At 41.3% G+C, this 121896-nt stretch overlaps 6 protein-coding genes across 11 annotated transcripts; 3 read left to right on the plus strand and 3 right to left on the minus strand.

Moving 5' to 3' along the window:
- Positions 1–7772: 7772 nt before the first annotated feature.
- On the plus strand, positions 7773–11775 carry hdhd2 (haloacid dehalogenase-like hydrolase domain containing 2). Of its 4 annotated transcripts, none has more exons than XM_064308173.1 (7): positions 7773–7901; positions 8526–8634; positions 8986–9194; positions 10106–10190; positions 10516–10732; positions 11042–11105; positions 11354–11775. In XM_064308173.1, exons 2-7 carry the CDS (start codon positions 8534–8536, stop codon positions 11455–11457), a joined length of 780 nt encoding a protein of 259 aa, XP_064164243.1. In that variant the 5' UTR covers positions 7773–7901; positions 8526–8533; the 3' UTR covers positions 11458–11775. The 4 variants fall into 4 exon arrangements, with proteins under 4 accessions (XP_064164243.1, XP_064164245.1, XP_064164244.1 ...); XM_064308175.1 differs by having other exon boundaries at positions 7805–7909; XM_064308174.1 differs by having other exon boundaries at positions 7853–7998.
- Positions 11776–12293: 518 nt separating this feature from the next.
- Positions 12294–23082, minus strand: katnal2 (katanin p60 subunit A-like 2). Its single transcript, XM_064308172.1, has 16 exons — positions 22779–23082; positions 21623–21693; positions 21003–21169; positions 20452–20488; positions 19980–20103; positions 18816–18914; positions 18141–18236; positions 17499–17576; positions 17002–17100; positions 16184–16247; positions 15640–15758; positions 14869–14960; positions 14337–14447; positions 13888–14050; positions 13624–13726; positions 12294–13078 (listed from the first exon to the last, which is right to left on the minus strand). The coding sequence occupies exons 1-16, from the start codon at positions 22827–22829 to the stop codon at positions 12939–12941; spliced, it is 1614 nt and encodes a 537-aa protein (XP_064164242.1). The 5' UTR covers positions 22830–23082; the 3' UTR covers positions 12294–12938.
- A 1858-nt stretch (positions 23083–24940) lies between these two features.
- On the plus strand, positions 24941–46901 carry ggcx (gamma-glutamyl carboxylase). Its single transcript, XM_064307638.1, has 15 exons — positions 24941–25469; positions 27147–27317; positions 28861–29019; positions 29349–29514; positions 30522–30600; positions 31284–31390; positions 31492–31655; positions 32996–33351; positions 37179–37310; positions 37767–37918; positions 38102–38271; positions 38367–38497; positions 40112–40259; positions 44792–44996; positions 46051–46901. The coding sequence occupies exons 1-15, from the start codon at positions 25448–25450 to the stop codon at positions 46202–46204; spliced, it is 2316 nt and encodes a 771-aa protein (XP_064163708.1). The 5' UTR covers positions 24941–25447; the 3' UTR covers positions 46205–46901.
- An 8147-nt stretch (positions 46902–55048) lies between these two features.
- On the minus strand, positions 55049–99896 carry kcnn2 (potassium calcium-activated channel subfamily N member 2). Of its 3 annotated transcripts, XM_064308290.1 has the most exons (8): positions 98812–99895; positions 98134–98229; positions 89397–89815; positions 88564–88705; positions 81840–81950; positions 75695–75822; positions 61974–62043; positions 55054–60831 (listed from the first exon to the last, which is right to left on the minus strand). In XM_064308290.1, exons 1-8 carry the CDS (start codon positions 99196–99198, stop codon positions 60547–60549), a joined length of 1638 nt encoding a protein of 545 aa, XP_064164360.1. In that variant the 5' UTR covers positions 99199–99895; the 3' UTR covers positions 55054–60546. The 3 variants fall into 3 exon arrangements, with proteins under 3 accessions (XP_064164361.1, XP_064164360.1, XP_064164362.1); XM_064308291.1 differs by lacking the exon at positions 81840–81950 and having other exon boundaries at positions 55049–60831; positions 98812–99896; XM_064308292.1 differs by lacking the exons at positions 55054–60831; positions 61974–62043 and adding an exon at positions 71529–73543 and having other exon boundaries at positions 98812–99893.
- A 7766-nt stretch (positions 99897–107662) lies between these two features.
- On the plus strand, positions 107663–109505 carry cldn23.1 (claudin 23.1). Its single transcript, XM_064308499.1, has one exon. It carries the CDS (start codon positions 107822–107824, stop codon positions 108602–108604), a length of 783 nt encoding a protein of 260 aa, XP_064164569.1. The 5' UTR covers positions 107663–107821; the 3' UTR covers positions 108605–109505.
- A 6001-nt stretch (positions 109506–115506) lies between these two features.
- LOC135239697 (fibropellin-3-like) lies at positions 115507–119704 on the minus strand. The gene is made up of 3 exons (XM_064308564.1): positions 119449–119704; positions 117578–117832; positions 115507–117013 (listed from the first exon to the last, which is right to left on the minus strand). Exons 2-3 carry the CDS (start codon positions 117820–117822, stop codon positions 116932–116934), a joined length of 327 nt encoding a protein of 108 aa, XP_064164634.1. The 5' UTR covers positions 117823–117832; positions 119449–119704; the 3' UTR covers positions 115507–116931.
- Positions 119705–121896: the final 2192 nt, after the last annotated feature.

Here is a 121896-nt window from a genome sequence, read left to right on the forward strand (position 1 = left end):
ACAGTTCAACGGTTGAGACGGGTGAGCCAATATTATCCCAGCTGCAATGTAGGGCGACAGTGAGAGCAAAGCAATTATAGAAAAATCATCTCAAATCCTGCATGGAGTTCGAAAAAAAGCATTTGAGCACTTGCCAGGATCGATGGGGAAATGGGTGGAGCCAAGCCTAGGAAATTTGTGGAAGAAAACCAGCCTTAGTTTGCTACAGACTTAAAACTGGGATGTCAATTGACCTGTCAGCAGGACAATAGCCCAAAGTACAAGGCCAAATATACTCTATACCAGTCTGACAGGGAAAAGGTGACTATCCTTGAGGGTCCCAGTCGCTCAAGACTTTTAGTTCATTATTTACCATTCATATTTTACTTTTCTGAAGCACACCCAAGTCTTTAGGAACTCTTAAATAGTCATCCATGACTTCCTCTTTCACTACAGTATAGGTGACACACAGACCAAACTCCCTTGGTCATCCATCAACATTGGGAAGAATTTAACACAAATTAAATGAGACCAAAGGTTGCTGACCTTCATAAATCAGGCAATGGCTTAGAAAATAGCTAAGCATCTGAAATTACCCATCTCCTCTACTAGGGTAATAGTTAAGAAGTTTCCAACAACTTGTGCTGTGATGAACCTGCCTGGAAAAGCACATAAGTGTATATTACCCCCACGCACCTCCATGTCATCAAGCTATTTGGATGGCTTGACAGAAGAAAACCTCTACTGTCATCCAAACAAAAGTAAGTACCCGGAGTTTGCTAAACTTCATAGGAATAAAAAGAAGCATGTTCATGTAGAAAATAACTTAATCCTCACGGTGAAGAATGGTGGTAGATCTGTAATTTTGTGGGGCTGTTTTACTTCCAAAGCCCTGGGAACCTAGTTAGGGTGCATGTCATCATGGACTTCTTCAAATACCAGGATATTTTAGATCAGTTCCTCTGGTGGAAAAGGGGCTATAGTTCCATTTTAGGGGGTCACACAATGTATGCCTACATCCTGGAGAATGTTCTTTATCTTTTCGGCAGTTGAGAAGGGGTTTTTCTTCACAATTAAAAGTATTCTTCGTCATCCACTACAGTGGTTATCCATGGTTTGCCGGGTCATTTGCTATTGCTGAGCTCCACAGTGCATTCTTGTTTCTTAACCATGTTTCAAACAGTTGATTTTGACACACCCAATGTTTTGGCTGTGACTCTAATCAATTTATTCAGATTTTTCAGCCTCATGATGGCCTGCTTAACTGGCATTGACACACTTAGAGTCAACTCTAGGCCTTCTGAAAGCTGTCTTGTGAACTAATGATGCAACAATGCACAGCTGGCCAAGAAACAGCTGAGCAGCCAGTTATCCTAATACTTTTGGTCCTCAAATTGGGGGAACTATGTATAAAAGGGGCTGTAAATCCTACACAGTTCATCCGATATGAATGTAAACACCCTCAGATTAAAGCTGAAGAAATGAAGAAAGCATAAAACTTAGGGTCCGAACACAGTCGTGGTTCCCAACGTGTGGAGGGAAAACAAACACAGATGTGCTCCTGGAACCACTGTGGACATTTCCTGCCCTCTTTTAGTTCCTACAACCCGGTGGAAAACAGGCGCAAGTATGAAAAATATATACGGATTGTCCAATAAATACCGGTAAATACCCTTAAATTAGAGCGGACTGACAGACCACATATTCCAATGTGCTGGAGCCAAAAATATAAAGATAGTGTCACTGTCCAAATACCTACGGTCTCCTCTGTAAATATATTTTTCATACTGTTCATCTGTTTTGAATCTTTTTCACCTTTAGAATTTTTAACATACTGATCATGCCATTTAAAAAGCATTCCCTGAGAGAAAATGCTTTAAGAAACTGCAACAGCAATAGCCTGGCACAGATAAAGAGGCTGGAAAGTGAAGGGAAGGCACTCTGGACCAATGATGGAGGACGATCGTTTTTGTTGTATTACTGATGTTACTGCCCTGTACATGGCTTTATTTCAGATAAAATTTCAGAGCTCCAAGTCTCAACTGCTCACTGGAGTTTAAGAAGCTTTACTGCTGTCCAGATATCCTCCTTAGGCTTATACCCTGACCTTCGTCTTCTAGGTCAATTATCAACATACGATGGCATCATTTTAGCTGCATTTAAAATTTGTCATTGAGTGGGATAGATTTTTATTATTAACATTCAACTTATCGTAAATATATAAAAGTAAGAGATTTTGTTGAATTGCTCTTTTATGTTCATCGGAGGGATCATACCTTGAAAACAGCTTAATGTCAGATTAGTTTGCCGGAAAATTAGTCTCTTGTGAAGAGGGATTACATTTCAGATATTTTACTAGTAGACACTCAGAAGGACATCTAACAAAACTCATGCTATTTTTACCCAAAATGAATGACCAGAGAGAATATATACTGTAATGTTTATGAAACACACTTGCCTAAAAGAAATTAAAGAATGGATAATGAATTAAGTCATTAGTCATGGTTGTGGGTAAAGCGGAGCCCAAATAATCCAAATTTGTGATGTTGGCAAGAAAATGCAAAAGTGTAACTGCCCTCCGCCCCCCAAACTGACACGTTTAGAACGTTTAGTGAAATAGGAATGACACTTCTGAGAGCTGTATTTCATAACCAGTGACTAAACCAGTGTAAATCTGGTTGTTTTTTGTTTGTTTGTTGTTCATCTTCTGTATTTCTTATCTCCTTTGCATATTTAAATGGTAGAATCTACAGTATAGAACGTGATGCCGGATTACTTAAAAAAAATTTTTTTTTTGATATACAAATATTGGTTTATGCATTCAGATGCCTAACAAATAAATGGAGCTTTGGAGCTCTGCATTGTTCAGGACAGCCCTAATGCCACTCAACACTGACTTCATTATCCATTGTGTAATTTATGAGAGAATTTCATGAACATCACACTGTATTCATACTAGTTGTGCATCTTGGGTAAAAATGGAAGAGTGCTGGATCCATCCCTGGGCTGCAACCTTTGCTGTGAGTCCACAGACCTCTTCCATGACCCAGGTGAGTGTTGCCCTCTCATATAAGTGGCAGTCATACACCCTCTACCTCCAGGAGGAAAACAGGTGATTGGATTAGATATGCGGTCTAAAAGTGGAAGGGATACCAACATAAAAAAACATGGATGAGTTTCAAACCACTCACATACCGGTGGTGAATGGTGGAACTGGACATTGTCCCAAAAAACCGCAAACATTGGTTCCGGTCTGTCCAACTTCTTGGAGTATGAGGGTATCAGTGAGTAAATCTTTTATACCTAATAAGCTTTATTTAAATATGAATCATTTAGCTTTTAGCACTTTCTGTGCTGTGTGCTTTACTATCCCACCTAACTTCAATATGATTGAACTTGATTACATTTTGATTGATATGACATCATGGCAAACTGACATGAAATGTGAAAGCAGTTTTCTTGTAGTGTTCTGTAATACTGAGTGATTAGTTAACTAAAGAATAGACTGTGGTCGAGAATTGGATTTCATCAATATTGCACTAGCAGCACAAGTAGTATAAGTTAATGCAGTCGTCTTATCTACTGCTTGTATTTTTGCATAGACTGCGTTGTTGCTGTTCTCGTTTGTGTTAGTATTAATCGGTTTATCCTTCAGGGTCCAAGTTGAACTATGCGGTTGTTCCCTGCACTTGGAACGGTACTTCTCTCTAGGGTTTTCGACACACTTGTTCTTGGTTATGGTTATACACTTTGTTGTACGTCACTCTGGATAAGAGCGTCTGCCAAATGCCTGTAATGTAATGTAATCTAGCAACATGTAATCTAATGATGTCCATTTACCTTTCCAAATGTTTTTGAATGTATGCCAGTTATATAATATGAGTTTATTTGGTAACTTTTTTTTTATGTTGAAAGATGAAAAAATGTGTTTTACTGGAAAGACGCTTTTCATGTTGGTTACTATGGAAATGTGTAAAGAGGATTTTGTCTTTAAAATTCCTGGAAAGGCTTTCTACCATTTTAAATAGATATCTGGGGAAAACACGCTCAAATGCAATATATCCGTTAATGGTTAGTGAGATACATATGTTTTTTAATGAGTGACTAATCCATCCCAATGCTAACCTTCTTAAATGATCAGCTAAGGGACTTGGGTACAGAAAATCACTTGAGTGTTTTTCATATGAATCTGCCACAACAATAATCACATTTAATCTTTTTTAATGTGATTTTGCTGATAGATTTTCTACCAAATGCCATTTTCCTCTTGAAGTATAAATATTATATGGCTCTAGACATATCGTAGTATCCTTGTAAAAATACAATTCTAAATCTGCAATATGCTCCTGGCTATTTAAGAGATAATACTCTTCAGTTTAGATGTTTTTCATGCATTTTGTTTATCAATGTGTTTGCCATTTATAAGTGTGATTTCTTGAACAAGTAATTGTTGAAAATTAGGAAACCAGTAACTTATATACAATTATGATTATTATTATTCTATTATTATTATTAAGTATAATAATTATATTTTATTATTATTGTAAATAATAATAATAATAATAATAATAAATTACACTGGTAGATATTTGTGAGAAATTGGCTTGTGTAAATGCATTCCATATTATAGATCTGTGGCATTTGTTACTGTGTAAGATACGTTGTTATAATACACACAAGGCAATGATGGCCAGTGCTATTCTGCACCTTTATGCGCCATCTAGGTGCTATTATCTGCGGATTTATAATTTGGGTCCCGATATTAAAAAAGTTTAAAAGCCAGTGGTCTAAAGACCTTTTGTATTATGTGACTCATGACTCAAATCTGAGCTTTAAGACACATGTATATTTTGCTAATCAACTGTATATTACACAAAGTTTCCTTGTGTAGTAATGCAACACATTATGTCAGAAATAGCTATGCGTGCCATGTAGAATAAAATTCCCATGTTCATATTGTGCATATTTTATTGTTCATGGCTATTTTTGACATAATGTGGGTTAAGTTGGTAAATAGTCTCTTTAAATATGAACAGCATCTAATTAAGAACAATACCAGGTCAAAACCTAGTATATGGCTGTACCGGCCGACCAATGGTGTAATGTCATAACTTGGGTGTAACTTCATCACTCAGTGACTCACAGACATTCGCGTTTATAGGGCTGGCCCCGCTGTTGCGGTCCAGCCAAAAATGAACAACCTGTTAAAATTCTGGGATTACAACCGTGGAAGGAAAACCAACATACACAGGGGTACTCCATGACCGAGGTCAGGAAACACTGCTCTAACCGATGCAGGAATGCTTATTGACATTTTAGTTTGCTCACATATTGACTATTTTAATCCTTTACTTGGTGGAGTTTGGAAATCTGTCCCTAATGTACAGCATTGCAGTATATTCATAAGACATTAAGTCTGATTTAGTTAATACTAAAACCTGTAAACGTACGTCACCAGTTTAGATTAATTTATTATAGCTTCAAGTAGAATTCAGGATTAAATTTAAGAACCTACTAGTGGCATTTAAACTCTTGGACAGCCTGATTCCTTGTCATATTGGATATAATCCCAAACACACAAAAATGAAATATCCATTAAGGTCCATGTCCTCAAAACAGTTAACACAGCCATTCAGTTATGTTGAAAACTAGTAAATGTAACTATGTAATAGTACATTTTGTTGTTTTGCACAAATTCCAAAATGAAATGCAATTTTGCAAACACACTTCAGAAAAACTATAAAATTCTAATTTTAAATTGGCTGTGATGTCACATTATCCATGATAAGATGTCATATATTGTGGAGAACCAGAAGATTCCTTCCTGGTCTTCCTTTTTCTTTTTCTTTTACAGGTGGTTCCCTGTCCTACATATCACTGCAGCTCCAAACACTGTTTTTCCCTTTCCATCTCCAAATGTGAATTAAGTTGCTTTCATGAGCAGTACATCATGGATTTGGAGTGATTTACGTAATGGGTACAAACAACACATTTTCAGCACCAATTTTGCCCTTTAAATTGTTCTGGAGAGATTTTCCACTACACCACATGTTGAAATCACACCACCGTCTACAAGTTTGTGATTAAAAATATGAGTTATGAAAAATATTTGAATGGTTAGCCTTTACTGTGTAATATCTTTCACGAGATGGGATAAACCACCATCTTCTCATGAAAAACAACACTTTAGTGACCGGTGAAAACACTCAAACATGAATGTTTGTTCAGAACTGCAAACAGCTTAATAGAAACAGCTGGTGGATTTAAATGTTATCTTTAAGTGCTTTAGGCTTGACTGGAATCATTTTTAAAAATCTGATCTTAACGCAGACTTCTCTTCATATTCACTTAACATGAAATTTCAGCAGGTGTCACAGAAACTGTTTATCATGGATCAGAAATATCCTGAAATCCTGTTCAGGATATTTTTATAGCCTGCTTTGAAAGTTTAGCTTCACAGGTCACTATACTCCAGGCAATGTTCAAAAATAAACCAAAATCACAATATTAGGGAAGACATTTACCAGTTTAAAAAAAAAAAAAAAATTTGTGTTCATGTTGTAAATGAGAAACGTTCTGGGTTAGCCTTTGCGGGGACAGCCATCCATGTTTGCCCATGTGTATATTAATACACTGATATTTATGTATTCATTTATAAACATGTAGGGCACTGTCAGTGTAGTACCCAGCACTGTTTGGTTCACAAAATGGTGTCCTGTGGTGGGGGACACATAAAATTCCCAATTTTAAAACCTGCGCGCTGTGTCACCCCAACTTCTGGATTTATGGTTATGTGTTTTTCAAAAATAATAATTAACTTGCTTTCTAAAATCCAGCGGTGTGTTTCAGGCTTAAGGGTATAAGAGACAGAGCAGCTGTTACTAGCCTTAAATCTAAGTTTAAGATTATCCATCACAGCATAGCATTTAACGCTTAGTGTCCAGTGCTCTTGGTCCTTTCAATATTTCTTACTTGTTAGTTTTCTATTTATTTTTGTTGTATTATTTGCATATCACAAGGATGCCACCCCTTCAATATAAAAAATATCTGATATGCCTAATACGCCTAATAATCTTAATAGGTTTAAAAGTTAATACAAAGTTAATTGAACAAAATTCTATGTTATATGATACAAACAGTCTTTAATCTATTTTTTCGGATTATATTTATGTTTACCGATAGCAAGATTCATGATGGAATCAAAAAAGTTCTATTCTTTGATACTCATAAGGCCCCCAGAAACGTCAATTAGTGCATGTTCAAAGTATTACGTATAGAACAATACATACAACTTAATCATATAATACAATTTGACCAATGCAAGCAACTCATTTTAACATGTTAATAGTAGGGTAATCGCGCAGTATTCACGTTACCATCCACTCATACGACGGCAAACTTGCTCGCACAGTCTCGCGGTGCACGATTTGAATGGGTGATTTTTAAAGACTGCAACCTACTGAGCCTACCGGTTAGTAGGCAGGCTACCTACTGCACGATTGAATTCGTGGCTTTTTAAAGATAGGACTACATTAAAATGCACGATGATGTATAAATGAATGATATGTATAAAATGAATGTAATGTACCCTATTGATATTTGCTGTATCGTGTAACTGCGCTCCCGCAGTGTGCGTTTCAAAATAAAAGTCCATAGCGAAAGTTCTTCGGTACAATTATTTAACTTTAACTGTTTAACTGTTTCCAGTATTGGGAGTGGCATGTGCCCCTCGCTTCCTGCGCCCCTAACCATTAGTGAAATACTATATGTACTTGAATTGTTAAATACTAATGACGGAGCAGGAGTGTGTGGGGATGAGTTTTCGTGGGAACTTATTTTCACTGACACCGGAACCACCTCGGTTAGAATATCTGGAAGAACCACTGGAGGCTGAAGGAAGAGACAGAGCAGGCTAACATCGGGTCAGCAGGTGTTTCCATGTAGACATATGCATAAGTGTTCGTTAATAAAATGTAATTAGCGGGGTTATTGGTGACCGAAGTCAGTGAACAGCTTCGGGTGAGATGATACTGTAAAAGAGACTAAAGGATTGTGCCAAAGCATCACTAAGTGGTGGACGTGCTCGATTTATTTCCCGGCTCTGCATTATAGGCTGCATCATTTCCGAATTGTCTACCCCTCTGCCAAACCTGGATGTATGAAAGTTTTTTAATGCCAAAATTTAAAACAATTAACACACTGAAGTACATGGCTATATCGATTAATAATGACGCCAATTAATATGCCCTAATAAAAAGCAATGCACAGGGTGATACTTCAGTGTTTATTGCAGAGGACGACAGTTGTCTGCATATCTTACCCCCTGCAGATAGCTACTACTGCAAGCCTTGGCACAAAATGCGCATAAAAACAGGCGATTAAAGGAGCGATTTATGTCAGTAACCAGTGTGCTGCCGAGTCCTGCTTTAAGCGTGTGAACAAAGCCATCCACTACAAAATCACGCTTATAAAAGAAATGTTGCTCTTAAATGTATGTTACAGTTGAACACTCATACGATATTTCAATTGTGTCATTTGTTTCGCAGTCGTTGTCATGGCGATGCGGCAGGCTTTGAAAGCCGTGCTGATTGACCTGAGCGGCACGTTGCACATTGAAGACACAGTGGTGCCTGGAGCCCCAGAAGCCCTCAAAAGGTCAGTTGGTACTTTGAGAACAATCATCTCCGCACCTGAGAGGCCATGGACAGATCAGTCAATGGCCTTCTTTCCACAGTGTGAACATAACGCAAAGGGGAATGGTGTCATTTTATGAACATCAGGGAGTTTAACAAACATTGCTTAACATTGATGGCTTTAATTACTGTTGCCCCTACGCACTTTCAATGTTACGTAGTCCTTCCCCCAAAACTACTGAGGCTACTGAAGATTTATGTTACTTGTTACAGCAACGGAATTTCCTCTGGTTTCAGTTTCACCCAGAATCAGTGTTTCTCTGCGTCAGGTAAGAGCATTAGGTTTTGGCTCAGCCGGGTTCTCTTCTTTCAGGTTACGGGAAACGCCGTTGGCTGTGAAGTTTGTGACCAACACGACGAAGGAGAGCAAGCAGTCGTTGCTGGACAGGCTGCACCGGCTCAACTTCTCCATCCAGGAGCGGGAGATCTTCACCTCGCTGACCGCTGCCCGGGGCCTGGTGGAGCGGAGAAGCCTGCGGCCGCTCCTTCTGCTGGAGGACAGCGCTCTGGAGGACTTCGCAGGTTGGCGGGATGGAGGCACAGGAAGTGCGGGGTCCTGGATGAGGGAATTAAGCTTTTCATAGGGAAGGCAGGGCAAAGAGAGGCTACTAGGTGTGCAGGAGTTTGAGGCTGTTCTTTACCGTACTCTCTGTGAAGTGTTTTCCTATACAGTACACTCTGTGAAGGGTGTTCCTTTACCGTACACTCTGTGAAGGGTGTTCCTTTACCGTACACTCTGTGAAGTGCGTTCTTTTACCGTACACTCTGTGAAGTGCGTTCCTTTTCCGTACACTCTGTGAAGGGTGTTCCTTTACAATACACTCTATGAAGGGTGTTCCTTGACCATAGTCTCTATGAAGGGTGTTCCTTTACCGTACACTCTGTGAAGTGCGTTCCTTTACCGTACACTCTGTGAAGGGTGTTCCTTTACAATACACTCTATGAAGGGTGTTCCTTGACCATAGTCTCTATGAAGGGTGTTCCTTTACCGTACACTCTGTGAAGTGCGTTCCTTTACCGTACACTCTGTGAAGGGTGTTCCTTTACCGTACACTCTGTGAAGGGTGTTCCTTTACCATACACTCTATGAAGGGTGTTCCTTGACCATAGTCTCTATGAAGGGTGTACGGTTGGGGAACAGGAAGCACTTCTCTGGAGGGGAAGTGCTGCCTGCTCTGTTCAGGGCCCTTCTTAAATATTTGTTCGTAAGGAAATATTTGATTCCTTTTCAGCAAATAGGATTTTCATGTGTAGACCATTTTCAGCTGACTGTTTGCTAGTTTACTGTGTTGTTTAACCATTTCATTACCCCTGCTCACACTTGTGAGACCATTAGGAATTAACTAGTAGCACTACTGATATCATGTTGGATTACAAACATCCAACATGGGAACATTTGCAAGGTAAAGTTTATCTGTTTTTTTATTCTATAGGTATTGAGACCAGTGATCCTAATGCTGTCGTGGTTGGACTTGCTCCCGACCATTTCAATTATCAGACACTCAACAAGGCATTCAGGTGAGACATTAGTGTGCCAGATTATAATAAATGTATATGGGAACAAATATATGCTGTCCTTGTGAACAGCATGAACATCCCTCTGAACCTTTTCATGTTTTTTTAGATTTATTGATCAATTCAGCTATGGGTAAACATATGAAATGACACCAAATGTGGTCAAAACTGGAAAAAAAAACCTGTGGTGAGCTGGTCTAGATATGGCCAAGAACTGTCATCAGCTAATTTCAAGAAAGAAATGTGAATTCTGCTCATAATTGAAGGTAAAATGTAATCTTTCCCCCCCATTTTGCGTCCGCCCTGGTAATTCTTCCCCCGCATGCAGGCTGATTTTGGAGGGAGCGCCGCTGATCGCGGTGCACAAGGCGCGGTACTACAAGCGCAAGGACGGCCTGGCGCTGGGACCCGGCCCGTTCGTGACGGGGCTGGAGTACGCCACGGACGCCTGCGCCACCGTGGTGGGCAAGCCCGAAAAAACCTTCTTTCTGGAGGCCCTCCGGGACCTGGACTGCACACCCGAGGAGGCCGTCATGATCGGTGACGTGCGTGCTAACCTGGGACTCGTGTTTATGCCTGCTCCTTTTGGTGGATGTGCACCAAATGTTGCACAAATTTTGTGCTTTTTATTTATCATATTTGCATGCATTGTTTGAAAAGCACGATTTGAATTAAAGTATTCTAAATTTAGTATTAAATTACTGAATGTGGCTCCATTCAAAAAGAAAGGAAAAAAATAGTTTTATCCCGTGGCTGAAATGGTTAAAGTAGTGAAACTCCATATCTTTATGTGTGGACCAGAGCCACTTGTCTGTGATTGCGCTGTAATAACAGGAGTCTGTTCCTTCCATCAGGACGCCAGAGATGATGTAGGCGGGGCCCAAAATGCTGGCCTTCGAGGAATTTTAGTCCAAACTGGTGAGAGCTTATAGTACAAAGCATGCAGCACAAAGACTAATCCCACAGCACTAATACTAAACACATAGCACTTGTACTAAACTTACAGCACTAATAATACTACACACACAAAATATTAAAAAGGGACTTCCAAAGACTAAATTTGAGTGTCAAAAAAAATTATCTAAAATATTTATACACGCTACGCAACAAAATTGGTCTATCCTTTCATGTATCCTATCAATTAACGCATAACCTCTGTTCTCCAGGAAAATACAGGGCAGGAGACGAGAACAAAATCAACCCGTTGCCGTTAGCGACCTGTGCCGGCTTCCCCCAGGCGGTGGACTACATCCTGGAGCAGCTCATGTGACCAGTGAAATGACTCTGAGAGTTGTGTACGGGTATGAGGTGTGACTCTTCACAGAAACTTCACAGACTCTTTGGATGCTTAAGGAATGCTGGGAAACGGTGGGCGGTGCTGAATGTGATTGGATGCATGGCTGTGTCACAGGCCCTGAAACCCCGCCCCTTTAAAGGAACAGCGCTTATTATGATGATCCTTTTCTGACTTCACAAACCAGGGCAACTCACATTAGTGTTTAACTGTGATGATGCTTATGAAAGGCAGTAGATGTAACAAAATAATACAATAAAGTACATTGAGTTCAGTATAAACGGGGAAAAAGAATCCCTCTGAATCCTCTCTTCTGTCTCTTTACATCTATGGCTGCTTTCTCCTCTGTCTGCAGTGACAGACACAATGGAGGGAAAAGCTCCAAGCTCCACACACATGAAAGCATGCACGCACACACACAAGCATACAAACCATTCCGTGTGACAAATATGCAATAATAGAGGAAATCAGGAAGGGGGCAAATACTTTTTCACAGCACTGTATCCCTGCACACGCACGTGCACATGCATTCTCTCTCTCATACACATACAAGCACACACATATTCCAGCGTACTCCAGCTCCTTCCTTTGTTTTTTGCAATATGTGAGTGTGCGTTTAGCATGGAAATGGAGCCACTGTGTTGTATGTCATTTTGGCTGAACCCTCTTCCGAAGACAACAGACAGGCAGCACACACAAAGGAAAGGATCTTGGGATAGTACATCCCAGCTGTAGAGTGTGGCAGGCTCAAGCAAAGCAGGACACTTCAATTATGAATCAAACAAGAAATTCTACAAAGTATGACAACTTCTGATGAATTGTCCATTTTATTATTGAGATTTTGTCTGTATTGTCATCATTGCCTCCTGTGCTGGCCAATATTTGATTTGTTTAGTACAATATTTAAAAAGTAATGTTAGAAAAATTCAAAACAGAATGAAAACATATTTTGGGAAATATTTTAAGGAAAAAGTATAACCGCTCTGTTACATTAAAAAGAGCAGTTATACTTTTCAGAATATCCAGAATATCACCTACAAAAAATGTTGGTTTTAAAAACGCGTAAGAAATCGGAATAAACCACTGACACAAACTCTAGTGATAATGTAGTGCATACACAAGATGGGACATTTTCTGTAGAGTTTAAATGACTGCATCACACCTGTAACAGAATTTCCATTGCTTAATACACATTTTTCAGCTGCTCTTTTGCATCTGTCCAGCAGGGGGAGCAGCACACGCCACTGATAGGGTTTCACAAAGCAAGGAGTACATGTGCAAGAAGCTGGAATAAAAACATCCAGAGCACAGTACACCTCCGTGTGTGTGTATATAAGTGTGAGTGTGTGTGCGTGCATGCATGTGTGCGCGTGCGTGCATGTGTTAGTGTGTGTATGTATGTATGAGTGTGTGTGCATGTGTGTGTGTGTGTGTGTGCACAGTGCAGATGTGTCATCTCACACTGACTGGTACTCCTTCTCCCAGGCCATATACTTCTCTGTTAAGTTCCTGACTGAGGGTTTTGTGTGCGCGAGCACATCCAGGAAATCTGCAGTTGTGACGGTTTCCAGCTGAATGATGGGCATCTTGGAGTTGCCTTTTAAGAAACATGTTTTGCCTCAGAATACCAGAAACACAGAGATGGGAACACAGTGCAGAAAGTGCCCTGGTGGGGGACTGATCCCCCTGGTGACCAAGGAGGTTAGTAAATGGTAAATGGTAAATGGACTGCATTTATATAGCGCTTTTATCCAAAGCACTTTACAATTGATGCCTCGCATTCACCAGAGCAATTAGGGGTTAGGTGTCTTGCTCAGGGACACTTCGACATGCCCAGGGTAAATGGGCTTGATAGTCGATCACCTCGCAGACTGCACCACACACCATGCTGACTTGGACCTGTTTTATTCAGGTCCAGCAAACTGGTGACATACAAGTCCTGCTCTTTGAGTTTGAGCCTGATTACTACACACACCTGTAAGCGCTAATTATCTGTATTAATCTCATTAATGCTTAGTGTGAAAATGTGCTTTTGTTCCTCATGCTTGCAGTATGCAAGTAATTTTCTCTAATGATATTTATTGAAAGAAATATTCGCATAGTTGACCATGACCATTTTTTCTTTTAATAATTACTTCTCACCTGCTTGATGATTTTCGAGAGCGTCGAATATCTTCCGAACGGGCCTCATGGCGGCCTCCTTGCATGCCAGCTTTACATCCGAGCCGGAGTAACCTTCCATCTCCTGCAACGGAAAAACTCTTCATCTCTCCTTCCATAATGTCACACTGGATAAGAGGTGCTGCTGAATGGCTGAACGTAAATGTGAATCATCACAGTGGCTCTCCGTGAAGGTTCATTATAGAGTTCTGCTTAATCTAACGAGAGAGGTTGGCCTCTTCACACCTGTGCAAGCACACTGTAGTCCAGCTGGGTGCGCAGTTCTACGCTCCCGGAGTTGCTAAGCGGAGGCAGCCAGTGAGTGATCATGGCCTGGCGAGCAGCTTCAGACGGCAGCCCCACCAGGATCCGTTTATCCAGCCGCCGCAGCATACCGTGGTCCAGCTCCCTGCCGGAGAGAGAGAGAGAGACAGCTAGTACCACAGTACTACACTTCCTGAGTCAGGTCTAGTACCACTGTACTCCACTGACTGAGTCAGGTCTAGTACCACTGTAATTCACTTCCTTAGTGAGGCCTAGTAACATTGTACTCCACTTCCTGAGTGAGGGCTGGGACTTGATTATTTTCCTCTAGATCACCTGAGCTAAATCGGACCCCCAACTCTAATGTAAAATGGCGGAAACTGACTCAAGGCCCATGGTAAGCAATAGAATTAATTAACATCAGTGCTCACCAGGGTAGGTTGGAGGCCGCCAGCACAAAGACAAGGTCATCGGAGTGTGCTAGTCCATCCATCTGGACCAGAAGCTCAGTCTTCATCCTGCGGCTGCCTTCGTGCTCTCCCCTGGTGGAAAGAAAACAGTCAGCATTGGGCCCTGAAGCCAGAGCAGGAGATAGCTTGGCCAGCGTGGTGAGTACGCTGCTGCGTGTCTCTGGGGACATTATTTCTTACTCTGATTTCACAGGTTCATTCATGTATCATGTGTCCTCTACTAAATCAGACAGCTGGATGTAAAGGTCAGGCTGTTGTGCGTGCCTGGGCAGTTCAAACAGACCACACAGCAGCCTAAATATGGTCACCTGCAGGTACGCTACTGTGCTAGTGCTACTATGTTACTGCTCCTGAACTAGTGCTACTGTGTTACTGCTACTGTGCTAGTGTGGGCCTGATAGCCTGGTCCATTTCTCAAATGACTCAAATGCAGTTTCTATGACTGTGTGCAGTACATTTGTAGAAAGGTGGTATCACTGGGTCAGGATCTCACCCTTGTCCTGTTCCCCTCTGGCTCATTACCGACTCCAGCTCATCTAGGAAAATGGTAGATGGGGCGTGGTACCGGGCCAGCTCAAAAAGAACCTGAAGGGGAAAGATACCAGTCAACTTAAAGTGCTGGAATGAGACTCTGTTCTCAGACTGTCAATTATCGTCAATAGAAATGGCTGAAACATAAGTGTACATTAGGCTATTCCACTCAACCTCAGATCCTGTAAACATGAAACGGTGAGAAATTTCAGCACACAGAATTATGAAAGAACGGCAGGATCATTGAAGGCGTAACTGAAATATATATCAGTAGGGACTGCTGGGAGGCTCATCCGGTTAAGACTCCGTTCTTGTCCTAGTTCATGGTTGAGACCCACAGTCCAAATCCTGACCAGTGACTCTGGCCGGCATCACGCAGGGCAACAAATAATTGCAGAGAGTGTAGCCTGGCATTAGGGAGAGCTCAACTGGCAGGGACCTGTGTCTTCTTCTCTAGCGTCCCCTACTGGCTAATCAGGAAGCTACAAGTCAACCTGTAAAGATGCAGAGGAAATGTCTTCCCCTGAGACTGTGTGAGCCAGATTTGTGAACTGGTAAAGAAGCAGCGTTTTGCTCCTCGTGATTAGGAGGACACCGCATGCTCATCTGTGCTCTTCCTTTTTGATAGCGAAGGATTTTTGATAGTAATGAGGACTGATGTATGATTAGGCATTCCAAATAGGGGAGGAAAAGGGTGAAAAAGCAAAAAATAATAATAATTTCGGCCACTGACCCGAACCAACTTCTCAGAGTCTCCCCTCCATTTGCTGACGATGGTAGACGTGGAGATGTTGAAGAAGGTGGTGTGACACTCAGTGGCTACAGCCTTGGCCAGAAGAGTCTTCCCCGTGCCTGAGAGAGAGCAAAAAGGTCAGGGGGGAGAGACAGGTTCCAGTTTTGATCTCATTTCAGTGCTCCTTTTACGCAGTAAATTACGCTCATTGTATTTTAACAGGCTTGGGGGGGCATTATTGATTATTTCTGCTCTTAACTGGTTTATTTCTTATCTATCAGGAAGACAGATTCCAGGTTTGGTGATTCTATGATAAATAACTGGGGTCCCACAGGAGTCAGTACTGGGACCTGTATGTTCGGTGTGTTATATATTACCTTTGGCCAGGTTATACATAAGCAAATTATCTTTTCACGTTTATGAAGATAATCATTGGGGGTGTATTACAGGAAAAATACAGGAAGTGTATGGTGTAAAGTCAGTGTAATGTGTAGGGTAAGAGGAAGGTAAGACTGGAACAGGGAGTTCCATGCATGTCACTGACCAGGAGGTCCGTACAACAGGAGACCCTTCCAGGGCGACAGAATGCCTGTGAACAGCTGTGGATACTAGAGAAAGAGAAAACGGAATATGACACAGCATTAGCATTTCCTCAGTCATTTGGGTTTCCACTGCTGGCTTAAATTAAACAACCTGATTTTAATTCTCAAATACAATACAAACCTATGCTTTATGTGCGATGTGCACCAGGTGTAAAAGGTCCTAATGGGCAAACTCTGTGCACCCAGTATGCTGTGTGAATGTTATACATCTCCTGAATCAGTATTGGCATTGCCATCCATAAAAATAACCCAGATGTGCAGATCCGGACCGAGCTTCTCGCGTGTCACAAATTAATTGAGTAACGGATTTAAGCGAGTCTTTTATTATCCTTAATGCAGCACCGCCAGTTCATCAGTCAACCGACGCGTTTTGCCGCGCGGAGAGCGGAGATCCGCCGCTTCGCAGACGAACGGCGATGTGACACCGGCGCAATTTCGGAATTGATTTTTTGGGATAGGTCGGGGTCATGACTAGGATGCAGCCTTGGTAGGGGGGTTGTATAAAATACACGGTTCGACAACAAGCCGCCGGGGAAAAAGAATGTCAGGGCATAGACACTTATTTGTTGTCATCACCACGCGAGTGAATCATGAAGGACAGGCTCTTAAGTGCCGGATTTGGTGGTATTCAAGTATGGATTTAGTGTCACCTTAAGAAATAACCGGGCCGTGCTTCCCAGTACCCTTTAGTGGAGACATATTCAGAGTCTAATCTGGGAGGCAGGGTGAGAAAATATCACGGCGTTTTGAGGCCTCGCACCTTAATGGGGTAGACGACAGCCTCTTTGACTAATCGCTTGGCGTCCTCCAGCCCGATAATGTCGTCCCACCGCACGTTGGGGTTGTGTAAATAGATATCCTTTAGGAAAAGACAGGAGAGCGATGGGAACCTTAGACCTTCATTAATACATGTTCACACGCAAGCTGAATATGCCCAATGTGACAGCTCTGTGCTGCCCTCTGCTGGTAAGAATGTTACTGCACACATACTGTCAGGTTTGAGTGCGTCTGCTGTTCTAAACTGTGTTGTTTGCATTATTGCAACATTATTTTAAGAAAATCTGTCTGTCTTTAGTATGTGCAGTTTCCATTGAGCTGTGATGAGAAATAACTGCTTCATGCATAGTGTGACCTGTCTTTCCTGACAGGTACAAAGTCAACCTAATGAGTTGTGAACAGAATAAAGCACTGAGTCGTTGAAATAATCGTCCTGATTTATATTTGTGCATGATCAGCAGAGATATGAACCCCGCTTACCCTGCTGATGACAGCGGCCAGCTCCCTCATCTCACTGTTCATCCCACTGAAGGCACTGAGCGGCTTGAGTAGGCGCTCCTGCCAGAGGGAGGGAGGGTTAGGGAAATGGCAGTGTCAAGTGGGAGAGGGTTATGGTTAGTGAAATGGCGGTATTGAGAGAGAGAGATAGATAGATAGAGAGAGAGAGAGAGAGAGAGAGAGAGAGAGAGAGAGGGTTAGGGTTAGTGGAATGGCAGTATTGAGAGAGAGAGGGTTAGGGTTAGTGAAATGGCAGTATTGAGAGAGAGAGAGGGTTAGGGTTAGTGAAATGGCAGTATTGAGAGAGAGAGAGAGAGAGAGAGAGAGAGAGAGAGGGTTAGGGTTAGTGAAATGGCAGTATTGTGAAAAGGAGATTTTGATCTCAGTCAGACTGGATAAATGAAGAGCAAATAAAGGTCTGTCCTAAAGGAATCAATCATGCAACAAATTCACCAAGGAATACATTTTCTACAAAGAAATAATGAAAAATAATATAACTCACAATTTCCTGATTTCCTTTTACATTAAATAATGACCTTCTTGATGCACCATATAGAGTTCTACACATAGTGGCATTAGCCAATAAGAGAGCACACAATCACAGCAAACTATGGAGGGCCCTACCGAGGGTTCAGGGTTGCAGCTCAAACCATTTGTGGTATTGCAGGCGGCTCCTTTAATGGCATCTTGGATCAGGCCTCGATAGTCAATCAGGTGTCCCTGTGACAGAAACAGAAGGACAGGTAGACACAGGTGAGGTCCACACCCTGTGAAACACACTGAAATAGTTGGGTCTTTCTGAACAGCCAGGTTTATGGGAGAAGAAGGAACATTAGACAGACACCAGTGGGCATCATAAGGCCAGAACGGACAATTCAGCCAATCAGGGCTCATCCTTTTCTAGCGGGCACTGTGCCAGGATTGGTCTTCAGCACCATGGTTCACTGCTTTGACTGTGATTCCTGGTTAAGCTATTATAGCACAAATAACCTTCTGTGTGGGAAGATGCTTCTCAGTACATATCACTGGGAAATTCAGCATGACCCACTTCTACATATGACTCCTGTGTACTATGCATGCCCAAATGCCCTTTATGTGTACTACACATGCACCCTACGTGTACTACATATGCCCTCTATGTGTACTACATATGCCCCCTACATGTACTACATATGCCTCCTCCTATGTTCTGTGGTTACGCTGACTAAACACATTTCATAGGAGAGGCATCACTTCCACATCCTGAGGAGGAAGAGGAGTTTGCGAGTGTTGGTCACCTTCATCATGTGACATCCTTACCCGCTTCACCTGTGCCTCCTCCGCTGCCCCGTTCCGCATGATGGGCGACACGTTCAACCCAAACTCCGCCGTCTCGTGTGCGGCGGACAGACCGTTCTCCTGTAGGAGGCACTGTTATTACACCCCACACACACACACACTGCACCGCCAACTTGGGCTGCGTAAAGACGTCTCTGCTCATGTGGCATACATCCGGGCACTTTTCACATACTCAAATGTACTGAATAGACTTGCTCGTGAAGCATACTACATACTCATTTTGCATCACAGTTAGTATGTTACGTGCAGATGGTACACAGTCTCAAACACAGCCATAATATAGTCTGGTCTTCCCTTTGTGCAAACTGGGTCAAGGGACCAGGGTCAAATATTTAATTATCTGCGCAATGAAACATGGCTAAATTTAGCCGGCGTTGTTAAAATGCCACAGTAAGCACAGGGTACGAGACAGACTGTCTGAACATAAACACGCTGTGTCCCGCGGCAGTGCGGTGTGTGTCAGCCCATCCCTCATCCCTCAGCCACTGGCCTCGAGGTTATTAACGAGTCTGTCACAAGAAGAGACCGCTTAAAACAACTTCTGGGGAAAAAAAAAAAACCGTCCTGGATTTTACATTGTGAAAGCTACAAGGTTCCCTGGACCGAATGAGGATTTAGACTATCGCCTTTTCACAGACCGAGTCCCTCCAACAGACCCCATCCTTCCACAGTCCTCAGCCTCTCTATTTCCCCTCTGTAAATTTAAGCTAAAAGCTAAGCCTGTATGCTGCATCACTTCTTATTTCTCAGTTACAGTTGTGTGTGTTGCTCCAGAATTTATTCATGTGAAAGTACTTTAAATATTTAAGTAGGTATCTGAGCCAGGTCAGTAGAAGATACCGCTTTCTCTGGGACCTGTATGCTAAGCAGACCTGGGTCAAATATGTATTTGTTTTGGATTAAAGTACTTTTCTACGCTTTACTGATCTTGTCTGGTGTATTGGAACCAATGAAATACTCTCAAAAAGTGCAAACCCCACCTTTTGGTCATATTGGCAGGCTCAGTTACACCAGGCAAGATCAATAGAGCACAGAAAAGTATTTGAATCTGAAATAAATACGTATTTGACCCAGGTCTGATGCTAAGTGATAACAGTTGAAAAGGAGAAGGGCAGACTCACTCACACCACTGTCTTTATCCACGTCCCTGACGGCCATCTTGGACTCCGTCTTCTTCAGACCGCATTTGGATGTGGGCCGCTGACTGGAGTTTATCCTGGGTAAGGCTTGAGTCCCTGTATAGGGGGTCCTGTGGGATAAAATTAGCACAACTTACTGCCTTACTGTACTCCCATCGGTAATTACATGTGCCCAAATGTGCCCAAACTAAAATGCAAGGCTGCGCTTTCGTTTTACGTTTATTTGGAAAGCACTTTGAACACTTTGGAAAGCGCTGTACAAATGAACTTATTTTGTAATTATGAACTGAACTAGCAGTGTTCCCTTAAGTCACAGTAGTGCTGTTCTCTGCCAATTTCCTGAAAATGAAGTTGCACACAGAGAATGACAGTGAGATTAGATACTGATTGGCCCATCTATTATTACTCTAAGGGTGACACACCAGACCCAAAAAATGAAAAGATTATTCAGTGCTCACCTCTTTTTACCACAAATTCTTGTCGATTTGTTGTCACCTACATTTGAATTAAGGAAGCAATTAAAATTTTAATAAGTTTATGCGCATGCTTATACAAAAATCTACATTTACTACCTTCCCCAGAAGGACAGAGAAATAATAAGAAGAGGTGTATTATTATTATTATCATTATAATATATGTGTACCCCTCATGATGACTTTATAGCTAAAGGCTACCAACACCTGCTTAATAAATAATAAGAAGAAAAAGAATTATTGCTGCTTGCACTTTCTTCAGTTCAAAAATTATTAAAAACTTCTTAAATGTCATCCCACGAGTGACAACTGCAGTTAAAGATAACTTGATTGCTGTTAGCAAGAGTGGATTTTGATAAATCATGCAGAACTCTTTTATCCTTATCACCACGTTCCAACACTAGAGCTCCCATTTCTAACACCAGTGGTACTGATGGTCCAGACATTTCCTTACTGCATAGGGACTCTTGAAACCATAGCAAAAAAATATATTGTGTGACATCTGAATAACATGCGTTCAAAAAGAAACAACAAACCTGTTTCTGGTAATCTTTTTGTAAGCTTGGGATACTTCTGGAACTTGATGAAATAATAACTCTCATACTCCATGATGATGGTGTCCAAGTCCACATTGTCGCAGACTTCAAACCTACGCAAGCCTAAGTTGGTTTCTTGTTCTAAAGTGCAGCCGGTGTCCACATATCTGAGAAAACCAGTAAGAATGCTGTAAATAACATGAATGCACAAGACTGCCGATCATTTGTGTCCCCTGGAGATCCACAGGGACCGGCACAAATACAGTGGGTGTTTTACAGAGGTGGACTGTGGATCATTTGTGGCCCCTGGAGATCCACAGGGACCGGCACAAGTACAGTGTATGTTTTACAGAAGTGTCCAGGGTAAGTTTAACTTTCTAGTTTCTGAATACTTTACATCTGCACGTTTGAATATTTCTGAATGTACAGTATATTGTGCCATTAAAAAAAACAACAGTAAACTGACTCTGGGCCTTATATACTTTATTCCCATTACCTTATTGGAGGGAACTCTCAGATGGTGGGTCTCGTTAAAGACTGTTCTTTGAACAGTGACCTGTGGTCAACCTCAATACCGTGGATCTGCAGGACTAGGACAGGGCATAGTTGCCGGTACTTACCCTTCATCCATTAAATAGTTGAAAATGAGTACAAGTAAACTTCTTCTTCTGGCCTCTGTTCGCATCTCATCCTGAAGTGAAGGAAAAATTAATGATTGGCTGGTCTGCCTCCATGTATTTTTTTCAAACCCATCACTCGTGTTTATCAGTTTGGGGTGCCCATTTGCAACTGTTTTTTAACACCCAGTATTGCCTTGGGATTACATTTACTGGTTCATTATTCAGACATTTGAGACACTTGTTAATCACACAAAATAAATTAAAACTGGTTGAGATCAATAGCCACTTTGACTACCCCGTTTTTGCAGTCAATGTAGGGAGTTTATCCACACAGATAAAGATGTTGTCATCAAAAGAAAAAAAAAACACAAAATAAAAATGAATGTTAGCTTATTTGACCAGGTATCATGACTACATTATGTAATTGTTTAATTTCCTAAATTAAATTGAGAATGATGATATTCTTTGATCAACTAATTATTTTAAAACCTTTTCTCTGGTTGGACATTCCGTGCTTCCGAATTTGCTCGTTGTTTTTTTTTTTTTTTTTTTAGCAGCTTACATTTTTACTGACAGGCTACCTTGCTGACTAAACAGCGCCACCCACAGTTCCGACACCAGAAAGCTGGCATTCGCCGTCGCCGTCGCCTAGCAACCCGCTCCACCACCCCCAGCAACAGATACAATGCGGCAGGGGGGGACGGAAAGCTAAACATGCTAAACTAGCTAATCTCGTAAAATAAAGTGAACAAAATCTATTGTGACAACATACAAATATGGCCCTTCGTTCTCTACAGTAAAGAACATTAATATCTGCTAACGTATACATGAAATAAAGAAAACAACCAGACACCTAACGTTAGTTTTGGTTATCGTTTTATAGACAAGATGTAGGCAATGGTAGGTAGACTAGCTTGTTGAGTTAGCTATGAAACATTACATCACTACTCATTTTATCTAACTAGACCTAGCTCGTAAACTAAACAAATACATTGTCATTAATTCAATTAGGAAAACACTGCTGTCTCTCGACAGCCAACTAACTTAGCAAACAATATGTAGACTAGGCATAAATTTTACTTGTTGAATGACACTTGGTAGATTAATTTCCTTCACACTAAGGACATAAAGCTGATGAGATGGGCTCAATACTTACTGCCTCTCTGGCTTGTTTTGATGTTTTGATGGCTTGATATGAAAGTTCCATTGTTGGTTGTTAGCTAGTAACTTAGTTTTCAACCTGTTACTTGACTCAGTCAGCAAACGAGCCAGCCAGCTAAATTATAATTGATTAAACAACCGGATTAACTGCATGCATCTCGTGTGAGTAGCTGTAATATGTTTAACCCAAATACATAACATCACCAGTTCCGTTATCCCACTTCTGAGCAATCATCAGCTGTTGTCACGCTTGTGAAACCACAAAATGAGCAGTCTGAACAGTTGTGTCGTCCAGTGAGAGTATATAGCGCCACTAGGTGGACCAGCGTGTGTGAGAAATAAAGGACTGTAGGAAGATGGTGGTGAAAATTACAAGATATACAAGTTATCATGCAAGTCAAGTCAGTCGAGTACTGTGTCTGTAAAATGTTTTAACTGTCTGGTAACGCGGTGGACAAGCACTAAGATCAAACTGCTTTCAAAATATTAATATTGACACAAAAATTCAAGAAGTAAGCAGGAATTAACTAATCATCTTGAGAGCAAGCTCAAAAGCAAACTGGCTAGTAGGCAAGCAAGCCAGTCTATCTGTCGACCTTGTAAGAAAATGTGGCAGCATGAAAAAAGTTATCATATTATTGAATTTGGCACAGTACCCAAAACAAATGTCAATCCTACTGAATAAATATACAGGATGAAGCTCTGTGTAGAATGGCAGTAGTCTTTTCTTTTTTCGTTGACATACTTGATTTATTGTTACAGTTGCATTTGCATCAGAATATCTAAATGATTACAAGACATTACAAATGAATCTGCTACCAGATATAACTAGTTTTTGGGGGGTCTCTTTTCAGGGCGCAATGTGTTTTGGCTCTGTGTTACAGCACATTGGTTTTGAAATGAAACTATATATATGAGGTTAAAGTGCAGACTGTTAGCACTGTTTTCAGGGTATTTACATCCATATTGGGTCAAGTGCGGCAATTGTTAACCCCAGTTTGTCACACTGCCAGCATAGCAGCAGGAAGCAATAAGCAGGGCACTCTCTTGTTGCTCAAAGTGTAATAAAGTAACAGTATTTCTCTCCATTGTCACCCCCTACTCTCAAAAGGATAACGAGAACCACAGAACACAACTTCATACTGCAGGTAAATAATACATTTCAATATTTCCAAGTATTTCTCTGCATGTTTGAAGACTCTAGAGTATGCCTGAATGCAAGCTGGCAGCACAGTGGAATGGCTGTCCATGAAAGGAACTGGATATATATCACTGTCAGTCATTGAAAGCTACAACTCTGAACCTCAGGACAGTTTTCAGCAAGAAATTATACAAGCACTTTACAAAGCAACGTAATGAATGACAAGTTTTCTGTGTGTTTTTCCCAATATGATTTTGTATCTGCTTAAATTATTTTATTTGCTATTTTGAAGATCATTATTATGATTGGCTAAGCCTCTCGAGCAGAGAAAGAGTAGGGAATTAAGTGACTGAGCGCCCCCCTTGCCAGATCCGGCCCTGTGTTCTGGCCCCCTGATGGTGGAACGAACTTCCCACTGCAGTCAGGACAGCACAAACCCTGCCCATCTTCTGATGCAGACAGGGCTCACCTCTATAAATCATGGCTCCCCTGACACCATATTTAGATATGCTTCATTCTTATCTTTCTTTCTCTGGATTTCTCTCTCCTTTGCCAGTTCGGCAGATCGATTTGTGTCAAAGGGATATGTATGCCATTTTCTATGCCTTGGTGCTCCATATATATTACTTGATGTAGCCTAAGCTATGGAAAATGTATTTGCATAAAGACATTTTCACAATATATGAAGCGTAAAGATTTCAAAATATAGTTGGTGAACTTTTATGTTTCCTTCAAAAGTCCGATATTCCTCATTGACTTTAATGGGGAGCTTAAACTGTTTGTACACACAGCAGAGGCAGCCGCAGTCCATGCGTACTTCCGGTTGCTGTACAGCTTGTTTTGGCTGAGAACTCGCTTTGCAGTTTTGTTACACATAGCTAAATGTCTATAAGACATACATGTCTATGCTTAGAGAACGCAGGTGTTCTTAGTTTAGTGATCGCTGTCCATGTCTTTGCATTGCTAGTTTCCTTCCGCTGTTACGACAGGCAGTGACGAAGCAGTACGTCATTGTCTGCCGTAACTGTTTACACCGCCCTTGTTAAAATACGGAAGTGTTCGCAGTCGTGATTTATGTCACGTATTTAGTCAGCTGTAGAAGGTTTAACCTATTTTTCTAGTCTATGGATTCAACTTCATGCTGTTAGATCCGACTGCGTGATGGCAGCGTCACAGAAACTGGATGGCAGTGTGTTTCTTGTGCTCTGTGCAGCTTGAATTAGGCACATTGACGCTTGAAGACCATACTTTTCACGCCCATTATATCAACGGATTCACAAAATTCATAAAGTAACTTGCATTTGTGCATTTTTATACGTTGCAAAACAACCCCTGATTAATTCTTACTGAATGCAAATTAAAACCGTCCCATATTCACCCCGATCTGTGCTCTGGATGTGACACGTGGCGAGCTATTTACCTACGTGTACAGCAGTTGGGAACGGGAAAGGCACAGGATAGCTTTGTGCTGTCCTGCAAGACAGCAGAACCTGTAGCAGCAGGACAGCCCGGACATAGAGAAAATGGGAGAAGACGTGAAAACAGGTAAACTGCATGACATAACCGTCTGTATCGCTGTAATTGCGTCTTCCCTCCAAAAGCATCGCTTTCTGGCTATAAATGTGTGAATCCGACGTTGGATTGATGGCTGATTTACGGGGCCCATAATATAATTAACCCCTAACTTGTTAGCGAACAAAAGCAACGGATCTTTTGCATGTGAATACACTTACTGAATCACTTCACAAGTGTTAGTTTTGCTGGGCGTAGTACTGTATGGCAAGACAGTGATTCCCAAGCCTCACGAGCCACGCGCCCATTTAATGAGCAAATACGTTACCTGTGATCCAACCCTTATAAAAATCTTAAGTTCAAGATATGAAAGGAATAAAACGGAATCTACCGAAATGTTAATCGTGTCTAATTCGGCGGCTGTCAGTGACTGTGGGGAGTTAAACTGTAAGGCATGGTATATATTCGCCCTACTTACAACCCAGAATTTGGGAAACTGCTAGTTACAGTGCCCTCCAAGATGATGGTAACTGTAGAGTGTAATTTGTTATTTTTGCTATGTACTTAAGGCTTTTGGATTTGAGATCAAAAGATGAATATGGGACAAAACTACCAACAATCAGCTTTTGGAGGGCATTGTACTTTGGCTATAGCAGGTCTGTATTATAGAGGTGTAAGCATGTGGCAGGATAGTATGCGCAATGTATTGCATTATGAAAGCAGAGAGCAGGCAGGAGAGGGTTAATTGAGCTGACCCAACTCTGTCATTGGTAAACATGATAAGAAAGATAAAAGTAAACAGTGTAGGTACAGCATCATCAGAGGTAACGGTAACCACGGTTTGCTTTTTCGTTAGGCTAAATATTTCAGTTATGTCTCATAGTGTTTTGAAATGTTAGTCTTCTTGGCTTGCATGTCAGGTGGTTTTGCTCTAGTTGTGCTTTGCTTAGCTGTGTTTTCTGTGGCCATCATTCGCATCAGTGCCCTGTTCTGCTTAGTCTAAGATTTTTATTTGAAAAGGTGAAAAGAGAGCAAAACTGGAGTGACAGAAGCGCTCCTCACTGACCTGCTGAGCGCTGATCAGAAGCAGAAAGATGGGCACTGAAGAGTGTGGTGGAGGGGCAGATAAATTAACTGCAAAAGGGCAGCGGTCAGTCCACTGTGGAGAAGTCAGACTTGGGGGTAGTGTGTGGGATCAGTTCCACTGGACCTTGGACCTTCTGAATCCCAGAGGGGAGAGTGCAGTGACTCTCTAAATCAGCACTTAGGAACGCTACCTTAAAGAAAGCAAATGTCACTTTAGAGACGTCAGGGAAGCATTGGGTCTCAGTCACGAAACGTGTGTGATCACATTTGATCGTAAACTGCGTGTTAGAACGTTTCTAGGAACATTTCGGTGTTCGTAATTTTTTTGTTATCTGTATTAGTGCCTGGCTGTTTCCTTGGATTGCGCAAAAAATTTACAAACAGCCAGCATTCATTATCTCATACACCTGTGACATGCACAAAAACAAGCTCTGCACATGTCATGAATCTCATTTTTCTTTTTTGGTAGGAACATTTTTAAGAACAAAAGTAAGAATAATTTAAGAAAAGTTTGTGAATGAAGCCCATTGTACTTAAATAAATTCTTCAGAACCCGCACACCGTTTAACCCGCTTTGTGAGGGAAATCCATGTTCTCCTGCCTGGTCCGTTTCCTGTGTTACAGCCTCATCCGGCAGAGGGGGGGGTGATGTCCAGGCCGGTGTCCCGCCGGAAAGCTGGATGAAGCGCGTTTTCGGGTTCGGGAAGGGAGACCTGTCTTCCTGGGAGCGGCTGGTACGCCTCCTCAACCGTCCCACCGACCCTGCCGCGCTCGGAGTCTTCCGCTTCCTGTTCGGTAAGTAGCCCAGATGGTATCTCTTGTTGGGCGGGGTTGATAATACAGATCCTAAACGGACATTTGAATGCAGAAACATCTTCAGAATACATTTGGAAATTTAACGGCACAGGAGGAAACAGTAAGTAAATTAAAGAAAGCACTCGTATGCTTTTGTAAAATAAATGCTAATTCCAGGACGTGTTACACATGGCCCCATGGCTGTGTGTTTTTGCAGAATTTGAAGTTGCAGGATGAAAGAGAAGCATAGCCATCTTGGGTCGGTGTCCCATTATCAGTGTATAATACAGGGATGGCCAATCCAGGTCAATAGAGAACCGCAGGGTCTGCTGGGTTTGTTTTTACTTTGGCACCTAATTAATCAACTAAAGCAGTTTATTACACAGTTACTGTAACTGACCACACCTGGTTTTTTTGGTCTAAGTGGTTGTTGTATTTAAAGTGAAAACAAAAACCAACCGGACCCTGCGGCTCCCCAGGACCAGGGTTGGCCACCCCTGTATTGGGGTATCTATGCCACTCACCTAGGGAATCTTTTTCACTTAATTTTAGGTCCACAGTGACTTGCATAGCTTACATTCTCCATACATACAGTCTATTCGTACAGCTGGGTATTTTACTGAGGTGATTCAGGTTAAGTACTTTTGCTCAAGGCTGCAACAGCAGTGCCCCACCTGGGGCTAGTTTGTCTTGTAATGTATTTTAATCCAAAAATTCCATTAACTTTTATTCTGTGTATTGTGCAGTTTTATGGGATAACTAAGTCTACATGGTCACCATCTAAATGTGTATAATAGAACCATGGCTGATTTGAATGGCATGTACTCCAATCTCTCCACTCACCCTCTGGAAAGAGGTTCTTGAAATTCGGACGAAGAGGGAGTTTGTTTTTTTTCAGAATGGGGAATGAGAGGTGGATTCTTTCCAGGCCTTTACCCAGTTCATATAGCTATTATACATGTGCGTATTATATTTAGTTTAGCATTTCTGTTCACTTAGGCCAGTGCCTTTTGGTTATTTGAATGTAAATTTTTTGTTTTTGGAAGTTTTTTGTGGTAGTGCTTTCTCAGCATATCACTGTGTAGTCTGTGGATGCTCTTTTCTGATGCTCAGATTCAGTCCTAGTGAGCTTGGTAGAGCCTGCCATTCATTTAAAATTTCCGTGCTATTGTACTGTAGTTAAGGAGGGGTTGATGGCCGTGGTGAGTTGGCGTATTTCTGTGCACTTTTCCATTGACTGCATTCCCAATTGTGTGGTTTTTCTTCCTCTCTCTGTGGTTATGCTTGTCCTCCTTTGCTTGTGTGTCTCAGGCCTCAAATTTCTTAATTCTTAGGACAAAGTCACTGGTCTTGGCAAAGCCAAAGTTTCTTTGGGCTCCAAGGTCAAATTATAAAATAGCAAGGCCAAGATCAAGTTCAGTGTGAGGGCATCGAGGCCAAAAAGCTAAATATAAACGCACTTATCCAAGTCATACAATCAAAAGACCCAAGGGGAATGGAGCATACAGCTTTGAAACTGAAACCGTTGGTTTCCCCTTCTCAGGCCTGCTGATGGCGGTGGACATCACCCAGGAGCGAGGCCTCAGCCACCTGGACTACAGATACCTAGACGGCGCACCTGTGTGTCGATTTCCACTTTTCAACTTCCTGGAGCCGCTGCCGCTGGACTGGATGTACATGGTCTATGTGGTGATGTTCCTGGGTGAGCTTGCTCTTCCCGCCAGCGTGCGGCTGTTCATCAGTTAGCTTGTTTTAGCATTCATCAGTTAGCTTGTGTTAGCATTCATCGGTTAGTTTGTGTTAGCATTCATCGGTTAGCTTGTGTTAGCATTCATTGGTTAGCTTGTGTTAGCATTCATCAGTTAGCTTGTGTTAGCATAATGCAGTTAGCTTGTTAGCATTCATCAGTTAGCTTGTGTTAGCATCCATCAGTTAGCTCGTGTTAGCATTCATCAGTTAGCTTGTGTTAGCGTTCATCAGCTAGCTTGTGTTAGCATTCATCAGTTAGCATCACACTGTGCTGTCAAACAGGAGCCGTTGGCATCATGATTGGCTGTTTTCACCGCGTCTCCTGCCTCATGTTCATTTCCACCTACTGGTACGTCTTCTTCTTGGACAAGACTGCCTGGAACAACCATTCCTACCTTTATGGGCTCATTGGCTTCCAGCTCACCTTAATGGATGCAAACAGATACTGGTGAGTGAGTCACGTGACTCCCTTCCACCCACCCATCCTCAAGAAATTGCCTGAGGAATGATGTGTTTCACTTGAAATTTGGGGTGCACATTGGAGATTTAACATAAAGCACAATTGAGATTTAGCACACAGATAATAAGAGCTCTGAATGTGTCATATGTTTCATTCATAGGTTTCATTTTCATCAATTCCCAAATCTTTTGTGCAGTGATTATGGAAATAACGATAATCAAGCTCATGATGGGATCTGGTTTCTATACTCATTTTTGGTGAGGGGCGCCATGTGCGCAGTCAGTATGGCCACTGACTCTCAGCACATTCAAATCCTGTGATGCTGGGGGTTTGTTTCCCCCTACCAGGGCACTTCCTACTCTGTGATCCCATCTCTGTCTGCTACCCGGTCTGCTTCCTCCCCTTTCTGAATAAAGCATTAAAGTGCATTCCGAGAGCGTACTGTCTGCTCACCATTTGAAAAAATAGAAAAAGAAATAAGTAAAAATGAGTGGGATTTTTTGGAAAAATGCCTGGGACAGCATATCCACTTCCGTCTACTAAGCCTGAGTCGATATGACTTTCTCCTTGAAGGCTGGTGTTGAATTCCTGCTGCTGAATTTCAGACACTGGTGGGCTCTGTGCCACAGTATGTATGCTGTACTGAAAAAAACATGACAGCTGAACACCCTATTATGTGACTTTACCTTGGAATTTCCTTTTTTGTTCCCTACCTATGTGTGTAGCTTACCCAATAATACTTTCTATAAGCCACAGACAGGACTAATCGAATGCAGAGCCCTCCTGAAAATGGATTTACAAAAAGTTTAAACAACAAATGTAAATGTAGCATTGAGTGGGGTTAGCACACTGGTTGCAGGGACTGATTAGGGTTGGGGTTAAGCTACATGAATGCTAGCGCCAATCTGGCAGACATGATGAATTTTAAGTTCATTGACAGCCTTGAAGCTTTTCCTAATACACTGCTCAGATGTGTGTGATGTCACGGTCTGCAGGTCGGTAGATGGACTTTGGAATGCAAAAAAGAAGAATGCCCATGTCCCACTCTGGAACTACACCATCATCAGGGCTCAGGTCAGTACATGTGGAGCGTTCAGTCTGTAACTCAGAATAAAGCTCAGAACTCAGGTCAGTACATGTGGAGCGTTCAATCTGTAATTTTGTACTTGGTGTTGCATGAGTCTTAAAAATTTCAGGTGAGCCCCCTTTTATTGCAGGTTAAAGTAATGGGCTTTTGCTTTTATTGTGCAGCACTAGATATGATCACACGTGCAGGAAGTGCTCCATACAGGCTTCATATGTCCTCATTTTATCTATCGAAACACTTTGCTACATGTATGAAATGCAAAGTTTAGCACCGGTTTCACTGGATCGGAAGGTTTTGATTGATGTTGGGGGAGGTGCAAAGATATGGGATGCACCTGGTCTTAGAACAAGCCGCAAAAACAATGAATAATTGATCGTCCTCTTTAGGGGAATTAAAAAATTTGGTTCAAAACAGAGTAGCTGAGATCTGTGCATGTTCCATGCCATGATCTTAAGTCTGTGTTTTGTCTTTACGTTGTATCTGTCGTCTTGTGGGTTTATACTTATGTTTTGTGCATTGCCTGTTGGTCCAGATACCCTACCCTAAAGAGATTTTAACCTTGGTGGGACTTTCCAGGTGAAATGAAGGATAAATAAAAGGCTCAAAATGAACAGTGTTTATGAGACGGGAAGGCATCCCTGATAGTGTCTCTGTGTGTTTTGTTTTGCAGATCTTTATTGTGTATTTCATCGCTGGCATTAAGAAGCTGGACTCCGATTGGGTGGGCGGATACTCCATGTCCTACCTGGCCCACCACTGGCTGTTCGACCCTTTCAAGTGAGCCAGTCTGTGATGCCGGGTTTTTTTGGCGGTGGTGGTGGTGAGTTTGGCTCTGGGTGACCGTGCTCATGTATGGGTGTTGTTTTCCCCCCCTGCAGGCTAATTCTGCCGGTGGAGACGGTCAGTCTCCTGGTGGTCCACGGCGGAGGCCTCATTCTGGACCTGTCCGCCGGGTATCTGCTCTTCTTCGATGCCACGCGTCCCGTCGCCATGGTCTTCGTCTCCTACTTCCACTGCATGAACTCCCAGCTCTTCAGCATCGGTGAGAATGGCGGGTATTGTTCTGTTCAGGCCTGCACGGTATATCAAGTATAAGGAGAATCATCGCTGCCATGTGGCCGTTAGGATTTGCATTTTGTTGCACGGAGGAAAACAAGTATATCTGACTCCATTCATTTCACAATCTGTAACCTGGATATTTATGTGCGGATAGGGGTGTGCACGTACGCGTACTGACTGGGGTGTGCTTATAGAAAATGATGGGCGTCAAGACCCTGCACCTCGGAGAGAGAGATCTGTTGCTCCCAGGCGCTCATCTAGGTGTTCTGTGACATTAATGCCTGTCCTTGGAGGTGAATGTACTACACATTCGGGAATCTTGCAATTCATGTATCTGTGCCATGGAGAAGCAAACTTAACCTGAGAGAAAATGTATATCCGTATAAGTGTATGTCCAAAACTGGCGTCTAGCCCCGGGAGCCCTAATTAAGGTTACTTCATGTGGTTAGTGAGGCTTTCTAAATATCATTCATAACCCCTCTATTTTTTTATGAAATACCACTAGGATCCATCTGGACACTGAAATGAACAACTTCCCCTGGAGCAGCTGCATATCTGGCTGGTGAAACTATCAATATGCCCAGTGATTAACCTGTTAATGGTGTTACTCCTCAATTGTGAATGAGATTAATACAGTGATTGGTTCTCACAGACATGCACACCCAGTTGCTGTTTAAGCAAACCACGAACCTTAGATGTTCTGAAAAATGTAAGCGGTGTATTAAGGCACAATATGACAGTCATCCATAACCAAGTATAGGCAGTTTCGATGATATTAGGATAAACATTTAAATTACAAGACAATTAAAGAACCATATGCTATTTGGAAAAGGAAAGACATACAGTCCAACAGACTAAGACAAAGAAAAGGAACGCAAAGAGAATACTGATGTATGTTTGCAGATTCTCCCATATGTCCCTTCGGTCTTCCTTCACATACAAGCCTGAGCGTGCCTTCTTTGGTACACAATTCCCTTAGTTTGTCCAAATATGGTCTGGTCAGGAATAGGGCTGTAACCCCTCCCACTCCACCCCAAGAGATGCCCCTCCCCTCCAGGAAGAGAGAAAATGTATAGCATACTCCCCCATAATCCAGTGGGAGTAATAAGATGGTTTGTATGTTGGCACGTGATCTTATATTAAAATAAAGTGGTGAATTGTGTGAATTTTTAATGCATATTTTCCTTTCCAAATAAAATGGTGAGTTGTGGGAATTTCTAGTGCAGATTTTCCTATTAAAATAAAGTGTTGAATTATGTGAGTTTAGCCTACTTATGGAGATGCCTTGACTGGTAATGAGGCTCTCCGTGTCTGTATTTACAGGAATGTTTTCCTACACCATGCTGGCCACCAGTCCCATTTTCTGCTATCCTGATTGGCCGAGACGCTTTTTCGGCGGCTTCCCGGCGGCCCTTAGGGCGGTACTGCCCCCCACCGAACCGGCGCCTCAGTCCAGTGCCTCCTGCGTGTACGCGGAAACCCCGCCCAGTGTCGCCGCGGGAACCCCGCCCAGCGCTGCTGCCACGGCAACCCCGCCCAGCGCCGCCGCGGTCGGGCAGCAGCCTCCCTCGGCCTCTAGGCCCCTCAAACCGGGACGCAGGCACAAGCTGGGGACCCTGTTCACCCTGCTGTACCTGTCCGAGCAGCTCTTCCTGCCCTATTCACACTTCATCACACAGGTATGACCATTGCACTCAGGATAGCAGTGATGGTATGGGGGTTTGGGGGGTATGGGGAGGGGCAGTTATATGTGGAGCGGTGTTTGAACACTGTCCTTACAGTTCAGGTGTGTTGGGAACAGTTGCCTTTCCAGCGTCAGCAGCTGCGCTTTGAAAAGCAGACAAATTTGCCGCAAAATTGTTTGCATGATCTGTGCGATTCTGTGCCTAATTAAACTAATTAACTTAGAATGCAGACATTGCAGTGATACTTAGCCAGTGGCTCATTGGCTGTTGCAAGCTACACGGACAATGAGGGTGTAGCCCTGTCTTTTGCCACAATAGAGTGAGTATGGGGAATTAATATGGTCACAGATAACATACAGCGAGTATGGGGTTAATATGGTCACAGATAACACACAGCGAGTATGGGGAATTAATACTGTATTAATATGTTCTTTACTGACCTGGGTTGAGGAAGAGAACACCACTTGACTTTTGGCAGGACCAAGGATGAGGCATAGCTTTAAGTATTGCTTGAGTGGAACACTATAAAGACTTAAATTGACTCAGGAAAGACGTGAGGAAAAAGTAAATGAAACTTTAGCTCCATTTTAGGACCTTCCTTTCACCTCCGGTTACTCACTGCATGGTTGAATAATCACACGGGTAGTCCGCAGAGTGACAGATCTCTGTAGCTAGAGAAGTCCACAGTCTCTTAAACGATAGCTTTCCCTCCTCGCTTTGCTCTTCTGGTGCTCACGCTGAAACGAGGAGCTAACGCTGGTTTTATTGGCAGAGAAAATAAAAAACGGCAATAGCTTGCGGCTCCTGAATCCAGGGCAGCATGCAGTTGCGGCAACTGGCCATGGGGTGGAGCCAGATGTATACAGAAGATTTATTCTGAATCACCATTCGTTCCCCTGTGCTAAAATATGTAAATTTTTCTAGCGCTTGGCATGATGCCACATATGAAAATATTTTTTGCCAAGTAATCTGCACGGAGACTAAGGGTGCGCTTTGGGACTGGGGGAACCCAGATAGATTCTGCAGAAATTGGAGATGTGCGTCTCCAGGCATTCCTGCGAAGTACGTTAAAAATAATTTGCTAAATTCTGAGGAGAGAGAAGCATCGTAATTACAGATCTTGGTTTGTGGTTCTGTAGTTTTGCAGTTTTGTTTTTTGCTAAATGTGTGTCCATCAAAAGACATGAGCACTGTATCATGGTAAGAAATTGTGGTAAGAAAGAGTAATATTTGTACTTCATATAGGAGATAACGAAATAGTGGCATCTCAGAAAAATTTCTGTATGCATTCCTGGCTTCAGGGTTTTAAAAAAATCGGCTGAACACAAGTGGAGTGTAAGTCAGGAGTGAAAATGCAGCAGTGCCGAAACTCTCCCTCGTTCTTTAAAAACATTTTCCATGCAGGTGGAGTTCAGATGGGACGTGAAATGACCCTGCTGAATTGGGACGCACAGTGATGTCATTATTCATTTGATAATTGTGACTCTTGTATGGAAAGCACTGCAGTGTGACACAAACCCTGGCCGTCAAATGGCCTTCTCAGAGATGATAAAACCAGGGGTGTAAGATTAAAATAAGAACATTTGAGAGGAATATTAATGTTGATCAGGCTAGTTTTCTGTTTGTTAACCATTTCAGCTTCCTGATGTTTTTATAGGTTCGTAGTTTGCTGAAATTTGCTTTGTGATGTCACTGATTGATTTATTCAGAAACTTTAATTAACAGGCAATGGAGGTTTCATTTGGGTGTATTTCTGTGGGTTTAAATGTACAGACAGTAGTTTACTAAATTTTGTCCTTGAATCATTGGGTTGCACTTGGGCAAGTCAGAGAGAATTTAAAATAAGCTCCTCTTTTTACTGTTTTATAATGCTCACTGAAAGCCTCCCTGTCCAATTCTTCAGTTCCCTGATCCAAATCCAAGTCTGCATAGTGGTGACATTGCGTTGTACATGGAAGTCACTGCTGTACATACCCTGCATATCCATAACTGTAACGTTGCAGTGATCCACCATTTTGGCTCATAGTGTTATGTAGAGTAAAGAAAAACTGTACTCCCAGCAGCATTGTAAATAGAATTAATTCCCAAACAAAACATCGAGTCATCTCCTGCCTGCATCCCCTGAGCAAGGGAAGCAGTGTTTGGTATGACTGATCCTACTCCCAAGACTAGTCTTATTGCGGACTAAAGCATTTTGGGTACACCACATCCAGTTGATAAAAAGCCGTACCAAACAAACAATTGGGAATTGAGCATTAATGTTGCTTCATGAAGCTTTTTGAAGGTCAGCGACCGAAAGCTGCAATGTTGCGAACTGTCGCTTCACAATATGGTACATAAATCCCGTTTGAATGGGAACCCTGCCTGTTAGATAGTCCTATTAGGCGTCGTCTTTATCCCTCTTCTGGGTTGAGTCAGTTTGAAGGGCTTTCAGATGCAAAGAAGTGTCCACTTTGTGCGTCACAGTATTGTTTTTCTCTAAAGGTTAGTCTAAATTTAATATTTAGGGCTGCTGCTTTGCTATACAAGGGCATTTTCCCTGTCTGGGTATCCATCTCCAGAGAGAACAGCACTTGTTGGATTTGTCCTACATGACCTTACCTTTATCTCTGGTTGCTGCTGTGCTTAGTCAGACCCTGTCCTGAATGCCCCCCCCCCCCCCCCCCCACCCCCCCAAAAAAGAAAAAACCTGATAATGAGAAGGGGAGAGGAGCTGTTCTTCCGGAAAGTTCTCTTTGTTGCGTTGTGTTTAGTAGTCTGTGCTCCTTCGGAGTGCCCGAGGCCACAGGAATCCTCTTTCCTGGGAAAGTCACGGTGGCATTAGAACACTGTTATTGGCACTCCCGTGGTGCTGTAATGGGGCAGCGTAATAAAATGTTTCATGGGCTGTTACAGCCTTCACATTAACGCACCGTTAAGAAAAAACCCAACAGTCATTCCTCACCTAGAAAAACAGAGAGTCTGAGGCATTAACAGTATTAACTGTGTAAGTTTGTGTAAACTGTGCCCTCCTTAATGTTTGGGACAAAGACATATTTTTTTTTATTGATTTGGCTCTGTAATCAACAATATACATTTGGGTAGCCCAAGGTCAGTCAGCTAGCAAGAGTCAAGAAAGCAGAGTGTTTATCTAGTGCAGTCAGTACTAATCCAACAACATAACTGGATGCACTAATATGCAAGATGCGATGATACAGTATAAACTATGTGTGAAATGTTTTAATGTGCATTTTATACAGTGTCCGTACTCCACCGCTCTGTACTCCACTATTTTACATTGGTAATCAAACCATTCACGTGTGGTTAAGGTTCAGATTCTCAGCTTTCATTAAAGGGTGTTTTTATGCATTTTGGTTTCACGGTGTGGCAATGACCGTGCTTTTTATACATAGCCCCCACCCCCCGTTTCAGGGCACCATAATGTTTGGGACAAATTGCTCCGCGGGTATTTCTGATTAGTCATGTGTGTCAATTTGCTCCCTTAGTTACTGTATAAGAGAGCTTTCTGTGTCTGGTATTGATTCTAAGCTTCTGATTGCCTTTGGAGACTTTTTTGGCATTAGTCAACATGAGGACCGGTGTTGTGCCAGTGAAAGACAATGAAGCCATTATGAGGGCATTATGAGGCTATACATTTATTATTAATAGTAGTAGTGGTAGTAGTAGTGATACTGATACAACTGCTAACAATAATAATGCAAATGGTTTTTAAATATCTTATAATAGCTTGTTATCATATGTGTTTGAAGTAAAGCACAGTTCATGGATTTAATCAAGTGTTCAGCAAAGCCCTCTCCTGTCTGTCTGTCTGTCTGTCACAGGGCTACAACAACTGGACCAACGGCCTGTACGGGTACTCCTGGGATATGATGGTTCACTCCCGCACGCACCAGCACGTCAAGATCACCTACAGAGATGGAAAGACCGGGGATACTGGATATCTCAACCCCGGGGTGAGTCACAGGAAGAGTGAGTCTGAGGAAGACAGTAATGAACCCTGTAGCAGGGCAGTTTGAGATATATATAATAGTGAATATTGTTGTTTATAATAGTGAACATTGCTGTTTATAATAGTGAACATTTCTGTTGATAATAGTGAATATTTCTGTTTATAATAGTGAATATTTCTGTTTATAATAGTGAATATTGCTGTATTCAATAGTGAATATTGCTGTTTATAAAAGTGAATATTGCTGTATATAATAGTGAATATTGCTGTATATAATAGTGAATATTGCTGTATTCAATAGTGAATATTGCTGTATATAATAGTGAATATTGCTGTATTCAATAGTGAATAATGCTGTATGTAATAGTGAATATTGCTGTATATAGTAGTGGATATTGCTGTATATAATAGTGGATATTGCTGTAAATTGTCTGCAGTGTCTGCTTGTTGTGCCACGCAGGTGTTCACACAGAGCCGGCGCTGGAAGGACCATGGAGACATGCTAAAGCAGTACGCCACCTGCCTGAGCCGCAATCTGGTCCACTACAACATCAGCGAGCCGCAGATCTTCTTTGACATCTGGGTGTCCATCAACGAGCGCTTCCAGCAGAGGTGCGCTATCAGCTGTGCACGGGAACGAAAGGACGTTACATCATAGTGATAGTCAATCTGGAAATACTGTGTATCTTGTATCCTCTGAATAATTAAATAAAAAAAAACAAAAAACCATAACCATTCTGTCTGTTTTAATGGAGGCTTGTTTTTTTAATTATACTTGTGATTTCACACCTTCAGGATCTTCGATCCCCGTGTGGACATCGTGACTGCCGACTGGTCGCCCTTCCGCCCCAACCCGTGGCTGATGCCCCTGCTGGTGGACCTTTCTCCGTGGAGAACCAAGTTTCAGGAGATCGAGGGCTCACTGGACAACCAGACTGAAGTGGTCTTCATTGCTGACTTCCCAGGTTTGTACCGCTAAATGTGTGTGTATTACAGATATATAAAACAACTTTTCAAGATGAATGAAAAATTCACCATTTTGCACATTTGTGTTGCCTAGGCCTTCACCTGGAGAACTATGTGAGCAAAGACCTGGGTAACACCAGTGTGCAGGTACTGCAGGGACAGGTGAGCGTTGAGATTGTGGAGGAGAAGACCAACTACACCCTGTTGCCTGGAGACCAGATGAAGGTACGGTTCTACCTGGAACTACCTGTGCTACATTACATTACATTACATTAGCGTAGCGTAGCCTTAGCAGTTGTGTCTGTAAATAGCATGGGCAGTTCAGCTCTTTGTTTTTCCGTGAGCAAAAACCAAAATGAATCGGCTTTCCATTAATTAAGAACTTTAAATATTTTCAACATTTGACAAAGAGCTCTGTCTTACCTTTGCTTATGGGTGATGAACCAACAGTATTTAATATAAAGAACGAAAGTTTGAAAAAAATTAAACTTTTTGCAAGATGCCCAAGTTAACAGGATGTAACCAAAGAAAAAGAACTTACTGATGTTCTAATGACCTAATGTTCTAATGTTCCTTATGCATTTCTATCTGAGAGGTTCTGCTGTGTTTAGACTTTCCAAAAAGCACAAAGTTGGTTGGTCCAGATCTTAGTATTTTGGAGGGATGTGAGTAAAAAAATGAGTGGTGCAGCAGGGTGTGTTTGTTTGTTTGGGATTGTAATGGAGCTGCCTCAGCTGTTTAAGGGTACGGATTGGTGCACACACTATAGTGTGAGGCACTATTAATGCTAATGGCTGTGCTGCAGTAGTGTCTTAATGGTCTGAACAATCTGCCATGTGAAAAGCTGGTCTTTGGCCGAACTCAAAACTGCTGCAGGAAAATGAGATGGTTAATGGGGGCGATTAAGAAAACAGTACAGGTCTGCTGATTGTTGGAGTGCCGTACACACACACACACACACACACAGGCCCACAGTGCGGTCATACGTGCTGCGTACACACACACACACACACACACACACAGGCCCACACGCACACACACAAACACACACACAGTCCCACACACACACACATACCCACACACATGCACACACACACGAACACGCGCACACACACACACACACACACACATTGCTCCTGTTACCATCAAGGTAAAATTAATATTCCTCCTGTGCTTATTCAACACTAAATCCTGATTGCTCAGAAATCACAGTACTCTGGGAAGCGCATGGGCGCATGCTAATGTAGTATCACAACTCCCACGGAAAGCCCCCCCTCCCCCCAAGGGAACCCCTTCACAAACACTTTGCTTGTTTTACGACACAATATCACCATCATTGTCTTGGTTGTTTTTTCATCATTGAAGATGTCATGGACAAACACCACCAGCCTTTGATTGGGTGGTTGCGAGAGAGTTTTGTAATACTGGCAAAGAGCCATTGGAGTCGTTTGGACGGGTTTTGTGGTGAAATACAGCACTCCCTTGTGTCTGTGGTGGTAAATGAACGGAACAGAATAAAAGAGTTTGCACTGTCCCAGGAAACACAGATGAACGATGCGGACAATTTAGAGGGAACTTGAGTCGTCATATTTAATTTGGACGTGTCTGTCAGCACCCTGCGCCTGTGCCTGTGTTTGTGTCCTTAAAGTAGATGCATCAAGCCTCATCTTTCCTGGTAACTCACAGATTAATGGAGAGTTTCTGATTTATAAAATCTGCTTCATCCTGAAAACTAAAAGCAGAAAACACATTGTCAGCTTTTTGTCTTCGTATGTCTATTTAGTGGGTGATTGTGTGCTAACTGTTTTTGTACCTGTGTGTGTGTGTGTGTGTGTGCAGCTACCTGCTGGAGCGTACCATAAAGTGTACACAGTATCAGACCAGCCATCCTGCTACATGTACATCTATGTGAACACCACAGAAGTGGCGCTGCAGAAGAACTTCACCAAACTGTTTGAGCTTCAGGAGCGAATCAGGAACGGCACCGGTCAGTTCTCACAAACCGCCACCCTCACCACACTCACCTGCATCATTCACAGACACACTCACCTGACACATTCACAGACGCTTACCTGAGACAGTCACAGACACACTCACCTGACACATTCACAGACACGCTTACCTGAGACAGTCACAGACATACTCACCTGAGACAAGCTGAAATCTGTCAGTACTCACAGACAGACTCATACACCGGAGACAAGCTCATGAGGTCTTAATGAAGCACACACATTAGTGTCTCCCGCTGGACGTAGGGGGATGGCAGGCTCACAGTCAGAGGCCAGTGAATGGAGACGCATTCTGTCTTCAGGTTTCATACAGTTCTTTACATGCTTTGCATAAAGCTGTGTCTTCAGGGTAAAGAGTAGGTGTAGAGCTGGAGTAAGGGTTAGGGTTAGACCGTGTCTTCAGGGTAAAGAGCAGGTGTAGAGCTAGAGTAAGGGTTAGGGTTAGACTGTGTCTTCAGGGTAAAGAGCAGGTGTAGAGCTAGAGTTAGGGTTAGACTGTGTCTTCAGGGTAAAGAGTAGGTGTAGAGCTAGAGTAAGGGTTAGGGTTAGACTGTGTCTTCAGGGTAAAGAGCAGGTGTAGAGCTAGAGTAAGGGTTAGGGTTAGACCGTGTCTTCAGGGTAAAGAGCAGGTGTAGAGCTAGAGTAAGGGTTAGGGTTAGACTGTGTCTTCAGGGTAAAGAGTAGGTGTAGAGCTAGAGTAAGGGTTAGGGTTAGACCGTGTCTTCAGGGTAAAGAGTAGATAAGGCTGTTTGCAGCTCCATTATATAACATTTTGCTTTATGTTACGTTACATTACATTACATTACATTACATTATGTTATGCTACATTACATTACGTTGCATTTTAGGGATTTATCAGACACCCTTATCTAGAGCGGCTTTCTCTGCGTATCCTCCTTACATACAGTCCATTAATACCACTGGATATTTCCTGAAGCAGCAGCTCTGGTTAAGTACCATGCCCAGGAGTACCGTCAGGAAAGTGAGAATCTGTTTAACATGGCAATTTCCCAATCCAGCAGTTTTAACTGCTGACAACACCCACGCTCAATGTTCGGCTTTCTGAATAAAGAGCACAACTGGCATCTGCAGTTAACTCTTCACTTGTCCGACATGTAAAATAGATTTATTTGATTTAATCTATTAATTATTATCAAATATGTCAATTAACAGTTAAACCTGCAATTCCATGTATAGGCGGAGTAGCCTGTTGGATCAACCTTTGTCAAAATGTACAACTCACAACCAGATTAAGATGAAGAGATTTATTAAATTTGAACAAGTATTCAACGTCTAATCTAAAGACGAAGGTTCAGGAGTCAGTCACAAAAGAAATGAAAGAAGGTGCCAAACCACAACTTGTCTGTCCCGAGATAATCCCAAATTGCACCAAGACCAAAATAATAAAAAAACAACAGATTAAAAAATATTCAAAAATATTCCGAAAAGGCCAGGGATGAAGTGTAAAATACCAGAGGAGCTGTAAGATGAAGAATGTAGGACCTCACGTAAGACCGAACCCATTACATTACATTACATTACAGGAATTTGGCAGACGCTCTTATCCAGAGTGACGTACAACAACGTGTACCCCAACCCAACCCCAAACACAAAACCCATATGCAAGACTAATACTAACCCTAAGAGAGTAAAGACTGGCCCACGTTTTGTGTTGCTGAAAGAGGGGGAGGGACACCCCATTTTCTCCTGGCCCATGCATGCTTAATGAATGATGATGGGAATGATCATGCTTGGATTGACTGGGTGATGCCAGGTTAAGATGTGTAATGGGGAAACAGACACAGACTGGCTTATCTAAAAGCTGACTAATTAACTTATTAATTAAAGTGACCTTAGGTTGTTGGAAGCAGGGCTAAGCACCATGACAACATTATCAAAAGATTCATAGTTTTAATCCCTTCCGTATGAGACCCAATATGAATATGTTAGGAGGCAATTCGGCTCAGCTATTGAACACTTCTACAAGATGGAAATGTATTTCTGTTTTTAACTGATGTGATGTTTGAAGGCAATAATCATTCGATAATAACGATAATCGTGAAGGCAATAAAAGTCCAGCCAGTAGTGTTATCTCCGCTTTTTTGGTCAAAATGTTACGTCTATGTGACAAGGACAGTCGTACCACCCTGAACTCCAGCTGAAACTGAAACTGACTCTCAAAAATTTAATTCTAAACTTTGCAGGACTCAACATCCACTAATCTACAGAGACAATATGACTTTCAGTTGATGAATTCAGTTGAATGTCATAGATTGGCATTCAAACTTAAAATTAAAAACCATGACCCTTAAGGTATTCTGTGGCCACGCTGGCCCCCTGACCTCATAAATAGCTTTGTGTTCTGGTGTCTCTTCGGAGGTAGTTACATTCTCCAGGAGGGAGTTGCCATGACACCCGAGATTTGTGTGCACAGATAAGGACCTCAGCGTGGTTTTTGATTTCATAAGGACATTCACTTTGGTGCCTGTGTAGGCAAACTGGCAGCATTCCTAGAGTCAGGTCAAACAGAGCAGACCTCTTAATAACAATGTAGTGTTGTATAGACCGTGAACATGATCCATATATCAAATTATGTTGTCTCTTGCTCTCTCTCAAAGGCTTTGATATAAAAACTAGACATCTGACAGTACAATGGCAGCTAGCTTGGAATCGAACCTGCAAACCCTGCCTTACACGCCCATTTGTCTTTTCAGCACTGTTTCCCGTAATGTGCTTCGCATCATATGACTGCTTTGAGGAAGACTCAGGCACAAACAAGGATGACCATAATACACATTATAAAAACATGTATGATCATAATACACATTATAAAAACATGTATGACCATAATACACATTATAAAAACATGTATGACCATAGTACACATTATAAAAACATGTATGACCATAATACACATTATAAAAACATGTATGACCATAGTACACATTAAAAACATTATGAGCCATAGTAACATTATAAAACATGTATGAACATAGAACATTATAAACCTACCATGTACATATAAAAACATTATACTATAAAACATGTATGACCATAAAAACATGTATGACCATAATACACATTATAAAAACATGTATGACCATAATACACATTATAAAAACATGTATGGCCATAATACACATTATAAAAACATGTATGGCCATAATACACATTATAAAAACACGTGACCATGCTACATATTACAAAAACATGTATGACCATAATACACATTATAAAAACATGTGTGACCATAATACATATTATGAAAACATGTATGACCATAGTACACATAAAACCATATGCCCATAATACACATTATAAAAACACGTATGACCATAATACACATTATAAAAACATGTATGACCATAATACACATTATAAAAACATGTATGACCATAAAAACATGTATGACCGTAATACACATTATAAAAACATGTATGACCATAATACACATTATAAAAACATGTATGACCATAATACACATTATAAAAACATGTATGACCATAATGTCACTAAAATTCCTGCCAGGTTATTTCATCTCCAGCAAAAGCTCTTTGGCAACCGCAGGGTAATAACAGGAGTTATAAAACAATAGGAGACCGGTAGCAGAAATTTATTTCAATTTATGTTCCCGCGGTCGGTCCGCTGTTCATCAGTTTCATCCGCTAATGCGTTCAGCACAGCTTCAGCACATTCCTCCGTTTGAGCGATGGCTCCGCGGGGACGTTTCTGACACGAGATTTAATTGAGACGTCATTAAATATGCAGATGAAAACTCTGGTGACGCAGCAGCGAGGTCCTCTGGCACGGACCCAAAAAAAACAAGCTCGGGAACAGAGGGGGGGGGGGAAACTAAAGTTGAGGATTAGCCGACAGTAACACAGGTGGCCCCGGGGGGATACCTGTTAGTGGTGTTAGTGGAGGAAAGCGGAGTGGATTAGCTCCAGTTCTGGCCTCCGAGGGCATTCTCTCAAAACAACGTTTACGTCTTTCCGGAAACTTCTCCGAGCCAAGGCCGAGACACAGACCTAGTCTTACAAAGACTTAGTGGCAAAAGTAGCTGTGACTTTTTAAGGATCATGTCGAATGACCCGTTTTGTTTTTGGAAATACTACACAGTACCACACGTATATTTCTCCTGAATAAGATGATGTGATTTTGTGATGGTATGGGTTTCTTATCCCGCAAGGTGTTACCGTGTCTGGTGTGTGTGGTGCAGTTCTAGTTCTAGCCTCCGTTTACATCTTTCCGGAAACTTCCGAACCAAGGCCGAGACACAGACCTAGTCTTACAGGGAGTGGTAAAAGTAACTGTGACTTTTTAAGGATTGTGCTGAATGACCCGTTGTATTTTTTTTTAATACTCTGCCACGCTCCTGAATAAAGTGATGTGATTTTGTGATGGTTCGGTTTTCTTATCCCGCGCGGTGTTACCCCGTGTCTGGCGTCCGGTGTGTGTGTGTGTGTGTGTGCGTGACGCGGTCCCGTTTTTCGCGCTCTCTCTCTCTCAGAGACGGAGCCCGTGCCCCCGGAGCTGCAGCCGCTGGTGAGCGTGGCCGAGGGGAAGGACCCGGGGGTGAACGTGACGGACCCGGTGCTGCGCCTCTTCCTGCGCCGGCAGCAGCGCATGCAGGACGTGAAGAAGCACCGCGAGGCCTCCCTGGTCCAGAGGCTGCAGCGCTTCTCCCTCAAGAAGTATTACATGCTCCGACGCGGGTGAGTACTGCGCACGTGTGTGTGTGTGTGTGTGTGTGTGTCTGCACTGTGTGTGGGTATATGTGTGTGTGTGTGTCTGCGCACTGTGTGTGGGTATGTGTGTGTGTGTGTGTCTGCGCACTGTGTGTGGGTATATGTGTGTGTGTGTGTACTGTGATTCTGTGTGTGTGTATGTGTGCGTGTGTGTACTGTGTATGAGTATGTGCTGTGATTCTGTGTGTGTGTGTCTGTGTGTGTGTGTGTTGCTGATGAGTTGTTGGTGATGTGATGTGTGGGCTTTTTCGTTCTGCTGATGTGTACTGCAGTGTGGTTGAGTGTGCTGCGAGTCCTGTTGTGTGGTCTGTGCACTGTTGGTATTTGTGTGTGATCCTTGCTGTGAGTCTGTCTGTGTGTGTGTGTGTGTGTGTGTGTGTGTGTGATGTGAGTGTGGGTGTGTGTGTGTGTGTACTGCGTGTGTGTGTGCTGCGATTCTGTGTGTGTGTGTACTATGATTCTGTGTGTGTGTGTGTGTATGGGTGTATGTCTGTGTGTGTGTGTACTATGATTCTGTGTGTGTGTGTGTGTGTGTGTACTATGATTGTGTGTGTGTGTGTGTGTGTGTACTATGATTCTGTGTGTGTGTGTCTGTGTGTGTGTACTATGATTCTATGTGTGTGTGTGTACTATGATTGTGTGTGTGTGTCTGTGAGTGTGTGTGTGTGCGTGCCTGCTCTTCCTGAGAGCTCCTGCTCTGGTCCCACAGATTCATGCGTCAGGGCTTTTCCTCACACTTTCCTGCCTGACCCTGCAGTACTCACAGCAGTGTGGATCTGAAACGCCCAGTCCGCTCAGCGCAGTCCTGACCCCCCCCCCCCCCCCCTTCTGTGCAGTCCTGAACCCCCCCACCCCCTTCTGTGCGCCCTGACCCCCCCCTCTGCTGTGCAGTCCTGACCCCCCCCCCCTCTGTGCAGCCCTGATCCCCCCCCCCCCCTGTGCTCTGTGCAGCCCCGACCCCCCCTCTCTCCTGTGCTCTGTGCAGCCCTGACCCCCCTTCTCTCTCCCATGCCACACGCAGGTTCCTCATGACAGCCATTGCCATGCGTAACCTGATGGTGGGGCTGCCTCCGCTGGAGCAGCTCTCCCAGGAGGTGGCGTACGCGAACCTGAAGGAGCCCGAGGTCGCCCCGGACGAGCCGCTGAAGGAGGAGGCCGGCCACCTGGAGCTGTGAGGCGAGCCGCGGGAGGAACTGTGGGAAGAACCCGCAGCGTGCAACGCGTCTGGCCAGCTGTTACTGCTACTCAGACCTGGGTCAAATACGTGTGTGTTTCGGATTCCAATTCTGTGCTCTGTTGATCTTGCCTGGTGTAATTGAGCCTGCCAATGTGACCAGAAGGTGGGGTTTGCACTTTTTGAGAGTATTTCATTTGTTCCAATACACCAGACAAGATCAGCAAAGTGTAGAAAAGTATTTGAATCCAAAACAAATACGTATTTGACCCAGGTCTGCTGCTGCTACTGCTACAGATTCATCAGGCTCCTCCTAATCCGCGAATATCTCCCGCACATTCCAGAGAATTTCAGGGCTTTGATGGAAAAAAAATTCCTTTAAAAAAAAAAAAACATTTTGGATTTTTATTTACATTTGAGTTCCGATGATGATTTCACGACCGTCAGTATAAATATTTTGAAACAGGTTTTGTAATTATTTTGAAGTCGTTTCAAGAGCAGTTTTTCTACGTGTATACTATGAAGTGCATTATGTCGCATTAAGCTAACATTCAATGGCTGTGGCTGACATTGCTGTGATTACACTGATTCCCCCTGCACATGAATTGTACTCATGTATACTTTTACTAAGAAAGAAAACACTAATATTGTGTAATTTAGTCTGGTTTGACACAAAATAAATGTACGTTTTATGGAAATAGCACGTATCAGAATCATTTATCCCTTGTCATCACAGCATTTATGTTTATAACCGCTTATAAAATAACTGGTGGTCTTCAAACACTGCCCCCCAGTGGAGGGCATGGTACTGCGCCTCGCTTTAGTGTTAGGGGCAGGACATGTGAGCAGCGCAGGTCCCTCTGCTTGGCGACCAGGCCTTTGCATTCTCATGGGCTTTGGACACAAATCCAGGGAATCCGCTGGGCCGCAGTCCTCCTGCTTCCCAGCGTTCCCAGCCGGCCTTGTCTCTGGGGCAGTTATGGCTTCTTCATTGCGTGGTGTTCTTAGATGGTCACCTAATACAATCACCTTAAATTATAAAGGAGATCACTGTAAATTATGAAGGAGGGCTGGAGACAGAGCAGTGGAGATGTCACCACCAGGGTGCTGAGAGCCTGATTAATTCATCATGGGAAGGGACAGCATTTCCGTCTTCCCAAAACCAGAAGGGTCCACGCAGATACAGTGCCGGTAACTATGGGTCTTACTCCACTGACCTCAATCACGGCAGTTTGGCATAAGAATGCCTTCCTGGGGAGCGGCATTTTGGGTTTATAAGGACAGACTTATATTTTATCTACAGTTTGTTCTCTGCCCAGTGTGAGTATACACACCAATCTGCAGATACTGCATTTTATGGGCAAATTAAATATTGTTCGACTTGAATCTTGTGCAAACAACTCAAAAGATTTGGATTCTTGCACTGCTAGCTGAGCTATCTGGTTAGTAATAACCTTACCCATAGTGTGGCTGATAGCATGATAGCCCTAGCGAGATGGCAATGTAAAACTACCAAGTCTATGAAGGCTACTACTATCCAACTAACATCGATACCTTGCCAAGTATTAAATGACCACTTAAGTAATATATTAAGTAATTCAGCCAATTTTCCCTGCTAAACACCACATTAGCTCAATTTTTAATGGAAGTTGAATTTGCCCCACAAAAGTTTCTTTCTCACTACGGACTGTCAGTGCTACATAATTGTCAGAATTTTGCCTGTAGTATTCGAAACTAATGTATTCTTGCTTTGGAGTTCTGAAACCAGACCTCTGGCCTGCTCATTTGTACAGACACTCTTCTATCATTATAAGCACGTCAAAGGCACTAATTTTGAGGGTGAAAAATATGGAGCAAGGTGCAAAAGCTGTTTTAATTGAAATAGTTTTGTGAATTTATACATTTAAATAAATACTATATAAATATACATAAATATTTGGTTCCATATTTGTGGTAAATAAAGGGCACCCCTGTACCAACATAACTGAATCATATCTTTTGGGTGTCTCATCTGACCTTCTGAAAATCAAGATAGAAACAAAAAGAAAATATTTTATTTTTCCTGTTCCTGTCGTGATTACATGTGGTTACAACACAGCGTAGAAGCAAGTGCTTTTTTTCTGAAACAGTACCCCGGAGTGTGTACAAGACAAAGAAAATGGTTGAAAGAAATTCAACAAAGCAGCCAAATTTGTGTGCCTTATCAAAGAGCCAAAGGCGAAGCATTAACTTGGCCCGTTCTGCAGGCTGGTTAAGTGTTTTATTAGCTTAGCCTCATCCTTAAAGGCCATGACATGCCTTATGAACTAAGTTTGAACTCCCCATTGTATCTGCACTGTTTGCCTCCTGTCGGTTGTGTCTATACACCGTATAATGTTGATGCCGCTTTCATGGCATATTAGGTTTGCGAAGTTTAGAAAAGGAATATTGGAAAGAATGTGAAATGAGATATTCTCCCATCTTACACACAGTAAGTCCAGTATTTTGCATTCTGTGGTAAATCACAGAGGCAAGTGGTGCCTTGCTAAAAATTCAGCCTCTACATGATGCAAAAAAAGTACTCCACACTTTGGTTAATTCAACATTAGACTACTGTAATGCTCTTTTGTCTGGATGTGCAAATTCTTCTGAAAGGTCTCCAGCTGATTCAAACTGCTGCTGTTTGTATTCTTAGCAGAGCAAGGAAATTCTGGATAGATTATAAGATATACTTCTACTTTCAAAGCTTTACATGGGCTACCCTCTGTGTATCTGAATGATCTCCTTTCTTCCCATAATCCTTTACAAACGCTCCGCTCTCAGGAAGAAAGCCTCCTTGTTATTCCTGGAGTAGCATAACGTGCTCCTTTGAACATGCAATACTAGTGAAACATCAGTAAATCAAAGGGGCCAATTAAGAAAAAAAAAATATATATATATATAATTATATAATTATGATAATGGGTTGGATTTGTATTGTGCTTACTATGATCTCCACCTGCTTGCAGTAAATATGTTTCTGAAGATTCTGCAGACTCATTCCACCCAAACTGGTGAGGCTGCTTAATCCTTTTACTTGGCGCTGAAGCTGCATCACTTTAGGAACTAAATTTCATTTCTAACCTCAGTTTTCTGTAAGTTTTGTTTTGAAAAAAAAAAAGTGTCTCTTTCACGTATTGCACAAAAAAGTCAGCCTTGATAATTCCAACATATTCATATTGTTTTGTTGGTTTGTGATGAAGTCGAGCTTGCTGGTCCAGAATTTTGTTTCCCTTAAAGGTTTGATACTTGGAGAAAGGTTACTTTGAGGTTCTGCTTAAATAACTGGCAAGCACACAGTAAATGTAATGCAAATATGGGATGTTACATCACACATGATCTTTCTTTATTCTACCAATCAAGCTGAGTTTTTTTTTTTTATGTAAAAATTAAAAATAATTTGACCATATTTGGAGAAAATACAAATACATACCTACTGCCATCCCCAACCCACCCCCCCAGTCACCCAAAAGAAGGATCCGTATGATTCATATTTGATATTTTATTCAGGTTTTAACAATCAAGCAAACAAATTATTTCTCGTTCCTATGTTTATTATATTAATGTATTGGTGATTACAAGTATATGGAATAATAATACATAGGATTGTAATGCTTGTTTAAAAAAACTCTTGATGCATGAAGGCCTGGTTCCAAACTTATCAAGGGCAAGGCAGACACCAGCCATAGTAGTTCAAAATTCAAGCAAACAGTCAATTTATAAAATCTATCTGTATATTTGTATAATGTAGGTATGTAGATCTATGAATACATATTTGAGTATTTATATGGTAAAATGTATAATATTTATAAGATTATATTTAAATGTGTATATTGGTAAACCTACTTCTCTATCTAGCATGAAGCAGATGACTTGAACTGATCCAGTGAAATGCGAAATGTCAATAGCACTTAGTCCAGATGCAATGTTAAAGGCACTACGGATCCTACAATCAACATGGTTTTCGCGAGGACAGAAATTTAAATCTGAATTGATCCCACGTAATCGTCTACGGCCTGTGAATGTCTTGTCTTAAAACCTGTGGTTTGTATCATCAGAATTGTGAAGAAATTTCATAGCCAAAGGAGTCTTGCTCCTCAATCCTGGTTTCAGCTCAAGTCATTATTCAAACTCGATGTTTAAATTTCATTATAAATTTGACTGTACGCTCAAATCCACAATCCTTAGTACAAATGAACAATTTGTATTTTATCTTAGTTGCCTACATTACACATATGCTTCAGTTGAGAGATTGCACCATCCTAAACCGAAGTGGCCAAGCTTATGTTCCATGTCCAGTGTACACCAGAGTGGAATAATATATTCATTGGGGAACAAGTGATTAGTCAATACTGTGAACACATCCCATGTGTCTGTCATGTCACTGAGTTGATACGCTCGCTGCGTCATCATTGGCCCACCATATCACTATGGTTACTTGTGCTGTTGAAAGTTTGTACAGGAGTGTCACACTTTCATTGTAATGGCTGATTGGGGAGGTTTTCTGCCAGTAATGTAACTGTTCAGGTTGAGTGACTGTGACATTGGGCCTTGTTTGCTGATTTCTGTTCTCCTGTCGTTTGTTGAAACAAACCAGTATGGCAATGTCCTTTTGATAAAAACTATACATTGTACTTCTTATTTGATTTAGAAAAAGCTTTAAATGTATAGACTGTCTGATATGCAAAATAACTTTTCAATCACTATTTGTTTGGAAGTACATGCTTTATTCACACAAAATTGACCTTGGTAAATCAACTTTGGTGTGGACATTAGCATGCACCAAGACTATCTGAAACATGAGATTGTTTCAACACAGTCTTCCTCTCTCCATCTCACTCAGTAAATACCTCAGTGTGTCAGAATGGAAATATAATACCGAACACTGAAGCAGCTAGCTATGTTTGTTTTAATTACAGTAACCTATTGGTCCACATGGAAAAGTTTGTTATTGAAACTCAGAAAGGACCTGAATCTCCCTGTCCCTCCTCCAAATCAGAGATGGAAAGTCCAGGGGTCAGAAAGTAAAAGTCCTGCCATGTGTTTGTCCCACCCCCAAACTCAGCCAGCTGATTTTGGTAATTAGCTCTACCCCCTAGGTAAAGAATCGTGCTAACTAGCAAATCCTGGTGACTGGAACAAAATACTGGGGAGGACTTTTACTTTCTGAACCTGGATTTTCCACCTCTGCTGCAAACCAATGACCAGCACACTTTGTCTTGGTCAGGTGGCCACACTCAGTCTCTTGTGCGTTAAGACCACGCATCGCTGCACCAAGCAAACAAGCCGGCTGGCCAACAGCAGAACATTGATCATGTATCAACAGCTTGAATGCTCAAAAGAAATCAATCGTACGTGCTTCTCCAGCATACTTGACTGTCTGTGAGCTAAATAAATCCTCTTAGATTTAGGCTGCCTTACTGAAGTAGATAGCCTTTTAACCGTGCCATAGGCTCCTTCTGACATCATGATTAACAACATGATTCCATCAGCTGATTACAGTTACTGGCACCTGTAGTTTTAATGAATCCTTCTGCTGTTAGGGTGCTGTCACAGATAAAGCAAAGGGAAGCACCTTGATTGGTTTGTGCCCACTGTATATGGAATTTGTCTTACCTGAATTATGTGCCAAATAGAAAATGAGGGATATAGTCAGAACTATATGGCCCATTCACGTTACTAGCCTACATTCCACTTCATGCATTTATGCATTACGGTATAATAAATACAATAAAAAATATTGATAGTGAAAAAGATTAATTATATTTGAATATATCGATGTTACAAAAACTTTATTAGCTGCAAAATTAGCTAATTAATTTGAAATGTGAAGGCTGTATTATGATTGGACTATGGTCGCGGGAGCACTGGAAGAACTGTTTTGTGTAGGTGGTCAGGCTGTTTAGCTATGAAAAGAACCAACAGTCATTTCACTTAGGATAAATCCAGTTGCGTATTCTCTTGCTAAATTCTTGTTTAGCAAAACTTAAACTTATTAAAATGAGCATCTCATACAGTATAATCCAGTTTAGGCTACCAAGTTTACCTTTTCTGCTAGCTAGTGCTGCTAAGCCTAGACTAATTCATGAGGCTAATCGATGGCTAAATCTAATGTTAATGAAATATTTAAAGCGAGACCGCAGAAAGTAGCCAAAGTGGCACCACTGAAGTCCAACAGAGCCAATTGAACACAAAATGTGACAATTCATTTAACTTGTTCATTAGATTTCTTAAATTGTATTTGACTTTGACTCTTTAGTGGTAGTTCTCTCATTTAAGCTAGCTACCGGCTACAGTGCAGAAGACTAGCAGAAGTTAACATCTCTAGTCATCAAATAATGTTAACATGTCAATAAATCTATTTTATTGTTTGATAGGTATAAATTTGATTTGTATGATAGTAGTCTGTGATTGGATTCATTTGTTGATGTACATTCTTTTACTGACTTTCATAATAGACTAGAATTAATCCCACGTCTTTCACTGTTGGCTTAAACTTTGCTACAGAGGGGGAATCTGTCCCCTTCACAGTCTTTAGCTTCTATGGCCCAAAGTCTGGGTGATATGTCTGCTTGACATGACAAACAGAAATTTAGTTGGGTATGCCCATTTAAGGCATATGTTTCAGCTAATGGGTATTGCTACAAAAACAAAAATTCAATTTAGCCTATCTAATGCCACAGACAGTAAAGCAGCACAGGAATGTTCAACCTCGTTTGGGGTTTTTGAACGGGGAATATGTCACTGACTTGTCTGACCAGACCAGACCAGTTAGCTAGCTAATCAGACAGTCCAGCTGGTTCACTTGCTCGTTATCTAGCTGGCTAACTATTTGACTTACCGGACTGTCTAGCAAGCTGACCAGGCTTTTCAAAGCTAGCTTGTCAGAGTTTTAATGGTGGTCGCAAGGAATGCTGAGTTCATTTTCCAATAGGAAACACTGTCTACCTCTATGTGATTCTTGAATAGCACTGTAAGTAGTAAGCAGCAAGTGACTTTCTGATGATTAATAATGGGGGGAACATGTCAAATTGAAGGGGCCATTAGTCTGCTGCCCCCCCCCCCCCCTCCCCTTTACAATGCCCCCTGGTGTATGCACATTCTGTGGTTGATGAATGAGGTCTTACAGGAGCTGAAACTACTAAATGGATGATAAAAATGATGCTGTGAAAACTAGTATTAGTGAAATATTGATATTGCACTGATGGACAATTTTTTGGAAATTAGAATGGAGAACACAGTTAGATTTTGTTTCTGTTAATGGCTACTTTATTTGACTGAGTTTTGTTTTGTTGCACTAAATGGCTACATAATTGTTTAATTTAGATTTTGTTGCTCTGAATGGCTACTTTATTGAAATGTGCTTGATTTTGTTGCTGTAAATGGATATTTTGTTGGAATGAGTTTGCTTTTGTTGATTTGAATGGCAACTTTATTGGAATTAGTGTGGTTTTGTTGCTCTGAATGGCAGCTTTATTGGAATGAGTTTGGTTTTGTTGTTCCAAATGGATATATTTGGAATGAGTTTGGTTTTGTTGCTCTAAATTGATATTTTGTTGGAATGAGTTTGGTTTTGTTGCTCTAAATGGATATTTTGTTGGAATGAGTTTGGTTTTGTGTCTCTGAATGGCAACTTTATTGGAATGAGTTCAGTTTTGTTGCTCTAAATGGATACCTTAATGGACTGGTTGTGTGCTATATTTTTTCAGTGTCGCATTCACAGTTAATGTGAAACTGGGGTCTGATGGCAGTCTTTTTTTGAAAGTGGTTGATTCATCATCTTGGCAGAGCGCTGAGATGTTAAGCGGATTGAGGACTGTAGCACCTGCTTTGGGCTCACAGCAAATGGTGCTTAGGTGATTATCCTTACAAACATGCATTTTAGATTTCAGCTACTAAATGGTTAAAAATAATTTTTAAAGTATAAAAACCCCCATGCTTGAAAAAGTGACGGAACGTGTTTGCTCCTTGTGTTTCAATAATCACTTTTCGGTGAGATGTTTTCATTATCATACACATTCTCAATGAAAAATTAACACCTATTGTTTTTATTGTAAATGCGGTTGTGCGCTGTGATTTTTGCTTGTTTGTCCTCCTTTTTGACAATGAACACCTTTAGCAAGGCACTCAACCGTCTGCTTGATTGAGGTTGATATGGTTGAATATTCTGCAGTTTTTCGGTGAAGGTATGTAAGGTAGTCTATTTATTATTCCTCGATTGCTTTCAAATTCTGCTGAACGTGATTCTGTGTAACCCTTCTATAATATCTCTGGTGACTCGCATATTTAAACGCCTTCTTCTCGTTTATGTTGGGACTGCTTGGATGACATAAAGCAGATATCTTCAGAATACCCATCCCCCAACCTGACAGCGATGAAACTATTAAAGGTCACAATGCCTTGCAAAAGTATTCACTTGCACAGTTTTGCTTTTACAGTGTCAAACTTTCATTTAAGACCCTGTAATTTAGAAACAAATATTTGTTGTAAATATGACCCATTCATCTACAGAATGATTCACACCAATGATAAGCAAAGAAGGGTGTATAAAATTAACAATACAGGTGATTGAAAGCAATGGCCTCCCATAAGAAAGGAGGCAAAAAGGTTGTTGATCTTCACAAGCCAGGAGATGGTTAGAGACGAATAAACAATGATAATGCTGTCCAATATTTGGTTAATGAGTTGGTTTAAAAAAGCACAGTCTGGTGGAGGAAACAAGTGCATCTCGCCCCCACACCCAGTGAGGCATAATTTTTCTGAGGCAACAAAAAATTAATGCTGCACCGTTGGAGATTTGGAGAACTTAGACACAAAGTCTTCAAGTCTATCGCTGGTTACCACCTCTTAAGACAGTTGAGGGCAATCACAAAAAAATACAAAATTTGAGTTTGTTAAACAGCATTCGGACTGGAACTGGATGTTCCGGTCCTATCTGTGGTTTGAACTGAAGAGGGAAATCCACAAGTATAGAGTGAAGGATCTGAAGGATCTTGAAATATCCTGTACGGAGAAATGGTCTAAGATGCCCTCACAATATGATCACCAAATCTCATGAAACCACTTCCATGCAGACCTAACCCAAGAGAGGACAGCCTATGCAGCAATAATGCATCAAATGAGAGATGAATGAACAGAGTAGCGCAATGCTCTTTCCTATCCAAGGCGCTTTTTAAAAGCGGTCCATTTTAAACGAGACTTGCAGCCGGAGTGGTTCTACATCCATCTCAAAACCTCGAATGATAACCGAGATTAATTTCATATCCAGGAAATAACAGAGCTGATCATTGATCAGGGAATCTATGATTTCCGCCAGGCAGGAACGCTTGGAGAGAGAGGTCGTTTTTTTTAGGTTTCAGGGATCAGTGATTTTATGTAGTGGGAGCACGTTGGCCGTCTTCCACACCTCATCAGGGCCAGGGATCAGCTATAATGAAAGAAGCCATTATTAAAAATAAAAAAGCCAACCTCCAAACCCACTTGGAAGATGAAATAAACATGACACTGATGCAGCTAAAATTCAGCATGGCTAAATTTAGGTTTTTGCTCAAAATCTGAAGCCTTGTGACTGGCACAAAACCCAAGAATACATACGTCCCACTTTTACACATTAATCCCGGTGGTGAAGCCTGGTGGCAGCCATATTGTGCTGTGGGGATGTGTCTGTTCAGCAGGGAATGGCAAACTTATCAGAACTGAAGAAAAGTTTGACAGCATAAAATATAAGCAAATCCAGACAGAAAACCCTGTTTCAGTCCACCAAAGACCAGAAGCGGGGGGGGGGGGGGATGAATAACTATATTTAATAGATAAAAAATGTCACTAACATCCAGCAATCCAGCAAAATGTTCATTGTCCAAGGGTCTGAATACTTTTTCAAAGCACTTAATCAATAGTGTCTTTTTCAGTGATGCAAAGTATCAAACAAAACTGTGACTGTAGTTTAATGTTAACTTAAGCTTCAGTCCAAAAATTTTCATGTACCATCCCCTACTTTCTTCAAATTGATGTTTAAAATCAAGCCAATTCAAGAACCGAACTCACAAGTAAAGAATTCATAAACTGCCGAAAATGATGCTTCATACTATTAAATATATTTTTTGGGAAATGTGTGAGCTATATAACATGAAGCTATGATGGCCAATATGTACTAGGAACAGAGGAGATGCTGAAGCTCGCATACTCAGTATTCCAGTGATGTACAGACTTAAGTTAAAGTGATTGAATGTATCTTCACCAATAATTGCAGCTAAAATGTTTTTTTATATGAACACGTGTTACAATCTTCATTTGAGAGATTGATTGATTCATTTTTTAAATAGATTTTTTGTTAGAAGTATCAAATAATAATCATAATTTTGGACTTTTTAAAAATTGTTGACCTAAGTGCTAAGCTCTTATATTTTGGTTAAAATGCCACAGCAAATCTACCTTGGAAGTGATAAAACATTCACATGTAATTGTTCACAAAGCACTTGACAAGATATGTGTTTTTGAATAGATTTTTAGCCTGTAAAATTGATTCTGCATGATTTGTGCAAGGCTATTTTACTATCAGTACAACTTAATAGCCTATGTTATGGAAATCTGTTTTAACACTGTTTTAACGCAGTTTTAACACAGTTATAATGCTGGTTTAATGCATTGTTTTGAACACAGTTTTAACACAGTTATAATGCTGGTTTGATGCATTGTTTTGAACACTGGTTTAACGCAGATTTAATGCTGGTTTAACGCATTGTTTTGAACACTGGTTTAACGCAGATATAATGCTGGTCTCACACTGGTCTAACAGAGTTTCAATGCTGGTTTAACGCCATTTTAACGCGCCGTTAACTAGGACGTTTAAACTCATCCGACAGAGGTAGTCTTAACCGGCGACCATTTTGAACTCGACAGATGCAGCGGAAAATAATTTATGGCCGTGGTGACGTTTCATATGCTCCTGCAAGGCATTCTTCTTCCACCTGACTGAGCTCTGCATTACCTGTGCTGGGGCCACCCAGTCAGTCTTCCATTACGGAAAGTACAGTACAAGTGATTTTTTTTTTTTTTAGTGCTCACAGGTATTTACTGCACCATTCTAATGGGAATGTAGCTACTGACAATTTAAAATAACATGAGGAAATCTTTGAAATAATGTCAAATTCTGTTAATGTGTATGTAGTACTAGTACTTTTTTTTTGGAGTTTTGATTGTCTCTTTTTTTGTGGGCATCAGGCGCTGTGACTATTTCTCCTGGCACGAGAGCTGCAGAGAGAGAGGAGACTGCACTACAATGTGGGACTGTGGTCCCTCAAAGCTGGGCCTCAACAGGGGACGCGTTACTGTAATTATACTGGGGGAGGCACCGGGCTGTCAGCCAGGAGCACAAGATAACGCAGTGGCATACATTAATTTGCGCTAATAGCATGCCGCTAATGTAAGCCCACTGCTAACTCGGGTTAGCGGACTGTGGTTGGGGGTTAGCACTAGGCTAATATGGTTAGCCTACTGTCAGCTCTCCGCCCCAGACTGCTAATGTGACGCCCAAGCGTAGTCGGAAACAGTGCTGTCAGGATTCAAGGACAGTAAGGGTCTGATTACGGACTATGGGGCACCTCAGCCTCTATCAAACTGCTGAGAAGCTTTCAATCATAAAGGATAACTTCGGTTTTTATTGGATGTTGATCTACTTTTTCCAATCATCCACCATGCTGATTGATAGTGATAATAACTGTGTCACATCTTTCTTTATTGAGCTTTGGTCACCCTGAGAACCGTTCCACTCTGCTTTGCAATGCAGTCTAATGGGACTGTGTGAATGAGACTTGAAATGCCCTCTAAATGTGGCTTTCCACCAAACACAAGCTTGATTAGCACATACCGATGTATTTAATAGATAATTCTGAGCAGTTATTGTTCCATACTTTAATAGTAATGTTCATTTTCAGTACTTTTTTGCATTGTAGAAACACTTCCTTATTTGCACTGTGGCAGGCTGTATTTATGCAGTGTCACACGCTTCTAAGCTTGCCGTAGTGCTCACTGAGAACAGTGTACGCTTCCGCTAAAAAAAGTAGTCCGTCAACTGAAACACCAAATGCGTGGTGATGGACTGATGCAAAATTAATTCCCCTCCAAAAGCATGGGAATGGTGCAGTGAAATGTATTATTTCTGCTGTAGCCATGGGGCATTTGGATTTGAAATCAAAAGATGAATATGAGATAAATGTACAATCAGCTTTTATTTCATGGTATTTATATGCGTATATGTTTGAGCATTTTATAGAAACAACTGTTTTGTGTTGAGCCCCCCCCCCCCATTTTCAGATGTGCAAAAGTAAGTTAAGGTATGACTGACAGGCATTAATTGTTGCTCTGGTGTTTCCTTTTTCACGGATTGTTCACATAAAAAAATGAAGGCAAAACCAAGACTAGACACTCACTGCTCTTTTATGTCTGAACAATCCGTGAAAAAGCCTCTGGTCATGAAGACCAGAGGACTAACTGACTGAAAAGCAACTGTAACAAAACCACTGTAAGCTGAGAAGACAGAAGAATTCATTAAGAAGGACAGCACAGAATGTCAAGGTATGTCAAGTTCAGCAGTTCTGAAAAAGAAAGAAAGTCTTTGAGAAAGAAAGAAAGAAAACACAGGTGGACTCAGAAATAGATACCCTGCAGGTCAGAGAAGGAAGACACCTGTAGTAGATGACTGATGAATCCTAAGAGTTGTGAAGAAAAATCCTAACACCAGCCGTCTCCAGAGAGCAGGGGTGAAGACATTTCAAACTACCGTACGCAGAAGACTTTCAGAGCCGAAGTATAGAGGCTACACTGCAAGATGAAAACCTCTCATCAGCAGCAAGAATAGAAAGGCCAGATTAGAATTCACAAAAAAAAAAAATTACAGATGAGCCAGAAGAGTTCTGGAGCAGATGTTTCATTGACAGATGAGACAAAAATAAAACTGGACCAAAATGATGGAAAGCCGAAAGTGTGGAAAAAGGAAGGAACAGCCCATGATGCAAAGCACCCCCCTCCCTTATCTGTGAAACCTGGAGAAGGTAGTCTCATGGCTGCTTCTGGAACAGGCTCACTTGTCTTTATTGATGATGTAACACAGGATGGCAGCTGTAGGATGTAGGCAGTGTACAGACAGATTTTGTCTGGCTACGTACAAAGACATTCCTCCTACCTCATCGGCCGGTGCTTAATCCAGCAGCAAGACAATGTCCCCAAGCACACTGCCTATGCAGCCAAAGCATTCGTCAGTGGGAAAAAGCGGAAAGTTTGGACTCGCCAAGCCAGTCACCTGATTTAACTCCAACTGAGCTTCCATTTCACTTTCTGAAGAGGAGACTGTAGACAAAAAACCTCCCAAAACAAAGATCAACTCAAAGCAGCCGCAGGAAAAGCATTTCCAAAGAAGATGGCAAACGATTGGTGATGTCACAGACTTCATGCAATGATTGCATTTTGAGGGCATTTCAGGGCTATATAAATAAATATTAGGCTATTGCTTAGATTTTTTTTTAAGTGCATCCATCAACGTACTTTTGCACAGCTGAAAACAGAGGACTCGCCACAAAAACAGCAGTTTCTATAAAATGGTAAACTGAACGCATGTAAATGGCATAAAATAAAATCAGATTGTATTTGTACTTTTGTCTCATATTCATCTTTTGCTCTCAATTCCAAACCCCTTAAGTGTGTAGCAAAAAGAACTAATTTCACTGTGCTGCTCCCGTACTTCAGAAGGGACGCGCCCTTCGGGCTGTGCAGTTATTATGTTGAGGGAGGTTATTTTACGGGCACTTCCAGCCTCGTTCGCATGGCCTCGTTTGACTCGCAAAGCAGAGAGGAGCGGTTTATCGGGGCGAACGAAGCTTCACGAAGAAAGATGTGACTAAATTAGCATTTCTAATCAGCCTGCTGGAAATACTTCCTGAAAAAAAAAAAAACCCCCAAAGTTGTCCTTTAAATAAGAAATGAGAGTTACTGCTTACTTTTTTCCCCAAACATTTAAATTAGCTGATTTTACATGGAAAAAAGGACGAAATGCCTAAGACCATTCCCAATAAAACTGCTAAACCTCTTCCGACGTATCTCCGTGAGGGACACTGCCAAAAAGGATGTAAAATGTAAAATCCTTCGTGAAAAAAAGTAATATATCAAAGGTTCTTAACAAATGGCGGAGTGGTCTTTAAAAGTTTATTATACAGATACTTTTGATTCTGTAATCAAAGCTTGGATGTTACTTTAAAATGCTTTAATAAAATAATATTGCTTCTCATTGAATGCATATACGCAGAAAACGTCTTTACTGTGTCGGGTCAGGCTCTAGTTGCTCTCCGAGGAGGTTGCTGGTGCCGTGGACGTGGACTTCCTCCGGGACAGGGAATGGGAACGGTCGGGGCTGTGGGAATTGAGTTTATCAAAAGGCTGCACGTGGAACTCCAGGAAGTCCATGTGCTGCTCGCTAATGATCTGGCTTATCAGTCCGGGCAGGGCCCGAAGGCTCTCCAGCAGAGTCTCCAGCCTGGTCTCCAGGTGCGAGATCCTCTTCTCCATGTCTTCCCCCCTTTCGTTCAAGTCCGAAATCAGGTCGTACATGGTGTTTTGAGTCTGAAACGACAGGTGGGGGGGGGTCAGGAACTTTTCCTAAACAGTTCTTTCATCTGAACTGTTCATGTCGGTGGGTGATCGTCACATGCTGAAGTACGATATGGGGTGGAAGCACACACGCCTACAGATATTTACTGCATTCTGACCCAGAGTGTGACAAATGCTAAATTTTTTGGTGTGTTTTCAAGTGAAGTCTAAGTACATTTCCAAATGAATCCATCACACATTTCCACTGCATAGACGTGAAAATACAAACAGACAGTAGTTAGCGCACAGCTAGGAGCGCCTGGACCACTATTAATGGGACAGCTCACTTTCCTGGTTTTTTTTGGTGTTATTTCAGGTTTAGTGTCTGTTTTGTTTTTGGCCTAGAGATCGCTTCTGTGCAACGATGGGTGTTTTAGGTATTGGCAGAAGTGTCTGATGACCAATGACTTTACATTGGCAGGTGTATGGGCTCTCAAGGATGTGTGGTGAAGCAAGAAGCTACACTCAGATAACAAACAAAAGCAGATTATACAGAGATGGCATGCCTCCAGATGTTGGGTTTGTGTGTTTATATTACCTGATTATTCTTCAAAATTAAATTAATTTGTCTATTAATTGATCCATTTATTTATTTTTTAAAGGAGATGAAAACTTCAGGCTCAAGGACGCACCAATCATGTTGAAGCCTACAGGGTGTCTGTGACTGTTTTTATTACCTGTACTTAATGGAATTTTCCACCATTTTGGATTTGAACATGTTCTCCTCCCTTAGACTACTTACTTTAAGTAATTTGTTCACTTCATGCAGGTTTACACAACATAGTTGTGGACAGTTGTGTGTCAAGTCAGGTGGTTATCAACCAGTTCATTTAGTTAATATTCAGTATTGAAATGAGGTCTAATGGGCTGAGAAATTGACAGCACATATTGTTTGCAAATAAGGCAGTGGCAGACATACTTGGACATTGATATTGAGGGGGAAAAAGCCATACCTGGTTGATCATCTGAGGCTTCCCTCTAATATATAGAATAGCGGGTTTTCACCATGGTTACAGTGAGTAGAGTTTTCTCTTGCATTCAAAAAAATTAATTCTACAGAGCTGCCATGCATCCCATCAAACTAAATTTATAACTGAACAAACAGCTTTTCTTACCTTTGCAAGGTCCGCGAGTGAGTTTGCTTGATCGTTCAGCTTGCGTTGCTCCATTTTTACACTTCTTAATCTGAACAACAAGACCATTTTAAGCCAACATTTTATTGAAGTGTAGCTGACCAACAGAAACTGATAAATAATTGCATTTTCTAAAGGCACACCTGTTGCAAACAATTACAATTATATTGCAGTTTTTGCTGCATAAAAAAAAAATTGATACAAGCAATACACATTAAATATGATGACAAAAGCCAGCAATGTTTTAGTTATTCATACTTATTATAAAAACAAAATAAAGAAAAAATGATAAAGAAGTCAAACAATAATATAGCCCCATTTGTCCTTGCTAAGACCTTACTTACATTTTTGCATAACTAAATATTTGCTCTACTCTCTGCAGAGGTAACGGCATTAATGCTCTGTCTGTTTTAGATATTCCAGTTTCTGATCATTTTTGAATTTTTCCAGCGCTTCGTTGTTTATCTCAAGTGTTTGCCACCTATTCACGTTGAAAAGCACACTTTTTGAGCGACTACCTACTATTCTCGCCTCAAACACTAAAGGCACAGGGTGTCCTAACTGACAGTCTGAACAATGCTCTGCTCAGTTCCCTTGACGTCCTTGCCCCATTAAAAACTAGACAACATACCCAGACTAAACAGGGCCTTGGTGTTCACATGCTACACAAGCACTGAAACAGACATGTAAAAACCTGGAATGCCAGTGGAATGAAACTACACTCATGAACTTTTGCCTTGCCTGCGTGGAATGTTTAAAAAAATACAACCATTCAGTGTCAGCAGACAGGGCTGTACATTTTTCACAACTAGTTAATAACAATAAAAAAAATTCTAGGTTCCTTTTTGACGTCCCCATGCTCAAAATTCCTCTCTCTACCAATGATTTTAATGATTTTTTTAATGAATAAAATTGACCCACCACCTGTATATGAGACCCCATCCCAGCTAAAATTTTTAAGGAACTGCTTCCGATTTTATGATATTAAGTTCTCAATATTGTGAACATGTTGATTTCTACGGGTTCTGTTTCATCAGCTTTCACAATGGCTATTATTAAACCATTTAGAAAAGAAACCAAATCTTGACTCTGACGTACAGAACAATTTTAGACCCATTTCCAACCTTTGTTTTATATCCAAGAGCTGTAGTTGCTCAACTTTTATATATTTATCCACTAACTGTCTTTTTGACCAACTTCAGTCTGGCCTTTGATGCCTCCATTCCACTGAAACGGCCCGGGTAAGGGTGTTGAATGATCTGCTGATAGCCATCAACTGAAACTTAACATCAGTGTTGCTGCTGCTAAGCGCTGCCTTTGACATCATTGAGGAGAGCATGCTTTTAAACAGGTTTGATTGGAGAAACACAGGTATCCATGAGATAGTGCTCTAATGGTTCAATTTGTACCGGTTAAACAGATGTCAATATGTAGTCTGCAATAATGCCATTTCTGAATTTTCAAAGGAAGAGTTTGGTGTGCCCCAGGGTTCAGTCCTTAGTCTGTTGCTTTTTTCTATTTACAAGCTGCCCCTTGACGATGTCATTGGCAAATATGGTACTGATTTTCACCAATGACACACAGCTTTATGTATGTCTTGAGCTGTATGACCCAACTCCACTTGTAAACCTAGAGGAATGCCTGTCTGAAATTAAAAGATGGGGGCTGAGTTTCTTGTTCTTGAATGCAGAAAAAACCGAGATGTTAGTTGCTTGACGAGCTGAATACAGGCACCTAACTGAGCAGATAACTCTAAATATTGATGTTGCATAAAATCACAATACTCGACTGTTAAAAAATTGGTTTTATCTTTATTTCAAGACAGGTTTTTTCCACCTTCGTAACATTGCTAAAAACTGACCTATGCTATCAATTGTGGATGCTTAAACTTTGATACATGTGTTTGTAACATCTAGACTTGACTACTGTAATCAGTAGAAGACTTGTCCCGAATATTGCAGTGAGAGTCTTGACCAAAAATAGAAAATCTGATCACATAACACACATTCTGGCCTCTCTTCCAATTCAGGCCAGAGCTGATTTCAAGGTCTTCCTCCTCACCTATAAAGCCTTAAAAGGATTACTGCCACCGTATTTATCTGACCTTACTAGGCCGGATACGCCTGTGTACCCTGTTCGCTCTCTGAACAGGGGCTATTTGGTTACCCCCAGAGTTAACAGGAAGTCGTCTGGGGTGTATAGCATTTGTCTGCCGTGCTCTTTGTCTCTGGAATGCCCTTTCTGCATCTGCTAGAGAAGCAGGTACGGTTGACATTTTTTAGGTGAGACTAAAAACCCATTGTGAAGGGGGCAGCGTGGTTTTGGTGCCGGCTGCAGGCGGAGAGATGGGGGAGTGGTTTAGTCTGCAGGCGGAGAGATGGGGGAGTGGTTTAGTCTGCAGGCGGAGAGATGGGGGAGTGGTTTAGTCTGCAGGCGGAGAGATGGGGAATGGTTTAGTCTGCAGGCGGAGAGATGGGGAGTGGTTTAGTCTGCAGGCGGAGAGATGGGGGAGTGGTTTAGTCTGCAGGCGGAGAGATGGGGGAGTGGTTTAGTCTGCAGGCGGAGAGATGGGGAGTGGTTTAGTCTGCAGGCGGAGAGATGGGGGAGTGGTTTAGTCTGCAGGCGGAGAGATGGGGGAGTGGTTTAGTCTGCAGGCGGAGAGATGGGGGAGTGGTTTAGTCTGCAGGCGGAGAGATGGGGAGTGGTTTAGTCTGCAGGCGGAGAGATGGGGGAGTGGTTTAGTCTGCAGGCGGAGAGATGGGGAGTGGTTTAGTCTGCAGGCGGAGAGATGGGGGAGTGGTTTAGTCTGCAGGCGGAGAGATGGGGAGTGGTTTGAGTCTGCAGGCGGAGAGATGGGAATGGTTTAGTCTGCAGGCGGAGAGATGGGAGTGGTTTAGTCTGCAGGCGGAGAGATGGGGGAGTGGTTTAGTCTGCAGGCGGAGAGATGGGGGAGTGGTTTAGTCTGCAGGCGGAGAGATGGGGGAGTGGTTTAGTCTGCAGGCAGTTGCAGCTGTGGGCGGTTACGCGATCAGTGCTAACCTTGATATGTGCTGCCTGTAGTGAGACCGAGAGACCACAGAGGCACACGATCAAGTACAGGAGCCACAACATCGACAACAACAACAACAATGATGACCACAACAATGACTACAACAACAACAACAACAACAACGACTGCAACAATGGTGACAGTGACCGTGTTGTGGCTTGCTAAACCCCAATAAACTTGTTCATCATACCCGTCCATGCCTGTGTGGTTCTGTGGACTTGTTACATCCATCTTTTTCCTGTTATTACAGCCTGCCTTGGCTTTACTGGTTGGTTCTAACAACAATAATGGAATAGCATTGATTTGTGGAAGTGCCTGATCATGGTAGTCTGGTTCCTGCTTATTCATTATTAGCAACATATACTGATTGTCCCAGGTTAATTCTATTTATTTCATTTGCACGTCTATGTGTGTATCTGTGTATCTTTATTTATGCTCGTACATATATGCATTTATGAATACATGTTATTTTATGCATCCTTTGGGGACCAACTGTGTATTAGTTAACTGGGAACCAACTGCCACTGTGTGCTGATTTACAGGTGACCAACTGTGTGCTGGCTAACTGGGGACTCACTGTGTTCTGCTTAACTGGGGGCCCACTGTGTACTGGACTGGTTTACTGGGAACCTACGGTGTTCTGGGTTACTGGGGACCTACTGTGTGCTGGTTTTCATTCCATCCATTATTGCAACCTCTGCATTGTAACAGGCTGATAACTGCTGTTAATTAGACACATTTAATGTTGACCAAGGGATGATTTACTCCCTTAAAGCCACATTATGTCAGAAATAGCTGTGCCTGCCAAGAAGAATAAACGCTCCATATTCACCTCCAAGGGCATTTGAGCAGCCTTATCAACTAATGCTTCCATTCCCTGTAATGTGCTGTACGAGAAACGATTGCTATAGAAGGAGATTCTTTTTTAAAAATTTGACTCCATTTTAAACTGACAGGTGAAATTGGTTGGATACTAACTGCTGAAAGAACAGACACCTGGTCACTAAAATACAATCATTTGTGGAAAATGAAAATTAAAAAAAAAAAAGCAAATGGCCACAGACTGCACTGTGTTACATTTAGTTCAAGGAAAAAATGCAGTAGAACACAGAAACATTGTCAGCAACCTTAATTAATCAACAGATTGGCTGTAACAAAAATCAGCATATGAAGTGGGTCCTCGGGGCACTGTTTAGGAAGCACTGCTTTTAGGTGGACCAGAGTTCTGGGATGATTAAAGTCTGGGTGAGCAGGCATACATAACCAACCTCTTCAGTGCATTTAAGGACAGTACATGAAAGTAATAAACCAGTAATAATTTAAATTAGCATGGCAACTGACGTAATTTCGAAATGCCTATATACAAAAAGAAATGTATTCAATGAATCATAAGGACCAAGGGTTATTTACGGCCAAAACATTTGACTCGTTACAGTATGACATATTACTTTTCAATGTGAAATTTCCCATAGACGTTGGGCAATATTTAATCAAATGAAAAACAAACTCTAAAAAAAGACCAATTAGTTTGAATCATAACTGCCAATGTGTTAGAATTAGTCTACATGTCTACAGTCTACAGTCTGTGGGTTGAATGAGTGCACGTTTTGGGAATTGGACACATTGAGATTCCGGAATTAGAAAAAATTAATTAATCCTCATTCGACCGGATCAATTCATACAGAGATCTGGCAGTCCCACTTTGCCCCAAGGGGGTAAATGTGGTCATACTGTTAATGCACTGCACTCCGAATTGAGCACCGTACCAGGCTCTAAATCCTGAACATAAATTGACCTTAATGTTTGAATGAGGCCACTGGATAATTCAGTAAATTGCTTACGAGGGAGGAGTTTGCCTTTCCTGCCAATGTGACATTAATCACACTACTGCATAACTAGGTTCCGTATAACAGTTTAAATAAAATATTTCAGTTGATACTTCAGTTGATGAAAATTGGAACAGGAGTTAAAATTCAAATAAACAAATAAAAGTTTCTGCCTCTTTTAAAGTGGACATACCCAGGTATGTTGAGGATTTATTCATTATTTTGCACGTTAAATGTGTGTAAAAGTTGTGTGGCTATTTTTATGTATGTATGTGTGTTAGGATTAGGGTTATGTTCACTATGATTACAGTCAACTAAATGGGCATTTGCATTTCTGCTGCAGACCAAGCAGCCATTGACCTGACGTCCTCTTTTTTAAATTTAAATTTAATCCCCGATTTTATCCCCAGTATTTCCCAACCTGAACTGAACCAAACTTTTTGATCTCCTGTTCCAACCCTTCCTGCTGAGGTCAGGAGGAGAGGAAAGGCCAGACATGTGACTTCTCCACTTCATATGACACCTATTCTCACTATTTTCCACCCTGCAGACACACCAGCAATTATACACTGTCTCTGTTATGGGAGGACTGTCTGTAAGCAGGTGCCTGGTCTGACCAGGAGTGGCCGCTAGAGAGCGCTGAGAACAACGGAACTAGCCGACTTACCCCCTATCATTCCCCAAGGAGGTTTGGCCAATGTGGACCTCCGACCATGGCACGACTGGACCAGTCACAGGGCTCATGCTTTTTGCTTTCATAACGAGTGTCTTTACGGTGCGAGCCACCTGAGGCCCTCTTGAGCTACAGCCTGCTTACATGCTTACTGCCCCCCATATAATTCTCCCATATTACCCCCACAGCTGGTGCAGAAGCTTTTACCCTAAGCCAGGGTACTTACTGCCCCCTGCTGTCACAGCATTCTGACGGGTGAAAGCACGAACATCAAAGCACCATGGCCCTCTAAAACTCAACAGCACTTCGTTCCCCACCATATATACATGTCAGAGTTGGCTGGAACTCAAGACCTAATGGAAGCATAATTTTTATTGTCTTTATTGTTTTAACGTCTTTCAAAATAAAAGCATGAGCGGATCATACCAGTCCGCTTTTAAGCTGTCACCGAGTCATATTTCAGCCCCGTTCCACCGCATTATACGGGCACAAACAAATATGTCACGCAGATTATAACTAATGCTGAGTTCTGTTACAGGAAGCCTTCAGTGCTGAGGAGCAGCGGTGACTAAATCAACTGCTGAAGTGCAGAGCAAAAATATTAGCATACAGTACACTTTTAGACTCATGCAAGGAAAACAAGTATTCCCGGAGGGCCAACTAGATTATAATATGCGCAGAGCAGCGGAAGAGAACCTAAATGTACCACTGAACCAACACTGCAGTCCACTTAGCAATGCGTCGGCTAAACACTGAAAATAAATAGCACGCATTCGCGAGAACATAAACTTTGAAATTAAATAACATGCATTCCCGAGAACGTAAACTTTGAAATTAAATAGCATGCATAGCCGAGAACATTCCGGAACGACCACAGCACGTCACAACGTACACCCGCAGTATAAATAACACCGAGGGCCCCTACTGCAAATACAACAGTCAAAATGTTTAAAATAACAACGCACTCATGCGAATACTCAAAGGAAATCAGTTATCTAACTCCCTGGAAGTATCACAGAATAATTGTGTGTTTGTGTGTGTGTGTTGCATGAGCTATGTCTACCAGTTCCTTCTGTTTTTGCACAAGAATTGCTATCAGACTCGCTATGGGCCAATACATCAGAGGAACCACAGTAAGCTAAGCAGTTAAATCCAGTCGGCGCTCAGTCCTGGTGTATTAAAGCATGAACCGCAGCAGCTGTGCACCCGCAGAGTCCCAGTGGACAGTGCAGTAATATAAAACCGTACAAGCAGCAGATCCACAAACACATCAGTCTGCGGGCTCTCTGTTCATATTATTTTCAGGTGCCGTAAGCCTGCATGCAGCACAGGCAACAGATCTGCGACGGCTTCGTTTGCCAGTACAAGCGGCAGCGAGAGATCGCGCTGTTGCACAGACCACAGAGCATGACGGTGCTGAGCTGAAATGCTGTGGATGAAGAGGAAGACATGCTTGATGACACATGCATATCACAAGGAAAACCAAACCTAAAATCCCCCCTTTTAATATTTCACCATTTTCACTAATTAGGCAGTCTCAGTAAGCCATGATGCGGGCTGGTGCGTGTCTGGGCGTGGAGGGGTCTAGGTGAGACTTGTAGTCAAGTCAATTCAATTAAATTTACAGAGCTTTATTGGCATGGAAGTAATGAAACAATATTGCCAAAGCCATAGAGTTGATACACATGAATGAAATAAGATTTAACGCTTGATTTGTTACAATAGTGCGATGTAAGGATAGTTTATTTACAGTTACCCAGAATCCCTTGCTCTATGACATACCAACACATTATCTTGCCACAAAAGGGGCGGTCTCTGCTGAGTATAAGCTAATGTATAGCAGTGATGGGAAGTCTTTATCAGGTCTTAGTCACTCTTCCTCCTAATTATCATGCAGTTTCTTATCGTAGAGAGTGGGACTGAATGCTGGAGAGGATGAACTAAGAGAGGGGAAGGAACACGGATAAGAAAGCTCCTTCTGCTGATCTATACTTTTTATAATTCCACATTCACACGGGCGAAAAGCGTGAAATTGTGAAATATAAGCTGTCGGGGGTTTGTGCCTGGAAATGTTCTCAAATTTAGTTTTTTTTTTAACACCCCTGGACATCTCAAAGGAGGATGTTCAAAGGGGAAATTATTCACAGAATCCCTCTTTGTAATCTCAGGCCGTATGGAAATCTGTGATAACGCTCTGCAGTGTACAGTATGTGCTTTCTGTGGTGGTAATTTAGCATTCACAATTTCCTTGTCCGTTAATTATGGGTAAACACACAAAATGAGCGTAAACACACAAAATAGCCAAATGAATCCATGTATTAAACTGTCTTATTCCAAAAACCCATCAAACGTACAGCTGAAAATTGAATTTGTGTATTTAAGAGAATTTAAGAGTATTTAGAGTGCCTTGTATATTAACCACCGTGCAGCAGCCAGCTGTAGGAGTGGGACTGTTTACTCCAGTAAATGCCACTCGCCAGCCGATTCTTCAGAGAGCGCTGTTGTGTGGGCTAGCCCACGCCAAAGACAACGCTCTGTGACACCATATAGCAGGCCTGCTGCTGTCAAACGGGCTTTAGGTAAATAAATAAATAAATAAACAAACACACAAATAAAAAAATTAAAAGACTGCTGGAGTAAATACAAGGGCTTGGCTTGTAATTGTTTAGAGAAATTGTAAAATGTTCCAATCTGTAGCATAACATTCTGTTCCTGTTTGGGAATGTTTACATATTTCAAAAGAATTTTCCGTTGTGCCAAAAAATCTTTGTAGAAGAAATTCAGATATTCTGAAAGAGCATTAACCAAAACCTGACGAAACAGGCCTGCAAATTCATGGGCTGGAATACTTACCGAATGTGTTTTTCTTTTTTCAAAACCATTTAATTAATATCATAACCTGTTTGTCTCTTTTCACGAGACCTCAGGCCCGACCTGTAGTCTTTACGTCTCCTTACATTCACATCATTATCAAAATTTGTAAGACAAACTTTTTATTTTGAGACCAATTAATTCGTTTCATAAGGATGATGAGTATGAATTTGCATTATGGCACGTGGCAATGTTAATACATTTGTCTTACTGGGCACAATAATGTTGTGATGTCTGTGCGTTTGTGTTACTGCATCAGTGGTCGCGCTAGCCCATGGAATGCTACGTCTTTGGAATGCAAGACATTTCAAAATCTGCTTGTGTTCTTATAAAAATAACTGTTTTTGCCATGATATGCCAACTCACAATAACACAAACGTAGCATATGCCATTCATAATTTAATTAGGACACTTGTAACAAAGTGTCACAAATTTTTGCCACACGGGCTAGTATTGAAAAACCATAGGAGCAATTTCTGTCTTAATCTACTCATGTTGAGCCAGCTAGCTAGAGCGTAACATCTCGTTTGCTACTTTTCATTCAAATTACGCACTTTTGCTTTTGAATCTCGCAATGCTACCGACAGCTGTGTAAATATTATGATCAATAAACAGCACAAATGTTCTGTAAGACGCCGAAAGATGCTTGGCCCAAAGGTACACTAATAATTTTGTTGTGGTTCAAGTCAGGGTCATCACCTGCTGTAATCCTTAGAAAAAATACCTCAAAATATCTGCTTTACAGAAGTGTATTTTTCCTAGATTTTGGCTCGCTTTTCTGCATAAAAAACGCAGAATCCTGCATTAATTTGTCTGTGCACTGATGATTTTGCTTTTTCTTTTACGACACACGGTGATGTTTATACTTTTGTGTTATTGAACATGGTGATATTTGTGTGTTTGTGTTACTAGGCATGATGATGTTTATGTGTTTGTGTTACTGCACATGGTGATGTTTGTCTGTTTGTGATATTGGGCATGGAGATGTTTGTGCATTTGTGATGTCATCCTCTCTGGTCCCAACTGAACGAGAAGATGTTTTTTTCATATTGGAACCGCATTTTAACACACCACAGTAAAATATCAGTGAACATAAGAAACAAAATTCAGAATTTCCACACAAATATAATTTGTTGCTTCTAAATTACAAAAGAAGATACAGTGTCACAAAATTACAATGCTCTACTTTACATTCATTAACATGAAAATTCATATATTGAAAAAAACATTCTCAAGCAACAGTTCCATTTGCAGGCATTCAGAAAGCAAAACAAACTGCAAAACCAAATGGGCATTTCAAGAGAAGTAGAACATGGGGTTGGACCGATAATCAATAATACTGAATATTGTGGTACTTTAGTGCAAATTAAATAGGCTAGTTCAAGACAATAGGACATTGGGAAGAAAGCTAGTTAGACTCGTAACATACTCCCAGCTGAAAACACTTGCCAGTTCTTGCCAATTATCCAATCCATCTGGTTTAATGGCATTGTCCAACTGTTAACATTATCAGTGATGAATCGGTGTGATAGGAAGAGTATGACTGATTTAAAGAAAAATATCTGTAATCAACAGATTATCTCAAATGTAAAATAACTTTGTAATACAACATGAATTGAAAAAAGGTTGTCTTGATTAATGCTGCATTGTTGAAGGATGAAAATGCAGAAGAGACAAGAAGAGAGGGGGTTCTTTTCCCCATTAGAAATTACAGGATGATAATTCTGACTACCTGACCAACCCCAGTGCAAAGAGCAGGCATTACACATCATTACAACCAAGCAGATGTTCGGTCCACAACAGCACACACGCAAGCACACGTGTGTGTGTGGGTGTCTCCGTGTGTGTGTGTTTGTGTGTGTGGGATAGGGTGTGTGTGTATACATATACACACACACACACACACTCACACACACACACACCACACTACACTTGATGGATAAGATGGCACCATGTCATTGTTAGCCTCCATTTCAGAAAAGTGGTTTGATAGGTAAGAAGAAAATGCTCCCTCCTATCTTTAGTACCCACAATTTTGATGTTTTAACTAGTAGACTAGCACCCACTGATATTATGACTATAATATTCATCTTACCAGGTCAGATTAGCAAATGGACTGTAGTAAAATGTCCTTTCAGCTTGAGTGGGTTCAGTTCATCACGAAAGATGATATATATACAAGTTTCAGTAGAGTTATATACAATTTTGCTCTTTGAAATATCCCACTCACCCTTATATAATACTCAGTTATTGTTTGATGAGAAATTGGTTTGGCTACGTTAGCATGTAGCATAAAGCATAAGGATCGTTCTTCTATGCCACATACACAGTTTGGACAGTGTAAAATATCAACCGCAAATAAATACCAGATTTTATCATTTTTTTAAAAGTCAAAATCAAATGCGGATCGCATGTATTTCACTAGTAAAATGGAGTTTGGCGTCGAACCAAAGCAAGATAATCAGTTAGTAATATTCAAATTATTTACACTAGTCAAATTTAGTGCCAGTAAGTTTACAGTAAGATTTTGCCTGGTTAAAATAGAGAACGCATGACATGCACACAAAATGAGCACTTCTATATAAAAGGCAAACGCTCAGACTTACTTCCGAGCTCTATGGCATTATGTTGACATGAACAGGAAAAGAAAACATAGACAAAAATTAGTCGATAAAAGTTGCAGCACATAGTAATTTTTTTAATAGAGTATATTAAGACTATAAAATATATAAAATCAGTACAGTATTCCAATACAAAAGCAGTACAAGCCAGCAACAACAACAAATCTGATAACGGCCAAGGAATACAAATTTTTAAAAAACAAATTAAACAACAATAAATGTAAAAAGTGATAAAGAGCAGGTAAAAATAATAAGAAAAATCACTCATCACAGGACCCTAGGGTCTCTTACCCAAACGGCAAAACATTACAAGCTCTTCTATACACAAATAGGACTCTCCACTCCCTCTCGTTTTGTTGGCTTTTCATTAATGTAATGAATACGACATTGTTTTAAGCTATTCTGCACCCATCTTAATATAAAATACTGAAGCTTAAAAAACTGTTCTTTGCATCTTGAATTATCAAGTCCACGGCGACAGTGAAACCATCGCAGCTTCGATTTGAATAAGTCTGTGAAATATCAAAAATAAATATATTAAAATATAAAATAGATTAAAAAATGTATTAAATATGAAGGCAGCGGTTAGGGACAAGGCAGAGGCTGTATGTGCACATTTAAACACAATTATAACAGTATAAATATATGGAAAGCTTTCCTCTTCACGTGGTATTTTTGTGTGGAGCTAGATTGCTGTTAATGCATCTCCTGGCTGCCACTATTTTCTGTCACCAGCATGCGACATGCGTGTCTCACCAAATTTCCTTTTCCATGTGATAACATTCAAATAACGTGAGCAGGAATGTAGACTGCTCAGGAACAGCATGGAGATAACTACTGCAGAATAATTAATTCATCAGAAGTGTTAGAATGGGTTTCAAAAATCATCCTCTGTCCTCAGGGTTCAGAGCACTTATGACGCCTAATGCAAGCGCTGTTTTATTGGCCTACCGAGTGATGTCGCCCAAGCTTCGCGCAGCGGCGTCAGAGACGGGAGAACCGCAGATTTGCTAGCGTAGGCTAACTCGTTTCTAGGGCAGGCCAGCTCATTTTTTTCAGTGCCGTTTCGCTGACTGTTCTGTTTTATTCCCAGAGAAATGTAAAAACTCAAGTGAACAAATGGTATTTATGGAGATGTCTATTCATATGGGATTGGTATGACTGAAGGACCTCTGAGTTTGACTGAACTGAAATTCGGCCAGGAATTTTTACTCTCCCAGTCTACGGACATCGACAGTACGGGATTAAAATCACAGGAGGGATAGGGAATACAACTATGGGATGTCCTGGAGTAAAACTCAAAAGGCACATCCCTCACTTGAAAAGGGAGACTACAGATGCTAAAAACTTCTTTTATTTTGGTTCGGTTTCTTTTTTTTTTTGGTGACACTTATGGGATACCCTCCTTCCCTCCTCAGGACCACATGCTGCCTACAGTCAGTCGGTCTTGGAGAGGGGGGTGATGACCTCACTGAAGGGATTGGGTTCTCCCATTAGCGAGATGGGGTCATGACCTCATTCCCGGAGTGGGGTTCCCATTAGGGAAGGGGGATGATGACCTCACTCCCAGAGTGGGGTTCCCATTAGGGAGGGGGGGTGATGACCTCACTCATTGGGTGGGGCTCTCATTACGGAGGGAGGTGAGAGGGGGGGTGATGACCTCACACGGTGGGACTCTCTCATTAAGGAAGAGTGGGGCATGGTGAGGAAGGACAAAACCATTAAAGTAGCATGGGGGTAGATCTACTTTCCAGGAAACTGACACTTTTTGGTGAGTGAGCTGGTGCCACAGCCTGGTAAGACTGTGTGCCGCAAACGCCCTGTTTCCACTGACCTACTTAACCGGAGCGAGCGAGCCACCTTCTGCTGGAACTGACCTTTAGGCCTTCCTCTGTTCCAGTAGGTAAAACGCAGAACTAACAAGAACTAACGTGTGGAGTCAATCTATCGTCAAGAACGGTCTGTCAGGCACTTCACAGAGGGATACTGCAGTTGGCGTTTCCTTTATTTTGGCAATTAGCTGTGGACGGATTTCTAGCTAGCTAGCTTGAGTAATATTAACATTATTTTCCCAAGTAATAATGTTCACTTATTTTTTAGTGATAATAAAGTAACAAAGTTAATTGACGTATGTGGAAACATATGTTGCGTATGTGTTTCTGAGTGTGTTACTATATTTTCTATCGAATCTGAGAAAACGGATTTAAATCCGTATTTTTCCTTGTCCCAGTCTTTCTTCATGCAGTGTATTATATAGCCGTGGCATCTGTTGGCCGGCTGTGCAGCATAATTCTAAATGCATAAAATGTGATCACTTTTCCTCAAGTGCAAAAATAAGGAATGATGTAAAGTTATTACCACTGTAAAAAAAAATTATAATAATTTGGCACCCAAAGTGGGACTGAAACATGTCCAATTCCCACCCAAAGTTGTAATTTAATTTGTAGCAGTAGGCTACTGTTCCAGCTGATTAATAAAAAATGGAATTTAAGTGTATTTAAATACAATATTATATTGTATATAGAATTACTGGTTGCCCTCATTTTTCTTGGATGCCCTCATCCAATTCAAATACACAGGGAAGATCTGCAGAATAATTGCCTTGGTGGGTCCAAAAATTTCACAGTATACAGCAAGAGAAAAAATATGACAGGCGTACTCACTGGTGGATTGCTTGTAAAAATTTTCTTTGGTGCTTTCTAACTCTGGCATGGTCCATCTTCCGAACAAGTTTTGTGTTCTTGTAGATTAGCCACGTCTCCCTGAGTACATTTGCAGCAGTATTTTTCACCTGAAAGATAAAAATGCAGGTTTTCCCTTCACAATACATCACACCACACAAACTGCATTTATACAACGGTCAAGTGGGAAAGTCTGGTTATAAAAGAAAATGGCTGTTCATCCTCCCACTCAAAGATCAGTGTGTTTAGAAAAGGGAAATGGCTGTTGATCCTTCCACTCAAAGATCAGGGTTATAAGGGAAATGCTGTGATCCTTCACTCAAAGATCATGTGTTATAAAGGGAATGGCTGTTGATCCTTCCACTCAAAGATCAGTGTGTTTATAAAGGGAAATGGCTGTTGATCCTTCCACTCAAAGATCAGTGTGTTTATAAAGGGAAATGGCTGTTGATCCTTCCACTCAAAGATCAGTGTGTTTAAGGGGAGATTGCTGCTATTTGCCAGTGATCAGTGTCTTCTTCCCCAGCTCCTGTGGCTCACGTTCCCCTGCCAGGCTATTCAGGCCAAACTGCTTTCTGCTGCTGCTATGGGAGCGCATGCTGTTAACAACTGGTCCCCTCCAGACCAGACCACAGGGCAGCAGGTGTAGCAGCTGTGTGGGTCACCAGGTAAACAGGTAAAGGGGTGGCAGGTGTAGCAGCTGTGTGGGTCCCCAGGTAAACAGGTAAAGGGGCAGCAGGTGTAGCAGCTGTGTGGGTCCCCAGGTAAACAGGTAAAGGGGCAGCAGGTGTAGCAGCTGTGTGGGTCCCCAGGTAAAAAGGTAAAGGGGCAGCAGGTGTAGCAGCTGTGTGGGTCCCCAGGAACAGGGTGCAGCAGGTATAAGTGATGCTGAAGGGTCCGATGGTATCTAGCATGTATATGAAGCAGGACTACTGAGTTAGCTGTTTAACTGCACCGAGTAAAACCTGGAAGAGCTCTTTTTACTTCAGTCCATGTGCCAGATTTGGAAGGGTTCCGGGTTTTACTCGGTGCAGTTAAACAGCTAACTCAGCAATCCTGCTTTGTTATACAGGCCCCAGTGTGAGCTCTGTGAAGCTGACTACTCCTAATATAGAATAAATACAATAAAATAGCTTTTTTTACGACACTGCACGGTGTAGGTTTCTGTACTGATAAATAGGCCTGTACGTACACACCTCGTCCTAACACAACAGATTTAGATTTAGCTGATAAGCACTGTACGTTGTCCTCATTGCTGATTTGGGCACGAGCTGACCTGGTTCCATCACGGTCAGACATTTCTAAAGTTGGGTCTGCAGAGGTGTCACGCAGCTGGAGCACCAATCAGAACCTGCGGTTACTAGTTCTGCTGTTCTGAACAGGCAGCATGTTTCGCTAAAATTACTGCTTCGACACCTTTACCATTGCAGTTGATATATAACAGCATCAGTAATAGCCATAACAGCATCTACAATAACACCCATAATAATGGCCATAATAACATCCATACTAACAATCATAATAAAAGCCATAATAACATATGCTCCTTAGCCTATCCCTGACCGATCAATCACCAATACAGTCTATCCCTCCAACCCATCAGTCACTAGAACAGTCTAAACCTGCAACCTGTCAATCACTTGAACAGCCTATCGCTGTGCCCCATCAATAGCTAGAACAAGGGCTGTCAACACTGGCATGAAATTGATTTTGAATTTAACCTTCTAAAGTTGGCATGAATTAAAATATATTTGAATATCATTAGCATACATATGTATATTGTTTGGGTGCAATATGTATTCTAATATGCAGTGATGCTCCCTAATCTGTTATAGGCATAAGCATTATCATCCACAAGGGTGTAGTATAACATGATAGGACATTGAAAACGTTGCTCAGAATATAATGGACCAGATGTACTAGGCCTCAAGCGGCTACGTTCAGAGGCAGATATGACGCATTCTGCCCCCAGAAACATGTGCGTTATGTCCCAAACAGGCACAGGGTAAGTGCTGTATGCGCGTCATCCGCATGAGTCATCGCAAGGTGCGCTGCCCAAATAACGGGTAGAGAAGTGTAGCTGATTATGTATTCTGTTGAATGTACTGTCAATCAATCAATCAATTAATCAAAATGTATTTATATGCCGCATTTCACAAACAACAGCCACAATACGCTTCACAGACAACCCTGGCCTGAACCCCCACAGGAGCAAGCCTAAAGCAGCAGTGGCAAGAAAAAACTCCCAGTAGCGGGTAGGAGTCCACTAAATTACTGAAGTCCACGGAATTAACGAAGGTCGATTCTTGCGTGAAATTTCTCAACCTCTAAAAAGCAGGTGCAAAATAAAGACCCAGGCAAGATGGAGACACAGGTACGGGCTTCGAAGATGCACTGAGAAAATGTTTGCAACAAGTGATTGTCACAGAAAAAGTCATGAAGCAGTCACAGAAAAATTGTTAAAAATCACAGAAAACAAAAGAGAGTGTTTTTTTTAAACATCAATTTATTAAATTAACCACTAGATCTCATGCGCAGCAATAGGAAATGATTTAAATAGTATGTGCAACTGTAGTGACAGTAACAAGTGCTTGAAGCTTCAATAACATCAGTGGGCAGCTGCTGCCGATTAAAAATATGAGCAAATGCATTGACAGGCTGGTGAATTTAATCGCTTCAGTCCAGCCTCAGTACGTCCATTGTCGGTCGTGGAAAGAGCATGCTTTTTGCCCTTTAAAATAATAATAAACTAGAAATACCGCCTCGCGGTTGTATGCCTCCGCCAACCAGTAGCCAGTGCTTTGTTTTTCGCGGTGATGTGCTGGGGTGGTGGGACCAAGGCTTGGAGGTCAGCAGTCTCAACAAGCTGTTAAGGAAGGCCAGCTAGGTGATCAGGTTGGAACTGGACAGTGAGGAGGAAGTGGCGAAGAGGAGGACAAACATTATGATGTCACAATGAAGTTGACCTTTGACCGTTTGGATATAAAATGTCATCACTTCATCCTATTAAACATTTGTGTGAAACTTTGTCATTATTAGCGTATGAATTCTTGAGTTATGGCCAAAAATGTGTTTTGTGAGGTCATGGTGACCTTAACCTTTGACCACCAAAATCTAATCAGTTCAACCTTGAGTCCAAGTGGACGTTTGTGCCAAATTTGAAGAAATTCCCTCAAGGCGTTCCTGAGATATCACGTTCACGAGAGAATGGGATGGACGTGAGGTCACAGTGACCGTGACCTTTGACCACCAAAATCTAATCAGTTCATCCTAGAGTCCGAGGGGACGTTTGTGCCAAACTTGAAGAAATTCCCTCAAGGCGTTCCTGTGATATTGCGTACACAAGAATGGGACGGACGGACAGACAGACAACCCCAGAACATAATGCCTCCAACCACGGTTGTGCCGTCGCAGAGGCATAAAAACAAGGTTATCGTCTATTTGTTTTTATTCCTTCAACGTTAGTTTTGGTACACGTTGTAGCCCACATTGTGACATTAGAGTCAGTTTGAGAGGGACCGCCCGTAGCAAACAGGAGAAGAAACGTATCAGCACTGATGACAGAGGCCAACTATCGGTTATGTTGAGGCTGACAATTGCATCTAAAACTACCGAAATGTCATGAAAAGCATTATAAATGTGAAAAGTCACAGAAGTGCCAAAAAATGAGGCAAAAATCACAGAATCTGTGACACTTGTGACTTCCCTGACAAACACCAAGCCACAGAAATTATTCTTCCAAAAAGAATAGGTAAAAGACAACTAGAACCTCCCACACAGCATTCTCATTCCATCCCTTCTAGCTCCTTGAAACATTACACTCTCGCATCTGGATCATTTCAATGGATAATTGTCACCACAGCTGGGCTGGAATATCACTGTCTGCATTTTTTCCTGCGTTCTCTTTGGGCGAATATCCAAGATACTCAACGCAATAAAGAGTTTTTTGTTTTTTGGTGCTCTGCTTCATTGGAAAAATGCGATTAGTCGTTAGTCCCATTCGCTGATTGCATAATTAGCTATGGCCTTAGTAAATGCGCCGTTAATTTCACGCAGACTACGAATGCGCCATCATACATCGTCAGGCCGCAATTTGCAGTGCAGGTTTAATGGTCGTACATCTTGCCCAATATTTTTTAGTCACACAATATGCAGGAAGTACGTCTACATTGTATTAAGGGCTGTTTTTACAATTGTGCAATTATCTCAACTAACAAAATCGACAGTTTCAACAAATGAACCCCACAAATAAAGCAAGCTTGGCCCAACATTTATTAAGCACAATACAAGACCCAACACGATACACAAAAGCCCATATTAAGTGCATATTAACATTGTCCAAGACTTTTAAATGATCATTTTCAGGCCACAACGCGCAACCTTATACGCTCAGAGCACAACAGAGAATAGGCTAACAGAAGCAAAGAACACAACAGACAATAGGCTAATAGTAGCATTTGGCAGAGAATAGGCTAATAGAAGCATAGGACACAACAGACAATAGGCTAATAGACGCATAGAACACAACAGACAATAGGCTAATAGACGCATAGAACACAACAGACAATAGGCTAATAGAAGCATAGGACACAACACAGAAGAAGCTAATAGAAGCATAGGACACAACACAGAATAGGCTAATAGAAGCACAGAACACAGCAGAGAATAAGCTAATAGAAGCATAGGACACAACACAGAATAGGCTAATAGAAGCATAGAACACAACAGACAATAGGCTAATAGAAGCATAGGACACAACACAGAATAGGCTAATAGAAGCAAAGGACACAAAGGGAATAGGCTAATATAAGCAAAGGACACAAAGGAAATAGGCTAATGGAAGCATAGGACACAACACAGAATAGGCTAATAGAAGCAAAGGACACAAAGGGAATAGGCTAATATAAGCAAAGGACACAAAGGAAATAGGCTAATGGAAGCATAGGACACAACACAGAACAGGCTAATAGAAGCATAGGACACAACACAGAATAGGCTAATGGACATATAGAGCATGAATCCTTTCATAATGCTAATGCTAGGCTTTCTGTGATCTGATGGGACATTGCGTTAGATAGCTACCCATGAGCACATAGGCATTGAATGAATGAGACATGGCGCTTGAAATACGCAATATATATAGTGAGCTCCATAGTGTTTGGGACAAAGACATTAAAGTGCTAAATCTCAGCTTTTATCACAAACACTTTTAAATACTTTTAAATAAAAGCCCTGAAATGGGGGGCTATGCATAAAAAGTGCTGAAGTTTCTACATGGTGAAACCAAGGTGAATAAAAACACAGTTAAATAAAAGCAGAGAACGTGCACTTTAACCACACCTGAATTGCTTGATTACAAATCTGAAATTGTGGGGTTCAGAGCCAAACCAAGGGAAAAAAAAGTATTTGTCGCAAACATTATGGAGCTCACTGTTTATATAGTGTGTTTCAAGAGCCAAATCACATTCACGAATGCAACTCTATTTTCAATGCCTGTGTGCCTGTGGGCAGCTATTGAAAGCAATGACCCATCACATCACAGACAGAAAACAAACAGGCTAACATTAGCAGTCCATCTTATTTTCTATCACTAGAATAGTCTATCTCCGCAATCGATCAATCACTAGAACAGTCAAACCCTGAAATCTATCAGTCACTAGAACAGTCAAACCCTGAAATCTGTCAATCATTAGAACAGTAAAACCCTGCAATCTATCAATCATTAGAACAGTCTATCCTTGCAGTCTATCAATCACTAGAACAGTCTATCCCTGCGATCTATCAATCACTAGAACAGTATCCCTGCAATCTATCAATCATCACCCTGTTTGTCAGACACAGCATGTGTGATATCCAGCTAGTTTGCTAACCCGGACTCATCACGGTGGGCTGCTGGTGTAGCTAAAGTCGAAGGTATAGCAGGTGTGTCGGATGGCACTGAGTGCTGTGGTGTTGTACGTAACAGATATGTGGGTGTATTACTCTACACATCCTGTATATTATCATAACTGGACAATGGTGAGGAATTGTAATAAACAAAAATACTTATAAAAGTTTTGCTCTACAGCCATATATTATAGAGGGAGTTCTTAAGCGCTAAAAACTCAACAGATCTTGCTCGACTTACTCTTTTTGTCAGCTGTGTGTCCATCATGAAATTGTGTACATGTTTTTCAGCTTTGGTTAATTCCAATTTCTTTGCAACAACGGCAACCACCAAAGCAGTACATCCAGCACCCTGGGATGAACAGAAACAACAGCAGGTTATTTTGGTTTTACATAATTACTATTTTCTTGTTAAGGGACTTATTTATAAGTTGTGATTCGGCCAACTTACAAACCTTTATTAACTTTATAAACAATGTTCAATTCAGTAAACAACAGCCTGTTTATATCAGCCAAAAGAAAATCATGCTATTTACAGGTCAATTTGAGGAAAACTGATACACTTATCACAGTATAATTTAACCTCATAAAAAGACAAACTGCTAAAAGAAAATTGACAGCATGCAGCTATGCAAATAAAGTGTAAAATGACCGCAGCTTGTTTCCATAGTTCTACCCACAGAACAAGATGCTTGTGCGTGCATGAATGTGTGTGTGCATGCGTGTGTGCATGCATGTTCGTTCATATACATGTATGAGTACATGTACAATAATATCCCCCCTTTTTTAACTTGCCAATACAATTCATGCACGTATAGCCTTGAAGCACCAGATACAGATGGTTTCAGTCCCTAGTTTTATATAAAGCATGGCAAAAAGATGCATTTCCCCCATGTTTATAACCTCTAAAATTATTCACACCTTAACGATGAGCAAAGAAGGCTGTATAAAGTGAACAGCACTGAGCGGTATTTTGCTCAATAATCTTAAAATTACATTATTCTATACAAATGCAATTGCTGTATGAAAAATATTTTGTACCACAGTACCAAATACATGTACCACAGTTATTCACACATAATAATTTAGATAAAATTATTATTAAATAAAATCCAACCAAAATTAAATCTGCATTAATATGCTACCCAATAAGTACGAGTGGTGTTGATCAATCTGAGGGGAACTGTGGCCTCCCGTGGCTTCCTGTTTCACTGGGGTACAAAAATTAGGTAACACGCACGTAAAATCGAGGTCATCCATCACCGTAGGGAAGGCAAAGAGAGCTCTCAGGTTAACTGACCAAACTTGACAAAATTCCCATAATGTCCAGCTCAATTTTTAAACTTGAACCCAAAAATGTGTGGTTTGAGTTGAAGAAGGCAGTCCAGACCAACGATCCCCCTCCAGCATAATCGCCAATATAATCTCATAAATCGCATATCTCATAAAAGGACATGGAAGACAAGGGAGGGTTCTGACAACAGGGCGTCAATACAGTGCTGTGAAAAAGTATTTTTCCCCTTCCTGATTTCCTCTGTTATTGCACATTTGTCACAGTGGTTTCAGATATTTAGACACAATGTAATATTAGACCAAGGGAAACCTGAGTAAACACAAAACAATTTAAAAATTATTCTTCCATTTATTTAATGAAAAGAGTTATCAAACACCCATATCACCCACGTGAAACAGTAATTTCCCCCTTAAACTTAATAATAACTGGTTGCACTACCTTTAGCAGCAATAACTGCAACCAAATGCTTCCTATAATTTTATATCAGTCTTTCACACTGTTGTGGTGGAATTTTAGCCCACTGCTTTAATTCAGACAATTTGGCAGGTTTTCGAACATGAACTTCTCATTTCAGGTCCTGCTACAGCATCTCTATTGGGTCAAGTCAGGACTTGCTTTTGTGTTTTGGATCACTGTCTAGCTGCATAACCCATTTATGCTTCAGCTCACAGACAGATGACCGGGCATTCTCCTTAAGAATTTTCTGGCACAAAGCAGAATTCATGGTTCCTTCAATAATGGTAAGTTGTCCAGGTACCGAGGCAGCAAAGCATCCCCACACCATCACACTACCACTACCATGCCTGACTACTGGCATGATGTCCTTACTGTGAAATGCTGTATTTGCTTTACGGCAATGGGACCTGTGTCATTCAAAAAGTTCCACACTTTTGACTCATCTGTCCATAGAATATTATCCAAAGAATGCTTGAGGATTATGCAGCTTTTTTCCAAATGTGAGATGAGCACTGATATTTCTCTTGGTTACAGTGGTTTGCTACTCTCCCATGAATCCCATTTCTGCCCAGCCTCTTTCTCATTGTGGAGTCAGGCACACTGACCTTAGCTGGGGCTAGAAAGGCCTTTGGATATTCTCCTGGGGTGGTAAGGTTCAATATGAGCGAGGTTTATATTCCACAGGGCTTGCAGCAAATCAAGCCAGGCTGTTCCCAATCAGATGAATCTAATTATCAATTAAATTTGGTTAATTGGGGTCAATTACTTTTTCACATGGGTGTAATTAAATAAATTAAATAATTTAAGAAATATGTTTTGTGTTTACTCAGCTTCCCTTTGTCTAATGTTACATTTTGTCTAAAGATCTGAAACCATTCGGTGTGACAAATATGCAGTAATCAGGTAATCAGGAAGGGGGGGATGGTGCTGTATTTGTGTCACTTATTTGTGTGTGAGATTACAGTACAGATTGATGAAAGTGCTATTTTGGTTGATTCCATAATCCCATAGAATAGTTATTAAAGTAAAATATTTACCACATGTCCGAGAAATTAGATTTAGCTCATTACTGGAATTGCCTACTATATGCAAATTTTTTCATCTTAATCAAGGTGTGTGAATAATTTTGGAGTGCACTGTATCTCTAATCCTCCTGATTTCTCTCACCTACACAGACAGATCACTTATTTTTTGAAGCAGGGTTTTTTACATTTATTTATCAAACCAACCAAGCAGGGTTATTCAGTGACGGTATTTACGAAAGATTTTCCTATTACACCCTAGAACCTTCTTTTTGGAATAATTCGGCGTCAGTAAGGGGCCAAAAACATTTAAGCTAATAATAATAATGTTTTTTTAAAGTTCTGTTATTGATTATTACTAAGTAACAGCAGCGTGGAAGATGAGATGTCAGAAGAAGGTGGAATTCTAAGCAAGGCATAATGAGCAACGTGCGCTAATCGTGTTCCGTGTTTACGATTAAGCAGCGCTGAAATTAGAGACGCCACGTTGATTTATGAAACGCCCGCGATGTCTCCACCGATTAGCAGGAGGTATTTTTATCATCATGCCCCCGATGTATTTGTCATCCTGACAGGTCGTGGCCCAACAATAACACCAAAGGATGTGGCAACATTGAGGGTTTTAAATGAGACGCAATTTAAGAGGCCCATAGTTTCCTGTGTTGGCACATCCCTCCATCTATTAATATAATGCTACTTTACTTCCAATCTGGTAGTTCTCCAGTTTTTTGTGAGTCCATAAAAACACCCATCAGCAGTTTATAAATAATCTCTCCTAGTTCTCAAGTTTTTGTAATTATTGTCATTTTTAATTCAAAGTTTTCCGGCAGGAGAGATTCACATTATTTTGGAAATGATTCAATTTGTACGCTATAAGCTTTGATGTGGTGTTTTGTTTATTCTAGTTTTTTCAAACTGATGTGGTGTTTTTGTTAATTTCACGCAACTAGTTTTAATGAAGCCGTTTGTCAATTTAATGTGGTTGTTCGTTAATTTGATGGTTGAAATTGTTTGTTAATGTTTTGAGTTCCCATAACCGTATGTGATTATGTAATATTTAAATAGTACATCAAAAAGAATTATTAAAGAGTAAGAAAAACTTGAAAATCAATTTCAAACATGAAAAAAATCATAAGACGCACCATACAACTGACAACTTTTCAAGATATCCTATCACCAAGCATAAAAACAAAACACCTCCTCTGTATAGGCGCAAAAGCAGGCTGTCATCGTGGATTAATCATTCAACCCCTTAAATCACAATGATATTTCAGCACAAGATGAACAGCGATCCATCCTGTCCCTATTTCCTCATTTCCCAGAATGCACCGCCGATCACAGTTTCATAAAGATGAAGAGGAAGCCAGAGAGAAAATGTCTCCCTTGCTTTGTTTTGACTTGAAGAAGCCTCACATGCGAAACGTTTTTTTCTGCACGAGCTCGATTTGAGAGCCGCGGCGTGGTAAGAAAGAGGCGTTACACACCGCGCGCTTCCGAGGAGATCACGCACTCGTACGGGCTCTCCCAAAAATCGACATCACGGGGTCTAGAGCGCCGACGCGCGATTGGCCGTTCCAAACACGAAGGAAGAGTGCGATAATGAGATCCGGGGTTTAACTGCTGTAGCATGCAGAGGGCCCCAGAGGACGGAGAGATGCTGCAGTGTAAAACGGTGCCAATCGGGTAACTGCATCATCTCCAACAATAAAAAAAACTAAATAAGAGCCATAAAGCTCTCAAGAACAATACCAAAGCACAATATAGTTTCTTACAATAATACTCCTGCAAGACAAAATGCTTTTGTTGTAAAAAAAAAAAAAATACAGAGAATGCATCACACTGACATCGCATGGCCCAGAAACAGAGTGTTTGTAAGCTGTATATGTGACTGATATCACAATCAGATCAGTCTACCCCGCTCTCGGTAACTGCACCTACATCTCCCTCTGCTCTAATTTGAAATAATCTGTCATTATTGCGTTTGTCTCTGTGTCAAACAAAAACGTATTTTGCTTGCTGGTCTTGCCGCCGCAAAGACGACGAGTGCGATGGATTGGGAGGCACCACATACAGCAAGCTCTCATCCGAAGAGAGGGTTTCTCTCTTCCTTGGATGCAGTATATGTGGAACTGTCCACAACAAGGATAAATGGCACAGAAGAAGAGAATATTAACCTGGGGAAATATGCAGCTGATGAACTCGGCAGTATTATCTGTTAAAGGTTTCATAACAGAGAGACGCTCATAAATCTTGAGGTCCTCAGGGTGGACAGGGGGGCTGGTGCGGGGACGGAGGGATGGGGGGGGGGGCAGGAGATATTATTATTATCCTGTCTCTGAGTGACTGAACATTTGCTTATGTCAGTGTTTTTACTGAAAATAAATATCACAATCACAAAAAATATCACAATTTACAGGAGAAAATTATTCGTGAAAAAAAGATGCTCTTCTTAACCGATAGAGACAAATAATCTGTAAAAGTGATAATATCAACCATTATCTACTACTGCCTCTCCCTATCCCCTCTTTCTCCTGACCCTGAGTGGTTACTTTGACTGGAATAATAAAACATAAAACTCCTTGTATTAAACACTCCACAAAGCAATAAAAAAGGAGGGGGGGGGGAACGTAGAGAGGGTAGCAGACAGAGACGGGATCACAGCGCAGAGCGTGGCCTTGTGGGTAATAAAACCACAGGCCCCATGGGGGAATTCACACATTGGATGCCGAGTCTGTCACTCTATGAACTGCACCGCATGGCTGCCCTGTTTTAGTATAATTATTATTATCATTTATGTAATCATTATAATTTGATGTACTTTGCATAGTTTCAAACGAAAACTAATGTCCCCTGTACAGTCCTAAAAAATCAGACTGAACTTAGCATCTGTCACATGAAAAACCTTGCTGTCAATCATGGCCTGTGTTTAATTAGTGATAATTACTTTATCAGTGAAAATGATTCGGTGGTGTAATTAGAATAATAATTGGGACAATAACTGGTCATCGCAATTTGGGTGAAAATGAGGGATCTAAAAATAACACTTGGCTTGAGGGGAGGACAAACTGAACTGAAGCAAAAGTTTATACACAGTTGGCCATTGTTTCATCGTGTAACATGCTACTATTAAACAAATTACATAAATAATAACTACATCCACCCATCCCATTATTTAACCCATTTATTTCTGGTCAGGGTTAGTGCTGAAAACTATCCCAGCAAGCCCTGGGTGAAAAGCAGGAAATTTAGATTATCCAGTTAAGCTAACCTGCCTGCCTCTGGACTGCGGGAGGAAACCGGAGTACCTGGAGGAAGCCCACGCAGACACAGGGGGAAGACGCAAACTCCACTCAGAAAGGCCCCAGCCGGGATTTTCTATTCGCTGGGTTCGGCCTGAAGTTTTAAACTGGTCATAATGGTTCTGGTTGTTGCAGTCTTTGAAAGGGAAATGTCTACAGCAGCCACACAGCACCACAGCACCAAACCTGTACCATTTAACTACCATCAGTCACAACCAAATTTGCTCTGCTACAACACCACACAGATCTTTCTTTAATGTGAGAACCTCTAGCAACTTGAAGGATATATGAGGGATTTTAGAGCTTGACAAGTGTGCTGTTCTGCCACCGAATGTCTGATCCGCTTCGTATCTGGGCTGAAGTATTGAAATTGAGATGACCCCCAGTAGTTTGAGATGTCTGTGGTGTACTCTAAATTTCGAACGAATTTAAAAAAAAAAAAATCATAATATTGCCACATGTCTGATCAGCAACCTGTCATAGGAATGGTCAAAAATGTTTGTATGGCAAGTTTGAGATCCTTGTGATATAGCTGTAGTTTTTAATGAGCTTTTTAGAATTAATTTTTGATCTGAAATGTTTACAAAGATGAAAGGTCATGCACCATGCTAAATTTCATGCACCTTGATGCTGAGGTTCATGAGATGTCGCATGTACCAAAATGTGTCACAGTGATTCTGAATTCTTCTTACAGCAATAAATATAACTTTTCATAACATTGGAAGTGTCTGTCCATATTACAGTATATTACAGTCAAGAATGATACGTCTATAATAATACCAAACTGAAACCTGAAAGTAATATTTCCACAGTTTCCATACAGACCTTAACAACGTTAAAGCAGTAAAATATTGAGAGTGTGAGTGAAAATGTGGGTAAATATGTACTACTTACCATAATGCCTGTGAGGAGGCAAACCCCTTTCCCACAGTAGGTATTGGGCACCATGTCCCCATAACCAATTGTGAGAAAAGTGATCGAAATCAACCACATGGCCCCGAGGAAGTTGCTGGTTATGTCCGTGTTGTCGTGGTACCTGAAACGCACACAGATGCCATTTACCAAGCTACCACACCATAATGACAACATTTCTTGCACACTATCCATAGCACAGATAAAATAAACGGTATTTGTGAGCTATGAATACTGTATTTTCAATACGTATGTTTATTTTCAACAATGCATTTGAGAGAGGGAAAAAAGGCTGAACACAAAAACCCAGCTTGATAAGTTGGATGCCTGTCGGCTGCCTGCGGCAGCTACAAAGGTACAGCAGATCAGAGAGATAGCTATGCAGCTGGACTGCAGAGAGGGAAGGAATGTGCCTGCATGCCCTTCTACAAAATATCACTAAAGAGCAGCGGTCACTTACACCACGTGTCTGTGTATACATGCTTACAGACTGGATTCAGGCAGCTCATTTCTGAAGACCACTAAATAAGGACTTAATCGGTGGAGCCGAAACCCAACCCTGTTCTGCAGCAGCAGGTGACGTGCAAAGCTGTAGATCAGGGGAACCCAATCCTGTTTTTGGAGATCTACCGTCCTGTAGGGTTTCACTCCAACCCTAACAAAGCACACCCTCATTCAACAGCTAGAGATCTCATCGAGCTCCTAATTAGTAGAATCAGGCTTGCGAAATTAGGGCTGAAATGAAAACCTACGAGATAGTAGATCTCCAGGAACAGGGTTGGGCAGCCCTGCTGTAGATAAGTGGACCCGCCTACCTTTCGCACGCTCGGACGGTCCACGCGGCAATTATCCACAGGGAAATGGTGAACACCAGCAGCACGGTCCCCGGGCAAATGGTCATCAGTGTCTTCATGACGAAGCGGGTGTTGAAGTTGATTTTGTTCAGGGCCCCGATGCTCCTGGATGAGGCGTCGGTGAAGAGCTTGCTGTGCAGGAGCATGACCCTGGCGATGAGGTACAGTCTGAGGAACATGGGGATCGAGAGGATGATGTCCACGTCGGCGTCGGTCTTGGACGGGATGTAGGAGAAGGCCAGGCGGGCCGTCCAGGTGAAAGTGTAGTTCCCGGGGATTGGGTGAATAGCGCACACCAACATCTCCAGGCAGATGAAGAAGATCCTCTCGTACGTCATGGCTATTCTCCAGTCGTCGGCGGCGTTGTCCACCATGAATAACTGTGAATGCAGAGGAAGAAGAAGACGCTAGAGTCCAACCACCGCTGTGAAATAAAACAAGCAAACTGGGCAAACTTCACATCACATGGCCAGTGACAGTGATCAAGGTCCGTGCCATGCCAAGAACCTGCATATCACCACTTCTTGCAATGACGGAGTACTCTGTGGCTAATTTACACACCGCTTTCGTTAGCCTCTCTTCCGCAGTCACACACAGGTAGCCGGCCGCACATCAATAAAGCCACTGACGTGACTCACATAGTCAGCACACTAATTGACATGATTCGCACACAGTCAGCAGAGCATCTGACGTGATTCACGTACCGTCAGCAGAGTCACTGACGTGATTCACAGTCGCCACAGTAACTGATGTGATTCACATAGAGTCTGTGGAGTCATTAATATGATTTACATATCCCTGTTGCTCCATCGTGGAGAAAGAGGGAACATGTAAATCATACTAATGACCCTAATTGCTAATACAAAGATACAAATGGCTTAAAGCTAATTCAGGCGGTGGTGTACACAAACAAAACAACATGAACCAAAAGCAAGTTTGTAATTACTTTGGAAAAGGAACTGCAACAGTATGTTTTACAATAGTTTTAATGAAAGAGTGAAATACTCAACGTAAATGCTGAGAGTGTCGTCTGTAAAGAGAGTGGGTTGTGGATGCTGGGTTTGTATCAGATTATGGGTTCTGAACCAAGTAAATCTGAGTTCATGTATACAGCTTTTCGCCAGAGGCAGGCTATTCCACTGATATTCACAACATATAAATAATTGATACAGGCAGATAGTCGAACTGTTAAACCACAGCTTCAGAACAGACACTGTATTGCTCTGTCCCAAAACAGATGGCCGCCATTGAACACATTCCCAGTGTTGTAGCATTCCAAATGCGTGCTTCCACAATTTCAGCTCCAGATACTGTGTTCACATGCATGCTAATGACTTGTGAGCACAAGTGTAAAGGTGGAGCAACTGAACAACGGGAGTTTGAAAAGGGATCTACTCTTGTTAAGGCAAACTTATATCACTTTATCTGCAACCTTATCCAACCAAATCATACCAGTTTATCTGCAACCTTTTCCAACCAAATTATACCAGTTTATCCGTTTATCCGCAACCTTTACATCCAAATCATATTAGTTTATCTGCAGTCTTTATGACCAACTTTTTTCGGTTTCATATGAGCTCTTTACTTTTGATGTGACATTTGAAACCAACATTCGTAGGAGAAATCTAAACATTAGGCCAAGTTAGATCCCAAATTATAATATCACTTTATTATATTGTGAGTACATGCAGTCTGTACAACCGAGACATTGCTGTATTGTTTGATTGCCCAAAACACCTCAGACAGTGTTAACTAGGTAACCTGTCAGTCAGGGGCACTTTCCGACAACTTTCTAGAATGGAATCTGAAAACAACACTATCCATGAGCAAGTTGCTTATTAACAATGTATTAGATAAGATTAAATGCATTCAGTGATGCAGTCTCCGAATAGGCAGCTTTGATATCATAAATAAATAATCTCATTAATTTCTAATTCTGCAAAGCATCCTACCTCATTTACTAATGAGATTGAATGCCTCTGTGTCAAGATAATCCCATCTCCACATTACACAGATTAAATATTGAATTGAAGTCAGTCAAATCCCTTGAGCTAGTAGAAACCAGCCACCAAACAACCCAGCAAAGATAATGGTTTAAACGTTAGTCTATAATAGCATACTTTGTTTAAACGTCATTGATTTTTTCAATCAAGTTATATTCTTATTCAGAGTTTACATTCATGGGAAGTTTTATAGATAGTTTTATTTGGCAGACACATCTTTATTCTGCATAAAGCACTAAAGCAAAAGCATAGCTGAAGATTGAATAAAAACTATGCCCTGAAGCTTCAACTGTCAGCCGACAATTTCAATCTGCATCCTTCAGAATTTTATCAAAAAACAAAAATACTCTTAAACACAACTTGTAAGAACAGAGACAATATGTGCCACATAAAAGTGTGTTTGACTGCTGGAGATCAGAAATAGGCATTGAGCAGAAATGCACAGGCACTATATGCATACCGCACTGTCATTTACTGCCACCCAATTGTTTACTTTTTTGTCTTTCTTGCCAATTTGAGAAAAATGGCTATAAAAAATGTTTATTGAAACAAATGAAATTTTTGCATGAGGCAATTGTCCATATAACCACTATGATGAATGATGAAGCCAGTTCTGACAGGCTAGTAATTAATTTTTTAAAATGTATTTATTTTAAATAAATTCGGAGCTCAATGTGGGGCTGAGCATACCCAATCCACCCCAATTAGGCCAATCATCTGCAGCCACAGTTGCGTATGTGTGCGAACCCCACTGCTGATTCAGGATAGTGTTGACATCCGCAGTTCTCCTCCAAAACACGTGGGGTCACTAGCTGCTTCTTTTCAAACCTCAGACTATAGCTAAGCACAGAGTGGAGCTGGAGGAAGACCGTTCACATGCGGCTTTAGCATGCAGTCCACGGGCGCCCAACTGACCAGCGGGGGTCACTGGATAGCAAAGAACAGAGTAATGAACAGTGCTGCCAGTCTGAATGCCCCACACCCCTCCTCTCTAACATGGGCACTTTCCAACTCCCGATTTACAAATTAAGCACTGTCCTTATGGAGACCTTACGGAGGATGATTTCGAGGTCTGACAAGACTACAGTTTCGCTCTTTGGCCTGGAAGCAAATCGCTGTGTTTGGCACAAGCCAAACACCCGGTCCGTCACCCGGGTAACACCATCCCAATCGCCGAATGTCGTGCGCTGCGGGGCTGCTGTTCAGCAGGAGTGACCGGGAAGCTCGCTGCTGGCAAGAGTAAGACGGATGGAACCAAACGCTGGCAAATTTCAGGGAGAAGTGGTTTCATTGTGCAAGAGATTCAGGTTGATTCAGGGTGAAGAGCTGTGTCCTAAAAGGACATGGCCACAAAGCACAAGGCAAAAACTACAAACATCTGTTGGGGTAAAACCATCATTTCCAGTTGCACCATATCAATACCAGCTTTTTCTATGGACAAAGGCAATGACATCAGATGTTTATCAGAAATTTTATTCACTTTTGTTGATTTTACCAGCATACCTAAATTAGTCATGTCTGTAGACATTAATGCTTTCATATTGGCAGCCCTTTCATCAGCCAATCAAATCTCTGCCTATCAAAAGTTATTTTTAATTATGAAAGAAGGAGGGAAGGATTGTTTATAAACCAGCTCTCAAAATAAGACAAGGGAAAACAGAGGGAGGAATGACGAACATAGTGACAGAGGAACCAGGAAGAAGAGAAGGGTTCTGAATCAATTAATGAACCCAACACCTGACCCTCCTCAGAAGCACCCGATGCTACTGAGGAACACCTGACCCTCCAGCCGAGCCTGAGCCCACGAACAGACCCGACCACGCATGTATGCTAATGTGGGGGAGAACAGCTCTTACTCCTGACATCCGCAACACCACAGCAATGGGCAAAGCCAAGGTCATTACCTCACTGTGGTGAGGCAGTAAAAGGAGAGTCCCTGCAACAAGCATATAGTCAAGAAGAATTAGATGCTATGCTTGAAGTAGTGACCGTGACTTGGGTAAGTGCTGAGAGACACTGTGACTTAGATAAGTGCTGAGAGACACTGTGACTTGGATAAGTGCTGAGAGACACTGTGACTTGGATAAGTGCTGAGAGACACTGTGACTTGGATAAGTGCTGAGAGACACTGTGACTTGGATAAGTGCTGAGAGACACTGTGACTTGGATAAGTGCTGAGAGACACTGTGACTTGGGTAAGTGCTGAGAGACACTGTGACTTGGGTAAGTGCTGAGAGACACTGTGACCTGGGGAAGTGCTAGAGACACTGTGACTTGGATAAGGGCTGAGAGACACTGTGACTTGGGTAAGTGCTGAGAGACACTGTGACTTGGGTAAGTGCTGAGAGACACTGTGACCTGGGGAAGTGCTAGAGACACTGTGACCTGGGGAAGTTCTAGAACCACTGTGACCTGGAGAAGTGCTAGAACCACTGTGACCTGAGGAAGTGCTAGGGACACTGTGACCTGGGGAAGTGCTAGAACCACTGTGACCTGGGGAAGCGCTAGAGCCACTGTGACCTGGGGAAGTGCTAGAACCACTGTGACCTGTGGAAGTGCTAGAGCCACTGTGACCTTTGGAAGTGCTGTGACCACAGGAACAAAAGACACAGTCATCCAGCTAGCTGAATAGAGGTCTGCTACCCAACCCGAGTCCAATGGGCTAGGCACAATATGTTGAGTTTGGATTGGGCCAACTTCATCATCTGTGCCTAGGGTTTGGATCAGGTCATCTATGCTTCAGACTCTGGTGGGAGCAGGCTAATGTTAACAGGGTTTGGCAGGATTAGGTTTGGGCTCAATTAACATCCCTGCCTCAGGTTAAGATCAGGTTGGCCCTATTTTAGCTTCTATGTCTCAAGGTTGGACTTATTTTAGCATCTACGCCTTAGGTTTGGTTTTGAGTCTGTCCTACATGAAATGGGACAGATGTAACTTGTACGTCATGTTAATTCATATAAAGTTGCAGTTTTGAAGTGAAATCCTTCTGTTGCATTACTGCTACGAGTAGGAAGAGGAAGGAACACTGTTGCTACTGTAGATACAGTACACTTACAATGTACTGTATCTACTATATACAGAAACAGGCAATGATAGCTAGCTTGCTTATTAGAAATACAGTTAAGCTGTATTACTGGAAAGCTAGTTGAATTGCGGAAGTTTCTGAAACACCTGGAGCACAGCAAACTAGCAAGTTATCCAGGGTTGCCAACTCTGACACTTTCACCTTCAATCTCGTGCTCTCACACTCCCTCAAGAAATCTTTTGCCAGATCTATGTGATGCCCTTCCCCACGGTCCAGGATTGCAATCTCCACCTAAACCCGCCCTCACCCCATATGTTAAGGCTAGAATTTTCTGTGTGCTGGATTCATGCTTGCAAAACCATCTCTGTTATGCACTTTAATTGGAGTGGGTTGCCTGGGTTTGTATGTTGGCTGTAATGAGGCTCACTCTTGAATAATTCTGTTCAATTGTTATCTCTGACTGTGATGTTGGATGACATTTGGATTTTCCGTTGGCCTTTTCGATGTGAGTGTCTTCCACTCATATCAGAATAGATAAGAAAACCAAAGGCAGTGTTATAGTAGATCTCAAGCTCAGTTTTAGTCAGGTCTCAATAAGGTCTGTGCTATTTGGGAACAGGCTGGGTGAGGTCTGTGCTGTTTGGGCTGAGGTTGGGTGGGGTTTAAATGGTCTGTGCTGTTTGGGCTGAGGTTGGGTGGGGTTTAAATGGTCTGTACTGTTTGGGATCAGGCTGGTTGGGGTTTAAATGGTCTGTGCTGTTTGGGCTGAGGTTGGGTGGGGTTTAAATGGTCTGGGCTGTTTGGGCTGAGGTTGGGTGGGGTTTAAATGGTCTGTGCTGTTTGGGCTGAGGTTGGGTGGGGTTTAAATGGTCTGTACTGTTTGGGATCAGGCTGGTTGGGGTTTAAATGGTCTGTGCTGTTTGGGCTGAGGTTGGGTGGGATTTAAATGGTCTGTACTGTTTGGGATCAGGCTGGTTGGGGTTTAAATGGTCTGTGCTGTTTGGGCTGAGGTTGGTGTGGGTTTAAATGGTCTGTGCTGTTTGGGCTGAGGCTGGGTGGGGTTTAAATGGTCTGTACTGTTTGGGATCAGGCTGGTTGGGGTTTAAATGGTCTGTGCTGTTTGGGCTGAGGTTGAGTGGGGTTTAAATGGTCTGTGCTGTTTGGGCTGAGGTTAGGTGGGGTTTAAATGGTCTGTACTGTTTGGGATCAGGCTGGTTGCGGTTGAAATGGTCTGTGCTGTTTGGGCTGAGACTGGGTGTGGTTTAAATGGTCTGTGCTGTTTGGGCTGAGGTTGGGTGGGGTTTAAATGGTCTGTACTGTTTGGGATCAGGCTGGTTGGGGTTGAAATGGTCTGTGCTGTTTGGGCTGAGATTGGGTGTGGTTTAAATGGTCTGTACTGTTTGGGATCAGGCTGGTTGGGGTTGAAATGGTCTGTGCTGTTTGGGCTGAGATTGGGTGTGGTTTAAATGGTCTGAACAGTTTGGGATCTGGAGGGCAGAGTTTAAATAGGCTGTGCTGTTAGGGCTCTCGGGGGTGAGGTTTAAATGTGCCAGACTTGCGTCAGCTGAACGAAGGATAAGTACTTAAAAATACCTTTTTAGCACTGTATGCAATCTTCCATTTCATATACAGATTAAATTATATTGTAGTTTGTATATTAATTATATTTTAAACCAGGGTGCTAAAATCATTGCATTGATTAAGTGGCACAAAATATATTCTATTCATGTAAATAGTTTTTTTTTTTTTAAACACAGTTTTTATGTATATATATATTGCAACAATCAGTGTATGTCCAGTAAGTCCCCCAGTGGAGAAAGATCTGAGTTGATCTTACAAAGCATTCTCTATAGCCTTGCAAACTAACATTTTCCACCTTATATCCTCCACCCTGTGAGATCTCACTCACTCTGAAGATACAGAGCTTGGATGGAGGTAAATATAAGGCCAGTCCTATTACACTCACACGTTCTGGTGCAGCACCGAACAGAATCAAATTAGCGGGTCCTGACACACACCCACGGAGAGAAACCCCGCCTGGGGTTCCCACTCAGTTGTATTTTTCCTTTATAGAGCCATTACTCACTGCTACAAATGTCATGCTAACTGTAATAGCCGAACGGGGATTTAATTTCCCTGTCTCGGTTTCTCATCTGTTAAGAACACTCACGGCCAACACGCTCATTTAAAAAGCATCCTGCGTGTTAGACGTTGGTTGAATCACTAAGCAGTAAACCCAACAACACATCGCTCGCTGGCAATATTACACCTGGCTGATTAAATATGCAGTGAGCAACGGCAGCCCAGAGGGCCAGAAAGCACCGAGCTGGAAAGCGTGCGACAGTCCGTTACACCAGCGCGATGGGGTCGTGGGCCAGTGCAGACCACAAGCCCAGTCACATGAAAAATCAGGGCAGGCTGACCTATCAGTGTACAGAAGTGAGCAGTGACAGCTCACTCGCTTCATGAGTACAGTATTGAGGTAGTATTGAGCAGATACACACCTATTAAAACTGTCCAAGCAATGTTCAATTAGAAACCGCTTTGTAATGTTTTACAACATTTAACACATAACAACAACAACAACAACAACAACAACAACAATAATAATAATAATAATAATCATCATCATCACCATGCCAAATTAACTGTATATTAAGAATCCTATGATAACTATTATGTGGTATTTTTTTTCCTTTCAGAAAATGTGCCATTTGTCCTTGTTCTGGGAATATTGCTGTTGATAGCCAATAGAGGCACGTCACATCTACATGCTCCTTTTTCCAGCTTCCACAACGTGCCGCCTGGGGGCTCAAATGGAAATAAGATTCAAATCCAAGATTCAAATGAGCATAACACTGTATATTACAGCCATGTTTTTCAATAAAATTACAGTTTATTATTAAATTAAAAAAATTAAATTAAACTTTACTCCAGGGGTGAATCACTGACGTGGTAGTTTAAGCACCACATGGCAGAATATGTGTATCTAAGACAGAAGTCATTCTGCATAGGAGAAAACATTTTACTTTTGCTGGTGCATGTCAAGTCAGAATACACTCCTAAGCCATTTATAGAAACAGAAGATAATATAAAATCAATTTGAAAAGAAAAGTTTAATTCATCTAGCACTGTGTTAAGCCTCGTCTAGAAAAGACCAATAATCTCTACTACTTCTACATGACCTGGAAATCTATTGCATGCATGAGTGATTCACTGTGTGGGGGAAAAATACCTGCACTTGCATCAGTACACAATGCCTATATAACTAATTTTACCTATGCCCCCTTGTTCTACCAACACAAGTCAACCCTCTTCACTAATTGATTTTATTATCCCCATTAAAATATCAATTCAAAGCCTGAAGTCTTACTACAGAAATGTTTTGACATTCTAAATAATATCTCCGTTCAAGGCCATAAGACTGGGATTAGTGCCATATGTACCAACTGGGACAAATCGGGTAAGAAATCGAACCCAAACCTAACCTACCTTGAAAACGGCGATAGCTACTGCATGTTTAATATTTTAAATGTATATCAAATAACGTAAAAGCAAAAGGCTTTATCGCTTCTTGTACCAGTAGACTGGATGTCAGAACAGCAAACATAATGATAATACTAATCATAATATTAATTATTATGAAGCCAGTAGCACAGTATAGACGTACCTGAATTTCCCTTGCATGGTATATAATAATCAAGCCAAGCAGGATGAGGGTAGAAAGGCTTATCAGGCATTTGAGAGCTAATGAATAAAGAGACTCCTGAGGGAAAAAAGAAAACAAAAAAAGACTGGTGTCAACGCGGCATTTTGAAAAGGGTTCAGACGAAGCCAATCTACAAACCATAGCGACTAGTGGTAATGAATAATTTCCCTGAATCGGAACATTTACAAGCATAGATGTCTGAACTGCAAGACGTCAAAAGTAGTTACTTTCACTATTCATTTTTATTGTGAATTTGGTCTTCCAGTAAATAGCACGTCTAATTACAGCAAATACAAAATGAGTCCATATGAACCCGAAGTCGTTTTTAAACACCTTACCAAATTAGCACAATTTAAAGTACGGTAGCTACTTGATCCAGTACTGATAACATATTTACACATGCGGCACATTAAAAAGTTATAGTTACTTGACGCCAAACGAACATGTATGTTTATGCATGTAGATTGTTCACATGACTTTTTAAACTGTTCTCTAGTTAATCTAGACCGGTACCTTCAACGACACACGTGATACTCCTTGATATTAATCGCAATTATAAAACAATAATTTTTATTTCGCTGCGACCAATATACAGTTTACTACATGCAGAACTTCAAATCCCTAAATTCGGTCACGCACCTTTCCATAGGCTCCCCAAGAGAGTTCTGTTTCAATAACCATAACGACGATTCCAAACATTCCGAAGATCAATGCATAATCACTCAGGCGTTTTCTTTTTTCAAATAAGGCTCTTCTGTGTCCAAGCTTTTGCCCAATGTTCTGATTTTTCTTTTTACCCGATTTGTTTCCACTACTGTTACATCCTCCCCCTCCTTCGACTGACGCGTGAGGCATGAGGTTAGTTGAGTTATGATCCGGCTTAGAAACCACGATTTCGGACGTATCTGTGGTAGATACTGGTTGTAAGGGCTGCGACTCTAAATCAAACTCGTGCAGGTTTCTGCGAGAGGAGCTGAAGTTACTAAGCGGCCGCATCACACCTCCGTTGAATCTGCAGCTAGCCATAGCTGGGCTATTTCGCTAAACACCTCTCCTCGGCTGCTGGTCGGACTGTCCTGCCGCCGACAGCGGTGGCACGGCTTATAATAATGAAGATACTGCCTGGGTGAACAATCATGGCTAGAAGCCGTAAACTCGCCAACGCTGACCGGACAAGCTTAATTTGTATGCGATGTGGATGACATCCATGAAGTTCCGGCTAAGATAGACCAAGTTTAAAATAAATGAAGTCTGTTCTTGCATAGCATAGGCTACAGTTACTGCAGGTGCAGTAGCCTACTGATTAGACCGCCTCAGACCGCAGCATTGCCGCTGCCCGTACACTGCTGAACCTGCCGCTCACAGACATCGTACCGCAACTGCAACGATGCTTCCATGGTCGGTGTTTTAAAGCTGCAGAGGTCTATGAAGAAAGCCAATTGCGTTGTGATCCGCATGGAGGGATCGTTTTCAGGCGATGTTAGATCCTTTTCGGCTCCCATAGAATCCAAGCAATGCGTTCGATTGGTCTGACCTACCCAAACAAATGGCTTGACGTCTACTTCAGTGAAGAGATTGCGACATTGTTTAAAATATTCAGAGGTACCGACCTAGCAAGCAGAAATATTCTCAATTGCTTTTAACACGGGATGAAGACTGATAAAAATGAAAATATCTATCTATCTATCTATCTATCTATCTATCTATCTATCTATCGAAATCGTAAGTCTCCCCACCATTATTACTTGTTTGGTATTATTATTATTATTAGTGCTGCTGTTGATGGTCATAATCATAATATTCCACGGTAGGCTATTTGTATAAAACTATTTGCCAATGACGGAGGACGTATCATTTTTTTGTATTTTGTATACATTACCTGCACCTATAGTGCATCTATACCTATCCTATACATTACCTAGAGTCCTATGCAATTAAACCTCTTTTCGTGTATTGATATGCTTGACTGTTTCACAGTGCGTTATCATCCTAATAAATTAAATATTCATGGATAAAATATGGGTGTTTTGCATTTGAATAAAAAAACGTTGGTGAACAGTGTTCTGTGTGTGCCGTGAAGCGCTGTAAGCACGTATTGATACGATGCTTACTGAACCAAACAGAGATCTGCAATGCGAGTTCCGCAGTCGCGAGGCAACACTTCAAGAGACGAGAATGAAAAACGTGCAATGTCAGCGCTATCGCACAGCCCCCTTCGACTCATGTTAATTCCCTCCTCTTAAACAGATCGAAGCGCAGTTCATTTTTTACAGCAAGGGGCAGTCATCGATAGAGTAAAAGGCACGATGAAACAAAAAACATGCTTAGAGAAACCATGTTTACATTCGCAGCTACATTTTATGGATACGATGATCACAGACCTGCGTAAAATAATTTAACAAAGCACTTTATCCCATTAAGTGCCAATAAAATTCCTACCGATTACTGACAAACGTAAAGGAAATTACATGTATTTTTTTCCTCAGTAACCGAAACAAAATGATTATGGTTTTGTTGGTGACACGCATTTTGCTACAAGAGAACAAGGGGTCACAGGGGGGGCAGAAGTCCAAATTGATCAACAAAGGCTGGCTATAGCTTGTGTGCCAGAGCATAAATACATACAGTACGTAACACATATTTCTTGCTGCCTAGTCGAATGTTACAGCTCCTCGCTTGGTTTCGCGAGTGTTAACGTTAGCTTACATTAGTTTGACCCCTTGCTTTTAGGTTTGGTTATGTTGAAATGAATCACCGTGCTTTCTGTTCATACATACAGGTAGCCTATCTGCATATGGCTGGATATAAACCGATGGGTTTGGTATCTGACAACGCACTAGGTATCAGTTCAGAGCCGTTCATTTGCACATCAATGTAAAGCAGTGCGTTTACATATTATTGACTTTCATTTGCTCAAAAAAAAAAAAAAAAAACTCAGTAGGGTCCTTCCAAAAAATTAGCCTTCCTAAACTTTCTTGCTGTAAGTAGGTTTCTCTTTTCTGAAAATCCTGAGTAACTACATATCAATATCTATTGCAGTGACCATACTGGTATTTATACCAGTAACTATACCATTACAATATTTATCCCACTCACTATTCCAATATATAGACCAGTAACAATACCATACCAATATCCATACCAGTGACTATACAAATATCTATACCAGTGCCTATATCAATATCTATATCAGTGCCTATATCAATATTTATATCAGTGACTACACCAATATATATACCAGTGATTATAGCAATATCTATACTAGTGCCTATATCAACATTAATGTCTATATCAGTGACTGTATCAATATCTATACCAGTGACTATATCAATACCTATACCAGTGACTATATCAATACCTATACCAGTGACTATACCAAGCTAATGTGGTGTTCCAGTGGAATTACTGCAGAGCTACAGTTCAATCTATACAGCTATTCTACAGTGACAAAAAATGTGCTCCTGTGAAATAATACAATCAGCAGACCAATTAATATCTGCTCATTCTCATCTGCTGCATTTTGAAGAAAAAAAAAGTAAAAATAAATAAACATACATCCAATGGAATTTCTTTCCAGTGCAAATAATTAGTATCTGTTAGTTTTTTGGGTTCCAGTTGGTGTGCTGTCAGATTTCATAACTTTTTGCTAAGTGTGCAGTGGGTGAAAAAAGATTGGGGAAAGGCCAATTCTGACATGTCAAATTATTGGATTCAGAAGTTGCAGTTATGGCCTATTTTACCCACGTGTACGTTCAAAATTATAGGAGGGGGATAAACTCCTTTTCTGGGGCGGGTTGCAGCTTCTGTGCTTAAATGATCGATTTGCCCCTTGCCTTCCGGATGGAGTGCCAGAATAATGCTGGCTCACTGCACTGGTGAAATAAAAGCAAAATATAAGTTGAAAATCGATACGTAGGCCTAAATGGAGCACTATTAGCACAACGAGGGGCTAATTGTTGTTTGATAGGCTGCTGTTTAAAATGGACTGGATTTAAAACAGTCCCAAATATGGGCTCTCTTTTGCACAGGACGCCTAATTGCCTGCCCATTGTTTAACTGTAAAATCTTTTGTCCTTTTCGAATATTTTTTTTCAGCTATAAGGTCATGTGACATTTTACTGCAAACGCACAGAAACTGCCTCTTGATTTCTCTAGTCTTTTCATTTCAAGATTTTTCATAATTAATCCCTTAAACACAAAATCTCATTTGCGGTTAGAGGAGTCGGGAGATGCTTAGAAATGCAGCGTAAGTGGAATATTAGTGCCAGGCTGTGGCCTTAACCTGATCCATCCATCCATCGATTATCTATCTATCCCGCTTATTCTTGGTCAGGGTCAATGGGAGGCTGAAGCCTATCCCAGCATGCAGCAGTGAGAGAGAGAGAGGCAGGAATACACCCTGGACAGGCTGCCAATCCATTGCCAGGGCCCACACACAATTCACTTACACTTTCATCCCTACGGGCAATTAAGTGTCTCAAATTAGCCTACCTGCATGTCTTTGAACTGTGCGAGGGAACCTGAGTACCTGGCAGAAATCCACACAGACACAGGGAGCACGTGCAAACTCCGCGCTGAAAGGCCCCCGGTCGGGACTCAAACTCGGTACCTTCTTACTGTGAGCACCACTTAAGCACCCCTAAACCCGATCGAGTTTACATTTTCCAGCACATGTATGAAAGCGCCTCCTAATATCGGAGATAAGCAGGCGGTTCTGAATACCTGCTAAGAACACACGCATAACTTCAGTTTAGCCAAAATCACATTTTTAACAGGGGTGTGTAAATCTGCCAAGATTGAATCGGGCCTAATGGGCAGACTCACACACTTTCTTCAGGATTTTTTCCCCAGGTGTACTACTTTGCTCACTATGGGGTTCACGTTTGTTCCCGTTCCCCACAAATGTAATACCAGATTTTATATATTTTATCATGCCTGAAACATTGCTCTATTCTGAAGCATCATTTGCGGCATTATCCTCTCTGGCCACGCCCCTACTTATTCTAACTGTTTGGTGGGGGGACAGTGCAGCTTGGGTCAATGCCTGGCTTCTGTCATGTACAGACAACAGGGGGCGCCAAATGTTGGAACAACAATTGCTTTCAGACTCTTTATTGTGTTAATACGGACAATATTACATTGCTTCAAAAAGATGGCAGAATCCCAGACTGTAGTTTCCGTTATGGATTCCGATGGTATCAAGTCATTTGAGACCAAACAACTTCTTGTGTTAGACATGACACTTTTCATATGAGTCTTTATAACAAGACTCGTCATAACAACGCCAATGATTCCATCACAGGAAGGTAACCTTGGCTTTTCTTAAGTTCAGAAATGCTCCCTGTTTGCAAGGGAAACTGGGAAAGGAGGGAATACTTTGATCCTGACTGTAGTACTGGTTGTACATATCCTTTTTATTGCAAAAATTTTTTTTACTGTCATTGGTGGGTCCAGGGGAATGTTATGCGGACTGAAAGCCATGTATGATATGTAAATCTGGATAACTGCCAATTATTTACTTCATAAATGTAATACAACTTTGAGCATGCTTCTTGATTACATTTAGTTTTGTATTGGTTAACTCAACCTTAGCCCAGGATTAGAGGTCAGAAATATCACAATAATGCCCAACCCAAATTGCTTTACTGAGCACCACATTAAAGGGCTGTCTCTCAGAAACACTGCCTAATCTAATGTGCACTCTATCTCTGAATGATCTAGAAAAACCATATTCACAATTAAATGCCTTTCCACTTAAACTACAGCAAACAGTTTATGAAAAGGCAGGAAAACACCCTTTAGCTGGTACAAAGCAGCAGCAGCGAGGTTCCTGACTAAGACCAATAAATACGACTGTACAACACCCGCTGTCGCTTCTGTTCTCTGGCTGAGGATTGATGTGGTGTACCCTGTTGAATATGAAATCTTTAGTTGCTAACTTTGTACGGGTTTTGTGCCAGCTTACTGTCAAATATGGTCCGGGGGGGACCCGTGTGTACGCTCATTCTCATTTCAGCCAATCTCTTGCGCAATTAAGGATATTGAACGTGGTGTGTTTAAGTACTTTCAGAATTTGTTCCCTTTAACTTGTTGAGAACAATGCCGGTTTTGCTCCCTGTAATTTGCCTTGTCTTTGAATTCTTAATTTAATTGTTGGTTTGAGAGGCCATGTCTTCACAATTTCACCAAATAGGAGTCTGTTGATTGTTGATTCACCTCAGTCTTTTGATCAGTTAATTTTTTTTATACCTCTCTTTATGTAACCATTTTGAAATATACCACAATGTGAATATGATACCTTTATTCTTCATGGCATGCATAGACTGTTAAAAATCGCCTGACTTACAAAATTTAACACAATATTTCACATTATTTGCCAACTTGTCTGTTGAGGGTTTTACAACAGCAGTGCTTCTGGGTAGCCATGTTAATCTGGCTGTGTTGTTTGATTAAATAAATGCGGTATCAGTCTCACTTGGCTTTCAGTCATTTTAATCATTGTATTTGGTGTTTGAAGGAAAGAGGCACTATTGCATGTCATTGTTTACAGGTGCATCTTGGGCAACAACCCAGATAAGGGCTCAAATGAAAGAAAATGGTCTTTAACCAGAGAGTTCACACTTTTCTGAGAAAACCGGATGATTTTGAGTTGATGTCTGTACAGACATAATTTTCAGATTTTTCTGGATTGTATACTGTGTTTACATTGGAGGCTTTATAGCAGTATTGTTGTTTACTCTACTCCCTCTGCACCTTAGTTGATGTGTGGTGAGCGTTCTGGTGCAAAATGGCTGCCGTGCATCGCCCAGGTGGGTGCTAGAAATTGGTGGTGGTTGTGGTGAGTTCCCCTGCCTCACAGTATTTGCACTATGAGCATCTGGAAAAGGCATCTATATATATATATATATATATATATATATATATATATATATATATATATATATATCATTCATTTATCGGAGGTATTTAAATTGTTATTTTTTCATTGTTTTTAAATTGTTCTTGAAAATCTGGTTTAAAATAGATGTTTACATTATTTTGCATAATATAAATATAAAAAATAAAAAAAGAACCTGATTGTCCATATGCAGTTGTCATTGGATGGGAGACCGCCTGGGAAAACTGAGTTGCTGCTAGAAGTGGTGTTGGTGGGCCAGAAGAGGGCGATCTTCCCTCTGATGAATAATCCCCATTGCCCCAGTGTATTTATGGGGACACTGTGCTGTAGGAGATGCCTTTCGGATGAGAAGTCAAACCTTGACTTATTGTGGTCATTAAAGATGACACTCATGACACTCATCAAAAGAGTAGGGGGTTCGCTACTGTCCTGGCTACATTCTCAACCTTGCTCTCTCAACCTGCCACCTAATCATCCCTTGACAGTGAAATTTTTACAGTAAATTACTGGCTAATGAGTTACATTACTTTTACAGTTGATATGTGAAAACACAGGTGATTACTGTAATAGAAACAGTTAGAAACAGTTCATTGCTGTAGCGTACAGCTATATCACAGTAATCCATGGCCTTGTTTACTGTGAAATCACAGTATACGGTAGTTGTCATTTAATTGTAATTTACTGTGAATATGCTGCAGTAAATTACCATGAATAGCTTGACAGTACTGTGAATCGGTTAACAGTAATTTACTGTAAATGTACAGCCAATTATTTTACAGTGTAGCTATTTCTGACAAAGTGACATTACTGTATGACACCGGATGTTTCTGAAGCACTGTCTGTAAAGCAACAAAAATCTAATGCTAACTTTGAATACTGAGAGATTAGAGGAGTTTTCAGAATTGGGAGGAATTCAGAGTTATGTGCTTAAAGGGCATGCTAGAGAGGGGTAGATAGTCGTGTAGTTTTGTACACACGTATATTACAGGATTATTCTTCAAAAAGTACATTTAATCTTGTTTTCGCTTGAACCATTTCCCACGACAGGTGCCACCTGTGCCTACTGGCACAATATAAAAAAAACTGATATGTATGTTTATAAACGTGAAGACAAATGGTATAAAATGACTCTATTCATATGTACAGCCTCTGGAAAGAACAGGGCCGTACATATGAATAGATTCATTTTTGGACTTACTGGACTTTTTCATGCTTTGGATCATCAATCACAGCCACTGTAAAATCAGCTGGTCAACAGGAAGTTCTGTAAGCAGCATGTAACATATCCTTCTTTGCACATAGACAGTCAGACTCTCAAACTGAATCAATATCCCTCTAGTGTCTAGTGTAATATTGTTGGGTAAATAAAACCTTGAATGCACATTGGAACTAGCATTATATACGTGTTTTCCATTTTGCCTACATGCACCACAGTTCATAAAGTGAAATCCATAGTTAGGCAGAAACGTTATTTTAAAAATCAACCATTGTTGTTTTGTTTCCATCACCTACAGTAAATGGAGGAAGTGCGAAGTTTTTTTTTTTGTTTTTTTTTTGTGTGGAGAGTTTAAAATGTGGCGTAGCAGGTTTGGCCACCCGGGAGTATGAGGTAAAAGGCTATTTAAATAAATAAATCTTGTGGTTACACCTCCGTTAACTTCATCCATGCAAGTGCTACGAAACCAAAATAATTACTTTATCCTCTGTTTTTGTTTCTTTCTTACTATCCGTTCGGGAGGCCATTTTTGGGGGGACGGCTGTCCCTGTTAGCCACATACATTTGAGAAAGTTCAGACGAGGATGCACATCCGTCTATTCATTACCAGAGGAGCTGTGCACGCACTGGACCGGAGGAAGACCACTGTAATTGGTAACACCGGCTGCACAACGCGAAAATGGGTAATACAGTGGCCACTAAAACAGCCACACGGTGCCATACAGAATACAATGGGGACTGAAACTACCATACTGCGATAGCACTGGCGACTGAAACTACTACGACAGAGAATAGTTTGGCGACTGAAACTACCACATTGTAAAATGCACGGCAATACCCGATGGGTCACATTCCAGAAGTTATGTTTCATGAACCAAGAAGACAAGCGTTTCAGAAATTACAGGAATGCAGGTTTCAAGCCTCAAACATACAGGAAACATTTATGTTCCATTAGCCTACTTTTACATTCGAAGCAATGTAGCCTAAACTAGGCATATATATGCTAACTAACACTCACCTTTATTAATGCATTACCTTCATAATAGCCTATATTTGAATACGTTTCTTACTTTAAGGTAGGCCTACGCATTAGTCAACATGCCCTCCCACAAATTACATCATGAATGTCATCTTATACAGTGAAATATTCAGGGAATATATTGTGCAATTTAAACATTTTTTAAAGCAAATTGACTACCCAATTTGGAGCTTTTAAACCTACTTTGGTAAATAAATGTTTTTTTTTTCTGTATAAAACTGCATGGTTTAATTTTTATACGCAAACAGGATTTTGGATAGCCTACTTCACCGGTCAAACAGGTAGCCTATGGGCGTGAACTATCAGTGTAAACTGACACTTATGAATTAGTTTTCGACGACACGCTATTCTGATATGACCACACTGCGAAGTTTCCACCCCTTGACGTTTCGGCAGGTGTGTTTTAAGTTTTAGCAGAGAGACACTAACAGCAGTTCGAAGAATCACAACACTTCAACGAATACGTCCAGTAGGCTAGTGCTGGAGCGTGATCAAAATGCGCACTCCCGGTATGCTGATATTTGGAATGGTTTTGTCACCTTGCGGGTGGATCCTGGATCTGACCAGCACGGTGGCCCCGAACTGGAGGGAAAATCGGAACCTCCCGAGCGAATCTCAGGACCTCGTCTTGGAACAGGGGATCTGGGATATCTGCAAAACTTTCGATTCCTCACGGACCATAGAATGTAATCAGCCAGACGTGCCATACTTCAACAACCAAGTCATCCCCGTGGCGCAGGGTTTAATGGTGGCATCTTTGTTGGTCACCCTACTTGGCCTGGCTATAGCCACCCCTGGAGTCAGATGCTGGAGAGACCGACCGAACTACACTATCGCCGGGTTGGGCGGACTTTTGATCTTCCTTTCGGGCGTCATGACCATAATTCCAGTCGCTTGGTACACTCACATTCTGAAAAACATAACCTCATTGACGGCGACCGGTGACGACATTCGGGTGGGCTACTGCATCGTGCTGGGTTACATCGGGGGCATCATGCAAGTACTTGCTGGACTTGCTATGGTCATTGTGATGTGCTCGTGCTGTGGCGGAAAGAACCGCGGTGAGAAATCATCAGACCCCCCCGAGAAGTTCACCCACACAAAATATCCAATGGCCAGAAGAATCGAAGTGCCCAGTATCAGCAGGAGTAAAAGTTCCGCAAGCAGCGTCCCTTACTCCAAGGATTCGTTCGACGACGACTTCCCCCGGGCCAAGACCCCTGGAAATCGGTCAACCAGCACATCTTACGGCGGCAGACCTTACGACGCCGATTTGTGAAATCGAACCTGAACCAAAACACTGACTTTAATTGAGGACGTTTCTATGATGGACGCAGCGGTTGACGAGTATCTTAGCACTATTTCTCCCTTCTCTGTTACCTTACGTTGTACGCGCATAGGCTATTTGATCTCTGTAAATCATGGGAATAAACGGGTTTACAGGCAGTGGAACTTTTGATTATCTCGTTTGAAAAATTGGACCCAGAAGTAGCTCTACAAGCTATAGCAGATAGTTACACTCGCAGTTCTAAAGTATTTGAGTCTTTGTAATGTTTATATAACTTATGCAGATCTATAAGCGCAGTTGAGCATATGTTCTTGTTATACTGGCATAGTACGTGGAATTTGAAGAGCATGCTAATATTTCTCGTTGGTCCGTAACTATATTTCGATTCTATATTTGTAGCCTAGCCTGTTTCTAAACAGATCGGCCAGTGCGGTCATTTAGCTCTCCTGTGGTCAGAAGGTTTGACAGAATTGATGTGAATTGATGCAGCCCCACTTATAAAAAGTTCCATGTTCTTTCTATAAATGATTTCTTTTATGAAACAACAATGTGTTACTTGTAAAGGTGTAAATTATGTGGTTCACCGACCCACGCTTAGGATAAGTGTACGGTTGGTTTTGAGTATTCTTGGATAAGACAAAGGCATACATTCGGTCAATTTATCCTTAAGTTTTAGTTCCAATTTTTGGTAATCACTGCACACACAAAAAAATAATACTTGCGTGTAACTGTGAATAGAAGATTACGACAACTAATACTGGTGTATTAGTTTTGTACAGAAATAAAACATAACTCCCTGACTTCTTGTAGGTATATGCTCCCTGAATTTTGTTTTAATTGTGTCTTTCGTGTTGCCCTTCAAGCAATAAAACAAATGCTACTGTATTAAATGGCCTACAGTGTTTCTTGACAATTATTTAACATATACACTCTTATCTTAAAACATGGTCAAATCAACCTGTAATGTGGTCTCTTAACTATGCAACGTGTAAAAGAAATAACACAAGTTATTTTAATGCAACATGTTTTTTAAATGTGTAAAGACAATCAAAGAGATGCCAAAAATTCAAAGGATATTAAGTGATAGGCTTCTCAAATGTAATTTGGTTACACGCACAGTAAAATGTCCTTTGTTAATTAAACTCAACTGTCCGTTCTGGACCAAATGTTATCTGTTAAGAGTTGAATTAACACTGAGTTGAATTGATACTGGAGATTTTACCGTGCAGTATAGATAAAAATTCAATAACTAATGTGAGGGAAGCAGGAAGTAACTGACATTAAAGCAGTGGCATAGATGCAGTATTCGGTGTAATATAGTCTAGTCTAATCCTAATCTATTTCACCGCAGTTCAAATAGCGAACACAATTTACTGATGGGGTTTTTTTTTTTTTTTTTTAACTCATGAACCAAGTATAAATCCCCCAAAGCTATTTTTCAGCCAAAGCCATAGTTGTCTCAGGAAGACAGGTCCAATTTAAAATAGATGATGAGAGAATAGAAAAAAAATCCTGAATATGCTTCCTCAGATCCTCTTACATTAAGTTTTATGAATCTACTATTTGTTTTTTCAGAATGTATATTTTCATACAAATATTAAATGCAAAAATATTAGACTTGAAGCGAATCCTTTGAACATGCGTTTGTTTCTAGAGCTCTCACCTTACGCATCAAACTCTGGGAGACTTCAGTGAGCAGTCTCTGACAAGAGTGTACAGAAAAACTCTTGTTTTGGAATCTCAATTTCTGTGACAGCTGGGGCTTATTCAGATTTTTCATATGCCTGAACAAGGATGGCCTAATTCCAAAATTGCACAGCACAGCAGTTTTCAGCAGAATTCACAGTTTGGCGCGTAAATGGTGTGCAAGTGAAGGGAAACTAACTATGTGTGTGGTGGATGTGTGGAGCGGGTTTGGAGCTATGTGTGAAGTACGTGTGGAGCAGAGTTTGAGGGTGTGCCCCACATTAGACTGAGTTAATTGCATTCAAACTCTGATTTAAGTAAATTCCTCCAAATGAGGAATTTCATATCTAGCGCACTCCATTAGGGAATTTTGTGTAACTACAAGTGGGTTTTATGTCAAATAGAATTCTTAATGAATGATGATGTATGTATTTCTAATTATAAATTAAAATGGGCATTGTATTGCAATTCCTCAATTCCGAAATTATTCTCAACAGCTATCAATCAGTTTGGTATTAAACAATAAAATTCTTCTGTAAATCTGGCCTCATACCTGTTTCACTCAGGACAACACAAGTGTTTATTCAGTCAGAGATTAATGAATTACCACAGCATAGAAACTGAAACTTTCCACTCCACCCATTAATGCATTGTGGCTCGCCATCTTGCATTTGATGGCAATCCACAGGTCCCTCCATTTATTTTTGCAAGTCATCCACATCCTGCTTGCATGGCGCTACCTGTTCCCACCGCCTCTGCGACGGTGTGCCCACGTCACACACGTGTCTGCGGACACGGTCCGTGTGAAAAGTACTGAATGGACTGGTGCTGCACCAGCACCTCCAGCTTTTCTTAGGTAAAATTAAGTTTGTGTGTTTTTTTAGTGTTCAGTGTTTTAAGTTTCTGTCTGAATATACTGCTGCTGAAATTATTAAAGCAAAGTCAGTTTTTGAGAGCATTATCACCTGTCAACTCACAGATGTGCTTGCTTTTTTCATTAAAGGTATACTATGTAGGATTCTCAACTTGAAAATATTATAAAATAACGCAGATACAGTGAATAAAAAAGAAAGAAAACAAGACAACAGGACTGATTCAGGAACTAGAGTAACTGTAACCTTGAAATTGCTCTTCCTTCTATGGCATCAGCTGAAGTCTGCCATGGGGAGGGATGGCAAGAGAGGTGGAGTCGGCTCGTTTTCTGTTGGGCCTGTAAAAAGTAACATTGCCTCTAACTATGCAGCTAGGATTGCCAGATGTCAGGTTTTTGACCAGAATGTCCAGTTATTTGTAGGCTACATGTGCGTGGTTCGTGGTCCTGACCGGACAATGTGGCCTAACGTCCAGTAATTGATGGGAGAAATTTACCAGTAGTTTCTAATGAATTTGCATGTCTGACTCAGTCGGGTACTCGAGGGTGAGTGGGGTGGAAGACTGAGGAGGAGACTTCTTTGTTTGTAAACACAGGCTAAACAATCCTGCATAGTATGCCTTTAATGCTCATCATCTGACAACAATGGCATATTTCTCCAATTTGTACATCCAAAATTTAAAGTGGAGGGAGATAATATGTTGTGAAAATCAAAGTGATTAGAACAAATATGTTTCCTAGGCTGCTGTCTTACAGTAAATGGGCCTATTGAAAACAATCCAAATATTGACTCTCTTATGTACAGTAAGTTCTGTACCATTGCTTTACTGTAAAGTCTTATTCTGTTCTTCCTGTGCCTCCTGCTTTAATAATTTGTCATAATTTAAGTGTCATCTGTAGTACACGCGTCAGAGAAAGCTAGCTTGTGAGCATAATAAAGTAGTTTAGAATGCTTTGATGTGTGCAGTATTTCTCAGGACGAACTATGTAGCACGACGATGAAAAATATCATATTGATATAAGCTGATTTAGTTTAGGGGGCACAGCATCATGCTTGTTGGCCAAATAGGTTTAAGCCTGCTTTGCTCTGTTGTCTTGACGTAGTACGTCTCACTCAAAGATGGCTGAAAGTGGATGAGAACTTTTCTTTAAACGAGTCCTCGTCGCCGGGTTTTCATATATAATCCGATCCCACGTCTTTGTCGAAGAGGAGGTGGTGTTGCTACTATTTACAATTACCTTATTCACACAATTCTAAAACCCGATTAGAAATTTGATTCCTCTGAAGTGCTATTCATGAACCTGTCTCGGATTGATGACAGTTGGAACTGCCTTTTTTTCTCAGCCTGTTGCCCTGGTGACTGCCTACAGACCTCTGGCTTTATTCATGGCTAACCATGCAGACTTCCTCTCTCACTGAGCTATACGCTATGGCAGAGTGGTGATGCTTGGTGATTTTAACCTGCACACTTAGCTATAAGCTATGGCAGAGTGGTGATGCTTGGTGATTTTAACCTGCACTTTGAAAATGCAGGCGATCCTCTTAGTTAGCCATTCTTATAGTCCTACTTCCTGTTAAAAAGTTAAATTGTGGAGTTTATGAAGTTAGATGCGGTTGTCTGGACTGCTGAGCAAGCTGGGGTATACTTGCAGTACTGCCACTCAAGCCAGCAGGACCAGATGCTTGCTCGTCAGATCTAAGGAGAACTTGTTAATGGGCTGTTTAGACACATCTGAGCTGCCAAGAGATCTCTTACAAAGCGGACATGCTCTGTAGTGTAGCGTCAGTGTCAAGCTGGCCTTAACGGAGCTGACGCACTTGGTAGTTTGGCCAAGTGCATGAGCGTATGATCTGAGTTAGCCCTACAGGGTTACAGCATAATTGTATCGAGTTGGGGGATATTTACTTTGTGTGTTGACGATCATTATAGTGCCTAATCTCGTCTTCTCTGTTTCTTTTTTCCTGGGGCTCCTCTCCCTCCCTGAGTTCACAGACCTGTCCAGCCATGTTTCCACACCCTGAGTTCACGGGATTGCTCCAGCCCTGTCCCTAGCTCCATGGCAACAGAGTGCTGCAGCCCTGGTCCTCCTTTGCCCATGCCCATGCCCCTTAGGGGCGACATAGCTCAGGAGGTAAGAGCGGTTGTCTGGCAGTCGGAGGGTTGCCTTTCGATCCCTGCCCTAGGCATGTCAAAGTGTCCCTGAGCAAGACACCTAACCCCTAACTGCTCTAGCGAATGAGAGGCATCAATTGTAAAGCGCTTTGGATAAAAGCGCTATATAAATGTCCACTTACCACTTACCACTATACCTTGATGCAGCCTGGAGCTCCAGATGTATCATCCGACCCCTCTAAACTGCACTATAACTAAACTATGCAATCTGGATTTCTAATATTCCAAGCACTATAATTTATTTGATTTTGTATTGCCAACATGTGGCGAGCAAGCCAAAGGGTAAATAACTGAAGAACCTGTTAACAAAGCTAGTAAACCAATAGCTAACTGAATGATTATTTTAGTAACAATTCATGGCCGATTTTTCCAGTTTCGCTGCGACATTTAGGCTGCATTGAAAATGAATCGTCAGAAAGGCTTGGCCTGTCCCTGGTGTGATTTAGGCAAATCGGGTTTGTGTTGTTAAAAATCATCCTTCTGCATGCCGCAGTTCTCGCTGAGAACAGTGTACGCTTCCGCTAAAAAAAGTAGTCTGTTAACGGAAACACCAAATGCCTGGTAATGGACTGCTGGGAAGTTACATAAATGAAGGTCCCCTTCAGGCTGTGCAGTTATGTATTATTTTGTGGGAGGTTAGTTTATGGGCTTTTCAAAGCTTGTTTTCATGGTCCCATTAGACTGCATTGCAAAGCAGAGTGGAGCATTTCACTGGGTGACAAGATCAGAAACGTCAGAAAAGATATGACAAAATAAATAATCATCAATACTGATCAGCATGGTGAAAATAGTTTGGAAAAATGGGTCTTATATTAGTTATATTTTAGAAAACCTGTTTTATTGAGCGATATTATTTTTTCAAAAAACATGCAGGAGGTATCAAAATTATTTGCACTCATAAAGATCAAATCAATTTTAAATTTGGAATAAAATTATTTCACTTTATATAGTTTGTTTGGTGAACTTTGTTGTATCTTGTGGGTGCATTCAAGTTTGAAAACATCAAACAAACCTCCTCCTGTGTTTTTCGTGAGGGTGCAGCGATAAAGCAGCCTTTCTGAATGTCAACCTAAAATAGTCCAGCGATTTAGGTATCAGCTCTACCAGAAACAGTCCAACCAGCCCCGCAGCATTGCTGTCGTGCTTCATGCATGCGTCGGGATGACATTGCATGCATTCACCGGATAAAAATAGTTCCCAGCAGAACTTTCCCAGCAGACAACAACAGTTCATTTAAATAATGCAATGACTTGCAAGAAAGCCAGAACTTCTTAATACGGTATTATCCGTGAATAGTAACGCTGAGCTTTTCTAATTAATATATTTTATGCATGTAAAGTATTTGGGATGGAACTGGAAAAAAACATCACTGGAGGAACTATAAAGTTGGACCAAGGGATATACTGCAGATGTGTTTTTTGAACCAAAACACAATAGGTTCAGAGATATCCATAGCATCGAAAAGGTTGAAATACACTTAATTTATAAAACAGAGTCATCACAGTTCTGTTTACTTTAAATAGCTTAAAATATTAAGAAAACACCTGCTTTTTCATGCATTTTGAACTGTTCAGTAAGACAGCCCCCAGACATGTAACTGTGAACACATCTAATTATTTTGAGTGGAATTTGTGCTTACTTCTGTCTTGTAAAATGAGTTATGGAATAAAATTATTTCAATCTCTATTAATTTCTAAGAATCAGCATGTATTCCTCAATTTTTCAATCTAGGATCACACCAATCGGTATGATCTTTTGCCATTTAAAGAAAACAAAAACAGGATGGCTCATTTGGTTGAGGCATGGATGGATTAGCCCCTCATCTAGATCAATCAGACCCTGCATGCAAAATGTGCTGACCCATATAGCAAGCACACTGGCATCTATCACTTGACATGGGGGTTCCACGAACGTGCTAGCACACGAAAGGTCTTCCTCCAACTCCACCTTGTGCTTAGCTGTTGTCTGCGATGTGAAAAGAAACAGCTGGTGACACCATGTGTTTTTCAGAGGAGAACTGCGGCTCTCTACGCTCTCCCGAATCGGTGGAGTGGTTCAGTTCACACATGAACGCGGCTGCAGTTGCAGACAATTGGCCTTTCCACGTTAGGGTGGGAATTTATTTATTTATTTATTTATTTAAATGACAAAAGCAGTTCAGGTGCAGTTAAGACAGTCATTTATTGCGGTGTCCAAGCAAGAGAAACCCAAACTCTTCTCAGAAGAACGCCATTTTGAAACAAAATCAGTGTTCATGAACATTTTCATTTTATTTTATTTGATCCAAGTCATCTTTCTGAACTTGTTGTTGCTGTTGTTGTTGTTGTTGTTGTTGTTGTTAAATACAGGTACAAGCTCAAAGATATAAACCTCAGATTTATGGACTCATTTGTGGAGTGAGTAATGAGCAAGTATAAAACCAGAGGTAGCATATGCAATTTTTCCATAGCAATATTAAGCTCTTTTCAGTGCTGATGCAACTTTGATAATTTAACTGAAACAATTAGAATTTCTGTTAAAGGAATGTAATCAAAGTTATACCAAGGGGCATTTCTTTACACAGTTGATAAAGTATAGTATTTTAAGAATATCCATAGTGCTTGATGTAAAAAAGAAGTTTGTTTTAAAAAAAAAGTTTTAAAAAATCAGACAGCAGCACAGAAGCAGCTCTATCAGAAAGGTGACAGAAAAATACTGCAGATTTGAATATTTGTTCAGGTAAACTAATATTAATAGCTACCAAATCAGATTCACAGATAAGGGCAGTGTTTACAGATAAGGGCACAGTAATGTAAACCTTAAAGTAATGTGGTTTATATCACTGTCACTGTTACAAAATGTATGCAGTCACACAATTTAAAAAAAATGTTTTCATTAATATACTCACTTTAATTACATTTAAATAAGTTATTGCTTTTAGGCTCAAGATTATTTTCAATAAAAATTTCTCTATCTCAAGCTTTAACTTAAATGTTTATCAGATTAACCACTGGATGAGATTACTGGAACGGAGTCTATATAAGAATCGTTTTTCCAGTTTTGAAGATTAAATCTGGTCAGTGTGTTTTTGAAAAACAACAACCTGACACAACTTTGATTTCTCAATGTCTTACCACAGAAATAGCCGCTCACTATTGCGCAAAGAGGCGGTGAGAAAAATACTGTAACTGTAAAATTTGCCTGTCCATATATGGGCTCCTGCAGTTGTCTCTGAAGCAGATATAATGGAGGGGATTGGCAATGTACTGTACCACCCTTGTGGAGATCCTGTGGATGGGAGAAGCTTATCTGGCAGGCATTTGTTTACCCAGTTCACCCTGTTAGGTTTGGGGGTTAGTCAATATTCCACCCCACTGTACTAAAATCTAAAACAAAGTCTGCAAAATGGCTTCCAATCAGATGAAAAGTCTTCAAGCTTTCAAGCTTTACGGAAAAAAAAATGTTGACGTGGTGACGTCAACATCAATGCCTCTTTTAGATCTGCGTGCGAATGTAAGTGGGTGCAGTGCATTCTGGGTCTCACAGAGTTGTTCCGTCAGTTTTTCCAAAGGATTTGAAAGGCAATTGAAGGCAAATGGTCTGAAATCCTACAGCGACTGATTGTAACTGGAGGTTCCTCTGTCGACCATTTCCACCAGGGCGATCCTCTGTGAAGTACCCACAGATTTCCTGTGGACACAAAGACAGGGAGATTACTGCCTACTTGGTGAATATACATCAGATAAAAATAAGGTTAATTTAAATTCAAATACAGGTAAGAGCAACAACAAATTAATTAAAGTGTTCCGATTGTGATGGGTTAGATTTCTTTTGGCTCACTCCCTGTATGTCGGGTAAGGGCATCAGGCTAGCAAACATTGTTAAAATAAATGTACAGCCAAACTAAATTAATCTTAAATGAAACTGATATTCCTGAAAGGTTGTTTCTAATGCATTCCCCCCTATTTCACCCATTTTGGAAAGCCCAATCATGTTCATCAGGCGTGAGTCTGAGAGACACATCATGTACAGCTTCACAGGTGGACCACAGGTACTTAACTGACAAGTTCATAGGATTCATAGGAGTCATCGGACCCACGGGATGGTGTGATGCAAGTGAATTAATCACGAGACATTTTACTCGAAATTTTCACAATTTTGTGAATCTGGTTCTTGTTGCTTAGAGATAGGGAGGCGAGGGAAGGTGATCAAAAGACAAAGCAGGCGTATGGTGTCAGGGGAGGGCCTGGGTACCTCCGAAACGTCTTCACCCTCTTCCATATGAACCTGCAGGCGAAGGCCAGGAGGATGGCCCCGCCGATGACCCCCAGCACCCCGAGCGTCAGCGGCACCCGGATGGACTCGCTGACCCGGTCCTGGCAGAACGCGCCCCGGTACCCCAGCAGGCACTCGCAGACGGGCTCGCCGTCCACCGTCACGCACTTCCCGTGGTACTGACACAGCTGCCGGTCACACGCCTGGGGGGTCGACGCGTCCATTCTGGCTGCCCTGGGGGGGGAGACGGACAGACATCGGGCCAGGTGCTCGCTTTATGATTATAGTACTTGAAGGGTTAATCTTGTGTGTTTGACCCCTGGTTAGATTCGTGAGCATCAGTGAATTATGACATGAGGTAGCGTTATTTGATCCTTCCTCTCCCGTTTTCGATATAAATTTGCTTGAAATATTTTCCTAAACAAAGAATCAACAAAACTGAGTGCCTTGCTACGTGAGTGCAGTACATGAATATTTTTACTTGGGTCTAGATCGGTGCTTCTGACTCATGGTGGTTGAGCTTGCAAGCTTGCACTAGGCTGTAAAACTGTTAAAAGAATGTGGATTTTTTTTTAATGCTTGTCCCGATTTCCCCCCCCCGTTTGGAATCCCCAACCGTCTTCATCAGCACTCAGTGCTGCAACCCCTGCTGCCAATTCAGTGGAGCACAGCTAACCATGTGCAGAATAATGGCCAGCAGTACAGACGAGACAGCTGGCTCTGCACGGCAGCATAGGAAGCAATCACTGACAGATGTACGGACAGGGATGTAAGGGCAGGCTCTCCACTCATTTAATTCTTAGTTTATTTTACAGTGACAGTGCAAATATTCTGATAGTTATGCGGAAAGTACACTCCATTTTAGAAAATGACCTTTCCTAATTTAACAGCCAGGTTTACAAACTGCCAGTGTTTGATATGCATAGCCTGACATTGTTTAGAAAAGACAGTTTTTAATCTCTTGTGTGCGACAGTAAACTCAACCCCCCCCCACCCCCCCCAGCCGACCCAAAATGAAACGAGTGTAGAGGAGGAAACATGAAAGGTTTGATAAACCGCTAAAAGATTTAGATAACCATGGCATTTGACGCAATTTCAAAATGTGTTTTCACAGTACAGTGAACACCAAGCACATATGGTGGGTGAGGTCCTGTTCTTTCAGTTTCAAACCAAGAGCACAGGGATATACCTGCGGTGTGCTGCACTCGTATAAAGTGTGCACTTCACCCAACTGTCATTCGCAATCAGAAACTGACTGCTACATTTAAATGATTTTAACAAAATTGTGTCTCATGCCTACTGAGCAGGGATCGTGGAGACAGGGCGGGCAGACTTGAGTCTCTCCAACAGAAAGGAAAAATTTACAACCTATAGACGCCATCAAGGATTACACTGGTACATTTCTCACTCAACCCTCTTAACTTGATCGAATGTTCTGGAACTTATGCTGTGTGGAGTCTGAAACGAGGACTGGTTTAGGAGAAATTAATGTATGCCCGAATCCTTTGAGTTTGCCATGTCCTTCCACCAGTGAGCAATTACCTTCCCCAGTCTGTCTGGGGGAACGTGCAAAACTGTAAAACTTGTCTGTAGTACAAAAATGTTTAACATTCCAATACATATCACATGCCGTGACGCACTCTCCTAGGGGCAACAAAGTTTCTCAGCATGTAGTTAGTCAGGTTTTTAAAAAAAGCAGCGTGACAGTTCAAACCATCTTTAAAAGTAAACGCCTAAGGTTGAGAACACACAAACACCATGACAGGACAATACCCCATTACAAAGTAAACACATAAGGTTGAGAATGCATCAACAATATAATCAAACATCTAAAAAAAAGAAGTACTCACCTTTTCGTGCAGTGCGGGATACGTGAACTGGGATCTCCTGAGTGTGGGGCGAGGTGTTCAGACGCAAGGTAAATTTCTGTTTGTTTTTAAGTGCTGCCCCCCTGAACAAAATGCAAAAAAAACTAATCCCTTGGGGAAGAAAAATCAGGAAGAAGCGTTGGGAAGAGGCATGAGCTGGGGCGAGCCCTGTGAGGACGGCGAAAACAGGAAGAGGTGGCTTTTCCACCCCTCCCCCTCAGTTACCTGCATACCTGCCCAAATGTGTGTGAGCCGCGCACCTGAACAAACAGGTAGGGAGGCCGCGAGATCTTAATCTTCACTCCATTAACGCATTCACTCTGCGTTACAAACCCGTGTGGGCTAATTCAGTAGTCAGTAGCATTAGCTTCTCTGTGATTAAGAACACATTTATTTGTGAGTCAAAATATAGGATTAATGATGACTGAATCTTTCACCATTAAGAGAGTTGAATTTATTTTTTATTTTTTAACTGTTTTTAAACTTAGGATGGTTGTGAAATATCAGTTAAATAAAATGTGTAGTTGACTGGGAGGTGAACCAGCAGGCTAAAGGAAACCTGATTTTAAATCTTGTCGTTTTCATTTTATATTAGGGATATGTTGTTCTATCAACTATGTGACCCAGTTGATATGAGAAATTTTATTTATAAACCTTCAAAACTGCTAAATTAGTGACAGTCCTCTCTCTGAGCTGTTCCTGGTTCACTGGGTGTGGGCATTCCATTCATATGTGAATGACTTAAAAGTTGTCACATGTACACAAACATTGCGAGGTTGCATATTAGCATAACAAAACATAACATAATGACAAGAGCAGGACATTCAGTCCAACAGTGCTCACCATTTTCCTGACTAAATTGTACCTTGTGCTCTGATTTCCCTACAGGCTAGATAGTATCTAGCACCGTATCAAGCCTGGTCTTAAGTTTCTGCCTCTACTACGTGACCTGGCAGGCTATTCCACACATTGACCACTCCCTGCCTGGAAAAATTCTTTCTAATGACTGTACAGAATGTACCTTTTGCTCATTTCCAAGAATCTCTTGTAGTGTACTTGGTAGCACGTTACAATAAGGTCACATGAATTGGCATTAACTAATGTAGTTTTTAACATGGATTAATGTTGTACAAATACATTCATTAAGCATGAAATCTAGTAAGTAGTTAACAAATACATTAACTAATGTATTAGCTACACGATTATTTATACATTATGAAAACATAGAATACATTTATCATTTGTTAACCATTAACTGATGCAGGAACTGTTTTTTAATCCCAATATGAACTGGCATTATCTAATGTAGTTCTTAACAAGAATTAATGATGTGCAAATACGTTAACAAAGCTATAGAGAAGAACTTTTCGGAAGTTAGTAGTTAACAACTACATTAGATGATGCCAATTCATGTAATGTTATTGTAAAGTGTTATTGGTTACTTTGTGCTTCTCTGTGGCGCCGATGATATTTCTATGGTGAGGCCACATATTCATGATCCTGAAGAGCCTTATCAACCACACGGTGATGTCATCGCAGGAGATGCTTTGGCGCATTCGGCACGACAAGTCGCCAAATGGCAGGGTTTAATTTACCTAGCAACGTTTGTGTTGCCGCAAGTGCTGCTATTTTACTGTACACAGCAAGCCAAACAGAAAGGCGTGTCTGTGCCAAGCAAGCAGTTTGCTTTACCTCTCGTCACCCTTTCTAGGAAATCTTTCTTTCTTCAGTCACAAAAGAAGGTAATACTTTTGGAATAATACATTCCATATTTGGATATCCCCCTTTCTAATGATATACAATAGTCAGGTTGTCTGATATTTCGTGCTGGTTGGCTGAGCAAAAGACATAAAGGTTGGGGAATGAGTTATTGTTGCTGTTGCTGTGGGGTAATGCTATGGCTGCAAATTCACAGTTCCTGGTTTTTGGTCAACTTTAGCTTTAAGTGCTACTCCACAGGACTGCTGGGCAATCAGCAGGGCTACTTTACTGTGGGACGTATTGCATCTGAAACAAGTACTTTAGCTTTTTTTCTCCCTAGCAGGGAATGACCAATCGTGTACAGCAGCGCTCCTCGCTGCAATGTTCACCATCAGTTTAGGAGAAACAGACAGGCATGTATTTCCCTCTCAAACACAGGATGCTAATTGTTGCTTCTTACCTCGCCAAAGTTTGCCAGTAGGGCTTCCGCAGAAATGGTCTGAAGATCACAGTCCATGTGCAGCTTAACATGGGAATTTAAAGTGCACAAATGTGCCAGGATCGCTGGTCTGTGATGAAGTGCTGTGAGGCCAGCTGGCTAAAACCCTACCATCCGTGCATTGCAAGGGGGCAACATAGCTCAGGAGGTAAGAGCGATTGTCTGGCAGTCGGAGGGTTGCTGGTTTGAACCCCGCCCTGGGTGTGTCGAAGTGTCCTTGAGCAAGACAT

The sequence above is a fragment of the Anguilla rostrata genome, chromosome 14, assembly GCF_018555375.3.
Source record: "Anguilla rostrata isolate EN2019 chromosome 14, ASM1855537v3, whole genome shotgun sequence".
NCBI lineage: Eukaryota > Metazoa > Chordata > Actinopteri > Anguilliformes > Anguillidae > Anguilla > Anguilla rostrata.

What these genes read in the sequence shown, in the direction of transcription:
- hdhd2 (XM_064308173.1), top strand. Translation starts at nt 8,534, where the DNA reads ATGGCGATGCGGCAGGCTTTGAAAGCCGTGCTGATTGACCTGAGCGGC. An exon ending in CGCTCTGGAGGACTTCGCAG is followed by an intron (nt 9,195 to 10,105) that starts GTTGGCGGGATG and finishes TTTATTCTATAG; the next exon opens with GTATTGAGACCAGTGATCCT. An exon ending in ACACTCAACAAGGCATTCAG is followed by an intron (nt 10,191 to 10,515) that starts GTGAGACATTAG and finishes CCCCGCATGCAG; the next exon opens with GCTGATTTTGGAGGGAGCGC.
- katnal2 (XM_064308172.1), bottom strand. Translation starts at nt 22,829, where the DNA reads ATGGAACTTTCATATCAAGCCATCAAAACATCAAAACAAGCCAGAGAG. An exon ending in AGAATTTGTGGTAAAAAGAG is followed by an intron (nt 20,104 to 20,451) that starts GTGAGCACTGAA and finishes TTTATCCCACAG; the next exon opens with GACCCCCTATACAGGGACTC. An exon ending in GCTGCAACCCTGAACCCTCG is followed by an intron (nt 17,577 to 18,140) that starts GTAGGGCCCTCC and finishes TCCCTCTGGCAG; the next exon opens with GAGCGCCTACTCAAGCCGCT.
- ggcx (XM_064307638.1), top strand. Translation starts at nt 25,448, where the DNA reads ATGGGAGAAGACGTGAAAACAG. An exon ending in ATTCACACTTCATCACACAG is followed by an intron (nt 33,352 to 37,178) that starts GTATGACCATTG and finishes TGTCTGTCACAG; the next exon opens with GGCTACAACAACTGGACCAA. An exon ending in CTTCATTGCTGACTTCCCAG is followed by an intron (nt 38,272 to 38,366) that starts GTTTGTACCGCT and finishes TGTGTTGCCTAG; the next exon opens with GCCTTCACCTGGAGAACTAT.
- kcnn2 (XM_064308290.1), bottom strand. Translation starts at nt 99,198, where the DNA reads ATGGCTAGCTGCAGATTCAACGGAGGTGTGATGCGGCCGCTTAGTAAC. An exon ending in TTTTTACAAGCAATCCACCA is followed by an intron (nt 62,044 to 75,694) that starts GTGAGTACGCCT and finishes CTTGTTGTTCAG; the next exon opens with ATTAAGAAGTGTAAAAATGG. An exon ending in CACTCGCGGACCTTGCAAAG is followed by an intron (nt 60,832 to 61,973) that starts GTAAGAAAAGCT and finishes CTGTCGTTTCAG; the next exon opens with ACTCAAAACACCATGTACGA.
- cldn23.1 (XM_064308499.1), top strand. Translation starts at nt 107,822, where the DNA reads ATGCGCACTCCCGGTATGCTGATATTTGGAATGGTTTTGTCACCTTGC.
- LOC135239697 (XM_064308564.1), bottom strand. Translation starts at nt 117,822, where the DNA reads ATGGACGCGTCGACCCCCCAGGCGTGTGACCGGCAGCTGTGTCAGTAC. An exon ending in AGGGTGAAGACGTTTCGGAG is followed by an intron (nt 117,014 to 117,577) that starts GTACCCAGGCCC and finishes TTGTGTCCACAG; the next exon opens with GAAATCTGTGGGTACTTCAC.